This window comes from Bos taurus, chromosome 19 (assembly GCF_002263795.3).
Source record: "Bos taurus isolate L1 Dominette 01449 registration number 42190680 breed Hereford chromosome 19, ARS-UCD2.0, whole genome shotgun sequence".
Lineage (NCBI taxonomy): Eukaryota > Metazoa > Chordata > Mammalia > Artiodactyla > Bovidae > Bos > Bos taurus.
Window position 1 is genome coordinate 43,626,937 of NC_037346.1, and position 133,532 is coordinate 43,760,468.

The 133,532-nt window shown below is 47.1% G+C and overlaps 5 protein-coding genes and 1 long non-coding RNA gene across 23 annotated transcripts in view; 3 read left to right on the forward strand and 3 right to left on the reverse strand.

The window, feature by feature from the left end:
- LOC132342987 (uncharacterized) overlaps positions 1 to 563 on the forward strand; it is a 3,147-nt gene extending 2,584 nt beyond the window's left edge. The window contains exon 2 of the long non-coding RNA XR_009491617.1: positions 164 to 563. This is a non-coding gene — a long non-coding RNA (uncharacterized lncRNA). The remainder of the gene's footprint in view (positions 1 to 163) is intronic.
- A 16,856-nt stretch (positions 564 to 17,419) lies between these two features.
- Positions 17,420 to 22,311, reverse strand: SOST (sclerostin). Its single transcript, NM_001166514.3, is given in 3 exon segments — positions 17,420 to 19,067; positions 19,069 to 19,419; positions 22,046 to 22,311. Coding segments are annotated over 3 exon segments (639 nt in total). The 5' UTR covers positions 22,263 to 22,311; the 3' UTR covers positions 17,420 to 18,996.
- Positions 22,312 to 25,876: 3,565 nt separating this feature from the next.
- DUSP3 (dual specificity phosphatase 3) lies at positions 25,877 to 46,392 on the reverse strand. 7 transcript variants are annotated; one of them, XM_059878239.1, is made up of 5 exons: positions 46,232 to 46,365; positions 44,782 to 44,921; positions 41,914 to 41,967; positions 41,406 to 41,632; positions 25,877 to 31,379 (listed from the first exon to the last, which is right to left on the reverse strand). In XM_059878239.1, the coding sequence occupies exons 1-5, from the start codon at positions 46,274 to 46,276 to the stop codon at positions 31,372 to 31,374; spliced, it is 474 nt and encodes a 157-aa protein (XP_059734222.1). In that variant the 5' UTR covers positions 46,277 to 46,365; the 3' UTR covers positions 25,877 to 31,371.
- On the forward strand, positions 46,375 to 49,844 carry CFAP97D1 (CFAP97 domain containing 1). Of its 2 annotated transcripts, XM_059878554.1 has the most exons (6): positions 46,401 to 46,595; positions 47,147 to 47,217; positions 47,476 to 47,594; positions 48,529 to 48,652; positions 49,158 to 49,214; positions 49,721 to 49,844. In XM_059878554.1, the coding sequence occupies exons 1-5, from the start codon at positions 46,472 to 46,474 to the stop codon at positions 49,212 to 49,214; spliced, it is 495 nt and encodes a 164-aa protein (XP_059734537.1). In that variant the 5' UTR covers positions 46,401 to 46,471; the 3' UTR covers positions 49,721 to 49,844. The 2 variants fall into 2 exon arrangements, with proteins under 2 accessions (XP_059734538.1, XP_059734537.1); XM_059878555.1 differs by lacking the exon at positions 48,529 to 48,652 and having other exon boundaries at positions 46,375 to 46,595.
- A 10,355-nt stretch (positions 49,845 to 60,199) lies between these two features.
- On the reverse strand, positions 60,200 to 87,847 carry MPP3 (MAGUK p55 scaffold protein 3). Its single transcript, NM_001372132.1, has 20 exons — positions 87,764 to 87,847; positions 87,382 to 87,458; positions 86,509 to 86,565; positions 86,147 to 86,265; positions 85,902 to 85,979; positions 84,618 to 84,698; positions 84,235 to 84,372; positions 80,345 to 80,426; positions 78,752 to 78,837; positions 76,904 to 76,978; positions 73,425 to 73,621; positions 71,121 to 71,185; positions 69,487 to 69,507; positions 68,878 to 68,919; positions 67,285 to 67,449; positions 67,109 to 67,189; positions 65,664 to 65,757; positions 65,142 to 65,250; positions 63,405 to 63,527; positions 60,200 to 61,289 (listed from the first exon to the last, which is right to left on the reverse strand). The coding sequence occupies exons 3-20, from the start codon at positions 86,531 to 86,533 to the stop codon at positions 61,113 to 61,115; spliced, it is 1,758 nt and encodes a 585-aa protein (NP_001359061.1). The 5' UTR covers positions 86,534 to 86,565; positions 87,382 to 87,458; positions 87,764 to 87,847; the 3' UTR covers positions 60,200 to 61,112.
- A 19,041-nt stretch (positions 87,848 to 106,888) lies between these two features.
- CD300LG (CD300 molecule like family member g) lies at positions 106,889 to 118,580 on the forward strand. Of its 11 annotated transcripts, none has more exons than XM_024980902.2 (7): positions 106,889 to 107,007; positions 107,874 to 108,200; positions 108,983 to 109,244; positions 110,069 to 110,203; positions 112,275 to 112,327; positions 115,512 to 115,631; positions 116,113 to 116,869. In XM_024980902.2, the coding sequence occupies exons 1-7, from the start codon at positions 106,965 to 106,967 to the stop codon at positions 116,124 to 116,126; spliced, it is 954 nt and encodes a 317-aa protein (XP_024836670.1). In that variant the 5' UTR covers positions 106,889 to 106,964; the 3' UTR covers positions 116,127 to 116,869. The 11 variants fall into 11 exon arrangements, with proteins under 11 accessions (XP_024836670.1, XP_010814700.1, XP_005221011.1 ...); XM_010816398.4 differs by having other exon boundaries at positions 109,055 to 109,244; positions 116,113 to 116,228; XM_005220954.5 differs by having other exon boundaries at positions 109,127 to 109,244; positions 116,113 to 116,228.
- The last annotated feature ends 14,952 nt before the right edge of the window (positions 118,581 to 133,532 follow it).

Genomic DNA, 133,532 nt, shown 5'->3' on the forward strand with positions numbered 1-133,532 from the left:
TAAAAGCTGACATCATTTACCTGGCACATTCTTTAAAATGTACACAAAATACCTAGGAAGACTTCATCATGACAGTTAACTGCAATTAATTGCTAATATGCAATGAGTGTTTGCTCTTTGCCAGATGCTGTTCCAGGCACTTTACGTATATGTTTCATTTTAGTTTTTAAAATGAAGGTTTATGAGAAGATGAACGACAGGATGAGTAACTGGGATTCTGGAAGAATAATCCAGCAGCAATGAAGACTGGCTACCGTCCCTGACTCCAAGGGCCCCTGGGCCATTCAGTTTCAACCATGACCTGTAATCCTGGGCACCAAAGATGAGAAAGAGCAGCCAGAGAGCATCCCTCATATATTGGTAGGATTGAAGCCATCTCAAAGTAGGCAGCCAAGGAGCTGCAGAAAATATTCCTTCCGGGAACCAAAGGTCAGTTGGTTCTTCCTGGTTTACCCTCTGCAGACAATCAAGCATCTGGAGCCCCTTTTCTAAAGCTTCCTGTGCTCTCCAGCTTTTCTTTCCAGCAATAAACACTGGGAAATTGTATTTCGACGTTTCTTGAACACCCCCGGTGCTGCGTGCTCTTTCTCTCTGGATCTGATTTAGCCTTCACTGAAGCCCTACCTGGGGTGATGACTTAATCCCTGGGCTGCCTGACTGGAGCCATGAAGTTCAGATGGATTTTGCAAGACAAAAACCTAAATCTATTTTGTGGTCGCCGATACACATTCTGACTTTACCACATCCGCGGTCATTCCAACCACAAACACAAAAGGCGCTATAAATTCTTTTCCATGCGGTATTTGATTGTCTCTGGTATTACTCACTTCTTGATAAGTCAGCCAGTCAAAACAACCAGTTCAGGTCAGTCACTAATCCCAAGAGGCCCATTGTGGTGTCCTCGATGCTGTTCCATCTTAATTGTTAGCAGCAGTTTTTGTGTTTTTTCTCTCGTGAGCTCTGTTTTCTCATTGACTTTGATGAGGGAAAAAAGTTGAGAGAGATATTACTGAAAGAGTTTAATTGCACTCAAAGAAGCAGCAGTCTCTTTTTTTAAAAATACTTTTATCAACTAATGGGCTTTAGAGAAAAGAACACAGAGTACCTATAATTTCATAATGTTTTGGTGTGTTTTCTTCCAGTCTTTTTTTCTCTGCACACACAGATGCTGAAACTTAACTGGGATTATCTTTTACATGGTTTTATCCTTGGTTCCAGCAAGCAGCTTGAATTACTACTACTTTTCTTTTTTTTTTTTTCGGCTGTGCCAAGTGGCCTGGGAGATGGTTCCCTGACCAGGGATTAAACATGGGCCTCCACAGTGAAAGTAATGAATCCTAACCACTAGGCCACCAGGAAATTCCCTACATGGCTGTAAATTTTGTAGACATTCTTTTTTTTCTTTTGTGTAATTGAAATTTAATAGAACATTGACACAAGGGCAGAATTTAACTAAAAAGCAAAGCTTAGGAAGTTTTACAGACACGTCCATAGAAACACAAATCTCTATTGGGGAGCTGTGAAACTGCTTTCCACAATAACTGCGTTCACCCTTTTACATTCCAAGCAGCAATGTGTGACAGTCTTAATTCCTCCACATCCTTGACAACACTTATTATTATCCAGCATAGCATCACCTGGGAGTTTGCTAGAAAATCTTTGGCCCCATTCCTGATGCAATGAATCAGAATCTCTGGGGCTGGGGTCCAGGAATCTGTTTCACCAACTCTCCAGGTGATTCTTTGATCACCAAAATTTGAGAGGCAGTGAACTTTTCCTGTAAAGAGTCAGAGAGATCATCGATGGAATCAGAGTGAATATTTTGGGTTTTGTGGGCCTAGAGACAAAAATCAAGAATGTTATGTGTGTACTTTCGTAACAAGAGAGTAAACAAATTTTCCACAAATTTTTATTGACAAAATTTAAAATATAATCATAATATTCTGGAACAATTTTTTGTAGTACAGGTTTACTAATGAGAAGAATGGATTTTGAGGGGATAACTTTCACTGGATTGGAATTCATCAAATCAATTTCAAATGTTCATCTGTATAAACCATTCGTAGCTCACAGGCTGTTAAAACAAAAAAAAGCAAAAAATAGGCAAAGGCTCAGATCTAACCTGTGACCATACTTTGCCAACCCATCCTAGGACATGGTAATCTCCAGTGTGTTAGTAGTTTGGCTAGTATTGCTTGCTTTCATCCTAGTTTTAATATTTTTAATTAATTAATTAATTTATTTTTGGCTGCACTGTGTCTTCATTGCTGCACACAGGCTTCCTCTAGTTGCAGAGAGTAGCGGCTACTCTCTAGTTGCTGTACTCGGGCTACTCATTGCGGCGGCTTCTATTGTTGGAGAGTTCAGGCTTCAGTAGGTGTGGCTTGCGGGCTCTAGAAGGTGGGATCAGTAGCTGTGGCGCACGGGCTTAGTTGCTCCAAGGCATGTGGGATCTTTCCAGACCAGGGATCGAACCGGTATCCCCTGAATTGCAAGGTGGATTCTTCACCACTGTACCACTAGGGAAGACTCCCTAGTTTTAATTAAAAAAAAATATATTTTTATTTGGCTGTGCCAGCTCTTAGTTACAGTATGTGAGATCTTTAGTTGCAGCTTGGAAACTCTTAGTTGAGGCATGTGGAATCTAGTTCCCTGACCAGGGATTGAACCTGGTCCCCCTACATTGGGACCACAGAGTCTTAGCCACTGGACCACCAGGGAAGTCCTTCTAGTTTTATTTGAACAGTTACCTCTCTCTTGTTTCGTGGAATTCTGATGCGACTGTTGCCCCAGCTAAAGCAATCAGACTTGTACCCCAGGAATTTGAATCTGGAAGAAGTCATCAGTGGGGGAGAGCAGTGGCCACAGAAGCCTTCTGATGGCAGGGCCCTGAATTAATTCCTGCCAGGAGGATCACACTGCAACATCAAGGCCTTGTGGGATTTCTGAGAATAAAATCCCATCTGCCCCTGCTGTAAGACCTTTGAAGAGTGTGCCGTATCCATTTTATCGATTTCGTTTAGCAACATCTACTAATGACCTTTAAATCCTGTGCAAATGTTTTTGAAGTGGCCCCAGGGGTTACAAATCCAGATGTTCTCTCTCCAGCAACAGCATGCTGCCCCACTGCCTTTGGGATTTTCCATTCTGCTTGCTATTAAAAATGTATTTATTGCATATTAATATGTGTCGGGACAGGGACATTTTTCTTGGTCTGTTTGGGTCATGGGATTGTAAACTGGTACCTGTCAGCTGGAAAGCAATCAGGCAATCTGTTAGGGAACCACTGAAATGTCCCTCTCCTGGAAAAAAATAATCCTAAATAGAGAAAAACCCACCTGGACAAAGATGTTCAATGTCCAAGGTGGGCACGACCACCTGCCTTGCATTCCCTCTGTCCTCTGAGTGGAGGACCCTTAACATAATCAGACTCTCTGATTATGGTGGATTCTCAAGGTATCATTGTAACGATCTATGATGTTAAAAGACTCTCTCTGGGACTTCCCTGGTGGTCCAGTGGTTAAGATTTCATCTTTCAATGCAGGGCTTTGATCCCTGGTCGGTAAACTAAGATCCCACATACCTCCTGACCAAAAAACCAAAACATAAGACAGAAGCAATATTGTAATAAATTCAATAATGACTTAAAAGCAATTAAAAAAAAAAAAAAGACTCACTCTCCAGTAGGGATGACGACAGAGAGGGGAAAGAGGCTGACAGGGCCAGAAAACCCCATCCACCATATTTATAATAATGAAAATATTATAAGCCATCAGATGTTCCAAATGCTGACTTGCACAGCCAAAGGTGTGACCCAGTACAGCATCCCAGGATCCTAGCCTGATGGGGGAGATACTCAATCAAAAAGGCATGAGATCTGAGGATGGATGCCATATTCAGCCTGAGAAGGTAGGTCAAACGCCAGTTCTAGAGAAGCATTTTGAATTACCTTATTTTTTTTTTTAACTGTGTTTGAGCACGGGGGCTGCCTGGAGAGCAGTTGTTGCAGGTCTAATATTCTCAATGAGTCTCAAATTTAGACTTCTGCTATTATTTTCAAATGTGGTTGCATGCTTAATCCCAGAGAGCAACTGTGACAAGACTAAAAGAGGACATTTGTCACTTGGCCTTGATCTTGTCTTCCACACCTGGACAGTCAGTACCACCTGTGATGCCTTATGGATTTGTACATTCCTTGTGAGTTTCATGACAGTGTCCCAGCATATTATTATCTGATAAAAGTATCAATCTGTTCAGTGTAAACATTAAAATAGTTGGCAATCTTTATAATCCTCTTGTGTCATAGCTTCTGTTTATAACATACTAGCAGTCTCAAATGGATGGGAATTCAGGTTTTTCCAATCTTTGAGAAGGCATTCTCTGAGTTGTCATTTCTGAGGGGTGAGTATGACATACCAACTGGGAGATAAAGGGAAAAGTCTCTAGCAATGAGAATTCAGGAAGAGGTCAGAAAGAAAGTAAAGTAAACCTCTTAGATTGAGAGGACCAGGGTTTGGGGCTAGAAACAGATAGGACATTGTGACTAACGGGTGAGTCAGAGGACAATAGTCAATTTTTAAGGAAACCATTGCCCACCATCCCAGTGGTCTGGGCAGCCATTAGGAGTAACGGTTATGAAGACTATGCATTGGGACTTCGCTGGTGGCCCAGTGGCTAAGACTCCATGTTCCCTATGCAGGGGGCCCAGATTTGATCCTAGGTCAGGGAACTGGATCCTGCATGCTACAACTAAGTGTTCGCGTGCCACAGCTAAAGATCCCGCATGTTACAACTAAGACTCGGCTCAGCCAAATAAATAAATATTTTTTTTAAAAAGAAGACTCTGTAACAACATGGAAAATGCTTATGTTGTCATGAAGAATACATAACTTTATGGACCTGCAATCATACACACATATACACAAGAAGCAAGACTAAGGAATTACACCTGAATGCAAGCTGTGCTTGTGTTGACTGGGAGGAGTGGGGTTATTTGCTCTGTGTTTAATTTAACTTATTTATCTGCTGCTTCAGGCCTTAGTTGCATGATCTTTTGTTGCAGTTCACCCACTCTCTAGTTGTCCCACAGTATGTGAGATCTTAGTTCCCTGACCAGGGATCGAACCAGTGTTCCCTGCACTGGAAGGTGGATTCTTAACCACTGGCACCATCAGGGAAGTCCCTGCTCTGTATTTTAAATAAAATAATGGCCCAGGCTAGGAGATAACTGAGTCAGCATCCCATCCAGCAGCCCCCTGGAAGAGGCCAAGGACACGCCAAATTCCTACCACCTGGCTGAGAAGGTCTAGAAGGGCAGAGAGTCTCCTCCCCTTCTTCTGGGGCCCTGAGTCACTTTCTTTGAAGGACCAGGCAGATGTTGAAGCTGGCAAGGCCCAGCTCTGTGGGAGCCAGCATGCTCTGGCTCCTGCCCTGGTGCCAGCTCCTTCACTGTCAATCTTCTGCAGCCTTGAGGCTGGCTGCCTCCACCTGGCACATGTCCTCATGCCCAGCCAACTGGGCCCAAGGTGCCTCCGGGACACCAGATCTTTATCCCTGATGTGATAGGGAAAGAATTTACTTCCTGTCCCAGCTCCCTGGGAGACCTGCAGAGGAGGTCCTCAGATTCTGTGCTGCTGAGGCACGTGCTCTGGGCCCCACCCATGGGCCTGAGTCCACCCACCATCCCCTCAGCTTTTCTCCACTGATGCCTTCTCTGAATGTCTCAGCATGGGTTCCCAAGTCGGCAAGAAGATTTTCTTGGGGTCAAGATGTTGTTGGGCCTCTGTGCCCAGGCTAGGCCCCTGGTAGGGCTCCATACAAACTTTACATGTGTCCCCATCACCTTTTCCTCAGTGCTCCCATCTCCAACCCTTTAGGAAACATGGGAACTTTTAAATCCCGTAGTCTGGCGTCAATGCTTTCAATGAAAGTTGAATGTGACCTGTAGGGATTTAGAAATATTTTGACGGTAAGTGGCTTTCCTGGTGGCTCAGATGGTAAAGAATCTGCCTGCAATGCAGGAGACCCAGGTTCAATCCCTGGGGCAGGAAGATCCCCTGGAAAAGGGAATGGCAATCTACTCCAGTATCCTTGCCTGGAGAATCTCATGGACAGAGGAGACTGGCAGGCTACAGTCCATGGGGTCGCAAAGCTTTGGACACGATTGAGTGACTAACACATGCATTGTTAATAAATTCTGTAAAAGTCCTTTATTTTTCTGTTACAAGAAACAGAACTTTCCTCTATAAAAAAATCAAACTTCTTTTTAAAAAAGAGCCCAGGGATGTCCCTGGCAGTCCAGGGGTTAAGACTCTATGTTTCCACTGTCGGGGGCACAGGTTCAATTCCTGGTTGGGGAACTAAGATCCACATGTGTTGCAGGGTGTGGCCAAAAAGGAGGAAAAACAAAAAAGCTCAGCCCAAACAGAAAGAGTCAACCTCATGTGGTAGGACTGCCAACATCAGAATCACTCACCATGTTTGCTACAAAATGCTGGTTCCTGGGCCCAACTCCAGAGCTACCCAGTCAGAACTCAAGGAGGTGAGAACTGGGAACCTGAATTTTGAACAAGCTCCCCAGGTTACTCTGAAGCACAGCAAAATAAACCAGTGGCTAAGTGGCTTCTGTGCTGGGGTGCCCGGCTTCTCCCTGGAGCTCCCCCATACCCTACCCTGTGCTGGACACAGGCTCACACTGCAGGCTCCTTGTTCCTTAGATACTCAGTGACCTGGGATGAGAAAGACACTGCAGGCAATGAGAGGTGCAGTATGGGTTTGTCTCAATGTCCTCTGGGAGCCCAGAGGAGAGTAGGGATCTCAGAGAGGAAAACCTTCTCAGGGATCTTCAGATTCTGAAATCTACCTAGAGTGAACCAGCTCAAGAAGGGAGCAAGCATGGGCTTTGCAGATCAAGGCCACAGGAGGGGCGGGACACGATGGGGAAATGTAAATAGGGGCCAGGGCACGGAGGGGAGGTAAAGGAGAGGAAGCTGGAGAGATGAGGGGCAGATCCTTATGCTGGCTTGTATTACGGCAACTTGGTTAGTCTGGGAATGAATGACACTTTCCAGAATCCCTTTCTCCATGTAGGTCTGGGGTAGAGTAGGCCAAAAGGGGAAATTTTGTGAGATTTGGAAAAGTGCAGTGAAGCTGCACTGACTCTCAGCACTGTGACTGTCAGAAACGAGAGGGACAGGGACCAGAGGGCCTTGTGGAGCCACGGCTCCCACCGACGTCCACACTAGCTCGCATCACAGCCCCATTGGCGGCTGGACATGCTTGGTTTCTCAAGTTTCCCTGCAAGCTCAAACTTGTCAGCCACTCAAACTTGCCACAGTCTTGGTGGCAAGACTGGTGAGTGATATTTTCTCTGATCGTCCAATTCCCCTTTCAGAACGTCATTTCCCCAGCTCCTCCCACTGTGGGGTCTCAGGCCTATAATAAACCCCTTATTCCCATATATGCTGCTTCCTTGGCTGGATCCTGATCAATACAATCTTTATCATGAGTCCCTTTTTAGGAGCAAATAAAAGAAAAAATCTCCATAAGCATCTCCCCCAACACACACACACACACAGAGCTCACCTGGGATAGACCTCTTAATACCCAGGGCTAGAGAAGGAGTGGACCCTCTCACATTCAGATGATAGGAGAGCTGTGCCCTCCTCAGGCCACCTGCCAGGAGGAGGGGGAGATGGTCTAGGCCCTCGGCTCCAGGTCTTATTTACAGGTCTCAGAGGGCTGTCCCTTGGTTTGTCTTCCTGGAACGCAGTCATACTGCTTGAAGACAAGAGCAGACCACAGGATGCCTGGGCCTCCGCCTTTCCCGGGTATCTCAGGACTCTGATTCTGGGAGATCAGAGGCTCCTGGCTGGGCTCCCGAGGCAAACTTGGGTCAATTTTATATCCTTTCAGTTTGACTGCTCCTGCATGTCCAAGTCACAGGATTTTCAAATCTGGGTCTTCTCTGCAGCCCTGAGCAAGACAACCTGCCCCTGTCCTCATGAAGCTTCAAGTCTAACAGAGAAAATAAGCAGTAAATTGGCCATAAAAGGACACTATGCCAAGGGCACAAGAAGGGAAAGCATGATCTGCCCTGAGAATTCAGGGGAGGGTCCTGGCCCAGGTTGGGAAACTTGGTGGTGGGAGAACTTCTAGGAGAAAGTGATGTAAGCTGAGGCAACAGTGGCAGATGATGCAGGAAAACGCTTGTAGGTGAGTGACCAACTACGTAAAGGCCAGAGGTGTGAGAGGGTGTGGGTCCTATGGGAACTGAGAGGGGCCCAGCAAGGCACCTGGGAGGTTGCCGGGCTGTGGGAAGAGAAGGAGCTGGAACTGGGAGGTCTGATCAGTCTGGCCCAGGGCCTGCTGGGGTGAGAGCTCACCATCATGAGTGGTAAGTAGAGGAGGGGCAGGATCAGATTCCAAGCCTTTGAATAACTGACTTGAAGGAGGTTAAGGCCAGAGGCCTGGAAAACCTTGGTGGTGGGGACAGGGGAGAGGGTGGCTAGAACAGGGGGTGGTACTGGAGAGAAATGAATGGATTCAGGGCCATTAGGCCTAGAGAAGGAGGTAGAAACGACATACATGGTGGTCGTGGGTTGGATGGAGGGAATGAGGGGGTGCAGATGTCCCTGGTGTCTGGCTGCTGCTCCCGAGGGGCTAGAGGTGCCCAGCTGGTCAGCCAAGCGAAAGCTACAGAGTGAAGGAGCCCCACCCTGACTTCAGAGGGTACTCCTGGGTCTTCCCCAGACAGCACACAGGACCAGGAGAACCATGAAATGGATTCTATGAATGGTATTGTTTTAAAATGAAGTCTGATGAAGGAGTGAGTACCGGGAATGGGGAAGGGAAATACAGTGACTAAGGGAAGGAAAGCATCTTGTGTTAAAGAAACAAAGGATGAGAAATAGAAAATCTTAAAACATTTTTCCAGGTCTGGGTCTCTTACCTGCTTTCAGAAAGGAGGGCTGTGTGAGCTGACAGCAGCTCGGCTGTGACTGCGATCCGGTATTTAAACAATGCCTACAATAGTCCTCTTAACATGGGTGGTAGAGGGTGTTTGCTGGCGGCCCCCTTGCCCCTTGCCAGTTCATTCATTTGCAAACATTTTCTGAGCCCTGCTGTGTGCCAGGCTCCTGGTCCCAGCATAGGACACTGCGGGGAGCAGGCCAACTCAGCCCCTGCCTGATAGAGCTTACAACTGGGCAGCCAAAGCAGACGCGACGTGACACTAATGCAAAATAACACATTGTGAGAAGGGTTTGGAAAGAGACCAGCAGAGTCCTGTTCCAGATGGGGAGGTCAGGACAGGCCTTGGAGGAGGTGGCATCTGACCTGAGACTGGAGTGTAGAGAATTCAGGAAGAACATTCCAGGCAGAACAGCATTGTCATAAGCTACGAGCAGGTGCTTTTGAGGAATTCAGTGTGGGTGGAGTGGGGAGCCAGGTGGAGGTGAGGGAGAGCTGGAGAGCAGATGGGAGCTGGCTGTGCAGGAATTGGAATATTTCTGCAAAGTCTGGACCAAATGATTTCTCAGGGCCTTTATTACCCAGGATTTCAGTGACATTTCTTTAAATTAATTTTTGCTGATGCATAGTTGCTTTACAATGTGTTAGCTTCTGCTGTACAGCAAAGGGAATCAGTTATACGTATACAAGCATCCCCTCTTTTTCAGATTCCCTTCCCATTAAAGTCAATGCAGAGTCAGTGACATTGTAGAGAACCATCCTGACACCATTGGTCATAAAAGGCTTGGGAGTCTGTTTCCAACTCCAGCTCTTCTTTTAAGACAAAGACACCCAGGCTATCATGAACAGGTGACCCAGGAAACAACCCTTGGTGCCCTACAAAGTGTCCAGCAACATTTTTAGAAAATGTTCCCCTTTAGATCCAATTTCTCCTAGCCAAATTGAACAGGGAAAAATAAGTCCCTCCAAATAGCGATTACCAGCCAGCCAAGAGAGTCATTATCTTAAATTGAAGCTGGTTTCTAAGAAAAAGGGGGAAAAACACCCCAAATGCCACTTGGCCAAAACCTCACACCCCACCCACCCTCAGTGCATACGTGAGGACCGGTGGCCCCGGCATTCTCTTTGCAAGGACAGGGCTCAACACCAACCTCTGTGTGAAGGAAGGAAACAGGCAGAGGAAGGCAGGCCAGAGATTAGAGAAGCTGACAGATGTAAATAGCCTCAGAGGAGCCACGCTGTCCCGGCGTTCCTCCCCAGGGAGCCTTTTGTACCAAGGAATCTGGTTGCCTGAACGAAAAATGATATCATTTATTTCTTTAGTCAGAGCTGAGCTGTTTTCTTCAGACATAGAAATAACCTCACACCACAACACCAAATTGTTGGCCAAGTGATAGAGGTGTCTGTAATTTGCATGCTTGATAATTTCCTGGGTAAACAACCATGGCCTTGGTTCTCTTGGGAGGGGCCTTGCTGCCCCCAACAACATTGCAAAGCTACAGAACTTGAATGAAGGAAATGCTTTTGGAAAGGTTGTCCCAGAGCTCTTGCCTGCTGCTCAGCTGGAAAGATGCTGGAGTTTTCATTGCTGCTCAGATCGTGCCCTACTGTCCAAATATCCATTATTAAGCATCAACTCTGGCCAAGCCTGTGCAAAGGCACTGGGGCTACAAATGTGCAAAGCCTGGGACCCTGCCCTCCATAGACTCACATTTGATAGAAGAGGTAGCCAGGTTCAGCCCATGTGATGTTCTGTGATGAGGTGTGTATATGGCATGGTGGTCTGCCCCCATAAGGAGGCAGCATTTGAGACTTGAGAGTCAAGAGGACTTTCTAGACCAGAGACGTGGAAGGAGAGTGTCCTACGCACACTTACCAGCACGGGTGAAAGCCAGTGTTCTAGGAAAGGGGTTTGTAGTGGGTGCTGCCACAGGAGTGTGCCCTTGATGGGAACAGTCTTGTCCATTTTCGAGAAGTAAGAACAAATCTTTTGGAAAGGAATTAATTTCTAGACTCCTACTTCCCCTTCAGATCTCCATCCCCTGATCCAGGGTCTCAGAATAAACATGTATGCTTCTACACACATGTATATGTCTGGGTTAGAGCCACGGCAGGAAAGAATAATCAACATTTACACGCCTGCATTTTCCCAAGCCGAGCTAGTCCTTGCTTCCAATCCCAGCTGAATTTTGTGGCCATCCACTAAAAGAAAGCTGAGGACTTTCTTATATGTGAATTTCATAACATATGTGTGTCCTAGAAAGAAGGCATCTGTCCAGTGCCCACAACTTTAATCAAACCTATCTCGTGCTTTAAGAATAAAGGCTTGAATAGTTAATTAATTAATAGTTAATTTTAAAAGATTTCTTTGTGGACCATCTTAAAAATCTTTATTGAATTTGTTACAATATTGGTTCTGTTCTCGGTTTTGACTTTTTGGCCACTAGGCATGTGGGATCTTAGCCTTCCTGACCAGGAATTGAACCCATAACCCCTGCGTTGAAAGGTGAAGTCTACCTGCTGGACTGCCAGGGAGGTCCCATATGTGTATGTGCTCAGTCACTCAGTCATGTCCAACTCTTTGTGACTCCATGGACTCTAGCCAGCCAGGCTTCTCTGTCCTTGGAATTTTCCAGGCAAGAATACCGGAGTGGGTTGCCTTTTCCTACTCCAGAGGAATCTTTCCGGCCCAGGGATCGAGCCCGCATCTCTTGCATCTCTTGTATCGGCAGGCAGATTCTTTACCACTGCTCTACCTGGGAAGCTCAAACCGCTGGACCACCAGAGAATTCTCTACATAATTAATAATATGCAAATTATTCTTGACTGGGAGTCACTTGGTCTTTAACATACAGAGACAGGAGAACATACAAGGAGAGAGTCCCTCTTTTTTATACACACACAAACACACACACACACATACACCCCTCTCCCTACCATAACTATAATTACCGTGCTGGCGTCCAGATCAGGGGTTAGCAGCCTTGGCACGGAGACGCCTGAAAGGCACCCAAGGCAATTAGTGGTGTCGCTCCTCCACCCCCTCCATACCTTCAGGGCCTTTGCACTTGCCGTTCCCCTCCAGGCACACACATCCCCTCCGCCCCACTCCATCCTTGTGTGGCTCACTCCCCCACTGCATTTGGGTTTCATCTCAAATACCACCTCTTCAGGGAGGCCTGGCCTGGCCACCTCCACGGTGCTCTGTCTACTCACCAGCTTTATTTTTCTTTACAGAACTTTTCACTCCTGGGCATCATGCTGTGTATTTCCTTGTTCTCTAACATCTACCTCCCTGCCAGTAGGGAGCTTTGAGAGGCTCCGTGATGGCGACCATGTGCCCAGAGCCTAGGGTGATGCCTGGTATGCTGCCAGTACCCAGTCAGTTTCAGTGGAATGAATGAATGATTATTTCTCTTTTTCCCATGTCCATCTTCTCCTTTCTCCTACTTCCTCTTCTGTCCCCATCTCTCCTGCCTCGGCCTTCAAACTGCTGGCAGGATCAGCCCTCAGGAAGGTGTCAAGCAAGTGAGGTTTGTGGTCTGGGTTCCTCTTTTTCCATCTCTCTTTCCTACTGTCCCTCCGGGATACTAGTCTCCCACCTGCAGTTGCCCACTGCCAGCTCTGGCCTTCTCGATGGGCAGAACCCAAGCTCAGGCAACCCAGGCAACTGGAGGGAAATTGGGACCTGGGGCCGAGGGAGGTTGTAAGAAAGTCAGGACTTGGTCTCCAAAGCAGCACTGCCAGGCTGTGGAGAACAGAATATCACTTGGGCACCTGCGATTCAGCTCCTTGCCTTTCCCCCATGAGTCAGTGTCACCTTTATGGGGACTCAGCCCCTCCGCCTTGCCAGTGGATGCCCCCTCTCTCCTGCCATGATAGACAGTATCTACCCCAGCCCCCACCCTTCTCTCCTTCCTGGCTTCTGCTTCCATATGTAATAATCATAGCTAGAGAGAGCCCACTGCGTGCCAGGTCCCATGCCAGCATCACTGCCTCTCCCCTCCCAGCTCCTTTGGCTTCCACTGCCTCTCTCTGAGTCCTCACAGCCTTCACAGCTCAGACGGAGCCCACCCCTGCCTTGTTTCCTCAAGCCCCCGACCCCCTCCTGACTCTGCCACTCTGGTGGCAAATGGTCACATACTCCACAATGGTACCTAGTGCCCTCATTTTCCACTTGACCCGGAGCAAGGTTAGAAACTGCTTGAGGGTAAGAGCTGTGTCTTATCCTCAGAAACCCAATATGAAATAATCTGGTCAAGCCTCTCCCTCCTCCCACCATCATCCATACATCCCAGTCCATTCCATCCACCTAATCTCGTGCATGTGTGTAAGTCTCTCAGTCTTGCCTGACTCTTTGTTACTCTATAGACTTTAGCCCGCCAGGCTCCTCTGTCCATAGGGATTCTCCAGGCAAGGATACTGAAGTGGAAGACTATGGAAGACAATATGGAAATTCCTTAAAAAACTAGGAATAAAACCACCATATGACCCAGCAATCCACTCCTAGCATATACCCTGAGGAAACCAAAATTGAAAAAGACTCATGTATCCCATTGGTCACTGGTTACAATAGCTAGAAAATGGAAGCAACCTAGATGTCCATTGACAGATGAATGGATACAGAAGTTGTGGTACATACACACAATGAATATTACTCAACCATAAAAAAGTGCATTTGAGTCAGTTCTAATGAGGTGGATGAACCTAGAACCTATTATACAGAGTGAAGTAAGTCAGAAAGAGGAAGATAAATATCATGTACTAATGCATATATACGGAATCTAGAAAAATGGTGCTGAAGAATTTATTTGCAGGGCAGCAATGGAGAAACAGACATAGGGAATAGACTTATGGACATAGGGAGAGGGGAGGAGAGGGTGAGATATGGAGAGAGTAACATGGAAACTTACATTACAGTACGTAAAAAAGATAGCCAATGGGAATTTGTTGTATGTCTCAGGAAACTCAAACAATGGCTCTGTGTCAACCTAGAGGGGTGGGATGGGGAGGGAGATGGGAGGGAGGTTCAAAAGGGAGGGAATATATGTATACCTATGGCTGATTCATGTTGAGATTTAACAGAAAACAACAAAATTCTGTAAAGCAATTATCTTTCAATTAAAAAAAAAAATACGGAGTGGGTTGTCATGCCCTCCTCCAGGGGATCTTCCAGACCCAGGGATCGAACCCGCATGCTCTTAGGTCTCTTGCATTGGCAGGCAGATTCGTTACCATTAGCACCACCTGGGAAGCTCACCTGATCTCATGAGGAAAGAAATCCTATAGAAACTGAACAACGACTATGCAACCATGATGCATATGAGGCGCCTACTGCATGCTGGGTACTGGGGGTGCCCTGGGGAGCAGCCCAGGCAAGGGACCAGCATTTAGAAATGGGTAACTCCAGGCACTCCATAGAAAGTTGTGTCTCTTAATAGCAGGGGAGCCAGATAGTTTATTGTCCAAATCAGGACATTTTTGAGACTAAAAGGGGGAGCTATTAATAATTACATTGAGCCCATAGGTGTCCTGGACAAACCAGGCACATGATTGCATTAAGAGCAACAGTCCCCCTGCCTTCTACCCCTCTGGCCACTAAAGGCACTTCGGCTACTGGTCAAAGCTGCCAGATCCAACCCCCTCTGCCTGACTATGGACGAGGGACAACACAGAGGATGCACTCCAGGAAGCGGCAGGGGCGAGCAGGAAGGACTGCAGGCCCCAGAACTCAGTGATCAGGAACTAGGGCAAGCCTGAGTCTGGGATCAGGTAGGAGGGGTATGGGATACGGCACCACTCCAGCTGCCACGTCTGGGAGCTCAGCTCACACGCAGGTGGCTTTTGCAGGTTCTCCACCCTCCCCAGCTGCCCAAGTCCTGCCTGCTTCAAGGAAAACGGGTTCCTGTGACTTCTTTGAGTCTTCTGCTCTACTTCCTCGTGCAAAGGTGGGCTGGTCTGTACTTATAGGTACAGCAAGAAATGTGTGTGTCTGAGAGACAAAGACAGAGAGACCTATTAGTATTTCCCTCTGTCCCTCTGTCTGTCTGACTCTCAGACTATTAATACAAGCCCCATGTCTGGCTGCACCCCTAGAACATAGCACTCCCACAGCACAACGCTGCCCTCCCAACTGAGCCTGTTGTCTGTTCCGTTTCTGATCGGCGCCAGGCTCGTAGACCCCATGTAGGTAGAATATAACTTTCCATAAATAACCCTTAACCCGACCTACAATTTAGCCTTTGGGTTTTTTTTCCCCTCGTGGTAATGGGATTATAGCCTGGGTCATCCCTCCTAAATCTTCAGGTCCCAGAAGCAGACCCTAGGTGTTAAATCGGGATTAGGGGGTTGGTTTGAATTCTCTGTTCCCCCACACTGCCTCGCACATGACAAGGACTCAGTACACATTAAGGAATTGAGTCTCCTCTGCCCGTGAACCTTCAGCCTCAGTGTCTTGGCTGGGGCCGTGCCTTCTGCCTAGAATGTCCATGCTCCCTTCTTTACCTGCTGCTGCTGCTAAGTCGCTTCAGTCGTGTCCAACTCTGTGCGACCCCATAGACGGCAGCCCACCAGGCTCCCCTGTCCCTGGGATTCTCCAGGCAAGAACACTGGAGTGGGTTGCCATTGCCTTCTCCAATGCATGAAAGTGAAAAGTGAAAGTGAAGTCGCTCAGTCGTGTCCGACTCTTCTCGACCACATGGACTGCAGCTCACCAGGGTCCTCCGTCCATAGGATTTTCCAGGCAAGAGTACTGGAGTGGGGTGCCATTGCCTTCTCTCCCTTCTCTACCTGGTGAACTGCTAACCCACCTCTCTGAAACCCTCCCTAAGCTTGATCCCTTTCCCACCCACCACAGAGCAAATTCCTGCCATCCTTGGTCCCTGTAACATTTTGTACAGAACAGTGTGACCTGATTATTTGCCCACGTGCCCACCAGGCTCTGAGCAGCTCGAGTGGGTGTCAGGGTAAGGATCTGAGCCCACGGCTGGCTATGAGCAAACCATTTAACCCCTTGGTGCCTCTGTGTCCTCATATTCAAACACCAACCTGGCTCCAGAGCCCATTGCCCACCCAACTGTGCCACATCACCTTTGGGGGCTGAACGATGTATCCATCTCCCACCTGAGCCCGTGTTCTGGGCCCTGGGACTCTCTTCACTATGCATGGATTCTCTGCAGGGTCTCATTGAGGTCTCCTTGGGGCCTGGAGGCAGCAGCATCCACTGACACCTATCAAAGGCTTGCGGATGATGATAATGGGTTTAGGAGGGCTTATTGGGAGTTAAAGGGTAAAATTACAGGGAAGATCTTGGGGTGGGGTTACCCCAAGATGGGCTGGATTCAATCCTTTGCAAAGGGTCATCTTATGGCAAAGGGAGAGTATTTCTTGAGCCTCTGTTAGTGCCTAGCACTATGAAGTGAGACAAGAGTTTTGAAAAAAGCCCAAGTCATGGTCCTTGCTTGTGAAGAGTTTACATTTTCATCACAGAGGCATTAGATTTACATTTGGGAAAAAGCTTGACTGAGCTCCTGTGAGCTGGTCCTGACACTTGACTTTGTGTCTATTCTGGTACTAAACATGGCTTGGCTGGGTGGGACAGGTGACCCATGAAGGAATGCTAAATGGAAGACATAGATTCAGAAGTCAAAGGAGTAACAGGGACAAAGGGGCCGGACATCTGGGGAGAGGGGATCAGCGGGAGTTGGAATATTTCTGGAAGGTTCAGGGAAGAGGTGACAAGGAACATGAACTCCAAAGAAAGAGCAGGAGTTGTTGGGGGTGGTAAACGAGGGCAGTAAACTACAGGTTGGGACAGTCTGGGGCCACTTGGGAGTCATTAAGGGAGTTTGGGAGAGTGGGGGATGGGGATCAAGCAGTCTTCCATGTCAGACTGAGAAGCCTGAACTTGATCCTGGATAGGAGGAGCTATTGGAGGATTTAAAATATTTGTATTTATTTGGCTGCACTAGGTCTTAGTTGCGGCACGTGGGATCTTTGATTTTCATTGTGTCACTCAGGATCTTCCGTTATGGAATGCGAACTCTAAGTTGTAGTATGTGGGATCTAGTTCCCTGACCAGGCATTGAACCCAGTCACCTTGCACTGGGAGCAGAAGTCTTAACCACTGGACCACCGGGAAAGTCCCGAGGAGTTTTTGAACAGAGGTATGACATGAGGAGACAGTGTTTTTGGAAGACAGTGTGGGGGCCAGGCTGTGCAGAAGGGAGACTAGGCTGAGGTTAATACAATGGTCGAGGTGAAGAGATGAAGTCTAGGTTTGGAAAGGAAGGGATGAACATGACCTTTCAAAGGAAGGATGTAATTGCCACAAGGGCCACCATAACACTGTCAAAGGTGCCTCCCAGGTTTGAGCTCTAGTGACCAAGAGAAGAATGTTAACGTTGACAGAAATGACCACATGTGGTTGACAAAACAAGACCACATCCTCTCCGCAACAATTGGTTGTCTTTATTAACAATGCTTCTGGATTCTGAAAGAACAGACTGGTATTTCATAAAGCAATATTAACGTTGTCATTCTCTACAAGAAAAATTTTTGCATAAATAACTTAAGTGAGAAAATAAATATGTAACTTAACTCTTTAGAAAAAAAACAAAAACTGCTACTTTCATTCTTGTGGACAAATTCCACTTGAAAAGATTGCAAAAACAACCAGCTGGGCAGGCTTTCACATGGCATGTGCTTCCGTTTAAAAAAAAAATTTTTTTTAAGCAATTAAAAACTGCATAGAAAGTAAGTGGCGCCTGGAAATGATTTTCCAAAAGATTTTTGGATGGCAGCTATTAAGCTTTGCGGTTTCTCAGCATATATACAGCACTTGTAAGTTTTTCCCCAATAATATTATTTTAATGTAAGCTATGCCATCACACGTAACAGCAGTAAGAAGCTCTTTTCCAAACAGAAATGTGTCCTTGAGTGGTAGGCAGGACGAGGGTCTTGAAAGGGACCCTCTGGTCTTTGAACCGGTGGTGGCTGCTCCCTTGGGCCCACAAGCCCAGTGTGCTGTGACCTTGGGCTTCTCTACAGAAGGTGACCTTAAAATTTGGCCATGATGGGTGCGGGTTGGGGGCGGGGGTGCGTGGTGCTCTTTGAGTACAGAGAGTAATCTCTGTGCCTCCTGCCACCCTTGGGACCTTCCTCTCTATTGCAAAGGATGGTGCTGTTTCTGTGTCCTTTTTTGATGGAAAGTGGAGGTAGCGAAACATCTGGGATCCCAGGCTGGGACACACCACAGCTTCTCCCACGAGTCTGTCAGCCATAAATAGACTCTTTTCCTTTTTTCATCTTTGGCTGTCAGATCAGAGGATTACAACTCCGAATTCTGGAAGCGACCCCATCAATGATTCAATCCAAACTCTCTCTCCTCTGCCCATTCAAAGGGCACCCGAGTCCATGGAATCATGTGACAGCAGATCGCTCCAGATGCTTATCCCACCCCCACTTCCATTTTACAAAGAGGAATTCGAAGTCCAGGAAGACAAGAGCGTAACATCCGAGATCACCTGGCACCCTGGGGGCAGGGACAGGACTAGAAACCCCATCCAGGGACCCAGTCTTGTGTTCTGGGCACAACAAGGCACTCAAGGCTTTTTTGCCTGGCAGAGAGGTGGGGGAGGGGGAATCCTATCGAACTCTCTTAAGCAGTTCCTGGGCTTCCCTCCACTGCTCCCTTAAAACTCCAGGGCAATGAAATGCTTCCTTTTCTGCCTCCTCTCAAGTGGGACCATCAAAAGTAGGCGGCCCCGGCGGGGCGGGGCTGCGTGGCTCAGTGTCTGTGACTCTCAGCGCCCTCCCCTGCCCCCGGGACCCCCTCGGCGCAGGCAGGAGGTGGGATGGTTGCTGACCCCGGGATCCACAAGGCCTGCAGCCAGGAAGGTCTCAGCACCCCGCCCCGGCCCCGGGTTGCAGTTATTAAAAATGAAACCCAACCGATCAAACCGCGTGCAGGGGGCGGAAACCTGGGGCGCCTGGGTTGGGGGCCGCCCGCGAGGCGGCGGGCCAGCTCTAATAGGCGTTCTCCAGCTCGGCCCGGCTGGCTTTGGTGCCCCGGGCGCGGGGCCGCAGCTTCCGGCCCGTTTTGCGGCCGCGCGGCCTCGGGCCCGAAGTCCTTGAGCTCGGACTGGTTGTGGAAGCGAGTGAGGCGCTTGCACTTGCACGAGGCCACCAGGCGCACCTTGCGCGCGCGCGGCGCCGCGCCGCCAGGACACAACAGCTGCACCCGCTGCGCGCGGTAGCGGTCGGGGATGCAGCGGAAGTCGGGCCCGCTTGGGCGCCACCACTTGCCGCGGCCGATGGCGTTGGGCAGCAGGCGCGCCGGGCCGCACTGGCCCGAGCACACCAGCTCGGTGACCGGCTTGGCGCTGCGGCACGGCCCATCGGTCACGTAGCGGGTGAAGTGCAGCTCCCGGCAGCTGTACTCGGAGGCGTCTGCGGAGAGAAGCGCGCGTGAGGGCGGCCACCCGGCCCGGCTCCCCCCAAACCACCCCTGCCCGCCATTTCCAAACCTGCCTCTCCCCAGACGCTTTTGCCCCTGGAGGTCTATTATGGGAAGGGCCCAGATATTCTGGAGCTGGTGGAAAAATCACTGGTCCACCCTCTCGCCCTAAAACTTTGGAGCCAAGTGACTGCTTCAGTTCGAATATCAGTTCCATGACTGTGTGACCTTGGACAAGTTGCTTAACCTCTGTGTGCTTCCTATCTGTAAAATGGGTTGACTTGAAGATTCAGTGAGCCAATCCTTTACATATATAATTCAGGGGACGCTGCCTGGAACATAGTAAGAGCTGGAAGTGTTGGTGCTATTACAGTTATTATTCCTCTCCAAGGAGGCCCTCTTCACCAGACTTAAGTCACATCTGTCCCACAGGGCCCCTGGCCTCAGCAGGGTAGTTATTAGCCACACCTTCTGAATGGCTCTGACTTCTCCCAAATTCCTTTTCTAGCAGGTTGGGAGGGGTGACAGGGTGCAGAGGGGATGGAGAAAGGAGTAGGGGTTAATTGATGGTAATAAATCAGAGCAGCTACTGAGGAGGAGAGGGATGGAAGGAGAGGTGGAGAGGAGACTGAAGCCCTTAGACTTGAAAGGAGCCGATGGCAGCACCTCCAACCCCCTCATTATCACTGAGGCCCAGAGAAGGAAAAGCTCTTTCCGGAAAGGCAGAGCTGGTCTCCTGACTGCGCCTCTGAGGCCCCTGCACCTCCAGGCTCTCGCAAAGTGGAAGTTGTGTGCCTGGGCACCGTGGGATGTTGGGCGGAGGGGTGAGGGGGGCCAAAGGGCTGCCTTTTACTACTTTTACTACTGTTCCTTCCCTGTCAGGGGGCTGAGATCTGACTGAAAACCTAAAGCTTCAGTTGCCACAAACATTTATTAAGTACCTGGTGTGTACCAGGCACTGCGCTGGGCACATCTCTTCTTCTGTGCTGTTCTGTGGACACCCAATGGCGGCATAGACCTGCTCCCTGGGTGGGGGAAGACTGGGCTCTAAGGTCTGGCTTGATGCCTGAAGACACCTTGATCATGTCTCCTACTATGGACTTAGACTGGTAGGAGCTTTTTCAAACAGCTGGTCCTCATGTGAGCACCTGTCCATCTCCAAGGGTCTCATAGGGACAGTTTCAGTGTGACACAAAGGGATGAAAAATAGTCCTATGACCAAAACCAGAGAAGAGACAGAGAAGGCCAGCCCCCCACGCCCCTACCTTGGAGAACAAGCGCGGCAGCGGGGGGTGTGGGGGTTGCCTTCCTCCCCTGGCTGGCCTTTTGGTTTCTGGTCTGCTTTGGCACCCTTGCCCCTGCTCCTAGGCCCGCAGGGGTGGTGTGTGGGGGCGGCCTGTTTGCCCAGGGAAGGAGGCTTGGGGCTTTCCCAGAATAGTACCCCTAGGTCAGGTGCTTCCTCTGCACAGGGTGACTCTGGAGCACGTGGCTTCCTCTGCGCCTGTGGCTTTCATGGGAACCCAGAGAGGTGGACATCTTAGGTTCCTTAAAGCCCATCTCTTGAGTTTACTTGATCTTCCCTGGGCAGGAGCAGGGGAGAGGCATGGCTCCTCTGGGATACCCTCTGCAGAGCCCCCATTCCCGGCTGGTTGGGAGGTGGGGAAGAATGGGATCCCAGGGCCGGGGCCGTGGACTCCTCTCCCACCTGGACTGTGGCCAGAGGGCCTTCCTCTGAAGCATCATTCCGGCCCCCGCCCCCAGCCATTCCTGCCAGCTGCAGAGCCAGCTGCACACGCTGCCCTGCAGGCTTCTCTGTGCAGACCCAGCAAGGGACCCAGGTGGGGTCTCTGGCCTTCCACTAGGGTCAGGCTCCCTCCCAGGAAGGAGGCAAGGCTGGGTCTAGGGTGGGGACTCAGGACAGAGCGTGCCACCTGTGTCCACGCCCGGCCTCAAGGATGCTGCTTCCCCTCCAGGGCCCCCACCCAGGTAGCTGCATCGCCCATTCCTTCAAGGGGTAGATCATGGGTGGTGGGGCTGAAGGGGTGCCTCTCTGGCGTCCCTTTTTCACTGCTTTGCCAGGATGTGCTGTGACTTTTGGCCTCTGACATCCCCCACGCAGTCCCCCGCCAGGGCTGTCTTGTAATTGGATCAAACTGGCTTCAAATCTCAGCTGGCTTAACAAGCCACTTCATCTCTGAAGCCTCCTTGGGAGGAGGACCTTGGGAGTTCCCTGGGGTACGCTCCGGGCATAGTCCATGTAGAGTCTGCATCTAGCGGGTGCTCACAGACGCGAAGCTCCATTGCCTTATCCCCTCCCCAGTGGTGTCAGCAGTTGGACCCTACTCCTCTCTTCGCAGGAGGGGATTCTTTGAAATCTCCTTTCTGAGTCCCTGAGCCTGTCCCAGTGCTGCACCCACCACTGCGGCCTCCTTCCTGCTCTGGTTCACTCCCAGGACCCTGTCAGCCCCACACCCTCGCACTTGAGTTCCAAGGATACAGCTGACATGCCATCTTTCCCTGGCCTCCTGGCAAAGTTGTCCGTCCACTGGTGCTGGTAACAGTCCCAAAGAGAACCTTCCCAGGACCCTTATGCTAAAAATACTCTCCTGTGTCACATACCTTTGGTCTCAAAGGGGTGGTGGGGAGGTCTCCCTCCGTTCTCCGCCCGGTTCATGGTCTTGTTGTTCAGCTCTGGCAGAGGCTCGGGGTACTCGCCCAGCTCGGGGATGATTTCTGTGGCATCATTCTTGAAGGCCTGCCACCCCTGGCCCTCCACCACGCGGAAGGCTGCATGCACCAGCAGGCAGATGAGACACAGGGCAAGAGAGAGCTGCATAGTGCCAGCTGGAGGAGGGCACTCGGCCTTCCTAGTAGCACAGGCTCCGGTCCCCAGCCTGGACACGTTTGCCTTTTTAAAGCCCCCTCTGCCTCATGCCAGCCAATGAGGACAGGCTGGGGCAGGGCTGGTCCCATGCTTCCCTCAGCCCAGGAGGAGGGAACGGGGTGTGCTCCAGGCAAGCCCTCCCCAAAGACTCCTCCTTGAGCTCAGAAATCTCCCAAATTGCTGCTGGTGCTCCCAGGTGACCAACGGTGAGGGGGGCGTGTGAGGCAAGCCTGCTTTCAGCGCCTCCCACATGCAGGCGGCTGCAGTTTTCGGATATCAAAATGAGCTCCAGCTCCTCATCTCTACCTCCCTGGGCCCCTCGGGCTTTCTCAAAACAAACTCGGCACTAGCTTAATGAAGCAAACTACAGCTCTGAGTCCTCTGCAGGTCATAGCCCTGCTGATCCCATCTCTCAGGCCAAGTTCATTTGTTACCCCGCCAAAATGAAATAGCCCCTAGCAGTGTCTATTTGGCCCCCACGGACCCAGGCAGAGGCAGAAGGCAGCTTTTTAAGAACTCTCATTGGTCTACATATGGCTCAGCATCAATTATCCTGACCAAGAAGGCCCCTCTTGTCTTCCCTCTGGAAGGCAAGAGGGAAATCTGGAGGGTCACAGCAGGGGCTTCTACTTCCGAGGGGGCAGGGATTCTGGTTTCCAGGCCAGGGTGAGAGGTCAACAGGCTCTGGTGATGGAGACAAGGAGGAAACCTCGGCTCAGGCTCCTTGGGGATCTTGTGCTTGGTGACAGGCACTTCTTGGCAGGCTGATGTGCCAAAGGCAGTTATTTCCCGGGCCAGGCTGTGGGTAGAAGCGGAGAGCACAAAATCCCTTTTCTTAGCAAAAGTGGAAGCCAGCATTTTTAGTGCTGACATTTTTTTTTCTTGTTCCCAGACCATTACATTTTTCAAAACCAGCTTTGAGTCCTGTATGGAAAACCTTATTGGTGCAGAGCATGGGATGGATGCATTCGGTGAAGCAGTGTCAAGTCCAGCTAGCCACAGAGAACTCAGAAGGAATTGCTACCTTTCCCTGGTGGCTCAGATAGTAAAGAATCTGCCCGCAATGTGGGAGACCTGGGTTTGATCCCTGGGTTGGGAAGATCCCTTGGAGGAAGGTATGGCAACCCATTTCAGTATTCTTGGTCTCCCCTGGTGGCTCAGACAATAAAGAATCTGCCTGCAATGCTGGAGACCTGGGTTCGATCCCTGGGTTGGGAAGATCCCCTGGAAGAAGGTATGGCAACCCACTCCAGTATTCTTGCCTGGAGAGTCCCATGGACAGAGGAGCCTGGCAGGCTACAGTCCATAAGGTTGCAAAGAGTTGGACATGACTGAGCGACTGAGCGCACACACACACCCTGGAAAAGAAAGAGGGCCTGGGGAGGGGGAGGAAGATTCACACCTGAGGTGCAGGAAAAGAAAGGAGCACCCGCGGAAGCATTCGTGGCAGACGGATTGTTTGAGGAGGCACACTCGCTCCAGGCTTCGAAGGAGGCTGGGAAGTAGACTGTGGTATTTGGTATTTTCACTGGGCAATGAATCAGCACACCCCACCTGCAGAGCCTCTGCCACCTGCCTCGACTTGTAAGTCACTGTCCATCTGCGGCCGTCTGTCCCTCCTTTCCATCGTCCATCACTCGACACATAAATGCAGCTGCTCTGACAGTTTTACAAGCCAGACAGAAGCCCCTGCAGGAAGGGCCCCCTCTGATACCTGCTTCCTAAGTCAGTTTCCTTCAGGGCAGATGAAAACAGCTGTGGCCATTGTTGCGGGTGATCTATCTCTCCCAACAGAGCTGGCCGTGTTGTGAGAAGGGGGCCCTCCGAACCCTCTCCCCTTGTCTGTGACCTTCCAGCCTCCTTTTCCCTGACTCTGGAATGTGGACCGTTAACCCTATTGTGGCCAGACTTCTTGCTCTGGAGTTCTGAGAGGGCAGTTCTGATGTCTGGATTCCTTGAACTGGAGGGACTTGATGCTGGAGCCCCACCTGCTGTTGGGATCTGAAGCTCATTCCTAGGAAATGGAGACCGAGGGGACCATCCTTGTAACACTTCTGCCATCTGCTGGAGACGGAAGGAGGAGCCAGCGATCAGAGAATGGCGAGGCTCAGGATTTCATCATTTGAAACAGAAGTAATGTTTTAGAGAGAGTGAGAGGGAGAGAAAAGGAGAAGGAAGAGAAGAAGGATCCAGTGGACTTGAACCTGTAAATTAGCTCCATTCTTTTGAATTACTCTCTGCCAAGGTACAGCCATGCTTTTCACAGAATGGCTCAGCGAGAACCTGCTGTGATGCCATCTGCTTTTTCACTGAACACTGATTCAGTTTTATATTTATTCAGTCCACAGACCTGTCATCGTTCAGAGCTAGACAGTACTCCCCAGAGTTAAACCCTCAGGGTTTTAGCTGACTTCTGTCGTTGGTAATTTAGGTTATTTCTGGTGTTCCTCTATCCTCAGCAGGGATGCTATAACATCCTTGGACAAAGTCATTTTTTGAGTTAAACTTTTTATTTTGGAGTCATGGTAAATTCACATGCACTTGTAAGAATATAGAGAAAATTTCCTGTTCCCTCTGCCCATTTTCTCTTGATGATAACATCTTGCAAAAGCCAGGATACTGACATTGATACAGTTTACCAGTCTTATTCAGATTTCCCCAGTTTTACTTGTATGTGTGTGTGTGTGTGTGTGTGTGTGTGTTAGTTCTATGCAACTTTATCATGTATTGGTTCAAGTAACAACCATCATGGTCAAGACAAAGAACAACTCTGACTGCAAAGATGCCTCTCATTGCTCTTTTATAATCATGCCCTTCTCCTTCACTTCTAACCCTATGGCACCACGAATCTATTCCCCATTTCTACAATTTTGTCATTTCAGGTATATAAATAGAATCAGTCAGGATGCAACCTTTTAGGACTGGATTTTTTCACTGAGCCTCATTCCCTGGAGATTCATCTGAGCTGTTGCATGTATCAACAATCTGGTCCTCTTTATTGCTGAGTAGTCCATCCTAAAGGAAATCAGTCCTGAATATTCATTGGAAGGACTGATGCTGATGCTGAAACTCCAATACTTTGGACACCTAATGAGAAGAACTGACTCACTGGAAAAGACCCTGATGCTGGGAAAGACTGAAGGCAGGAGGAGAAGGGGACAACAGAGGATAAGATGGTTGGATGGCATCACCGATTTGATGGACATGAGTTTGAGCAAGCTCTGGGAGTCAGTGATGGACAGGGAAGCCTGGTGTGCTGTAGTCCATGGGGTTGCAGAGTCAGACATGACTGAGCAACTGAACTGACTGATTCCATCAAGTATTTTTTTACCTGTAGGGTTATTTCTGAAGTGAATGCTGGGTCTGAGAGAGTAAACAGTCCCCAGTCTCAATGCTATGCTATGCTAAGTCACTTCAGTCGTGTCCGACTCTGTGCGACCCCATAGACGGCAGCCCACCAGGCTTCCCCATCCCTGGGATTCTCCAGGCAAGAACACTATAGTGACATACAAATGGGCATGTGTCTAGTTTGCTAGCGCTGCTGAAACAAATTACCAGAGACTGAGTGGCTTAAACAACAGAAATTTATTGTCTCATAGTTTCTGGAGGCCAAAGTCTGAGATCAAAGCATTAGCAAGGTTGGTTCCTTCCAAGGGCTTCAAAGAAGAGTCTGTTCTGTGCCTACCCCCTCATTGGCAGTCTTTGACATTTCTTGGTTTTGCAGAAGCTTTGCCCCAATCTCTGTCTTCATCTTCACATGCTATTCTCCCCATGTGTGTGCGTATGTCTTAATTCCCCCTTTTTATAAGGGCATCAGTCATGTTGGATTATCACCCACCCTGATGACCTCATCTCAACTAATTATATCTGCAACAACCCTACTTCCAAATAAGGTCACATTCTGAGGTCTTTGGATTCAACATATGAATTTTGGATTCATAGTCAATCAACAATTCAATACATAACAGCATGTTTTTCCACAAGGCTGCCAACCCTGAGTGTGGGCTGTTAAATTTTTTTTAATTGAATTTATTTATTTGGCCACATCACGCAGCATGTGGGATCTTAGTTCCCCCTCCAGGGATTGAACCTGTGCCCCTTCAGTGGAAGGGCAGAGTCTTAACCATCAGACCGTCAGGGAAGTCCCTTAAATTGAATTTAATAATTTAAATTCAATTATTAGTAGTTGAATTTCTAGCAAGGCTGTTTTTCTACATGATGATTTAGTGGTTTTTGTTTCTATCAAGCTGCCTATTCTTAAGTTCACTTGTCAAACATTTAATGAAGCAAGACCTCAGGCACAATGAACTGATACATACTCCCCACCCAGGAGCTCCAGTATCAGGGAAGGAATAAATTCTTCATCCACATAACCCCAATACCAAGTAGAAAGTGATTGGTGACACTAAGGAAAGGGCCAGATACATTCTTTTAAAAGGAAAAAGTGTTTGGGACCTTTAGAGAAAAGAACAACCTCTTCTTGCTGGGGTGGGAAGACGTGGCATTTGGACCAGACTTTGCAGGACAGGCCACATTTGGAAAGTAAGTTATGCTCCTCTGACTCCTCAGGCTTGTAGAATGCTTAATCCGAAAGTGTTGGCAAACACTGTAGTTTCAGTCTCTACTTGGTTCCCAAGCCCCCTGTCTCTAATTCATGGAAACTGAGGACTGTGTTTCTCTAGTCTTTTAAAAAATATTTATTTTGATATATTTGGTTGATCTGGGTCTTAGTTGTGGCACGTGGGACCTTTGATCTCTGTTCCTGGTCGTGGGCTCTTTAATTGTGGCACTCAAACTCTAAGTTGCAGCATGTGGGATCTAGTTCCTCGACCAGGGATCAAACCTGGGCCTGCTGCACTGGGAGCGTGGAGTCTTAGACATTGAGAAGTCCCTTGGCTGCATTTTTAAACAGATTTGCTGCCACAGATCAGTGGTAAAAATGGAGGATCTGGATTTGGAGGGCAATCTCTGTTTATAGACAGTGTCTGCCCTGAGGGAAGTCCAAATCACCCTGTCTTTATTCACAGTTGAGAAATCATTCTCTGTAGAGGGCAGGGTCTCAGGACAGGTGGAAATCTACTTGGTTCAGCAGCTCCTGAGGGATGGCACTAAAGAGCCTGTGTCATTCACCCTCCTGCTTAGAACAGGCCAGTGGCTCCCCAGCCCCAACACGACTAAACCTCCACTTCCTTCTGCCTAGCAGACCAGGCTGTTTAAGGTGGGGCCCTGAGTCATCCCCAGAACCTAACTGCCACCCTTTGCCTGCAGGAAGGCCCTTCTCTGTAAATCCTTGTTTCAAATGATAAATAAGGGACTTTCCTAATGGTCCAGAGGTTAAGAATCTGAGTGCCAGTGCAGGGGACTCAGTCCAATCCCTGGTCTGGGAAAATCCCATGGAATTAAGCCCATGTGCCACAACTACTGAACCCATGTGCCACAGCTACTGAAGCCTGTGCGCCTAGAGCCCGTACACAAGAGAAGCCACTGCAATGAGAAACCCGCACACTGCAACTACAGAGTAGCTCCCACTCGCTGCAACTAGAGAAAGACCATGCGCAGCAATGAAGACCCAGCACAGCCAAAAAAAAGAAAGAAAGGTAAAGACGGAGCGGGGGACCATCATAATAGGTATAGGGACCACTGCAATGGGGTTGGGTAGTGGGGAAGACAGATTGGACTCAACTCTGAATATAACAAGGAAAGTGGGAATTTATAGCCAAACAGCAGGGTAGGGGGGTCAGTGAATGGAAAATTACCAAGAGGACACATTGGGGGTGAGGGAGGATTCTGGCGAAAGGAACCTAATGAGATTCTTGCTGAAGGCAGGCTGGGGTGGTCAGACATCACCTGGGGATGCTGGGGGGTGAGACACCTGATCAGGTATTGAAGGTGACCAGATATGGAGGATGGGGAATTCAGGCTAAACTGAGTTGGCAGGATTCTTGCTAAAATGAAATAATATAGAGATGACCATAAAAGTCTAAAAGACAAGGAAGGCCTAGCTGAAGAAGAGTTCAGCGGGGCCTGACTAATAAAGTTGACCAAAGAAGACTGTCACCCTTTGCGTTCAGAAACGTCTATCCCCTCAGAAGCGATTCCTTCCTGCCGGGGTCCAGCCCCGGTGGATCCAGGGAATTCGAAGCGGGGACGGCGTCGGCGAGGATCAGGAAACAACTGCTTAATTAAACGTTAATTAAGGATATAAAGAGTAATAGAATAAAGATAGCTCAGTGAGGAAATTCAGTGGAGAAAAGAGGCTGAAATAAGGATGGCTCAGTGAGGAAATTCAGTGGAGAAAAGAGGCTGAATAATTCAGCCAGAAGGTAAGAGAAAGAACGACATGGTGAGACCAAGTTTCAGTGAACAAGGCCCGCACTTTATTTTCCAAAGTAGTTTTTATACCTTAAGTTATGCATAGAGGATAATGGGGGAAGGGGTAGAGTCATGCAGCAAGCCAGGCTCTCTTCCTGCAAACTTATCATATGCAAAAGCTTAGGTGATTTGCATCATCTTCTGGCCTGTTAACATTTTAAGACCCTTTCTTCAGAAAACTTATTTTTCTCTAAAGGTGATTGGTCAGGAGCCACCCTCCAAAAGCATTAGATAAAGTTGCATTCCTACAGAGCAAAGGTGTGGTGGGCTATAACAAGAAAAAGAATTAACTCAAGGGTCCCAGGTTACAAACATTAAAGCTACTACTTACACCAATTATATTAATCAATACACTGCCAGGGACACAGCAAGTAAGGGATATGGAAACTTAGCAGCAAACATTGGCCCAACAAGTGAAAATCCCTTCACCAATACAATTTCTAATCAATCTTTTAACTACTCAAAAGAATCTGTGTTTAGACAGTTTAGAACATCTCCTGCCTCTCACAGTCGGGAGGCTCTGAGCAATCACATGTGGCCGGAAAAACCTATTCAGGCAGGCTAGAGGATTTCCAAAGGAGTTTGTAGGTTGAAACACTGTCACACCCAGGAATTATTAACTGGAGCTGTAAGCTAACTCTTTTTTCAGAGAGGTAGTGGGGGACAGCCCCCTGTAAAGTCAGAGGTGTAGGTGAAGGCACAAAGCAGAAAGTAGGCAGACTCTGGTTTTGGGTGTAAATGCTCGAGAATTTCCAGGGGGACTCCTGAGGCTCGATCCCGCCTTTGCGTATGCCAAGCCTCCTTCCTCATGACCTTTGTCATGGGTGGAGCTCCTCACGCTGGATCCCAGCAGTGATAGAATTCCAGTTGAGCTATTCCAGATCCTGAAAGATGATGCTGTGGAAAGTGCTGCACTCAATATGCAATATGCACTCAGTATGCAATATGCCGGCTCCCGGCACCTTCCCTTCTTTCTGCCCTCCTCCTCCTCCTCCTCAGGGTGGCCCCCAGGCGCGATATGCAGTCCTCTGGTTCATGGGCCTTCAAACTAGATCCCCCAGAACCCCAGCTTCCACAGAGATGGTTCACGGCTTAAAAACCATGTACATTTTAATTAGTTAAAAATATAATAGGGAATTCTCTGGTGGTCCAGTGGTTAGGAATTGGTGCTTTCACTGCCAAGGGCTCAGGCTCAATCCCCGATTTGGGAACTAAGATCCCACAAGCCCCATGGCCAGCCTAAGTAAATAAATAAAAACATAATAAATACACACATTATAACAGTGTGGTATGCATCTGCTTTGAATGAATTGGAGATGACCCACTCATGGTATTGCCTGCAAATTAACTCATTTTGATGTAGACTTAAAAAATGCAGTCTTCGTGCATTTGGACCTCTTATAAATGGGATCATCAATTCAGGAAGCCATAGCTCAGAGACTGTCTTTTTTAAAAAGTTAGCTTGGACATTTCCACACTCATGAAATTACACAAGGGAGCACAGAACATCCTTCCTTAGTTCTGAGTAGCAGGCTGTGCCTGACACTGTTCCACCCCAATGGACAACAGAAATTAACCGGATACAAAGCAGATAAAACACTGTGATTATCACTCATGAGTCTCATTTTACATTTGGTGCTCATTAAAGCAGACTGGACCCTTAAAACAACAGTATACAGAAATCGCAGTTTGTCCATACACAATGGCTGCTAGGTAGCTGATAAAATGAATGGGAATATAAGAAACAGAGGGTACAATATATTGTTTAGCAAAAACAATCAAAGTGTAGAACATTTTCCATTTATGGATATCTACATACACACATGTACTTCCCTGGTGGCTTAGTGGTGAAGAATCCACCTGCCAATGGAGGAGACTCGGGTTCAATCCCTGGGTTGGGAAGATTCCGTGGAGAAGGAAATGGCAACCCACTCCAGTATTCTTGCCTGGGAAATCCCATGGGCAGAAGAGCCTGGCAGGCTACAGTCTATGGGGTTGCAAGAGTCAGACACAACTTAGTTGACTAAACAATAACAACAAACACACACGTATCCAAACATGTGTGCTTACACATGCACGGCACTTTTCCAAAAGGATATACTTAGAACTGGCTTCCTCTGAGGGAGAGGTATTGAAGGTTTGGGGTAAGGTTTACTAAACCTTTTTGCATTGTTTGAATTTATTACTGTTCCTATACAGTATTTCCTTTTTAATTAAAATGTTTAAGTTCTACTTTAAAAACATTACCCATTTTATATATCAGTGCTTTTGTATCAAAATATGAAGATTAGGTTGCCAAAGAGGTTTGATAATACTGAGCTAGTCTAATTGCCTCCTGCTGTAGAAGGTGAGCTGGAGACCAGGAGGCTCTTTTTCCGCCCAGGATCTTTCTGTCTGGAGGAAAGTCACTCGGTTTTCTCTCAGTTTTTTATTCAGAGGGGAAAAAAGCAATGCTTCTTATAAAAGAGTTAGTGCTAATAGAGGAACTTATAAAACATCTAGGGGCAGGGGATGTTTAGGGACTGCCCATTTGCAGGATCACTCAACTCCTAAAATGCCACGCAGTCATCTTCATGGGAGGCGACCCTGAGACTCACCCCATCCCCCCTTTCTTAGGAACATAAATCTTACCTGCCTCATTGACACTGGTGGGCCACTCCAATCAAGAATATTCCAATCAGTTATACAATCATAAAGCTGGAATTTTAAAAAATTAAATAAAAAGATTATTCCTAAGCCAGGAATTTTCTGGTACTGGAGAGATGTTCAATAAATATTTACTACATGAATATAATCATCACAGAACCTATAACTAGATCAGGAGGGTGAATTTTTAAATGATGATCATTAGAAAAAGCAAACATAAAAGCTAAGCATGAAAGTATAAAAGAAAATCAACTATGATAAGAAGGACAAAAAAGACCATTTCTTCATAATATAAGACATTTATTTTGGTTACAGTTTTAGTGTTTTAACACTAATTTGTGATATGACAGACATTAAACTTATTTTTTTTAAAACCAGTTTAATACCTTTCCCTTTTCTGTCCAGAAAATTGATGCTTTCACAGTCAAATTACCCTAAAAGCTGACAGCAGGTAAGTTAAGCTTCCAACCAATCTATTCTCTCAACCGGAGATGGCCTCCCTTTCCAATCAGGATAAAATCTTGACTTGGAAGGACCATCGTTGTCAGCTCTTCAGTGATTCTTGATGCCGGTTTTATGACAGAAAATTTCCTACGAGAAAAGCTAACATCTTCATATTTTAAGATCAGTGCTTATTTCGATTAAAACATTAGCATCTTAACATTGTGACACAAAAGGCACCAACATTTGCCCAAGCATCCATCACCATGAGTGGAACACAGCGCCACCTGCTGGTCATCACATTGTTACACACCCCATAATTTCCAGGTGGCGGTCCAAGTCAATGGGGATTCTCGTAACAACGCAATGGTGTCAGAGCCAAAAGGGACCTTAGAGGTCTTCAAGTTTAGTCCCCTTGCTTGAAAGATGGTGATTTCTGCTCTCCAGCTAACCTGGAGTGGCAGGGAAACAGACAAGCCAGTGGAAGATGTACTGCTTCAGAACTGAGAAGAAAACCATTTGGTGCTCTCATTTGGTCTAGATGGGGCTCTCCCAGTCAAAGAAAGAGACCAGGTCAGAGGAGGGGATAGAGGCACCCTGAGTTCCTATTCCATCACTTTCCGGTGGCAGAGGGGGAAGCTGTCCAGATGAGCATGTGTTGGCTCTTACACAACAGAAGTTGATTTTGTTTTTACTCAAAGTAGGAGCCACATTTCGTGAAGGAAATATAGGGTTTCTGGGACTAAAGACTGAAGAAATCCCAAGTTATTAGCAGAAAAGTAGCCCCAAAGTGATGGCAGTAATTCTCCCCATGGCCTTTTCTCCAACATGTCCCCACACAAAGAGGCTTTTCAAGAGGTCCTGTCAGCAGACCTAAGTAGCTGAGGCTGTCTCGTGTGAGGACCACCGCCTGGGCATGGGAGAGGGACCCCAGCCCCAGCTCTCGAGCCTCTTCCGGAAGTGGAGCAGAAAGCTCTGACTTAGGGATGCTACGTGTTTCCGAGAAGAGCCACACATCCTAACCCAACTGGGGACCCACACTTCTTATTTTTCCTGTAGCAGGCCCCCCTCCCCTCCCCCGGCACTATGGCTTGACCTGTTGTCCTCTGGCTACAAAGCTAATTGGCCTCGTGCACAGGGGCTGGGTCAACAGCATGCACAGCGCACTGAGACCTTCCCGAGGGCTCATTTCTTGAGGAGGAGTGTAGTAGGAGAGGAAGAATTCAGCTTCAGAGAGCAGTCAACCTGAAGTTTCACCTCAGCTCTGCCTTTGAGCTGGGAAGCCCTGAGCACCCCACCCCTAATCACTCTGAACCCCAGTTCCTTTTCTTAAAGGTACCAATACATGAATGAGCCCAACACCAAGTTAATAAGGTTATTGTGAGGATCAAGTTAGATGAAGTGGAAGAGTTATCTGGCCTCTGTGAGGGACACAGTGGGGGAAAAGGCCGTTTCACTTGGGTGGGTCTATGGGGGCAGCCTGGTATCTGAAAAAGACAGATTCTAGTCTGTTCAGGGCTGCTACGGTCACAGAGCAAAGGGGACATCCAGGCTGGGCGGTGCTGCTTCTGTCAAGATAGAGATCATTACCCCTGGGTGTTAAGCCCCAAGGCATACCTGCCTCTCCTCCACCTAGCTGGAAGCTTCTGGTCAATTCTCGAAAAGGCACATTTCCCACCTCCACATGGTCAGAACCACTGCCTGAATTGAAACTTAAAACTGAATTTTAAATATTCAACAAAAGTCCCTGATATTTCATTTCAGGTAAGACTCCTTTGCAAATCCTTGCAAGGGATCCTACCACCAAGCCAGGCTTCTGGGAGCTTGATAGACCCACCAGAACAATGCCTTGCATATATTTGGTGCTCAAGAAAAGAAAAAAAAAAAGTTTAATTCCACAAACTTTTATCAAACATCTATGTGCTAAGTGCCAGGGGGCAGAGCTGAGGACCACCTCTCTGCCATTAGGGAACCTGAAGACGACGGCACTGCGTTGCTGGCCCTGATGACAATTATGCCGAGTGCTAACAAGACTGTGTTCAAAACAAAACTCCTCTATTCTGACAAATGTGTACACACGTGTGAGTGTGAGTGTTCATGGCTTCCAACATCATCCTAAAAAGTCCTTGCAAAGGCTGTTTCTTTTTGTTTCTTTGCTCTACCATCAATAAAGGCGCCATTTGAACCTTCCGTCATGTTTCCTTTCTGCCTGGCTGAATCATTTTTGCTCCCAAGGCTCCAGAACCTTTTCTGGCAGCAGAGAGCTGTAAGAACTACCTGTGAGTGGGCAGGGTGTGAGCCTGGGCCGTTCAACCCCCCGTTTGTCCAGCCACTGGCTATGTTGCTCTCTCACGCACACGTGGCACACGTGCTATAATTGGCCAATTTCCTCCTCCTGTTCTTGGAATAGCAACTGAGACAAAAAGCAGTGAGCACGAGTGGCTTGGGCCCGCCAACACTATAATTTAGGACAAAACCCTTGTAATTCTCCAAATGGTGGGGTTTTTAAATAGGCTGGACTTCAACACCCTGTTTTCTAAAAAAGAAAAATAAAACCCTGCCTAAGGAACTACTCTTCTAACGACCAAGGGACTGAGAGCCGAGTATCCCTAAAAGGCGGATTCTGAACTCAAGCCTTCTAAGGAGTCACATTTTTCAAACTATTGATCTAGGAGAGTCCTTCAAGAAGGGGGATGTGTCTGCCCACACAAGGGCCTCTTTGTTTCAGTATCGTTAATCCTAAGGAAATCGTCAAATGCAGTTACTTGATGAGCATTTCCACCCACGGATAACTGACCCCAGCCAGCTTCAGACCTCATGACGTGTCTCTGTGAGCAGGGCGTGGACGGCTGTGAGGATTCAGGGGAGACAGACACAGTGGGGGGAGAGGGGCCCACATTTGCATAGTTCCTTTACAGAGCCCCATTCAGGAAAGGGCTCAGGGGTGGGGGCTCGGAATAGGGGGCGGGGGAGGTCAGGAGGGCCCCCGTGAGCATCTCAGGCCTTGCACTTCCACAGACCTCTTGCCCTGGGTCGTCCAGGAGAAGCACACCTGTCACAGGCCTTCCCGCTCTGGGCCCCCACCTCAGGGTGAGGACGTCAGGGTGATAAACTGCAGGTGCAGGACACGCCAGGGAGCAGGACGCCCTCCTCAGCAAACTTCTTTATATGCTCCCCAGGGTAAAAGCGGCCCAGGGCCGTGCTGGGACAGACGTGTGGGCAAGTGCCTGGTGATGCTGGGAGCAGGGTACACTGTGTTTCCTAAACATGGCAGCCTGTGACATCACAACCAGGGACCCCCACCCCCGTCTGACCTCTAGAGAAGAGGCAGTGGGGGCGCCCTAGAGTTTCAATTTTCCCTCCTTGACGAGTCTGTCATTGAGCTGGCAGAGCTGGGCCAGGAAACCGTCGTTGGGGCCGATCTCACGGTTCTGCCTGACGATGCTCAGGGCGGACTTGACATCCATTTTCTGACGCATCATGAGGTACGCGATGACGAGGGTCGGGGAGCGGCTGTAACCCTCACGGCAGTGGACCAGCACTCGGCCTGTGAGAGACGGGGACGTGATGAGCTGGGGCTGGCCCGCCACGCCTCAACTCCAGTCCAAACTCTTCCCAGGACATGCACATGCAACTTACACTGCCAGGCCATCCTGGGCCCACCAGAATGGCTAAGATGGCAAAGATGAATATAAAACACACAAAGCACTGTCAGGGATGTGGAGCATAGCTAGGACTTTGATCTGTGGCTGGGGAAAGTGAAAAAGAGTGACAGTCGCTCAGTCATGTCCAACTCTTTGTGACCCCATGGACTATTCAGTTCACGGAATTCTCCAGGCCAGAATACTGGAGTGGGTAATCATTCCCTTCTCCAGGGGATCTTCCCAACCCAGGGATCGAACCCAGGTCTCCCACATTGCAGGCAGATTCTTTACCAGCTGAGCCACCAAGGAGGACCAAGAATACTGCAGCCTATCCCTTCTCCAACAGATCTTCTCGACCCAGGAATTGAACCAGGGTCTCCTGCATTGCAGGTGGATTCTTTACCAGCTGAGCTACTGTGGTTAGGGGAGGGGATGTACCAGCCCAAGAATATTGCAGTGGGTAGTCTATCCCTTCTCCAACAGATCTTCTCGACCCAGGAATTGAACCAGGGTCTCCTGCATTGCAGGTGGATTCTTTACCAGCTGAGCTACCATGTTTGGGGAGGGGATCATGGCTTCAGGAAACCATGTGGTGGGATCTACTCAAGGTGACCATGTGCATCCCCCAGGGCCTGGCAATTCCATCCCAGACCCACACCAGATAGGACTGCATACACATGTCTGCTAAAAGAATCCCAGCAGGACATCATAGGCAGCACTAGTCAAAACAGCCCCAAACTGGAAACTCCCAAAGGCTGGTCAACAGAAGAGTAGATAAATACTAAGTCTGAACAGTCTACAACTTCCCAGATACAAACTGGATGAAACACACAAACAGGATGTGTAGGATCCCACAGAGTAGAAGTGTCAGGGGAATTTACTGGTGGTCCAATGGTTAGGACACGGGACTTCTACTACAGGGGGCACAGGTTCAATCCCTGGTTAGAGGACTAGATCACATATGCGGCGAGGTGTGGCCAAGACAAAACTGAAAAAAAAAAAAAGGCCAGCAAAACTGAGCTATGCGTTTAGAAGTTTGGATAGTGGTGTGGAGGTGGGAGATGAAACACTGGGAGGAACATGTGGGGCTTCTGGGGTGCTGATCAGGTTTAGTTTCTTGATCTGGGGGCTGATAGTGAAGGACAGGGAAGTCTGGCATGCTGTCCATGGGGTCGCAAAGAGTCAGACACAACTTAGCAACCAAACAACAAAACACGGGTGGTGTGCAGTGCATTGATCTACACACTGCGATCTGGTACTAACCTACATGAATTTTCTATTTCAAGCAAAAGCAAAATATGAAAACCACCCAAATGTCCATCAACAGGTAAATGGATAAACAAACTATGGGACATCCATCCAACAGAACACTACTCAGCATTACAAAGGCATTCCTGCCACGTGCAACAGGATGGAAGAAACAAAAGAATTATGCTGAGTGAAAGAGGCCAGACCGAAAAAGCATACATACTGTGCAACTCCATTTACACGAAACTCTACAAAATGTACACTAATGTCTAGTGATAGAAAGCAGATCAGTGGTTACTTGGGAGTGGAGGAGAGAGAGGAGTGGAAGGGAGAGGTCACAAAGGGAGGTGAAGGAAATCCGTGGGGTGATGGATAAACTCACCATCTTGGGTGTAGTTATGGCTTCACAGATGTATACATATGTCAAAACTTACCAAACTCTGTGTAGTTTAGGGAACGTCAATTAATGCCTCAACAAAACCATTTCAAAATAAAAGGACCATGAATGTCAAACACAAACACAGAGAATCAAACAATGTATGTACATGTTGTTCAGCTGTGTTCCACTCTTTGCGACCCCAAGGACTGCAGCCTGCCAGGCTCCTCTGTCCATGGAATTCCCCAGGCAAGAATAGTAGAGTGAGTTGCCATGCCCTCCTCCAGGGGATCTTCCTGAACCAGGGATCAAATGTAGGAGACCCAATGTACACTGCAGACAGCTTCTTTACGGTATGAGCCACCAGGGAAATTACTAGATCCGCCCCCTCCCCCTGACTTTGACATCATCTCCTTGTTCCCCTTCTCCCTGCAATCCAGCCAGCCAGCCCCTTGGCCTGCGAAAAGTGAAAGTATTAGTTGCTCAGGCCTGTCTGACTCTTTGTGACCCCACGGACTGGAGCCTGCCTGCAACACCTCTTTTCACAGGTGTTTGCTCCAGTGTCCTAGGAAGGTCTTTCCTGCCCACCTTCTAAAGAGCCACAGTCCCACTCTCTATACCCCATCATCCCCTTGCTCCGTGCTTTAGTCATCCCCATTTCCTGGGGGCCACACATCTTTTTCACTTATGTCTACTGTCATCTTCCCCCAAAACGTAAGCTCCTCGAGGGCAGGGATGCCTGTCTGTTTTGCTCCCTGTTGTATCCCCAGCATTGGATGAAGGAAGGAAGGGATGGTCAGGAGAGGCCAGAGCATCATCAACAAGGTTCCCCCAATCTTTTATTAAAGTGGGAAGGCCCCTTGAGCAAGAAGCCTTGGCTTCTCTTATCCCTACTCTCTCCTCCCACAGAGTGCTCAGTTCAGGTCTTCATCATCTCTCACCTCTGCCCCTTCACCTCCAAATTGAGCTTTCCCTCCACCCTCACCCTCCAGCAACCTACACAACAGCTGGAGGGATCTTTTTCCAATATAAATGGGACCTGTCACCATTAGCTGGGTAGGCTACCACCAAAGCGTTACTTACCAGGCTAACCGCCCGCGGCCCCGACACCTTCCCAGGCTATTTCTCACCTCTGTGCCTTCACTCATACTGTTCCTCCTACCTGGAACACCCTCTCCCTCCTCAACCTGGCAAACTCCTATTCATCCTTAAGACCCCAGCTCAACTATTTCCTTTGTCAGCATAAGGATGGAGAATCCCAATCCTTGAAGTCATGGGAATCTGGGTTTAAATTTTAACTTGCTGGTTGTGATGGTTAAATGTGTCAACTTGGCTTGTCTATGACACCCAATTGCTTGGTCAAACACTAGTCTACAAGAGATTTTGTAGATGTAATGAACACCTCCCATCAGTTGACTTTAAGTAAAAGAGATCACCCTTGATAAGGTGGGTGGACCTCATCCAATCGGCTAAAGATCTTAAGAGCAAAAAACTGAGGTTTCCTGGAGAAGAAAGAATTCTGTCTGCAAAGCCCTGCCTCAGTTTCCAGTCTGCCCGACAGATTTCCAGATTTGCCAGCCCCATGATCACATGAGCCAATCCCCTAAAATAAATAATATATGTGTATTTTATTGGTTCTGTTTTCCTGGAGAACCTGGACCAATACCCTGGTTATCACCCTATGACCCACCTAAGAATACTGTGCCTCACTTTCCTCATCTGAGCTAATAATACCCATGGCCCAAGATGGCTGAAGATTCAGGGAAGAGATATATAAAAGCCTCAGACTAGCACCTGGCAGACATGAACATTCAATAAATAAATATGAGCCAACACTACGAGTCTTCTGCTGGCATGTGGTGCATCCTCTTCTGTAGCAGTCCAGCTCTGTGTTTCTGTTGGTCACACACAGACCAACCCTCCTCTGCCAGAGTGTGAGTTCCTTAAGGGCAAGGACTATAGGGTATTGATTCTGGATACCCTACAATTCCCAGCATACATTAAGTGTTCAATAAATATTTGCTGATCAGCTGAGTGAATGATTCCCCACCAACACCTCTGCATGGGCATTACTGTGAAGGAAACTTGCTGACCCAGAGTCAAACAGTCTGTTCTATTCCCATGACCCTAGCCCCAAAACATAACCTTATTTTTCCCAATGCTCTCAGGGTAGAAGTGGGGAGTTCTCCACTTCCCTGCCCAGTCACTCTCTGGCCAATGGACCCAAAGTATTCAGAGTAGGGCTTTCCCTGTTCCCATCCTGGCAATGGGACCCTCTGCAGAGCAGCTGCCTCATTATCTAGAACCTGGAACATACTCAGCATGCACAGAACTCATAGAGCCAATAAGCAAGGGGAGAGGTCAAAGTCCATCCTTACAGGCCTCGCCCATACACTACCTCCTCCAGGAAGTCTCCCTTGATCTTCCCAGCTGGAAATGACTGCTTCCTTCTCTGAGGGTCCCTGGCCAATTCCCCCACCCCAAAGTGATGGGCCCCCAGCTCCCTTGAGCCCTGCACAGTGTTGGAGGCCAGTGTATTTCTGTTGGCTTACTTGACCAATCAATCCTATAAGTATTTCCACTGGGCATTAGAACCCATGGAATTTTTTCCTGTCACTGGTTCAGTATTCCAGTGTACCTGCTACATGCCCAATCTATGTCAGGTGCTAGGGAGCCAGGCAATGGACACAGTGGATTCAGACCGCGGGCAGGCTTCATGGATGAATGGACACTACGTCTAGGGCTCAAGCATGAGGCAGGGTCTGCCAGAGGATGGGTCAGGAAGATGCAGAGAGATCCCTCCAGACAAATGACCCAACCCACATGGGCTAAGGCAGGAGGTCACCCAGTTGCATGGAAAGAGGAAACTGTCAGGGAGCTCTAAGTTCCCTGAATGAATGACCAATGGATATACAGGAAGAGCAAAATCCATCCCCTTCACTGGGTCCCTCATTCTTGTCTACAGCGGAGCTCAGTATAGCTGGAGAGGAGGCATGTGATGTGTACGAGGCTGGGGAGGACCACAGAGGGCCTGATGATAAAGACTGCAGATATCCCAGGCAATCAAACCTCCCTCCTGGGCCCCAACTGTGTGATAACCAGCGGCTAGTAAATTGTCCGCTGGAAATCATTGCTGTGGGGAGGCTGCTGGGACAAGCAGCATCAGGGCAGCAGAGACAGGCTAGAATCAGGGGGACAGGGCTGATCATGCCTCAGTGGGAGTCGCTCCCCCTCGCCAGGTTTGGGTGAGGAAGAAGAAAGGGGCTGGAGGAAGCGGCAGGAAGGTAAAGGCAGTTGCTGACAGAATCAAGCTAAAAGCAGAAAGGGCAAGCGGCCCAGCCTGCTCAGCTGCTGTCTGCCCTCTGGCCTTCTAGGATTTCTCTCTGGCATGCCTCACCTGACAGCCAGCATTCCAGCAGTTCTGCTTTGGTCCTGCCTTATATTTTGGACCTGCAGGAAGCATTTAAAAACTGGGCCAAAGTTTCCTGACTCCCAGCCTAAGTCAATCGGGGCTGCCCCCCTCCCCTAGCCAGGTAATGCATGTGACCCAGCTCTCACCAGTGAGGTGAGGGGGACTCCACTGGGTGGTTTCTATGGGCTGTTTTATTTGTTCTTAAGAAAAGAGAAGGGGCATCCCTGGTGGCCCAGTGGCTAGGACTCTGTGCTCCCAAAGCACAGGGTTCAGGTTCCATCCCTGGTCAGGGAACAAGATCCCACATGTTGCAACTAAAGACCCCACATAGAAGACTGAAGATCCTACATGCTGCAACTATGACCCGGCGAAGACAAATAAGGTAGTAAATATTTAAAAAAAAAAGAAGAAGAACAGAGAGAAACATGAGGAAGAGATGGTGGCCTCATCCATCACTGCACTTTATCCTGTTGGGAGGTGGTAACCAGATCTACCACAGGCGTCTTCGGACCATCAGGGGAGTCCCCAACACTGAGGGTGGCAGAAGAGTCCTGAAGCCACCAGAGAGCTACTGCATCAACCAGCCCTGGAGCTGGTCACCTCGGGATTTCTTATCACAGAAAATAATAAATTTTCACTATTGCAGCTATCTGAATAGGGGAGCAGGGCTGGCAATCAACCCTCAGCCAAAGTCAATGCAAACACAAGGGTGCCGAGGCCTTGTGTCACGTGTGGTCACTTAACAGGCAGCCAGGTGAGCAGAGAGAGACCCAAAGCTCTCAGCCTTTCACACAAGAGCCAGAAAACATCAGGTTTTCCAAGAAAAGGCCTGTCATGTGCTTGTTTTCTAAAAAAATCAAGTTCAACCTGCCTCCCAGTAAAGCAACTCTACTCCAATAAAAATTGATTTTAAAAAAAGCTGCCTCCCACCGTTTCCTGGGTGGCAGGTCCCTTACCGTTCTTCTGAGCCAGAGCCTGGTCGATGAAGTCTGCCGCCTTTTCAAAGTAGGCGCTGAGGTTGAACTCCTGTGTGTCATTGGCCTTGATGCCCAGGTAGGTGATCCCGGAGTCCTTGTAGAAGTTGGCATTGGTGTTGACGTGCATGAAGGACCTGCCCTCAGCTGCATTCAGGACATGGGTGATGCCCAGCTTCTGCAGCTTGGGGATGTCTTGAGCCACAGACCTGGACAGGAAACAGCAGCAGGGGAGGATCAACTGACTACCTGGCAGCCCTCAGGGGAGGAAGATGGAGAAGACCCTAAGCCTCTTGGCTCAGAAAGGAACCTTCCGTGCTCTGGCCCCTGCTGGCTTCTCCAGCCTCAGCTTATGACCCTCTGCCCTCACTCCAGCCAGCTCCAACTACCTGCCACAAATAGCCTGCGTGCATTCATGCCCACACTATTCCCGCTACCTGGAATGTCCTTCTCCACCTTCTTCATAAAGGTGCACCCTCTCATATCTCACCTCCCTTGGCAGCATTTCCTGATCTCCCCTTCATCCAGCATCGTGCTCTCGATCCTGTGGGTGGTGATATCACCAAGAAGCTAAAAATGGAGCCAGACTCCAGACAGCCCTGTCACTTACTAAGCTTGAACAAGTCACTTAACCTTTCCATGCCTCAGTTTCCCTATCTGTAAAATGAGGATGATAACAGTATCTACTCCTGGGGCTGTTGTTAGTGTTAAATGAGCTGTTCTATAGACAGAGCCTGACACCGTGATCAGGGCCACTATCCTAATGCTTGATTGTGCTTATTTGTTTAGATGTCCAGGCTATGAGCTCCTTGATGGAGGAACCATGTCTGCTTCATGTCCGTATGCCCTGCATGTGCTCTAGTACCTGGCACACACAGTAGGTACTGAAGGAGTATGTGGTGAATCAGTGAAGAATGAAATCAGCACAGCCCAGCAGCCTTCTTCCTTGGATTATAGAGTGCAGCAGCCCCCTTCCATCCCCTAGAGGGACCTTCCTGCCATAGTCCACTAGCCACGTCTCTGAAGCTATCCTGGGTGAGTAAGCACTTGGGGAGCCAGTAGAGGTTACAAAACATTCGATCTGAATAGTCAAAGGGCTGCTTTATTTCATCTCACAACAACGTCCCAATTCAAACAGCAGTTTACACTTTACACAAGGCCTTCTCCTGCGTGATCTTGTTTGCCTGTCACATCAGCCCTGGGAGGAAGGAAGGACAGAGCTTCAACTCTGGCCCGACAGGACAGACGAAGGACATGCATATGCTCTCAAGGGCTGCTGCATGGCAGGGCTGGGAGGAGGCCTCTTTTCTCCCGACACAAGGCCTGCTCTATCTTCCCCCTCACTCTGCTTCTCATGCCCACATCAACCACAAATCTCACGAGGCAGAAAACGGGGCTCCTCCAGGTTTCACTCTGCCCTGTGAGCCCTGATCAGGGGCCCTGATTTTGTTAAAGCACTTCTGACTGCAAGCGGTAGGGGAGAAATAGGTACTCAGTCAATCTTCCCTGTGGAGCACTCCCCATGCCCCTGTCTGTGTCAAGGTCAGATTTGCTTAAAGGCAAGGGATGTGTTTTCTACAGTGGCCATTGGCACGTGCCACCCTTGACCACCACCAGATGTTCACATCTTTGGTTTCCACCTTGGAAGTAGTGACAGCTGACTGAGCCAAACTGCCCAAGACAGCAGGGTTTCCAAGAGTGCCAAGGCCCCTTGCTGCCTGGGTGGATGGAAAGGGGCTTGTTCTCAGAACTTGGCAATTACTGAGGACTCTGGTACCCTTCGTTAGCTATCAGGACACTGCACACAACTGTAAAGTTGCTCATTAAAAAGGATCTAAAATAACTAACTTTGAAGAGTCACTGCCATTCACCTTCCTTCTCAAATACTAAGTCAACATTCAACAACTTTACCATCACTACTGTGAATGATGGCTTGTCTGGTGGCTCAGACGGTAAAGAATCTGCTTGTAATGAGGGACACCCAGGTTTGATCCCTGGGTTGGGAAGATCCCCTGGGGAAGGGCATGGCTACCGACTCCAGCATTCTCACCTGTGAAATTACACAGACAGAGGAGGCTGGCGGGCTATAGTCCATAGGTGCACTGAGTCAGACACGACTGAGCAATTAACACACACACTGTGAATGAACTTTGTTCAGTGCCTGACACCAGTGATGCTCCATATGGTGAATGAGTGACAGATGGACGAGGTTGGCCCCCATGAAGCTGGGACCTGACTGCTAGACCCCCTAGTGCTGTGATGACCCCCATTTTTGCAGCAGTCCTTGGCAAAGTAAGCATCAGGTCCTAGTCCAAGACCTGGGATACAGACATGAACAAGATATTGACCCTAACCTCACAAGCCCTCACCTGCTCTGGGCCACCATTTATTCCTGTGAAAAAGGAGAAAACCGGGTTAGACTTGCGGTCTCTGGGCCCACGGAGGTTAGGGCCTCAGGGTCTCATGAAAATCCAACCCAACCTCCTGTGCCCTCCGGAGGCTACACAGGCATGGGAATCTATTTTTTACTTTTGGCTGAGATTTCAACACCTCTCAGAATGGCTATCACTAGTTCTCTCCTGCTACTGAGAAATTCTTACTAGTAGTTTGACTATGAGAAAATGAGAAAATCGATTTGGTAAGAACTCCTAAGTGTTAAATAATAAATGCATTTCCTGGTGGCGAAAAGGTCGGCAGCCTTTGCTAAGTGATGGCCCAGGTCCTCAGGGGGTTTATCATTGGGTCGTTCCAGAATTCTAGATAAATCAAACCCTAAGTGGAAGGTAGGGGGAGGAGCGAGGAAACCTGTCCCCAGATCTCTGAACCCCCAAGTTTGGGAAATGTCAATTCTCCGATCTAAGCCTGCCTCGCCGGGAAAATTCCACGCCCGAATTGTGACGTCAGCCCGTTGCCATGGCAGCGAAGACAGACATTCCGCGGTGACCTCACTGCAGAACCAGGCAGCTGTCACATGACGCGCGGGCCGGAGACCGGTCGGGCGACAGAGGGCCACCTGTTAAGTGAACCTGGTCGCCCCGACACCGCCCAAGGCCGAGCACCTAGAGGGTGGAGGCCCCGGGCCGGACACCGGCTGCCCGAGCGGCACCGGGTCTCCACCACCCAGGGAAGGGAAGGACAGAGCGGGGACGGGGCGGGGTCCAGCCCCTCCGCCCCATGCACGAAGGGTGGGCGGTGACTCCAGCCCCCGCCCAGCCCCGGCCCCGGCTTCCGGAGGAGCGACCCCGCCCCGGCTCCCCCCACCCGCTCCCGCCGACGCCCCCACCCCAGCCCTCGGGTGGGCGGGGCGCCCCGGGGAGGGGTCGGAGGGGCGTCTCGGGGCCCGGGAGAGGCGACTCACGCGTTGCCCACGTAGATCCTGGGGGTGACCTCGTTGCAGGGCTGGCTCGGGAGGCTGTAGCAGCCGCTGCCATCCGAGAGCAGGTCGTTGAGATCCTGCACGGAGAGCTCGAACGGGCCCGACATGGCGGCGGCAGGGCCCTGCACGCCCGGGCAGCCGCGAGCGAGGGGAGAGCGGCCGGGTCAGCTGGGCGGGGGCTCCGGAGCCGGGACCCGCCCCGTCCCGCCCTGGAGGCGGGCCCGCAAGGCGCGGGAAGCGGCGAAGCGCGGGCGTCCAGGCGCGCTCAGCTCCGGCAAGTATGCGCGCCGCTTGGTGCCCGGGGGACGCGGGGAAAGACTTCGGGGCCTGAGTCCGGGGCGGAAATGCTGCCACCCTGGAGTTTCGGAGAGTCCTCTTCCCGCCCCCCGCTGAAGCATGGACGTGCAGTAACTACACTGGACTAAATGCAGGGCGTAATAAAAGTTTTTCTTGACCGGGGGTACACCCAAGTGTCGCTTAATTTTCTCAGGATTACAGGGACACCCGGGTTCCGACTGTGAGCTCTGACTGCCTGTTGCGGACCAGCAGCGTTGGCTTCACCCGGGAGCTGGTCAGAAATGTAAAATCTCCCCCGCCCCCCCACCCCGCCCAGCTCAGACCTGCTAAATGAGGATGTGCATTTTACAAGCCCTTCTGGGGATCCCTACGAAGGTTAAAGGCTGAGAAGCCCAGCTCTAGGGCTCATTTCTTCCAGCCTTCAGTAAGAGTCGGCATCCTGCCTAAAGCTTGGGCTCTATGCAAGCAAGCATGGCATTCTGGTCCTGGGCAGTGACTTAACCTCTCTGAGCCTGTTTGTTGAAAAAAAATGGGGGTAATAAAAGCACCTAACTCCTAGGGCCTTTTGAAAGATTCAATATAACATTCCAGGAAAGCGCCCAGCTTTACATAGTGAGCACTAGGTAGGGGTTCTCCCTCTCCATCAGCAAACGTGTAGCGCACCCACTAGGGGCTACACCTCCTAGAGCAGCTGCCAGCCCACTACAAGCCACATGATGTCAGCAACTCATCATTTACTGAGGTCCGGTTACCAGCAAATGACCATTCTCCTCCACTGACATGAAATGGCAGATCTCCCCACCCTCCAAAGAGCAACTGTGGTGCTGGGAATTCAGGAAACCCACATCCCGAGCCCAGTTCTGCCACTAATTTTCTCTAGAGCAGTTTGGTTGTTGCTCTGGACTTCAGTTTCCTCACCTGCAAAATGACATTGAATCAAATTATCATTAAGGGTCTTGTATTGATATCTCCAACAGCTGTAGTCTCACACCTTCAGGGAAACCATTGCAGTGGAGACTAAACTTACAGCCCAAGGTGTATAACCAAGGCTGGTTTTCTCCAACCTCCCACCCCCACCCCATGCCTTCCCACCCCTTCCAGACAACACACTTTTTCCTGCTGCCCTTGGTGGCACCTGCATTCCAGATAGGTGGGAAATCTTCTGAGCCTCAGTCCTCATCTTGACTGGGACATAGGTTAACTTTCAAAAGAGAAGCCCAGGGACAACCAGGCATGCTCCACTGCTCCTCTTTCTTCCCCGGGGACCTGTCCCTGATGTCATAACTGAGTAACTATGACAACCCATCATGGACAGCTAAGTACCTCACAGAGGAGCCTGGGTGCCTCATTTCAGAAGTGAGACTAGGAAGAGAAGATGAACAATTCCCTGGATTATCTGGCCTACCCTGTAATTGTCTCTAATCATAGACAGAGCACATCCTTCAGGAAGAAGCTGGACTTTGGCCACTATGCATTTCATAAGAATAGAATACAAATAGGTATGTGGGGCAATTTAAACTGGACACTATGACTAGAATTCTGAAAGGGCTCACCTTAAGAGATATTGATGGTGAACCAGAGCAGTACACAGCTTTGCAATGATATGGCCTTATCTGCTGAGTCTGGTCAAGAGGGTATTAGCATCAGTGACAAAATTTATCTTCCACCAGGGAGTTCCTTTGATGGAAACACTCATTTATGCTCTTTAAAGCCAAAAAGCTAGACAGAGGATGAGACTGCAGCATCCAGTAGCCAGGCTAGTCATATTGGGAAAGGGTGGGAGAAAGGCTCTTTCATTAGCTTCAAGGAACATTTATGTCTGTAAATTTTATTTTTCTCAGCCCTCATCATGCTTTCATGTCTGCTCAAAACTCTTCAAATGATGTCAGTTTGGGAAAGTCAACTAAACCAGAATCCCTGAACTGAATTGGTTCAGAATTCAAACTTCCAATGTTTTAATCAGTGTCATTGTGTAGAATGTGAGCAGAGTCTCTAAGGCTACTAAGAGGATACCTGTGATGTAACATTGCTCTCCTTCCTTCCTCTCCAGTGAAGCCTACTGTTGATACCAAACCTCCAGCAGCGCACACACATCACATCTTAAAATTGAGCAAACTGCAGGTATTTGTTCTTGCCATCTGCAAATGTACCTTATCTATGTCCCAAAGAGGTCCAGTTTCCCAGAGCCTTCTAAATACCCACCACTTCCTCCTCCTCTCCATACACCACCCCTGGATTCCTCAGCCCTGCTCCCAGTCTCCACTGTAGCCCCCAGTTTGCCCCTTTCCCATAATCCCACAGGAGGGGGATACTCACCATTGTGAGAGGGAGCATCATGTAGTGATGATGTCACCATGGTGGGGTGGGGTTTCTCACCAGGGTGAACAAAAGAGAATCGACAAAATTGAATACGAAAACAAGCAACTGTGTCAAAAAATCGCCAATGCCCACCGAGGCCCCGCCAAGGTGGATTGCTGGAACGAATATTTTTCCAAGAGGTAGTATTATTTCTCTTCATTTTCTGAAAGTCAAAACTGACTTCCCCCTTGCTGGGCTTTAGTACTAGAGGCACACTTAAGGAAAGTTATCCTGAGGGATAACCAAAGAGACCATGTTAAGGAGAAAGAAAACCACCCCAAACAAGAACCTTTCTCTAACGTTAAAGAGCTAACTTTTGTTCCCTAAGAGACTCTTTGGAGTCCTATTTAGAGTTCGTCACAGAAAAGCACTTTTGTAAAATGGTGATGATAACTGGGATTTTAATATAGCATTCTTAAAATTGTTTCTGCAAATATTTGCTGAGCAACTACTATGTGCTGAGCACCAGAAATACAGAGGTGAAATGAGATGTATATTTCCTAACCTCAAAACACAAGGTCAGAAAGGGGACATTTATGCAAATAATTATGCAGTCTGATCAGGGCTACAAAAGGAATGTATGTGAGGAAAATGAGTGTGTATCTGTGTGTCAGTGTGTAGGGGAGAGTGTCAAGATGTCTTTCCTGATCCTTGTGTATTTAAAACTGGGTTGAAAGCTGAGGGGAGTAAGGTGAACCAAAACTATTACCAGCTATTTGTGATTTCTGGGTAGACAAGACCTTCATCACCTAAACCAGAGAGTCTCAATCCTGGTTTCATATAATAATGCCTGGGGAGCTATTGCAAAATGCTAATCCCCAAGCTCCATCCCAGACCAATAAACTAGAATCTTCTAGTAGGCTGCAGGGCTGAGAACCACTGGCCTTAACCTAAAAAAGCTTTGCATGTTTCCCAGAACGCGGTCTGGTTCAATAGGTTCTCAGGGCTCCGTGGAACAGCAGGCTCCCTGCACTCAGGCAGCCTGAATTTCTGACATCATAACTTCATCTTCCCCACTCCAATCTGGAAGGAGAATTTTATTCTTCACCTATTTTAGGATTTTTTTTTTTCCAGCTTAAACAGAGAAACAAGGAACCGGGAGCTAGTGAGAATCACTGTGGAAAACCAGGGCATTCTGAAGAGGCTTGGTGATCGCAAACCACACTATGACCGCAAGTCGTCGGAGTTAGATTGGCAGGCACGTGGGTACTCTGTGATAGCTTTATTCACTCACAGAATCTGGCTGTGTTCAGAGGAGTCAGTCTCAGGAGAGGACAAAATTGTTGGAGGACAAAATCATGAGGAATGTAACAATCTGTAAAAGAAAAACTGCCCAGAGCCTACAAAGCTAACAACAGGAGCAAACCCTTCACCAGCTAAGGACATCCCCTTGATAGCAAAGCCATTATGTGACAGCTTCAGAAAATATCTGGTAACATCTTCCCTCATCCCTTAATTCATTTAGATTGAATGAGCAAGCAAAGAAGATGAAGGGTATACAATTCAGTATGTGGTTGATTTGTTTCATGTAGGGACAATCCTGCAAGAGGCGGGGAAAAGCCATCTGCAGTGTTTTTATAAACTTCCACTCTCTGGCTTTGGTCTGTAAGCCTTTTCTAAGACCCATAGGATTTAGAACTTCAACTTTCACACCAGCACCTGGGCATTGACATAAATCTTTCTGATTTTTTTTTTCCTTCAAGAATTCAAGACGCTATATCAGAAATACAACCAGATATCTTCTCTCCCGAGATAAATAGGTATGTCTCTACATGGCTGCTCTTTATCAGAGAACATGGTGATCACAATTGATGGCAAAGCCCTAAAACCCATGTAGATGGAGAACGAGGGGCCCAACCAAGGGGTGAATTTTGCTCTTCTGTAATATTGATTGGCCATCCATTCGGGGACTAGAGTTCCATTTTTGTTTCCTCTCTCCATATAAGTAGGAAATGACTGCCTTTTGTCACCAGCTTTGAGGCTTTATGTGAGTCTAAGGGGAAGTGATTTGTTTTAGTAAGACATAAACAGGAGGTCTCGTGGCTTTAATGTTATGTTGAAGTTATATTACGGGTCTCTGTCACTGTTCAAAAGTACTATTGTGTTGGCATTTTGTATTATTTCATATTATTAGTAATGACTAAGTTCCCCTGCCCTGCTGCTGCCCCTATGGAGAAGGATAAATGGACACGTGGGCTTTTCAAAGAATAATTCTGTATAATTGATGGCTCTCCATTTCTCTCCCTCTCCTCTCCTTGAATGCAAGGTTACTCACCATGGATAAGACAAGAGAAGGCCCTAGGATTTCTTAGCTGCTTAGGATTTCAAGGCACTCCTAAGTGGCTGAATGCTCAATCTTAGGATGCTACAATAAAGCTTGGAACATAAAATGAGTAAGTTACATGTAAAATACCCAAAGGCATTAAGTTCCATCCCCAAATGGAGACAGAATGGGACAGGCAGAAGGAAAGATCCAACAGCACTTTTATTGGGGGCTATGAAAAGTCTTAATGAGAGAGAGAAAGTGACAGCTTTTTAAAGCATACACCATTAGCACCACCCCAAGCAGGAAGAATAGGTTGGGTGAGATGATTCAACCACAAGATCAGCTCTGTGGAAATGGAAAACAAAAAGCACATGAGGAAATTAAAGTTCAGACAACACAGAGGAAAAACACCATTAGCTTCTCTGTGAATACCCAGGATTGGAAAAGAATGCTTCAGTGAGATTTTCATGGACTCTGTTCATTTGTAGGGAGAAGCAAGATTGAAAATGTCAAAAATATCTCAAAACACATGACAAGACAATGTTGCATGGCTTCTGGGATTGGTCATGCTGGTTTTGAGCCTTTTTAAATGGTTTATTTGGAAGGAGAGGAGATCTTATATGTTCTTATCAGAAATAAATGTTTTATTTTAAAAAGATTTACAGGAAGTTACAAATAAATGTATGGTGAGGCCTCCTGCACCCTTCTCACCCAGCTTCCCCCAATGTTAACATCTTATCTAAATACAGTATGGTGTCTCTCCAGGAAAGTTGACATTGGTACAATCTATAGCACATACACAAATTTCACCACTTACATATGCACTCATTTGTTATGTGTGTGTATAACTCCATGCTGTTTTTATCACAAGTGTGGTTTTGTATTAATACAAACACTTTCAAGACAGTTAACTGTACCATTATGGAAAATACCTTACCACCGTTTTTGGCCACAGCCAGCCTCTGCCTCCCAGCCCTAAACCCCGGCAATTACTAATCTGTTTTCCATTTCTATAATTATGCTGTTTCATGAGTGTTACATAAATGGAGTCATGCACTATGTAATCATTCTTTTCAGATTGTTTTTTCCACTCCATATAATTTCCTTGAGGTTCATCCAGGTTGCATGTGTTGATAGTTCGTTCCTTTTTATTGCTGAGTGGTATTCCATGGGATGAACGTACCACAGTTTATTTAACCATTTACCCATTGCAGGATATTTGGGTAATTTCTGGTTTTTTGACCATTATGAATAAAGCTGCTATCCACTATTATGCACAAGTTTCTGCATGAAAATAAGTTTGATTTCCCTGGGATAAATGCCCAAGAGTGTACTTATGGGATTATGTGATAAGTCCATTTTAAGAGAAATTACAAAACCATTTTCAGAGTGGTTATACCATTTATATTCCCACCAGCAATGAGTAAGCCAGCTTTTTCATATCCTCATCAGCATTTGATGTTATCGCCATTTTTAGTTTTGGGCATTATAACATGTGCAGTAACATCTCATGTGGTTTTAACTTGCATTTTTCTAATAATTAATGAGGTTGAACATCTTTCATATGTTTATTTGCTCTCTGCATATGCTCTTTGGTGAAATATTGGTACATTTGCCATTTTCTAATTGGATTGCTCTCTTTAATATTGAATTTTGAGATTTCTTTACACATTCTACACCCAAGTCCTTGGTGTTGGACATGTGATCTGCAAAATATTTTCACTGTAATTTGTCTTTTCATCTTTCACAGTGTAAAGCATTTAAGTTTCGCTGTCATTCAGTTCATCAATGATGAGCTTGTTCTGTATCTTGGCTCTGTCGTGCCCATCTCCTGGCTGTGATACTGTGTGTAGTTTTGCCAAGGGCTACCACCTGGGGAAACTGAGTAAATGGTACACAGGATCTCTCTGTATTCTTTTCTTTCACACATGTCAATGTATAATTACCTCAAAATAAAAAGTTTAAAGAAAAAAATCAGTGTGTGCACATACAAATTCAATTTTAAACGGATTCCAGTCCATCTCATTTTGAGGAGCCATTCTTCTAGACATCCCGGTGAGAAGCCTGGCAGTCATCCTTTCCTCCCTCTCTTTCATCCTTTCCGCTCCCCTGCCTATTTTAAATCTACCCATCCTCTCAGTCTTTGTATGTACTACTGCCCATTTAGGCATTTGTGATTTACAACTGGTATTATTAATGGGAAAATATGCCCAGATCACTTTCTAGCTTCACACCTTCAATGATTTGCCATTCTTTCCAGAATGAGCCACACGTTTCAATGTGGCATACACAATATGGGCCCCTCATGATCTTGTTCCTTCTGTCTCAGAACCCTCTATCAACAGAAATTTTTATTTCAAGCAATGTAAATTGACATCTTATTTTAGTGAAAAAAAATGTATAATTTATTGAATGAAATAGCTAACAGTATTTGCCAGAAAACTGCAGGACTGAGCTTCAAGCGGCACATTCAAGGAACAATGCCCCAGGTCTTGGTGTAGAATTGGTCTGTGGTGCTGTAGCTCACACAGTTGCCCCTGTTCTACCTGGAATGGAACTGGATCTTCCTGACCTGCTAAGTTCTCATTGATCTGAAGTCTTTGTGTCACTAGCTCTTAACTCCAAGTCAGTGAAGGTGTATCTAATTGATGTAACTTAGATCATATGTACCCATTCCTTATCTGCAAGGGAGATTGGAAGGGTATTTGCATTTTTCCAATTCTGAACATGGGTTCTGCTTCTCATTCTCACCAGAATAGGGAATTTCCCCCTAGTTACAATAAGGTTCAGATACCAGAATTCCACAAAAATGACAAATGCCTGCACCCTTCAGTTCAGTTCAGTCGCTCAGTCGTGTCCAACTCTTTGCGACCCCATGAACCACAGCACGCCAGGCCTCCCTGTCCGTCACCAACTCCCAGAGTTCACCCAAACCCATGTCTGTCGAGTCGGTGATACCATCCAACCATCTCATCCTCTGTCGTCCCCTTCTCCTCCTGCCCTCAATCCTTCCCAGCATCGGGGTCTTTCAAATGAGTCAGATCTTCGCATCAGGTGGCCAAAGTATTGGAGTTTCAGCTTCAACATCAGTCCTTCCAATGAACACCCAGGACCAACCTCCTTTATGATGGACTGGTTGGACCTCCTTGCAGTCCAAGGGACTCTCAAGAGTCTTCTCCAACACCACAGTTCAAAAGCATCAATTATTTGGCACTCAGCTTTCTTTATAGTCCAACTCTCACATCCATACATGACCACTGGAAAAACCACAGCCTTGACAAGACTGTTGGCAAAGTAATGTCTCTGCTTTTGAATATGCTATCTAGGTTGGTCATAACTTTCCTTCCAAGGAGTAAGCATCTTTTAATTTCATGGCTGCAATCACCATCTGCAGTGATTTTGGAGCCCAGAAAAACTGTTTCCCCATCTATTTTCCATGAAGTGATGGGACTGGATGCCATGATTAGCCTGCAACCTTACGTCTCATCATTCCTTGCCTTTTTCAGCTAATAGAAGACATGTTTTCTTCTCATTCCATTCATCTGTTTTCCCCTCTAGCCAGAAAATCCATAGTTCTATGTCTTTATCTGGATAACACCTATACATTATTTATACAAGAGAGTGGTCCGTTCTCCAGGAAGTTTCCATGAACTTTTAAGGTTATATCAGGTATTCTTTCAAATGATTTGGAGATTTTCCTATTGTCTTTCTGGGACTGATTTTGAGTCCATTATGGTCAGAGGACATACCCTAGATTTCCAATTCTCTTAATTTTGTAAACATGGCCTACCTAGGTAAATATTTCACGGGCATTTGAAAAGACTGTATATTGTGCTGCCATTGAGGGGATTGTTTTATAAATGTCAATTAGATCCTTAGTTGATGGTGTTCAGTTCTTTTATGCCCTAGATAACTTTCTGTTCTAATCCTATCAGTTGCTGAGAGTAGAGTGTTGAATCCCCCAATTATATCCGTAGAGTTGTCTATTTCTTCTTTTAGCTCTGTCATTTTTTTTCCTTCTTTTTGGCTGCACTGGGTCTTCACTGCGGTGCATGTGGGCTTTTTTTGTTGTGGTGTGCAAGGGTTTTTCTTGTTTAGGTGTGCGGGTTTCTCTTGCCGCAGTATGTGGGCTAAGTTGCCCCACAACATGTGGGATCTTAGTTCTGTGACCAGGGATCAAACCCATGTCCCCTGCATTGGAAGGTGGATCACCAGGGAAGTCCTTAGCTATGTCAGTTTTTGCTTCATGTATTTTAAAGCTCTGGTGTTTGTTGCACACACATTTAGGATTGCTCTATCTACTTGATGGAGTGATCCTTTTACCATTATATAATGTTCTTCTTTGTCCCTAGTAATTTTCTTTCTCTGAAGTCTACTTTATCTGATAATAATATAGCCTTTTTAAATTTGCTTTTAAAAAAATTGTTTGCATATGTTTCCATCCTTTCCAACTACTTTTGTATACTTGTAGATGACATATCAGATCAGATCAGTCGCTCAGTCATGAAGTTAGGCATTACTTTTTTTTGGCCGTGCCACACATCTTCAGTTCAGTTCAGTTCAGTTCAGTTCAGTCGCTCAGTTGTGTCCGACTCTTTGCGACCCCATGAATCGCAGCACGCCAGGCCTCCCTGTCCATCACCAACTCCTGGAGTTCACTCAAACTCACGTCCATCGAGTCAGTGATGCCATCCAGCCATCTCATCCTCTGGCATCCCCTTCTCCTCCTGCCCCCAATCCCTCCCAGCATCAGAGTCTTTTCCAATGAGTCAACTCTTTGCATGAGGTGGCCAAAGTACGGGAGTTTCAGCTTTAGCATCATTCCTTCCAAAGAAATCCCAGGGCTGATCTGCTTCAGAATGGACTGGTTGGATCTCCTTGCAGTCCAAGGGACTCTCAAGAGTCTTCTCCAACACCACAGTTCAAAAGCATCAATTCTTCGGTGCTCAGCCTTCTTCACAGTCCAACTCTCACATCCATACATGACCACAGGGAAAACCATAGCCTTGACTAGAAGGACCTTTGTTGGCAAAGTAATGTCTCTGCTTTTGAATATGCTATCTACGTTGGTCATAAGTTTCCTTCCAAGGAGTAAGCGTCTTTTATATTGTTGGATCATTTATTTATTTATTTTTGACTGCTCTGGGTCTTCATTGCTTTGTGCAGACTTTCTCTAGTTGTTTTCTCTAGAACAGGGGCTACTCTTTGTTGTGGTGCAAGGGCTTCTCATTGTGGTGTCTTATCTTGTTGTGGGTCCCAGGCTCTAGACGTGGAGCTTCAGTAGTTGAGGCTCCTGGACTCTGGATTTCTGGCTCAGTAGTTGTGGTGCATGGGTTTAGTTGCTCCACAGCATATGGAATCTTCCTGGACCAGGGATTGAACCTGTGTCGCCTGCATTGGCAGGTGGATTCTTATCCATTGCACCACCAGGGAAGTTCAGGTCATGTTTTCTTTTAATCCACTCTGCCAATATCTTCCTCACTTTTAGAATGTAATTATCTTATATATTTCCTCTATATACACTGAACACTGCATCAGATGGTGACATAACTTTTGTTATCCAGAGAATATGCATAAAGAAAGTCAAGAGGTGAAGAATAACCTATTTACTTCTAGCTTACATATTCAGTTGTTTTTTTCCTCTCTGAATGTCCCAGCCTTCTGCCATTTTGTTAATCATTTTTTAAGAGTTAGTCTCAAGAAATTATGTTAGTTTCCCTTTACTGGAGAATGTCTTTATTTCCTCTTCATTCCTGAGGGATAGTTTCATCACATTTAGGATTAAAGACTGAGAGTCTGCTGTCAGCACTTGATAAATGTCATGTCACTTTTTCAAGCCTGCACAGTTTCCTTTAAAGTAATATTAAAATAGAATTTGCGTTGGTGTTCCTTCCCGTTGTTTCTCCCGGTTCTTAAGTTTTTGGTTTTGGGGTTTTTCTTTAGTCTTTAGTTTTCAGGAGATTAATTATGATGTATCTTGGTATGGATTTCTTTGGGCTTATCCTATTTTGAGCTTATCAGCTTCTTGAATCTGTAGATTTATATCTTTCACTAAACTGGGGGAATTTTTGGCTATTATTTCTTTGAGTACTTTCTGGCACCACAGTTTCTCCTTATGGGATTCTGATGATACAAGTGTTAACTCTTTTGTCTGTAATGCTTTTTTCCAGTTATTTGTTCACATGGCATAAATTTTATTGATCTGTCCTCAATACCCTGATTTGATCTTCTGTCACTTCTACTCTACTACTGAGTCCATCTGAGTTTTCAATTTTTCAATAACTTTATGTTTATATCATTTCCATAGTTATTTTTTATAACTTCTATTTCTTTGTAAGATTATCTTTTTAAATTTTTTTCTAGAATTTGTTATTGATTGTTAAAGCATTTTTATTATAATTTTTAAAAATTCTTATTAGATAAATTCTAACATCTGAATCATATCATACTGGTATTGGTTGATTGGAGTTTTCTTGTTCTGTATTATGATGAGTAATATCTCACCACATTTCTCTCTCATATTCTGGATATTTGGGTGATTATCTTAGGGGTCTCTTAATCCTATTTAAATCTTCTATTATAGCAGATAGTAGTCCAGTTTAGGTGTTGGTATAAATTTCTGCTTCTTTTATGTGTCTTATTTTCAATGAAGTATGGTTTTCTGAGCCTTTGCAATACTATTCTCGTCTGCTTGTTCTTTGGGTACTGCCAGGACTCCCACTCAGTCCCTTCTGGTGTCTTCTGCAGTGTGGGAATGTGCTTCCCTGGGCTGCACAGTGTTGCTGGGTTACCTTCTGCAGAGGGGTGGGCAGGCATTGCTGGGCCTGGGTCTCCTTTTGTCACTGGGTGGAAGGCAGGGAGACATAAGGCTTCACTCCTGCTATGAATGAACTGGGCCACCTGCTGGTATCCTGGTGTGGAGCTAGAGCTGGGGCTCCCTGGTAGGTCTCTTCCAGACTTCTTTCCCCTTTCCTGTCCTTTGGCAGAAAAAGCAAACTTTTTTTCCTTTCTTCCTGCCTCACTCCCCCCTTCTTTCTCTTCCTTCCTTCCTCCATTTTTTCCATAATTTTTCCTTCCCTGTCTCTGCTATTGGTGGTTCTGGGTTGTAGGCCTTTCCATATCTCAGTTGGGTGTGGGAAATGAAAAGAAAGCCCAGGAAAGTCACTACATTGTTTGTTCCTCAAATCTTGAGTTTCCCTACTTAACCCATTTTCTTTCCATCTTTCAGAGTCCTTTTATCAATAAATTCCTAAGATTTTAAGTTGTATTTGGAGTTGTGGTGGTGGTATGTACACACGTGTGCGCTCTGTAGTATCCAACTCTTTGCAACCCCATGGAATGTAGCATGCCAGACTCCTCTGTCCATGGAATTTTCCAGTCAAGAATGCTGGAGTGGGTTGCCATTTCCTCCTTCAAGGGATCTTCCCAACCCAGGGATCAGACCCAAGTCTCTTGTGTCTCCTGCATTGGCAAGTGGGTTCTTTACCACTGTGCCACCTGGGAAGCCATTTAGAGTTGAAACTGAAAGTGAAAGTCACTCAGTCATGTCCAACTCTTTGCGACCCCATGGACCATACAGTCCATGGAATTCTCCAGGCTTAAATACTGGAGTGGGTAGACATTCCCTTCTCCAGGGGATCTTCCCAACCCAGAAACTGAAACCAGGTCTCCTGCATTGCAGGCAGATTCTTTACCAGCTGAGTCACAGGGAAGCCCAAGAATACTGGAGTGGGTAGCCTATCCCTTCTTCAGCAGATCTTCCCAACCCAGGAATCGAACCAGGGTCTCCTGCATTGCAGATGGATTCTTTACCAACTGAGCTACCAGGGAAGCCAGATTTAGAATTGAGAAGGAGGGAAAAAATGATTCTACATCATCTTGCTCTGAAACCATAAGCCTGACTTTTAAAGGAAGCAATGGTTGGAGACTGTATTCAGAGGACAGGGGAAAAAAATAGATTCATATTGACTCCACCAGATAGAAAAATGCTGCTTATTGTTTCTAAACTATATGATTCAAGAGGGCTTTGTGCATATGCTGGTCAGTAGTTAATAAAAAAGTCAACAAATGCTTTCTTTTTTTTTCACACGTGATCCTGTGACTGGTGGTATAAATGGTGTAACTCTGCATAAGTGGATGTAAAACTGTGATGAGTCACATGCCTTAAAGCATGTATGTATTCAATGGTAAAAGCACAATCGGCCAGTGTTTAACATAGCTAAGCATTGTCTGTGAAGGACAGATGGTTGTAATTTTTAAAAATCCACTTCCTGCAGGGAGTGGAGTAGATGACAGAGAAGGTAAAAATTGCTGCATCAAGGATGGCAAACAAGATTAATTCACTTGCCAGTTCTGCTCAATTGAGACCAGATACTATATCCTGAAATATCCAAAAGCAATATCTACATTCAGCAAGAGAGTGCTATGATCAATTAGTGATGTCTGCCGTGGGTGTAAGAGTGGGTGGTGGCAGCTTATTGGCCCTGCCCGTCTAACATCCTTGACCTAGAAAAAAGCCCTCCAGAGCTCACCATATTCTCTCTGGTTGGAGACACAAGCAGAAACCTTACCAGCCATTGAGGGCCCAAGTGGGAGAAAAGGGACATATTGGAAGGTATAAAATAGGGACAGGCCCAGAAAGACAAACACGCAGAAATTTTGCCCAGAGGCTCAGAACGTATGTGCTATTGGCTAGAATGGGACTAGGAAATGAATTTATATATATTCCACCAATATATATTTGTAAACAGGTTTGTGGTTTTTTTTAAAAAACAACAGTTTTATTTTTACAAACAGCAAAAACACTTTACAAATGACCTGTCTCTGGGGCCCTATCCATTCTACTCTCACAGATTTTAGAGCAGCCAAGCAGTTGTCAACACAGTTTGCCTTTGGGGTGAGGAGGTTGCTTAGACAGGAAATAAAGCAGGCATCACATTTTAATGCCTTGCTTCACAATACACATGAAGAGAAAGATGAAGAGATGAAATAGTCATCTGAAAATCATTAAGAAAATATTAAAAATAAGAAAATGCTGAGTTGTTTGAAATTAAAAAAAAAAAAAATCTGTTATTCAACCACTGTGCTCCTACAATGGGGGAAAAACCACCCAGTTGGGCCTTGCTAAGAGTTGGTTAGGATCTCCACCAAGGGGCCACCCTAGAGGACTTTTCAAGAGTAATTTTGACTTACATGTTTTTTGCCTGAGGGCTGATTTTAATCCTTCTCTCCTGTATAATGGGGTAAAGAATCTGCCTGCAATGTGGGAGACTCGAGTTTGATCCTTGGGTCAGAAGATTCCCTGGAGAAGGGAATGGCTACCCACTTCAGTATTCTTGCCTGGAGAATTCCATGGACAGAGGAGCCTGGCGGGCTACAGTCCATGGGGTCACAAAGAGTCGGACATGACTAAGCGACTAACATGTTCACCTTTTTCTTTCTCCTGTACAATACACACAACTTGGTATGTGCCACTCAGCTTCAAAGAGCAGCTGCCTTCCCCACGGGTTCTATGTGGAATAGCTAAGACTAATTTAACTTGGTAAGAATCCAGTGCTTTGTAAATACAAAGAGGTCCTCATCCTTTTGCTAGAAAGGTCTGAAGAATGTGATCCTGTTCCGTGGACCTACCAGGTTCATGAGCTATGTGGGCTGACCAAAAAGTTCGTTTGGGATTTTCTGCAACATTGTAATGGAAAAACCTGAACCAACATTTTGGCCAACCCAATAGAAAGTGGACAAGGTATCCTTGTGTAAGAAGGCAAAATGGAAATTTCTAAACAGGCAGCAGATCTTCTCCCTGGTGCTTTGCACTTTACCTCGCCTCCTTTTTTTCTCATGAGGAAGAGCTCTTTCAAGAGCTGTAAGCAGCCTCTTTCAAGTCTTAGAAGTTGCAGCCATACTGCATATTATTGTAAATTCTAGCTGAGAGCACATTCCTCACTTCTAAGTCAATGGCTTAATAGGCAGCCTCAGTTATGGGGCCACAAAAGAGAGGCAGTATAGTGGCTAATGACAATCACTGGTATTAGAGTTGGACTCTAATATTATGACTCTGCCATTTTTTTAAAGCTGTGTGAACTTGAACACATTATTTAAACTTTCTTAGCCTTGTTTTTCTCATTTGTATAATAGGGATGATAAGAATCCTACATCAAGGAATTCCCTGGCAGTCCAGTGGTTAGGACTCTCACTGACAACAGTACTGGTTCAATCCCTGGTTGGGGAACTAAGATCTCACAAGCCATGGTGTGTGGCCAAAAAGAAAAAGAACACTACATCACAGGCTTGGTGCATTTGTCAAAGTCATGTAGGTAAAGGCTTTAGCATAGATTCCTGGCACAGAATAAAGGTTTATATACATTGGCTATTAAAAAGAAATACAATTCTCTGAAGCTAAGCTGTATCACAAATCTGTTGTGATATTAAACACTTTTGCTCAGAGACAACCCATCAGGCCCACACTCAGAGTCTACATACTTAGATTTTGACGGTCAGGACTGATTTATTGTGGTTTAGACATAGATTTGATGGGGGTGTGGGGTGCAGGTGTGGGGATCATCTGTTTTTCCATGACCTGGCATGTCAGGAGCTCCTATAATCTGAAGGAAGGGACAGGTGAGAACCAGGGCAACTGTCAGTAACAAGAGAGACAAGTGACAGAACAGAATAAATCAAAGCAAGCAAGGGTAAAGTTTTGGAGTCTGGGGATATATAGAAAAGGCACAAGCAGCCTTACATTCCACGAGTCCCTGAAAACACCACCGTATCATAGATAGTACAATAACTCATGGTGACAGGGAAGCATACCTTAGTCTGTCAAAAAAGTTTGTGAATGCTCACTATTCAAGACGGCAGAGAACCACATTTTCCATTGCCAGGCAAACACAAACTTTCAAAACCTTTAAAAAGATCAACATTTTAGTGCCTGAAGACAGGCAAACTTCAATTGCACGTTAAGTCCTCTTGGGTAAAACAACTCAACTCTGGACAGCCCGATAAATGAAGTGTCAGTCTGTTTATAAAGCTTAAATTACCTCTGCAAATTGGTACTGCATACATTCACCACCACCTCCCCCGCCAAAAGACAGTGGCTACTCAACTTTGGTACAGAGAATCAGGGTCAACTTGCCTGTGATACTTTAATGAATGACATGTGTTATATGGTGATATATACCCCCTTTTGACTCATGTTTTCTGCTCCAAAGGAGTGCAGTGAAAAGCAATGGACAAAAAACAATCACAAACAAGACTTCCCAGAGAGACTCTTCTTGAGGATGGAGTTTATGGAAAATTCTGCCCCTCTCACTTGAGATTCCTTGATAGTAGCATGGGGTAGGCCAGGCCAGGTGGTCTTCCAGGTCCCCTCCAACCTGGATGTTCTAGGATACAGTTACCTGACCCAACTAATAGGTACCCAGTGAATGTCCTTGCTCAGCCTCTCTAAGAGCGCTCTGAGCTGGCTGTATGCACTCTGGAGGTCCTCCTTTACCAGTACAGCATCCACCAGGTGCCCGTAATGCTGGTCTATGAAGGAGGCAGAGGCGGCCATCTCTTGCTGCTGCTCATCCTGCAAGGAAAAGGAGTAGTTACGGAACAAGTGGGTTGTTATCCTCCTGACAATAATGGACCTACAACCTTTGTCTTGGGCAGTGTTGCAACCTCTAATTTTTAGGTGATAAGTGGATGAATATGGCCCTTGAATAACCAACTGGGTACACAAGAACAGGGCGTAGTGATGCTAGCCTATCCAACGTCCAAGAAAAGTTCATGAATTATAGCCATAATCACTGTTCAGTCATTCAAAAGATATCTACTGAGGACGTGTTAGCTTTGGGTAGATGCTGAGTCTATATCTGCGTGTATATGTATGTCACTATCACACTTCCTGTCTGAAGGTATTTCCAAAATAGTACAATTATGGTGCATGGCAATTTGGTTAAAATAATTACAGGGAAGAACCACAAATAGTATTCACTATACAAAAGCCAAGCAAGCATTTCTGGAATCAATAAGGGTAAAAAGGAAAAGAAGTAATTTGAATGCCCTCAGAGGATACCTTAATTCACTCTGTAGAACTCAGTTCTTCTTTTCATTTCCTCAAACCAGAACCAACCACTTGCATAGTAGACAAAGGAGAGTTATTTAAGAAAGTCTGGGACAACCCTGACCCAATGCGCCATTTCCTTAGGATACCTGACTTCTATCAGATTGCTTTCCTGACACCTAACACTAAGGCATAGACAGCCAATGAACCCTCCTTCCCCCAACCTATGCAAGTGTCTGCATCTTCATTCAGAAATACCTCTAGTAAGTAAAATTCCAAGCCAGTAGTTCACTGACAATGAACTAGGGTTTTGGAAGACAGGAAAGTGGCAGGATCCACTCTTAAGTAAAACTGCAAAGTGAAATTTATCACTGGCATTCACCCACCTCCCTTTCTATCTCCTTCCAATCCTCTGTTGCCTTCTCTCCTCTGCTTCTAGGGCTCAGTGTTTTTATTCTGTCATGGAAGGGGGGTGAGCTGTCTCCCCCTAAAAGGATATTCCAGAATATTCCCTCCTCCTCTTCTGTCACCAATCAAAACCAGATTCCTTCTTTAGTGACAGTGTCCATACTTCCAGAAAATATGTTCTAAAGCACTAGGAAACAGTTTTTGCCTGCTACCGCAAAGACAGTAGACATCTACAGGAAGGCTGAGATGATTTCTTCTCCTTACTTCTAACCCCCTAGGAGGGGGAAAAAAAAAACTATTGAGTTGGCCCAAAAGTTCGTTCAGATTTTTCCATAACATCTTGTGGAAAAACCCAAACGAACTTTTTTGCCAACCCAATAGATTAAATTGGGCCAAGCTTCCCAATTCTTTATGGTATCTTGCAGGGCTCTTCTCCTACTCAAAAGCACCCTGCAGCATCCCACTGCTGCCCTTGGATCTAACATCCTGCTTTTCCCACCGTCTTACACATACACATCCTATAGATCTGTCCACCACTTCTGGAGTTTCCTCTCCCCCGGGCACCCTCACGGTTCATCCTGGAAGCAAGTATCTATTCGAGAAATTATAGACGGGACTTTTTTTTTGGGGGGGGCCCTAAATCCCTCTATCTTCCTAATAAATATCTGTCTCTTGAAAGAACTCAAGTAAATCTGTAATGGAGTAAAACGTGTGACATTTTTTTTGCAGCCGTCAATCCCTTGAACCCTTTTCCTGACCTGTAAAGGTGGAACTCAACCACCTGCGGCTTCAGCAAGAGAGCCTCAGCCCTGAGCAGCATGTAGGGAAGACTCCCCCTGCTGCCCCTTGCCTCCATCTTGGATTAGCTTTCTGGACCTGAAGTTGGTGTTTCAATTAAAAATTATTCGGGTTTGACTTAGGAGTTCAACAAATTATTGTGGTTTGTCACACTCAGATCAGGTCCCTGAAAGAGGTTAGTCCCTTATTTTCTGAGAAGATGCTCATGTGAGGGGGTGGAGGGTGGGAAACCCTGGTTAAACCGCCCCTGTGTGAATCAGGTGGCGCTTCCAGCTGCCCAACTTAAACCTTCCAATCATCACATGACATCTGAGTCCGGGCAACAGGCAAAAATGGAAAGATGGTCTCATGCAGAAGGTACGTCTGCCCACATGCAGCTGTAACAGGCCCTTTTAGGCCTTAGGAGATGAAATGATCAACTTGAAAACTTACAAGTGGGGCTGCTGCGTCCTCACAAGCTGGAGACATGGGTGGCGTCTTCCTTTTTTCCTGAACTGCAGGCTTTACAAATATAACATAGGGTTTAAACTCTGAGGTCCTCAGTTGTTGCAGAGCCTGAAAAAGAAAGTTCAGGAATGTTATATACTTCGAGAATATTTTATTGTGAAATGTATTTCTCGAATGCTCAATAACGATGTGCTTCATCACATCACCCCAATGGCAAAGGTCCTGACTATATGGTCATATGACAGTTGACTTCAACCACGCAGACCACCTGCTCTTTTTCCCACTCTTCACTATGACACTGGGCTCAGCTGGGCCCTGGAGGCTCACTCGCTGAGAACAGAGGTTCCAAAGCCTCAGTTCCAAGAGCTGCCATCTCTCTTAGCTCTGCCCACCCTCCCCAAGCTCTAATTAGCCTTCATACACCCTTCTTTGCCTGCCTACTCCTGAAGGAAGAACCAGCAGGATTCAATGTGTTTATCTATTTAGTCAGATGTCATCAATTTGGACTAATGCAAAATCTGTGCTATCACACAGGCCTCCTCATGATATTCAAAGAAGAAAAAGTTTGTTAAGCAAATGAAGAGACTAAGAGATCCCTTGAAGTAAACTGTAAAGACTTTAAAAGGTTTTCCGTATGCAAATTGTCCTGTTAATTAGCTCACTTTATTTATGATGTGAGGGCCTCTATTTGGACACACTGGTATTAAACTGCTGTATATACAGTTTGCATCCCCCCACCCAAATCATAAAATCACTTCTCAAAAAATTTTTGAAATTCAGACTATTTTAATTTCAACTACCAACTCCCAGGAAGTCCAAATTAGTGAGGATTTTCCTTTCTGGACATAAGGTGCTTTGGGGAATCTGTTTCAAGTCTAGCTCTGTAAAATAAAACCTACAGTTTATGTGATAAAATCAGAACTCTGTTTCCACACAGGGCGGGGGAAATGCCCAGACTGAGTTCAAAGCTTAGAAGTTTTTCTCAAAGACAAGGTGAAAAAGATGGTTAAGCCCCTGCAGGATGTGGGAGACTGGAAATGTTTCTGAAACACTTCACAAGGTCAAATCTGCCCTTTTCCCCTTTCAAATTGCTCTCCTGACTGCCTTCCTCAGTGGTCCTCTAAGCCACTGACTTCAATTGTCCTAGTTGGGAACGGGGTGGCCCAGCTTTCATTGGTGCATTTATATCTGACTGTCCAGAAGAGCCTGGCAGGCTACAATCCACGGGGTCACAAAGAGCCGGACATGACTTCACAACTAAACAACAACCCTGACTTGTCACATCTAATGGACAAGTTGGTGTCATCATCTGCTGCATGATTTACTGTATGCAGTCTATCCCAGGTCTGTGGGCCACCAAGAGGTTCCTTCCAATTAAGGGAGTTTCTGCATAGAGGTGCACATTTCGGGGTACAAAAGCTTTCATTAGTCAAAGGGATACCCAAGGAGATGTTTGGGGTTTTGTTTGCTTTAGTTGCACCACGCAGCATGCAGGATCTTAGCTCCCCAATTAGGGATCAAACCTGCACCCCCTGCAGTGGAAGCACGGAGTCTTAACCACTGGATCCAAGGGAAGTTCCAAGGAGACCCAAAGAGATGTTAGCATTCACTGCTCTGGAATAAAAAGCCCCTGCACTGAGGCTGAATGTTCTGTAAAATGTATAGCCCCCCAGTTTACAAGTTCCATTAATGGGAAATTCCTAACTGGCCCCAGGAACTCACATCTGGCTCCACGTCCACCAAACAAACTTTGTTTTTGGCCATCACAACCCGAATGGCTTCCAGGCTGGTTCCGTAGAGGTTTTCCTTATATTCACCATGCTCCAGGAACCTAGAACACCAACCACCACAGGGGAAAAAGAAACTTTCAGCTCCCGAGCTCACCTAAGTTCGCACCGAAGGTAAATGTGAAGTGAAAGTCGCCCAGTCATGTCTGACTCTTTGCAATCCTATGGACTATACGGTCCATGGAATTCTCCAGGCCAGAATACTGGAGTGGGTAGCCTTTCCCTTCTCCAGTGGATCTTCCCAACCCAGGAATCAAACCAGGGTCTCCTGCACTGCAGGTGGATTCTTTATCAACTGAGCTATCAATGGCCCGCCAGGATTACCACCCCCACCTGTCCCCGCCCCACTTCCTCTGCCTTTTCCAGGAAGCCTTCCCAGGAGGTCAAGTGGAAGATTGGCCAGATGAAGAGACACACAGCTACACGGAGGTCCCACTGGCCCATCAAGATGACATACTTGTTGTGATGCAAGTCAGCCTCAAATGTTTGCTTAGAGACAAAGTGATACTCTACTCCTTCCTTCTCATGGCTCTTCCGGGGCCTGGTGGTATCTGTGGAAGACAGAAGGACCACTGGGCAGAGATGTCATGTCACAGCGAGGCTGTGCTCTCGTTCCTTTCAGAGGTTCATCGCTGATTTGTGCACAAACACCCACTTCCCTTCATCAAGGGTCCCTGTGTGCAGGTATGCCATTGATCTGCACAGCTCTGTGATGCAGGCAAAAGGAGGCCCCAGTTTTGCAGGTGAGGAAACTAAGAGGTGCAGAGGTTAAGCCCTGTTCTGAGGTCCAAAGGCTGGCAGGGAGCAAAGCCAGGCTGAACACACTCTGTCTCAGGCCAAGTGTATGCCCCTAACCACTCAGCAAAACTGCCTTACTGATGCTGCAGGTTTTAAAGAATTGCTAAAGGAATTTCTAGTCCTCTTAAGTTTTAATTTCCCGATTGTCCCTCTTCTTAAAAATATTTTAATTTATTTATTTGGCTGCACCAGGTCTTAGTTGTGGCACACAGGATCTTCTATCTTCACTTCAGCGTGCGAATTCTCAGTTGCAGCATGTGGGATCTAGTTCCCTGACCAGGGATCGAACCCAGCCCCATGCATCAGGAGCTCAAAGTCTTAGCCATTGGAGCATCAGAGAAGTCCCTCCTAATTGTTTTTCTTTTTGAGAGCCAAAGAGGCAAAAACTCAGATGACCCTGCTGTATGCTTTTAATTCTTTATTCAATTATTTCTCATTTTGAGAGGAAAAGAGACATGAAGACAGACAGTCCCCTTATGGACTGGATGTTTCTGCACAGCTGGCTCTTACACAGTTTTAAAGCATAGTGTTTTCTGATTTCCATAATAGAATCAAGGTGCACACCTCTGGGGAAAATCAGATTCCCCATAGAACAAGGAACACACTCAAAGCAGTACACAGCTTTTTCTAGAGCATTCTGAAAGAAAAGAAGGGGTCTCAGAGGGCAGCCACCCAGGGGATGCTCTGCACTTTAATGTGTGACCTCTTTGTCCAACCTCTGGCAAAGCTGCTAGGGTCACTTGTGATCATGTCCTTGCATTAATACTTTTATTCACTCACTGATTACATTCCAAACACCTTAGATGAGTATATGAGACCCTCTTGATCAACCCAGCCTCCCATTCAGCTTCATACACCACCAGCCACCCACACTAAGCTCCTCACTCCCTCACACTGCTACTCTGGGTCACACCTTCAAACCTTTGCATTTGTTCTCTTGATATAGAGAACTCATCCTTCTCTGCCTGGAAAACTCCTATTTACTCTTCAAAACCCAGCATAAAAGTTACTGCTGCTGGAGTCAAGGCCCCAAGAAATCTTCATGTGCACACATATGTGCATGCATGAACATACACACAAACACACACACTCGGACCCTCTTACGTGGAATGGCAACACCAAAGTGCTGAGGGTTCTCTGCCACCACCTTCTGCTTCAGCTCGTGTAGTCGGGCTCCCAGAGACCCTGAGAAACAAGAGGAAGGCTGCCAGGTTCCAGCTGGGCTCCCTCCCTTCCCCGCCAGGGAGGAAACCAGCCCATTCTCTGGAGATGTCACCTACCAATCAGAACCACCAGGCGGGGCCGCTCGCCAGGCTGGTGCTGGTACCTGGTCACCTCCTCGTAAGTTGGCAGCTCCGGAGACTCGGCCACTGCAGACGTCTTTCCTTCCTGTGGGCTTCCCAGTCTCTCTCTACGGCCCAGCCGGAAGCTCCTCCGAAGACCAGCTTGGAGAGAAGGGCAGGGGGACACTGTGGTATTTGTCCCAGCATCTCCCTATAGACTTTCTCCACCTGGTAAGACCTGGAGGTGCGACTGAGACCCACTGGCCTCTCCCAACCACATCCTGCTGCAGGATGCACAAGTAATATGATGAAAAGGGGACCACTAGGCACCCAAAATTAGGGTTCAAGGCTACTATCTTACTTGGCATGTGACTGACCTCAGGCAAGTCATCACCCCTCTGAGCCTCAGTTCCCCTATCCATGAAAGGAGACACAAATCTACAAAAGCAATGGGTGCTCCTAGATTGGATCCTGGGTCAGGGGAAATGCTCTAAAGGACATAATTGGGACAATGGCGAAAATGTTGATATGAACAGCATAAATTAAAAAAATATATATATATAAAAGAAATTCCCAGAATTGATAATAGCCCTGGATTATAAGAAAATGTCCTTGTCCTTAGAGAACACATACTGAGCTATTTAGGGGTGAAGGGACATGATGGCCACAACTAGCTCTCACATGACTCAGGGTGGAGGATTAAACGTGTATATGCGGGACTTCCTTGGTGGTACAGTGGTTAAGAATCCGCCTGCCAAGGTCGGGGACATGGGTTCAGTCCCTGGTCCGGGAAGATCCTATATGCCTCGGGGCAACTAAGCCCACGCACCACAACTACTGAAGCCCATGCACCTAGAGCCTATGCTCCACAACAGCATAAGCCACTGCATGAAAAGCCCTCGCACCACAACTCGAGAGTAGCCTCTGCTTGCCGCAACTAGAGAAAGCCTGTGTGTAGCAATGAAGACCCAGGGCAGCCAAAAATAAATACCCTTTAAAAAAAAAAGTCTTAAAATGTGTATATGCAGAAAAAGAGAATGATAGAGATAACACGGCAAAGTGTTGACGTCTGGTGAACCGAGATGTAGAGTATATGGGAGTTCTCTGCACAATTCTCACCGCTTTTCAGTAAGCTTGAAGTTACTCCTGAATGAAAGGTTAAAAACCCTTCGCCTGTCTCTAAAGGCCTTTGAAAAGATTTACCAAAATAAAAGAAGCAAAGTTACTTCGGAGACTGGTAAAAGGTGCCACTGCCGTATGGGGGTGGAAGAAACACTGAATAAACTACAATTGGAGTTATGGTAATAATAAAATTGGTATTAAGGTAGGGGTCCTTGTCCAGGGCGCTGCTCCCAGTGGCTGGGTGAAAGCTGGGGGCAGGCTGGGGACCCCAAGACCAGGGCAGGCTCAGCTTGGCCTCTGGCTAACAGAGACTGAAGGGAAATGTGGGTCCCACAGACTCAGCTGCTCTTGAGGGGCTCCTGGGTCTCAGTCACCTCTCCCTGACCCAAGAGCCCGCGATGGGCTAAGTTATGCATGGGTGGGGGAAGGGTGTTAAGGCAGGGGCGGAGGAGAGCCCCCATTACTTACCCACATAGTATCCTTTGAAATACCCTTCACAGTCACAGGACTCTGGGAACCAAACAGAGAGAGGGAGGCCAGTGAGCCAGGCTGGACACATGCCCCAGCCCAGAGGCACCCAGCCGTGGGTGGCCAGGCAGGATCCTCTGGGATGGAGTCTCAGAGGGGCTTGGGACAAATGCCATGTTCCAGTCAGCCCTAGGTTTACAAATTCCTCTGTTTCACCCAGTGCTCCATGCTTAGACCACAAACAGCCCTTCTAGACCTGGTAGGGTTCGGGGTCAGCAGGCCCCATTCCAGCCTCTCTGAGTTAGGGCCCGTGAGGATAAGGAGAGGAGATACACTCGCCAAGCCCTGCCGTCCTATCTCCTGCCCGCTGCCCAGGCAGGTCACGTGACCAGCCCAGTCGGAGTCCGGGGAGGGCTGGGCCCATGTCCCCACTAGCTCTGCATGCCTGAAGGAGCAGATTGGTCCAGCTGGCAGAGCCGGGAGAGAGGTGCCAGGAGGGGTGCCTGAGGGGCACCGCCCCCCCAGGAGGAGGGGGTGAAGGGGCTTGTTCAGACAGTCTACAGAAAAGGGACCTTGTCCATGCGCACAGGGGACAAATACCAGGCCTACCTTTGTCACAGGGCTCATCGTCTGCGGTTTGCACAAAAGACAGATGGAGCAGGGTTAGCAGAGGGGAACCGGGAGGCCCTGCCACCAAGAGGCAGCCACAGCCTTGGGTCCTCAGGAGCCCTCCATCTGTCCCCTCTTTCTCTCCTCCAGCAAGCCTGTGATCTGAGCTGCAGTGCATTATTAACCAAGACTTGCTCTAATTAGTCTTCCTGTGTGTTTCTCATTAGCGGCCCAAAGAAAGCCTGCTCATTACTGGCGTAAGTAAGCAGCCTCAGGGCCAACGTACTCAGCAGCCCCTCCGACTTGAGAGCAAGTCTGGAAAGGCAGCCACACAGCCCAGGGAGCAGCTCGCTAAAGGGTGTCTGCGGCAGACCGGGACCTGCTCCCGCTTTTCTGGGGTTTGAGACTCGCCTGGGTGAGCACAGATGCAGGTGATGGCAGAGCACGGAGCAGGGCAGCCGGCCAGCTGCGCTCCAGTCACCTGGTGTGGTTCTAACCCCCCAACTTGGTTCCGAGCCCCACTCTTGACCCCAGGCTAGAGAGGCCATCCCCTGACGTTTCTTCACCACCAAGGGCTCTAACCAGGGGGCTCTGGAACCCTGTTCCCAACCCCACTTCCTTGACCTCATGAGCCTCTGTTTAACTATCTTGGAAAAAAGGATGACCCTGACTCCACTATGAACCAGAGCTGTTGTGACAATTACAAGGCAAGAAGGTAAGTGAAAGTGTTTTGTAAAAGTTAAGGGCTGCACAGAGTAAAATTCCCAGGTAAAATTCAAGACACTAAGTTAAATGTGAATTTCAGATAAACAATAAATAATTCCTTAGTATAAGTATGTCCCAAATTACTTTCTTTCTTTTTCCAAGCTTTAAAGTTTTTATTTTGTTTTGGGGTCTAGCTGATTAACAATGTTGTGGTAGTTTCAGGTAAACAGCGAAGGGACTCAGCCATACATATACACGTAGCCATTCTCCCCCAAACTCCCCCACCACCGCATCCAGGCTGCCACACAACGTTAAGCAGAGTTCCATGTGCTATATAACAGGTCCTTGTTGGTTAACCATTTTAAATGTAGCCGTGTTTACATGAGAATGTCCCAAATATTGCATGGGATATACTTATATTAAAAACTGATTCATTGTTTATCTGAAATTTGAATTTAACTGGGAGTCCTTTTCTTTTATTTACCAAATCTGGCTGCTAACACAGAGGCGTGAGATCACTCACAGCCATCTCTAACCCCTTCCAGCATCAGTGGTTCTTATGTTGTCAAGGTCAGGGGGCCCCTTGGGGATCTAAGGAAAGCCGTGGAGCCTCTCACAGACACAACACAACACCCACGATCTGCACACGATTCTGGAAGCGACATCATCATGCCCTGCAGTGTTATCTATGGGCCCCCAATATAGTAGCTCCTCTCCAGGGAATAGCTCCCCACCACCTACCCCCATTTCTCCTCCTGACCCCTCTCCCCAGCCCCTCCTCCCTCAGGAAGCCTCAGAGCTCAGACAGGAGTACCCGCTCCAGCCTAGCGCTTGCTTCTTCCCCACATGACGTCCCAGGGTCCTAGGGTCCTAACCCCAGCTCCTCCCTGAACTGCTTCCCTGAAGCGCCATCCTGCCAGACTACTCACAGGGGGGCTTCTTGAGGCTCTGGGGACTCGGCAGGGTGCCTGTGGCTCTCCGGTAGTTCAGTCGCCTATGGGGACAAAAGGAGATGGGCAGGCCAATGAGCTGGACGAGAGAACCAGTCAGAGGGAACCTTCTGGAAAACTCAAGGAAACCAAGGCCTAGATCCCACAGTGGGGTACAGCCTGGCACTCCAAGGGCCTCCTGGCTTCACACTGAGTTCCAGTGCAGAGGGACATTTGCACAGGTGCTCACAGGTTCGTGAGGAAAAAACTAAGTTTCTTGCTCTGAGAGATGCTTGCCCAGCCTAAGATGGTCATTCACACACAGAGGGGGCAGAGCCCAGTATCCATGGTCAGTGGTTGGTTGTTACTTTCCCAAAGCTGATTCTCAAGGAAAGGAAGCCCCTTCTCCATAGTCACCCGGCCTCTCCATCTCTGAGGAAGCCGGAAAAGAGCAGAATGACTCTTAGGAGAAGTCGAGGGTGAAAGTGACTCTAATTTAATGCCCTAACCACCCTCTCCCCAGCCCAGTGGAGAGCTCAGCCTGGCACTTTATTTATTTATTTATTTTTAGAGAAACATTGTGTTTAATGGTAAAGGTTAGCACACTCCAGCACCGGGCATGGCCTGGAGTCGAAGCAGCAGGGGTGGGTAGGTGACTTCCACGGAGCCTCACATGGCAAACAGGATGAGGAAGGCGACCATCAAACAGAAGAGCCCCATAGCCTCAGACACAGCCTGGCACTTTAGAAGCAGCTTCCAAGGCCTCATCTCTGAGCTGATACCCAGGGCTCCTGGAGGTATCTAGATTTCCACAATTAAATGCAGCTAGAGCACCTTCCCCCACAACCTGTGAAGCCAAAGATGCAGTTGGGTCTGAGGCTGCCCTGAGGAAACAGACCAGCAGTCTTCAAACCCCAGCCCCTCAGAATCACCTGGAATATCTGTTAGAACATAGAGCTCAGACTCTGGCCCTGGGGTCTCTGATTTAGCAGATGTGGGGCAGGGCCCAGGCAGGGACTGGCTTTTCTAACAAATTCCTAGGGAATGCTAATACACCTGGGAACCACACCAGGAGAGCCACTGAAATGGATGAATCCTGAGGTTTGTAGATACAGCGTCATTCCACACCCCTAAAATGGAAGAGGGCTACAAATCTCAGGAGAGGCATTGCAGGCATAAATGCCACACCCTCAGGGTTTACACTTTTGGAAATCTAGCCTAAGGAATCAATTTGAAATGTGAGGACCAGACTATATGCAAGATAATTATTACAGCCTTGTAGCAGTGAAACATTGAAGAGAGCTTCAAAGTACAGCCACAGGGAAGAAGAGAAATCACTTGAGGTATGACCTTTCTTCCCTGAAGCCTTTCATGCTAGCCCTGACTAGGGCCAGTGCTCCTGCTAAGACCTGGTATCCTCCACCCTCACACCCATCACATTTATATGAAGTGTTCGTCTGAACCACTTGTGACTTTTCAGCTAAACTGTCAGCTCCTGCAGGGCAGAAACCATAGTTGCTGCCTGTGAATAAATAGTACATCTCCTGATGAAATATTATATTACCATTAATTAATATTATATTGCAATTAATTGGGCTTCCCTGGTGGCTCAGATGGTAAAGAATCCACCTGCAATGTGGGAGACCTGGGTTTGATCCCTGGGTTGGGAAGATCCCCTGGAGAAGGGAATGGCAATTCCAGTATTCTTGCCTAGAGAATTCCATGGACAGAGGAGCCTGGCAGGCTACATAGTCCACGGGGTCTCAAAGAGTCGGATACGACTGAGTGACTTTCACTTTGACACTCTTCACTATTAATTAATAGTATGGAATAAATACTATTATTCTATAGTAATGTTAGAAATGCTCATGTCAAAATGTTAAGTTATCAAAAAAAAGAAAAGGCGAGACCTCAAATTCTATACACACCACTCACATAACAGGCACAAGAAAGAAAGAAATTATGCTGTTTAGATAGTGGTGAGACTGGGTAATTTTCTTTTCCTTATCCTCCTCTCCTGTATTTTTACACTTTATTTTTCAACTTGCCCAAGTAGGCATTATAAAATATACATTAATTTAATATAGTACAGATTTATATACACTGACTAAAATCTCAAATAGCCATCACTACTGATGACGAGAGAAGAACCAACATAGGCACAATTGGTACTTTGCTTACAGAAGGACGCTCCGTGGGCACCCCCACCCCGGGGTTTGCTAGCAGAGATATGGGGCTCTGCCATGTACTTACGCCTCCAGCCACTTTAGAACCACACCCCCTTACAACACGCCCCAGACCCACCTTTCCTGGAACTGCTTGGAAGGGATGAGGCCAGCTCGAAGGTTGGTGTCCCCCACTCGCTTGGCCTGCCACCACGTGGGATCATCCTGACTCACCACCTCCAGGACCTGCCTGCGCTGGAAGGGCAGTCCTGCCTCCTGGCAGGGAATGGCCCGGTCTTCCCGAGGGTTGTAGTGGAAGAGGGCCCTCATGAACACCTGCAGGGGAGGAGCTAGGTGAGACGGCCTGAAAGCACTGACGTGTCTATGCCACATGGAAAGCTGAAGAAGGCTGTTCACAATTAGGAAGAACAAGCAGTGTCAAGAATAGAAGGCTAATCAGAAACCCACCACACCTATTTTCTTACTGTTCTTCAATCATTTTTAAGGGAAATCCATCAAGAATCAAAAAAATGGGGACTTCCTTGGTGGTAAAGTGGTTAAGACTCCACTCTCCCAAATGCAAGGGGCCCGGGTTCGATCCCTGGTCGGGGAACTAGATTCTCCACGCTGCAGCTAACAGTTCACCCGCCACAACTAAAGTTCCTGCATGAGGCTGCAGAGAGGAAGGAGGATCCCGATCGCTGCAGTTGGGACCCGGTGCAGTCAAATAAATAAATAAATGCTTTAAAAAACATCAACTTGCTAAGCTATTTAAAAAAGAAAGAATCAGAAAACGATTCAAGGATTTCCCTTTCCAACCTAAACATCTTCTTATTAACCTTACAATAGCCTCTCAGCCTACACAAAGCAACCATTAGTCTTGGGAGCAAAAAAGCAAAGGCAAGCACAATTTCTAACTCAAATGTTATTTCTGATATGCTAACTGCCGCTAATGATGTCAGCAGCCATCTGTTAAATAAGTAGTCTAGATGTTTTGATAAGAACATAAATATCAATGAAACTACTGTTACCAATTCTTCATCATCACTTTTCAGTGGGTAATTGACAGTCATGTCTTTGACAGCTCAGCCCTGTCTCATCAGTCACATACTTGGCCAACCCCCAGCTCTCTTCTGTACCCAGAAGCCATCCCTCTAGAGAACAGGATGGGAACAGCATTTGGTCCCATTTCTTCATTCTCTTCTATAATTCAGTGGCATGGATTTATTTATTCCTACTTCCAAATCATTATGGCCCAATTGCTTCAACAACAAATAGGGGGGAAAAAAGGCGAGAGGTTTTCCTTAGACAAATCCAAATCCTTTAGGTGCCAAGCAAAAGAGATTCAGTTAGACGACAGTATGAATTTTCTGGCCGTATATTAATATTATGAGGACAGGGACCCTCATTTAGCCATACATGTCACCAGGCTCCCAGGCACTCAAAAGGCGGCCAGCCCTGACCAAGCGTCTAGCTAAAAGAAAAATATTCAGAAAGGATGGACTAAGAGATAGGCTACCCATTTTGTCCTCCAGGAAAACCAAATCCTCTTCCTGTATCAAGTTAGAACCTGCAGAAGCTGCATATGGAGATCATACCAGCTTGTCCCAGGAAGAACAACCTTCCATCAGGTATTATGTGTGCCCTGGGATTCAACTGAAGGTGCAAATAAGAAATCGTCATATGAAGATGATTTCTTCATTTGCGTAAAAAAAACCATCAAAGACATTGTCTGCTGTTAATTGCCATTCATCAAAATATTTACTGACATCTACTCTATGCCAAGTGTTTTCATGCCCTATCTTTCCTGCTCCTGGTTCTGGGAGGTAGGGGTGGAAAATTAGTTTTCTTGAAAAAATCAGCATGCTTCCTTCCATCTTCCAAGAGAAGTATGTAATTCATTATGTTCTCCTTTTTGCCTTGGCTGCCAGAAAGTTCAGATCCAAGTTTACTGGGAAGTCAGAGTAATGCCTCTTCCATCCTCCCTACCACCACGTCAGCTCAGGGCTTAACAATCTCTCACCTGGGCTTTTACAACAGACTCCTACCAGGTGCCCGCAACCCCATCTCCACCCTCCTCCACTCACTGCCCTAGGGAGCTTTGTAAAACACAAATGTGATTTCCATCACTTCCCTCTCAGAACCAAACAAGCAAAGAACACCAAAAAACTAAATACCTTTAGGAGCTTCTCACTGCCTCTGAGGCTGTTACTTGGCCTGTGGGGTGCCTTCCCATATTCCCCGGGGGCCTCACCTTTTCAGTGCACCCCACCCTGACTGCCTAATGACTTCCTCCAGCCACTGGGATCTGCTCTCCCCTAATCCAGCAGAGAGGAACTGCTGGGAATTAACCCCTGGGGTATAGCCTGGTGAGAGCTGGTATCTAGATTCCCATCCTCCCCAGCTCTCCCAGCTGTTAGGAGGAATGGAGGAGGCATGGTCTACAGGGGACGCCGAATTCTGAAGCAGGATTAAGTTCTGGTTGTCTGCGGTGGTAACTTGCTGAGAAGACACCCTTTGTTGCACTGGCTACCTTCCCTTCCCCAACCCTGTTCTGCTGTTTCCTGGGGTCACTGGCAAATGCCAAAACTCTGAACAAAGCATTCAAGGCCATTCAGACAGAGCCTTAACCCACCTCACCAGCACACCCCCTTCCTCCTCCTGGAGCCCCACACAATGCACTTTCTCATGGATCTCATACTCCCCTGCCATGTCTGTGAGCCGCCGCTTATGCAGACCTTTCTGCCCGCCCTTCTCTTCTCCCTCTTCTTCTAGGCTCACTGCCAACCCTCCTATTATGTACCACCTTCCAAAGTGCCTAGGGACTTCCCTGGTGGTCCAGTGGTTAAGAATCCACCTGCCAATGCAGGGACACGGGTTCGATCCCCGGTCTGGGAAGCCCATGTGCCACAACTACTGAGCCCTAGAGCCCCATGCTCTGCAACAAGAGAAACCATTGTAATGGGAAGTTTGTGAACACAACTAGGGAGCAGCCCCTGCTCACTGCAACCAGAGAAAGCCCACATGCAGCAACGAGGACCCAGTGAAGGGAAAAAGAAAGTGCCTAGAACTCTGCTGCAGTCCATGGGTCACAAAGAGTCAAACACAACTGAGCGACTGAACTGAGAACTCTGCACAGAATTTTCCTGAAGCACTTATCACGTAACAAGGAGACACTGGGTCCCCGGCCTCCCCTACTGAACCAGGCAACCTCTAAGCTACTAATCATCCTGGTCTCCAGCATCTGGCAGGGCGCTTGGCACAGAGCAGGTGCCCACCAAAGGTAGGCTCCACTAGGAATTAAACAAATGGCAGTTACTTAATTGGGCCTGAAGCCGGAACATTTGGTATCTTCTCCTCCTCTTCATGGCCTGGCTTTTCTACTTCAATTAGAAGACTCTTGTCTTTTATTAGTAAGCTACGTCAAATCCTGTTTAGAAGAGATGGGGTACAAACAAATGAATCACTTGGTGACTGAATTGCAGGTCTCTACCGAGCACTTGCTCCGAGGACCAGATGGATGATCTCTTCCCAAGTGACTGTTTCAAAGACAGGACTGGAGTCCCACCACCCCCACCACCCGCCTTGCCCACTCCCTTGCCTTCAGCTCCGCCATACCTTGCTATCCTTTAGGCGGTCTTCCTCCTGGGTGGCTGGGATGATTTTCAGGGTGATGGATCCCTGGGATTGTGCCTGAAAGGAGACAGCACATGACCATATCATCTCCCAGGTCTAACCCTCCAGGACATCACATGTTACCTCCCAGACCTGGAAACTCACATGCAGAAGGAAAGTTGGACGTGCAGCCTCCCCTATGACCTGCCCTTCAGTGGTGGCACCCAGATGAATTAACTGAAGCATTTTTATGGGACAAAGGGATAGAACACTTTTCTCTTTTTTTTTCGGCCACACCACGCAGCTTGCAATATCTTAGTTCCCTGACCAGGGATTGAACCTTGGCCCTGGAGAATTGAAGGCGTGGAGTCCTAACCACTGGAGCACTAGGAAAGTCCCCAGAAGATTTTAAATGAGAACTTGAGAACAATGCATACAACAGATACAGCTCGCTCTCTCCCTTCTGACCTCTAGTGCCCCCAAGCACTGCCCTTCTTTTCTCTTGGGTTATTTTCATATCATCGTTCAATTTCATTTTCCTCTTTCCTGCCTGATTTGGGGCTGGTTCCCAACCAGCACTTCCCTGTTGACCTGCATCTTCCCCAGTCTCAGGCCACTCCATCTTCCCCAATCTCGGGTCCCCCTCCCTTCTACCAGAGACAGATGCTGCACCCCACGTGGGGGCCCATGGGGAAGCACGTGTCGGCCCATTAAAGCACATCTCACCCAATGCTGTCCCTGATCCCGCCTCACTCTGGAAAATGGAGGCTGGTGCCCAGAACCAGGGGAAAAGGAGAGGGGGCAGAAAGACTGAAGGGTCTGCCTGCAACCAGGGTCCCCTATAGCGGGGGCCTTAAAGAGTGAGCCTCCGAACTTGAGATCTCATCTCATTTCCGCCCCCCCCAAACCATTAAAAGTTAGCAAACAGTGTCGTGCTGGAAGAGGATGCCTGAGGATTATAGAGGTCAGAACTATGACAGGGGCTTTTTATAATTTCAGTTTTGACTTCCATTCCCAGAATGGACTGAGAAGGTTGTTTCCATCCCAGCACTGGCTACCCTAGAATCCCCTCGCAGTTGTGAAGTGCAATGCCCTCTTCCAGATGTTTACATCCTAATGATAACTATGCCTTGGTTGAGAAACCATCCCTACCCCTATTGTACAGGGAAGGAAATCAAAACTTGATGATTTGATGACTTGTCCATCAAGGTTACACAAGACACCCCTGGTGGCTCAGTTAGTAAAGAATCTGCCTGCCAATGCAGGAGACCTGGGTTTAATCCCTGGGTCGGGAAGATCCTCTGGAGAAGGAAATGGCAACTCACTCTAGTATTCTTGCCTGGGAAATCCCATGGACAGAGGAGCCTGGTGGGCTACAGTCCATGGGGTCACGAAAGAATCAGACACAACTTAGTGACTAAACCACCACCACCACCAAGGTTGCACAATTGTAACGTGATGGAGACAAGATTCTAACCCAGGACCAGCTGACCCCAAAGCCCTTGCTCTCCTGCGCTACAGCCTTTTACTTCATATTCCTCAGCTCTTTGGAAGAGGGGACCCTTTCAAGAGGGTCTTCTAGAAGGATCCTCAGGAAACAAGGCTGGGGGTAGGGAGGATGGCTGTGCTGAAGACAGGGTCTGAGAGAGGCAGATGGTCTGGGCACTCCCTTCCTCCTGTCCCCGACACCCTCCACCCCCGCCCCAGTGCAGGGCACACTGTAAGGTCACCAGGCTTGCAGTCTCCCCATGAAAACAGGGAGACTGGGCTAGATCAGCCCTGGCTCCAGGAAGTGCCCTGCTCTGGGTCTCTGAAGAACCACCGCACCCCCGGCTCACGCACGGCACAGACCAGAATCTGGCTAATCTCGTCGGGCCGCTTGTGCAGGACTGTGATCCCGTTCACTTCCCGGAGCTCGTCTCCAACGTGGACCAGGCCTAGGAGACACAGGGGCTGACCGTCAGCACAGCAAGGGGTCCAAGGTTCCCAGAGCGCGAAGTTTTAGGCACCTCTGGCACCTGCCTACAGAACCCAAGCAGGGGAGATTCAAGGCTTAAAGGTAGTGGATGGGACTGGAATGAACTTATCCCCAGGTGTGCTGGGTGGCTCACCTCGAATCACAGCCTCACAGCAGCCTGGCAAAACCCTCCAGTTTACAAACAGTCAGCTGAGATTCAGAAAAGTGATGCAGCTTGCCCAAGGCCACACTGCTAAGAAATAATGGAGCCAGTGCACAGATGCAGTTACTTGGCTATAGAAAGCCCATGTTCTTTCTGCTGTCACCTCTGCTTCTTTAAAAATATCATTAACTCTTCCCCTTCCTGGGTGTACAGACATAACTCCAAGGACATCCTTCTCCAATTTTACATGAAAACTGAAGGGCGCCAGAGAAGATGGAGTCAGGAGTGTTAGACACACCTGTCTGTTGGCTTCTGCTTTAATGATAAGCAACTCTGCATATGGGGCCCTATTTGCCACTCAACATGGACACCAGTCCAGAAGCAGCAGCATCACCCAGGACGCAGGAAGGGCTGCAGAAGTCTTGGGCCCATCCAAGACCTGCTGAGTCAGAATCTGCATTTTAACAAGACACTGGGGCCATTTCCGTGCTTGTTAATGGGAGGCACTGGTCTTAGGGCTCCCACCACAATGGTCTCCAGACTTTTGGGGGCAACACTCCCCTACACCAGGAGATCTGCCTCCCAACTTAGTTCCTCCACACACCAAAGATTCTTTTTCTTTTAATTTTTTATTTTATATTGGTGTATAGTTGATTAACAATGTTGTCAGTTTCAGGTGTACAGTAAAGTGATTCAGTTACATACATACATGTATCTATTCTTTTTCAAATTCTTTTCCCACGTAGGATATTACAGAGTACTGAGCAGAGTTTCCTGTGCTATATTCAGTAGGTCCTTGCTGGTTATCCATTTTAAATACAGCAGTGTTTACATGTCAATCCCAGACTTCCTATCCCCTCTCCTGCCCATCCTCTCAGGTAACCATAAGTTTGTTCTCTAAATCCGTGAGTCTGTTTCACAACAGTGATTCTTAACTTGTTTTCTACTCAAACAAACCAGGAACATGAACACCCTTCCCATGGTAACTGAGGCTGGCTAAGGCAGCTGGGGTGTCAGGAAAGGGTGTCTTGCTCCCTAGTTAGGATTTACCTACCAAGCTCAACTACCTCAATCCCCAGGCTAAGCCAATGCACAAACCCTCCTGATCACCCTCAAAGGACTCCATGCCTGACCTATTTTCAAACAAATAAATTTTCTACTGGGCTTAGGAAGGAGAAGAGAATTCCAGTCCGACTCCCAGAAAGTAAAGCACATCCCGAACAGGTGAGCCAATGGGAGAAGGAAAGGAGACCCATGACCAAAGGAGGAAGGCTGGGGGGACCATGGCCATGACCGTGGCCAGGCCAGCATTGATGCCACTCACCGCTCCGGTCTGCTGCGCCCCCTCGCATGATCCTGGCCACCACGACAGCCCCTGAGTGCTCATCCCGCCGGATGGTGGCCCCCTGCATCAGAGACAGAGCAGGCAGGCCCCTAAGAAGCAGCCCCAAATCTCAGACTCTGACTCTCTGGACCAGAGAGAGCCTCCCCCTCCCACCCCTGTTCCTCCCTCTGCCACCCCAGGGGGGACAGCCCAGCAGGCACCTTGCCATGCTGAGGACAAAATAAAACCAACATCTCAAATTAGTATAGCACAGCACTTTAAACAAAGCACGACTGTAATGCTGTCACAGCCTCATGTGACAGGTAAGCGACAGGGGCAAAGAGAAGGTAAGCACCTTCAAGGTCACCCAGCTTTCTGGGATGCCAAATGCAGTGTTTTCTCTATCACATCACAGCCCTTGCCTCTTGCAAAGACATTTAATCATGAGGAGAATACGTGCCAGCAAATTCTCAACCTGCCTTGAGCCAATCACAGGGTTACCAGGCCTTCTGTTGTTGCCAAGGGGAACCAACTATGCCCCAGGCGGAGCTTTGGGACCAGGACTTGGCCCCCAAAACACGGCAGACATGATGTCTAGGATGAGAAGGGCACTAACAAGCTCTCGTGCACCAGGCAGGCTGGGCTGTGGCAGGGCAGGGCAGCAGTCAGGAGTTGAATGGCCCTGGGTTTGAATCCACTCTGTCATTTACTAAGAACAATGGCCTTCTGTTAGCAAGGAAGCCCCTCATCTTCTCTGCGACTGTTTCCTCTGGGGTGTGGGAAAGCATTTGACTCTTGGGGTTGTTGCAAGGTTAACATTAGATATCACAGGCCAGGCACTTAGTACAAAGTAAGTGCTCAATATGGGCTTCCCTGGTAGCTCAGCTGGTAAAAAACCTGCCTGCAATGCAGGAGACCTTGGTTCAATTCCTGGATTGAGAAAATCCCCTGGAGAAGGGACAGGGTACCCACTCCAGTATACATGGGCTTCCCTCGTGGCTCAGACGGTAAAGAATCTGCCTGCAAGGCGGGAGACCTGGGTTCGATCCTGGGTCAAGAAGATGCCCTGAATGAGACCCACTCCAGTATTCTTGCCTGGAGAATCCCAATGGACAGAGATGCTTGGCAGGCTACAGTCCATGGGGTTGCAGAGTCAGGCACAACTGAGTGACTAAGCACAAGTGTTCAATACATGCTGCTGCTGCTGCTAAGTCGCTTCAGTCGTGTCCGACTCTGTGCGACCCCATAGACGGCAGCCCACCAGGCTCCCCCGTCCCTGGGATTCTCCAGACAAGAACACTGGAGTGGGTTGCCATTTCCTTCTCCAATGCATGAAAGTGAAAAGTGAAAGTGAAGTCGCTCAGTCGTGTCTGACTCCTAGTGACCCCACGGACTACAGCCCACCAGGCTCCTCCGTCCATGGGATTCTCCAGGCAAGACATGCTAACCACTAATTATTGGCTGTAAGTGCAAACACACTGGCACGCTTTATCACTGACTTCATTTGAAGTCCATAAAATGAATGTTGCTGGAAAGAGAGACCAGCAGCTAAGAACCCTGTGGCTTCTTGCCCCTCAGACCATCAAACTTGCCAGCATCTCTGTCCACCCTCTCCTCCTTTTCCCCAAGTCAGAGGAGGGGACCCTCCTGGATAGGCTGGTCCCTCCATCTCCCTCCCTCCCTCTCCTGCATTCTCAATGCCCCCTCCCCAGTGGCTCCTTCTCCTGGTTCTAAAAATATTATCAAGCCTGTCCCATCATTAAAAATGTGGCAGCCCCATCCAGTGGATGCCAGTCTCCATTCCTTCAGAACAAGCTTCTCAAAGAGGCATCTGCTCTGACTCACTCCCTGCCCGCCTCAAGTGCACCAGCAAAAGGACCAGCGACCCGCGAGCTGCCATCTCAATCGCCACACTCAGTCTCCTCTCTCTGATCTTCTGATTTGCCCTTTCCCTGGAATGCTCTCTTAGCCTGGGCCCTGGTGACACCTCTTTCACGGTACTTCTCAGTGACCAACTGGTCTCCTTGGCTGAGTCTTCCTATATCTATCTTTTAAATGTTGATTAAAGGGCCAGCACTTGGCCCGTGTCCTCTCCTTGTCTCTTTCCATACACGCTTCACCCAGGCGGTCTCAGCCTCTCAGATGGGATTGTAACCCCTTCTGGATGCTGGCAGCTACCAAGTCCGCATCTCTACACACCTAAGCCTTTATCTCCTGGACATCTCCACTTGCGGGCACCCATGCCTCTTGAATTCAATGGATCCTAAGTTTCTCTTTATTCCCCCTTTTGAATCATGGTCCCACTGCCCACCTGTCATCCCAGCTGGACACCTTCACTTTATATCCAAGATGCCTCCTCAGATTCCTGCCCAAGCTGGGGCAGTCACAAAGTGACATTAATTTTATTTCTGATGTATTTCTTGGATTCCTCTTCCCTCTTCCCACAAACCAAGGTCAAGCTCTGTCTCTGAACCATATGTATTTGGCCCCCACTCTCAAATAAGTCCTCTGTTTCCCCCTCCAGGTGACTTTCTACTTCATAGCCAAGATGATCTTTCAAACTGAAAATCTGACCATTTTATTTCTTACTTAAAACCCTTCAGTGGCTCCCCACTACCTTCAGAGTCCAGGCAAGCAACTGTGGGTGACAATCCAGTCTTTACGCTCTCCTAATGATCTGGCCTCACCTCTGTCACACTTGACCTCCAACTTGGCCAGTTCCCTGAATCTACCATGCCGTTCACCTTCCCATGGCTCTGTTCATGCAGTTCTACTGGTAGAATGCCCTTCTTCTCCCCCTTCCCTCTGGAAAAATTCTGTTCTTTTTAAAAAAAAATTTAGCATGGGCATCACCTCTTCCAGGACACCCCAGTTACTACCTTCTATAAACTTTCAGAGGGTGATGACTAAGTCTGTTAATTTTTTTGGCTTTGCCATGGAGCATGTGGGCTCTTAGTTCCCCAACCAGGGATTGAACCCGCAGCCCCTGCATTGGAAGGACAGAGTCTTAATCACTGGGCCACCGGGGAACCCCATGGAAGTCTTAACCCTCTCTGAACTGCCCGCACCTAACATGGTGCCTGGCACACAGAAGGGTTCACGGTGTGTTTCCCGAGTAGATGGATGACTGCCCCCATTTTGAAAGTAAAGAATCAAAAGCAGAGGAGAACTCTGGCCAGTGTGCAGAAGCGGTTCATCTGAGGTCACTTGGTGAAAGTTGACAGTGAAGAAGGCCAGCTGTGGTATTCTCTAGGGCACGCCCTCAATTCTCTGGACTGCTGCTACTTCCCTCCATCTAATAAACAAATCTGTCCCTTAGCTCGGTAAATCAATGCTGAACCGGGACCAATGATAACAATCTGTCAGCTGCAAAGAAGAATGGCTGCTACCCTGGGTTTCCTCAGAATTCAAAATAGAGGTTGGCCAACTTTTTCTGGAAAGGATCAAGTATAAATGTTTTACACTTTGCAGGCAACACGGATTCCACTGAGTCTGCCATTGCCATGTAAAGGCGGGGCCCCTAGACATGTAAATGAACTGGATGGCCAGGCACCAAAAAAACTTCATTTACAAACACTGACTGGCTTGGGTTTGGCTGTTGCATCATAGTTTGCCAACCTCTTGTTCAGAGCATGATGATCAGGGCTGCCCTGAACAGTTGTACAGGTTCTCAACTGCACAAAGGAGCTTGGCCACAGCAAAGGGAGGCTGAATCTACCCAGAGAAAGGAGTACTCTGCACACAGTGGTGTCACAGGGACTAGTGGCGGCCTTGACAAAGCTGCCATCATTTACTCCAAAGACTGCAGTGGGGGGGGTCCCTTCTTGGGTTTCTCAGTGGGTGGGTGGGAAACAGGGAGAGCGTGGGGAAGAGAGGTGAGGACCACATACCAAGGGTTCTTTGTTTTTCACCAGGCGGACAATCTTCACCGATTCTTCATCAAAATCCTCATCGATATTATCGGGCAGAGGGGGAAGAACGGGGTCAAAATTCTTCTGAGCGACTGTGTCGTGTACCATGAGCATGGCCTATCATGAAAGCAAGACAACAGAAGGGCTAGCCTCCAAAGCACATGGGGGTCCAGGGGACCTAGCCAGGGGGCAGTGGTTCAGGGTCCCAGATCTCATGCCAGAGAGATGACCTCCCCAGACACTTAGGCTGAGGAACCCTAACTCAGAAATCTCCTTTCCTCAGTTTCATGGCCAAGCACTCCTCCTATCCCCATCCCGGGAGACACAGATGCGTGGGTAGGCAGGGACTGTGGCGTGACTACCCTGAGGTGGGGGGTGGACAGCAGCTGGAGCAGCTCCCTCTCATCACTGTGCACGGAGGCGGCCTGCAGCTCCTCCATCACCTGCAGGGGAAGGAGAGAGAAGGCCACAGATGGCTGCAGTTGCTGCGAGCCTCCTGGGAGTCACCCAAGGGGAAACCCTGCTCCCTGGGCCCCCCAGCCACGACTACAGCACCAGGGGGCGTTGGACCCTCAGTCACTCCAGATCTGTGGCTCCCAGGGAAGTCATTCCAGGGATCAGAGAGCATGAGAAGCCTCTACAGGCTAATCCTAATGGGAGCTAATTTATGAAGGCTTTCCTGGGTGCTGTTTGCCTCACATGGATTAACTCTCACAACAAACTAGATGGAGCAGGTACTATTATTTGGCCATTTCACTGGTGAGAAGTAAATGAGAGAGATTAAATATTCTGCCCAAGGTCCCCAAGGTAGTGAATGGCACCACCAGGACTTGAACCTGGGCTTATCTAGCTCTGTTGTCTCTACCCTCACCATATTTTCCAGATGAGGAAATTGGGGCTCAGAGAGGTTGAATGACTTGTTTAGGGTCACAGAGCTAATATTAGAGGCAGTGCTGCGCCTAGGAGCCTGACAACCTAACCTGCTCCTAATGGCATCTCACAGGCAAGAAAGGCAGGGAATCTGCCCCCATCCCTCGCTAGGCTATCTGCTGGGGTGACATGATTTTATTCAGAAACTGGCTTCAGTAATCAACTAGGACAGGTCCACAAGAAATAAGGAAGGATTCCTTTAAAAAACAAGAAGCCTAGGAATTCCTTGGCAGTTCAGTGGCTAGGACTCGGCATTTTCACTGCCTGGGGCCCAGCGATCAAAGCCCAGGGTTCAATCCCTGGTGGACCCCACAAACCACTAAGGAGCAGCCAAAACAACAAAAAACAAGAAGATGCAAGTCCCTGGACCCAGGACTTCACATCGGGCCTCACAAAGCACAGATATGCAGTGTGCATGTTTGACCTATTCTTGTCGCCAGCCCTCAGCTGTTTGGGAACTGCTCTTATCACAGCTGGGAAAACTGACTTTCTCGGGAACACACAGTAAGTGGGTGTCACCATGTCGCCATGGCCCCTGGCCCTGTCCAAGGCTCACCAGTTTCTCCCTGCCTATCAGGAGGCCCAGGGAAGAGGTGAAGGGGAGGAGACGTTCTTCACCTTGGGGCTCCTGAGCCCTGATGGTCCCTTGCTAAGCAATGGCAAGCAGCTAGGGGTGGGAGAGGGGCTGAGGCCAGAAGGAGAAACTGGGGGCTTACATCCTCGGCGAGGGCCACAGCGCTGTGCAGGACGGGGGTTGGACTTTGCCTCTCGTAATAGCGAAGCTTCTCGTGAATCTGCAAACACAGCCGAACTCAGGCTGGGGTCTCCCAAGACAACTGTCCAGATGTACCCTGGATGTCACACAACCCACCCACAGCTGTGAGGATGCCTGGGGCTGCAGACCAGGTCATTCAGAGGGCAGCATAAGGCAAAGACCTTCCTGGGGCAGAAAGGACTTTACCTTCATTAAATAACTGAGGCTTTTTTCACTGAAAACATCCCTCAGAAAGCCCATCTCTTCCTTGTGGTTGGAGTCAGGTCTCAGCTGAGAGGTCAGTAGTGCCAGAGTTTCATGCAAACCTGAGGACGGAGTGAGAAAAACACAGTAGAGCCAATGCAGTGGCTACTTCCTGCCCCACGGGACCCCGAGCAGACCTTCCAACAGTATGTCAGCCCTGCCGGGGGCACATTTTCTCCCCCCCGGCTCTCATTCCCAGGGCTCCGAGCCAACACCGGTAGCAGCTGCTTTCTTTGCTGCCCCGGGTTGCTGGGCAGGCTCTTGTCTTCAGGACTGTGGCAGGCCCGGCCCCGGGAGACACTCACCGGAGTCCTCAGACAGCACCGGCATGTCTGTGCCGCTTAGATCTCTGTCTGTGGATTCTGGGAGAAAAAGAGGGGATGGGGTGGGATGTGAAACTCTGGCAAGCTTATTCAATCAACAAACAGTGATTACACATGTACTGTGACTGTCCATTACCAATTCGGGGACAGAAGGGATGGGAACAAATTCTCCACTCAGTTTTTTCAGAGAGGAAGGAAAGAAAACCAAGCTTGCTTTGTGCTCCCAATGTGTCAAGCACTGTCCTGGCGATTTCATATGACATTTTTCTTAATCTCTTCAAAGCCCTGAGGAACGGACATTAATATTTCCATTCACCTGATGAAGAAACAGAGGCTGTGGGGAGGGCCGTTCAGTAAATTGTAGATCAGAATCTATACTCCGTTGGCCCTTCCAGGCGGGTATCAGGTGAGAAGTGGTCCCTGCCTGACAGCGGGTGCTGTCCTTCACAGCTCGCCCCTCCTCTGTGGCCTTCTAAGGGGCTTCTCTCAAGTCTCCTGACTGTCAACAAGTACCTAGCTGGGCCTACAAGCCCCTCCTTTCCCACCATTCCCAAGCCCCAACCAGAAGCGATCCTGCCCCCAAAATAGAGCGTAAAGAGGAGGTGGAGAGAGGAGAGTCGTGTCTACTATGCCGGCGGGGGGAGCCCTATCTCGGCAGGCCCCCCTACGTGTTTTGCAGCACGTGGATCTCAAAAAGTCCTCCTTCAGAAGGGGATAAGGAAGAGTAATGATTCATTCATTCCGCAAACATGGAGCCAGCCCCACAGCGCCCGCCCGAGTCCCGCGGACACCAAGACGCAGAAGAATGGTCCCCGGCCCTCCAGCCACCGCCCCGCCCCCCTACGCCAGACTCACCCTCTGGCTCCTTCGAGCTGTGCCCCCAACTCCCCCAGGCAGCCAAGCACAGACTCCGGCTCGCTTTGGGAAGGAACCTGTGGGACCAACAAGGAGCGCGGCTGGGAGAAGGCGAGGCAGGACCTGGGGGACGCTGGGGGCTGTCTCGGAGGATGCGGGCCGGCAGGAAAGGAGCGGTGCGCATGGAGGAGGGGGTGGGCGCGGAGAGGAGGCCAGGGACGGAGGGGCGGGGACTGAGTCCCCCCCACCCCCGCTCTCACCAAGCTGGGGCGGGGGGGTTCCCTGGGCTGCGAGGCTGCCTGTGCAGGAGAGGCGGGTCTTAGCCCATCCTCCCCTCCTTACGGGCCTGAGTCCGTGGTCCATCGCCCGCGCCGGTTCCTACCTGGGCGAGCCGGGATCTCAGCTCCAGACCCGGAGCCGCGCGGGTGCCTGGAGCCTCGGCGGCCGCTGGCTCCGCCTTCCCGGCCCCTCCCTGCCGCGGCCGCGCGGGCGGGGGTGGCGGAGCCGGAGGAGGCGAGGCGTGGAGGGGAGGAGGAGGAAGGGGGCGCGCGGGGGGAAGGGGAGGGGGAGGGGCGGAGGGCGCCCGCCGCGTCTGGCACCGCCAGTCCCCTGCCGGCCTGGGCTTCGCTCTCCTGCGTTGTACCCCCTCCTCCGTATCCTCCCACCCGAGCCTCGAGGAGCTCCCTGCCTTGTGTCCCCAACCAGGGCACACAGCCAACCTTCCCTCCGCCCCCGTCGCCCGCACATTACCCACCCCCGCTCCCCCCACCCCCGACACACACACACAAACCGAGTACTGAAAGGTGGACGCTTGCTTAACACAGATTTCGATTTTGCAAACATTTATTGCGCGCCTTCCAAGTGCCAGGCGCTGTGCCAGGGGCTGGGGGTTCCGCGAGCACCCAGGCAGGGATACTGGATTTGAGAGACTCCCAGGCCCGGAAAGGAGGACCGGTCAGACGCCAGGGCAACTCGCTGTAACAATACAACGATGCTGGGAAAGATTTATCGGTGCACGGGGCCCTGGGGGAGCGGAGAAAGGAGAGAGAAGTCGAGTCGGGAAGACTGCAAGGCTCGATTCTGCCCGGCTGTAGTAGGCGGGGGTGGATCTGCCGGGAAACGGCGGCTCGTGTGCAGGGGCTTCTCCTGGGGGACCTGCTCTGAAATAGTCCTGAAGATCACTGACTTTTATTGTGCTGTGTCTGTGCCCGAGATACTCCTCAAACCACTTCGAATCGCATTAACTCCTGAGCTACAGACCATTATTATTTCTGCTATGTGATTGAGGAAAACTGAGGCTCAGGGAAAAGGACGTGTCTGGAGGAAAGGGTAGGAGCTGCGGGATGAGTGAGCAGGTGGTTGTGCGTATTCGAGAGTGAGGAGTGGGCCATTGAGCCCCCTCCCCTACGCCCCCAGCACGCAGCACGTACCCCGAGCGTGGACCCAGGGGTTAAGCATAGGAGTCCGTCTAGGGCTTCATCATGGAAAGGAAATGGATCCACAGGCCCCCACAGCCCGCGGTGCCTGGGGAGGCTGTCAGTGGCAGAAGATGTCATGATCACATTTCCCCTCCTTCCTCAAAAATTATCTACACCAGTGCTTCTCAAAATGTAATGTGATTACAAATCCTCTGGGGGTTGTGTAGGGCTGGCGTGGCACCAGATGCTGCATTTCTAACAAGCTACCAGGTGATGTGATGCTTCTTGTCTTAGGACCTCACTTTGAGTATGGAAAGACTACTTGAGACACGTTTTTACCAGGGATGCTTAGTCAGAGAGATATCAGGATCAGTCTGGTATAGGGTCAGCTGACTTTTGACATGAGCACCAAAAAATGTGCCAGAAAAATCTAGATATTCTGGGATGGAGGAGTCAAGCCCAACCTCATACCACGTACAAAGTTCAATTTGAGAGGGACCATAGGCATAAACATAAACTAAATTGAGAAAACTTCTAGAAGAACACATAGAAGTATATCTTCTCAATCTTTTGGAAGCCGATGATTTCCTAGAAAGGACATAAAAAGCACGGACTCAAATCTGACAAGCAAAATTTTGAATTTCTGTTTATCAAAAAAACACTGTCAAGAAAATAAATAGGCAAGCAGCAGACTACTCATAATTTATATATGACAAAGGATTTGTACGCTGAACAAAGAACTCCTGCAACTCCATGATAAAAAGGACAAAAAACCCAACGAAAAATCAGGCAAAAGATATAAACACACGCTTCACGAAAGATGATGTATAAACAGCCAATAAGCAAACATATGAGAAAGTGCTCAACCAACATTATTTGTCTTCAGGGAAATGCAGAGTAATCCACATGCAGGTACCACTTTGCATACACTGGAGGGTTAGAATGAGGAACACGTGAGGATGGGGAGAATTTAAAACCCAAACTGCTATGTTACAAGTATTTCACAGTACCGTCACTTCCAAAAGCTGTTTGGCAACTTCTTCAAAAAGTTAAGCATACATCTCTCCCATGATCCAGCAATTCCACTTCGACATATTTGTCTGAGAGAAATAAAATCTCTGTCTACAACACCTGTACAGTACATCTTTATTCAGTACATCTTTATTCAGTACATCTTTATTCAGAATAGCCAAAAAAGGGAAACAATTAAGGATGTCCATCAACAAGTGCCTGGATAAATAGTGGTACATCCTACAGTGGTTTATTGACTCATCAGTGAAAAGAGACTATCAACATTATTCAAAGATTATCCCCACAGTGCAACAACATGGGTGACTGCCAAGCAAATTATACTGGATGAAAGAAGGAAGACATGAAAAATACATACTGTTTGATTCTTGTGGGGTTGTGATCTTGATGTTGTCACTGCACTCAGAGGCTTTGACTTGGCTGGCCCAGAAACTCAGTTTACTATTATTATTATTGTTGTTATTATACAAATTACCCCCAGAAATACTAACAGACTGACTTTAAGAGGAGGTGTCAAAGAATTGTTCCCTCAAGAAGCACCAGATAGTTCTGCAGAAGAACTCTACCAAACATTTAAGGAACAGTTATCCTGAACTCTTCTAGAACATAGAAATAGAAGGAAATCTTCAAAATTCTTTTTATGAAGTGGGCATAGCATTGATACCAAAACCTGCCAAAGAAAGCAATACACACATACATCAAATACATCAACCCTAGACACCAGTCTTATTTATTTAAAAAAAAAAATCCTAAAAACTATATTGGGCTTCCCTAGGGGCTCAGACAGTAAAGAATCTGCCTGCTATACAGGTTCAACCCCTGGGTTGGGAAGATCTCCTGGAGAAGGGAATGGCTACCCACTCCAATGTTCTTGCCTAGAGAACTCCATGGACAGAGGAGCCTGGTGGGCTGCAGTCCATGGGGTCACAAAGAGTTGGACATGACTGAGCAACTAACTTAAAAACTGTATTAGCTGATAATGTCACCAAAACACCAGAAGAATAATACAAAAGCTCAAGTTGAGTGTATTCTAAAAATGTTTTAATACTTGGAAATTAAATGGCTTAATATCTGGAAAATCTGTTAACTCCATATAAGGTAGTCCATTAATAGAATAAAAAGTGAAATTTTCATATTATTATGTCCATAGATTCTACAAGGGCAATCATATATGATTTTCAAATATATCTTTCAGGGAATTCCCTCACGGTCCAGTGGTTGAGAGTCTGCTCTCTCGCTGCCAAGGGCCTGGGTTTGATCTTTGGCCGGGGAACTTAGATCCCACAAGGTGTGTGGCAAGGTAAGCAAACAAACAAAAACTTTCAAAAATATATATCCTCTCCTACATATATACCCAAGAGAAATGAAAACACAAAAACTTATACAAGAATGCTGAAGCAGTATTATTCATCATAGCCAAAGGTCCATCAATTGATAAAGGGATAAAGAAAATGTGGTATAACCATACAATGGAATATTATTTACCAATAAAAGGAAATTAAGGAGAAGGCAATGGCACCCCACTCCAGTACTCTTGCCTGGAAAATCCCATGGATGGAGGAGCCTGGTAGGCTGTAGTCCATGGGGTCGCTAAGAGTCGGACACGACTGAGAGACTTCACTTTAACTTTTCACTTTCATGCATTGGAGAAGGAAATGGCAACCCACTCCAGTGTTTTTGCCTGGGGAATCCCAGGGACAGGGGAGCCTGGTGGGCTGCCGTCTATGGGGTCGCACAGAGTTGGACACGACTGAAGCGACTTAGCAGCAGCAGCAGCAGCAGCATGGGACTTCCCTGGTGGTCCAGTGGGGACCACTAGAATCCACCTTGCAATGCAGGGGACACTGGTTTGATCCCTGGTCCAGCAAGATTCCATATGCTGTGGAGCAGCTAAATCCGTGCACCTGTGCTCCTGAGCCGCTCCACAACAAGAGAACCACGGCAATGAGAAGCTCACACACCACAACAATGAGTAGGCCCTGCTGGCAACAACTAGAGGAAGCCTGCGTGCAACAAAGACCCAGCACACCCCAAAATAAAATTCATTAATTACTTTTTAAAAAAGGAAGTGAAGTATATGTGCCACAACATGGAAGAACCTCAAAACATAATGCAAAGTGAAAGAGGCCTGTCCCAAAAGACCACATATTGTATGATTTCAATAATATGAAAATTCCAAAACGGGCAAATCTATAGAGGCAGAAAGTTGGGAGGAGAGAGGTTGGGAGGGATTGATAATGGGCGTGAAGTTTCGTCCTAAGATAATGACAATGGTTTAATTAGATTTATAGTGATTGTTTTACAACTGTGAATATAAAAAACCATTGAATTGTACGCTTTAAACGCATGAAATTTATGGTATGTAAATTACATCTCAAAGTTGTTTTTGTAAAAAGTAAATGGTCTATATCCTCCAAATAAAAGACAGAGACTGTCAAGATAGATTTAGAAAGACTTAACCAAATGTTAGCTAGCAGAAGCTCACTTTAAACACAAAGACACACATGTTAAAGGAAAATGAATAAAAAAAGACTTAGCTGGGAAGTGCTGAAAATTGAATAAGGAGTAAGAAAGCTGAAGTGACTACATTAATATAAGGCAGAGTGTTAGGCGCTCATTTGTGTCCGACTCTTTTCAACCCCATGGACTGTAGCCCACTAGCCTCCTCCATGGGATTTTCTAGGCAAGAATACTGGAGTGGGTTGCCATTTCCTTCTCTAGGGGCTCTTTCCCACTCAGGTATCGAACCCATATCTCCTGCATTTGCAGGTGGATTCTTTACCACTGCTTCACCTGGGAAGCCCCAATATAAAGTAAAGTGGACCTCAAAACAAGGACTACTGCCAGGGATAAAGGGATAAACTGATGAGGGATCAGTTAATCAAGAAAATATATCAACCCCAAATGTGTGTGACTGTAATAATCAAATCTCAAGGTGCCTAACCATCACCAGAATAATTTAACATCACTCTTGGTATGTTGGCCAATATGGGTAAATGAGAAAAAGAAATAACAGGCATAAATACTATAAAGAAGGAGGCAGCACAGATGATACATGTTATGTGTAGAAAACCAAGGGAATTGACTAAAAGTAGATATTAAAATTCAATGACTTTTCTATGAACAAAAAGAATTATAATTCATAATGAAAGAAAAATTCCAAACTAAAATATGTAATCAACCAAGATTAGATTAAATACCAAGTTCTAAACTGCACAGGAAAAGTATTAATAAAAGACCTATTGATATATGGTAAAGGAGAGACACTACAAACTGCAACTCAGGGAAAAGCACAGTTCGATACCATAAATACATCAACTCATTCCCAGATAGTCTCTAAACCCAGTGCAATCTCAATTAGAATATAAAGAGAGTTTGCAGAAGGAACTCATTAAATGGTACAAAAATTCATCAGGAAATATAAGCATTGGTGAACAGCAGGAAAATTCTGAAAAGGAGAAGTTATGGGACTGGACTTGGGGGTGGGAGTGGCACTAACCCTTTCAGATACGAAACATTTCTGAGATGAAAACTATTTTTTAAAACTTTGTGCGGAAGAAACGATCAACGGCTAGACAAATAGAACAGAATAGAAAGTACAGAAATAGTCCTCATGTATATGGTAATTTAACTTTTAAGAAAGATGACATTATAAATAAGTTGGGGGAGAGAAATTACTAAAAAAAAAATAATGTAACTACATGCAAAAGAATCAAACTGGACTACTTTCTCACACTAGATACAAAAATTAGCTCAAAATGGATTAAAGACAAATGAATCCATCAAACTCCCAGGAGAAAACCAAGGCAGCATACTCTTTGACACTGGTCAAATGTCTTCACAATATTTTTTTGGATTTGTCTCCTCAAGCAAGGGAAGCAAAAGCAAAAATAAACAAATGGGGCTACATCACAATAAAAAGCTTTTTCACAGCAGAGGAAACTATCAACAAAAAGCTACCTACTGAATGGGAGACAACTTTTGCAAATGATACATCTGATAAGCAGTTAATATCTAAAATATATCAAAAATTCATACAACTCAACATCAAAAAAAAACCTCAATTAAAAAATGGGCAGAGAACTAGAATAAACATGTTTCCAAAAACAAGATGTAGATGACCACAGGCACAGGAGAACAGACGCTACATCACTAATCATCAGCAAAATGAAAGTCAAAACCACAATGAGATATAACCTCACATCTGTGAGAATGGCTACTATAAAAAAAACAACAAATAAACGTTGGCAAGGATGAAAAGAAAAGGGAAGCTTCATGCACTGTGAGTGAGAATGAAAATTAGTACAGCCAGTATGGAAGACAGTAAGGGGGTTCCTCAAAAAGTTAAAAACAGAACTACCATACAATCCAGCAACTGTACTTCTGGGTATTTTTCTGAAGAAGAAAAAAACACTAATTCAAAAAGATATACACACCCCTATATTGAATGCAACATTATTTACAACAGCCAAGATATGGAAGCGATCTAAGTGTCCATTGATAGGTGAATGGACAAAGATGTGGTATATATGTATATATATATAATATATAATGAAATATTACTCAGCCATAAAGAGAATAAAATCTTGCTATTTGCAACAACATGGATGGACCTAGAGGTATTACACTAAGTTGAAGCCAGACAATGACAAGTACTATATGATTTCACTTGAATGTGAAATCTAAAAAGCAAAACAAATGAACAAACCTAAAACAGAGAAAGACTCATAGATACAGAGAACAAATAGGTAGATACCAGAGTTGGGGTTCCTTGGTGGCTCAGATGGTGAAGAATCTGCCTGTGGGAGACCTGGGTTCGATCCTCACGTTGGGAAGATCCCCTGGAGAAGGGAATGCCTACCCACTCCAGTATTCTTGCCTGGAGAATTCCACAGACAGAGGAGCTTGGCAGGCTCCAATTCATGCGGTCACAAAGTCAGACATGACTGAGCAACTAATACTTTCACTTTCAGAAGGGAGAAGGTGGAAAAATGAATGAAATATGCGAGAGAGAGATTAAGAGGTAAAAACTTCCAGGTAAAAAATAAATGTCAGGGAGATGAAATGTACAGTATGGGGAATATAGTCAATAAAATTGTAATAACTTTCTATGGTGACAGATGGTAACTAGACTTATCATGGTGATCATTTTGTAATGTATGAAAATATCAAATGCCTATGTTGTGCACCTGAAATTAACATAGTGTTAGATGTTTGGATGAATGAGAGTTTAGAGCTGGAGAGCTGAGGAGAGGGCTGAGCTCCAGGACAGAAAAGGTGACTCAGGTCAGTGTTGGCCAAGATGATCCGAAGCCCAGCAGGGTCACCCACCTAGGACTTGGTCCGGATGCTCCAGCCAGGGCAGCTACAGATGAAACAGGAAGATGAGCTTGATGCCAGAGGAATGAATGACTTGGGGGGTGTATCTTTGGAAAAAGAGAAAAGTACAGGAAGTACACTGTTCAGTGGTCCCTGGTCCTCAAAGAGGTGACAAAAAATCTGCTTCAGGCTACAGATCTGCATCCTTTGGTTTGGCATTCATCCCAGACACTGAAGGGAACAGGAAATAATTCCAAGAGGAGAAATGGGCTGATGCCCAGACATGGGCTTACCAACAGAGTGAGTCAGAAGGTCTGAATAAAGGGTGGGCTCAGTCAATTTACATCTCAGTGAGAATTAGGGAAAGTACTGTAAGTTTGCGGGGGTGGGGGTGAGATTTTTTTTTAAAGGAGTTATTTATTTATTTTTGGCCGCACTGGGTCTCAGTTGCCATGCGTGGGCTTCTCTAGTTGTGACAAACGGGGGCTACTCTTCGTTGTGGTGCGTGGGCTTCTCACTGCAGTGGCTTCTATTGTTGTGGAGCACCGGCTCTAAGCACTAGCTCAGTCAGTAGTTGTGGCACACAGGCTTAGTTGCCCCACGGCATGTGGGATCCCCAGACCAGGGATCGAACCCATGTTCCCTGCATTGGCAGGTGAATTCTTAAACACTAGACCATCAGGGAAGCCCCCCTTTATATTTTTGGAGATTTCTGACAACTTTTCCTCTTTGTTGGTTTCTTTACTCCATCTCCAATAAAACACAAAGTTTAGACAAGACAATTTCACAAATTAATAAAAAGTAAACATCTATGTAGCCACACCCCGCAGAAGTCCCCAAGTGACCTCCAGAGATCACAACATCTTCCCACAAAGACAGCCACTGCCCTACCTTGACTTTTTTTTTCCTACCTTGACTTTTATAGGAATCACTTCTGCTTTCCAGTTTTTCCATGTAAGTATATATTCGTGCATGCATGTGTGCTAAGTCCCTTCAGTCACATCTGACTCTTTGCGACCCTACGGACTGTAGCCCGCGAATTTCCTCTGTCCATGGGATTCTCCAGGCAAGAATACTGGAGTGGGAGGCCATTTCCTCCTCCAGGGGATCTTCCCGACCCAGTGTTCGAACTCGCATCTCTTATGTCTCCGGCACTGGCAGGCAGGTTCTTTACCACTAGCACCACCTGGGAAGCCCAAGTATATATATCTGTTTTTACATTTCATCTAAATGAAATCAGTCTTATATGCCTGGCTTCTTTTACTCAATATTATCTTTTTTTAATACGTTATCTATGTTGTCTGAACATGCATGACACATGCATGTAACGTGCATGGCACTCTGTGGGTGTGTCTCTTTGCTCTTCATGGCATCTTTTGATGAACACTTTTTCATTTTAACATGGTCTGATTTATCAATCTTTTCCTCTGTGGTCTGCGCTTTCTGTGTCTGGTTGAACTCTTTCTCTACCCTGAGGCCATGAAGATATGTTCTATAAGCTTTGAAAAGCTTCATCATTTTTCCTTTTACATTTAGCCTTGTAATCTGCCTAGACTGACTCCTGTGTATGATGGGAGGCAGGAATCAAGTCTCATATTTTCCCTACATGTCCCAATGCTACTTACTGAAAAGAATACCCTGCCCCCAGTGCTCTATTGTGCCACCTTCGTCAGCCCTCTAATGTCCGTATTGCACCTCCTTTGGACCTAGGGAAACAGGTCATGCCCCAGGACACAGGCTTTAGCATCTCACGTACTATAAGCAACAAACACCTGTTAGAAAAATACTGGAGGTCCAGTGGTTAAGAGTCCGCCTTACACTGCAGGGGATACAAGTTCGATCCCTGATCTGGGAAGATACCACACGCCACAACAACTAAGCCCATGTGCCACAACTACTGAGCCAGGACTCTAGTGCCCATGAGCCGCAACTACTGAAGCTCATATGCCTAGAGCTCGAGCTCTGCAACAAGAGAAGCCACCTCAATGAGAAACCTGCACGCAGAAATGAAGAGTAGCCCGATCATCACAATTAGAGAAAACCTGTGTGGAGCAACGAAGACCCACCACAGCCAAAAAATAAATAAATAAATCTAAAACAAAACAAAACACAGAGTGTGTTTCTTCACATTTGGAACATTACTCCCTGTGTGACATCCTCTGTTTTCTTTCTTCCCATGTCTCCAATAAAACATATTGATCCCCCATTTCCCATATTCTCATTTCTCTATTTCCCATCCTTTTGTTTCTCTCTGCTTCATCCTGGATCGTTTCTTCTGATACGTTTTTCTGTCTATAATCTTTCTACACTATAATCATTTCAGCTGTGTCTAATTTGAAGCTCTTCAGTTGAATTCTTAAATGATTGTGTTTTTTCAGTTCTAGAATTTTATGCTGCTCTGTTTCAAATCTGCTGTCATTTTTTATACTTTCCAGTTCCCTGCCAAAAATCTCTAGCCTGACTTTTACCTCCTTGAACATAGTGAGGATGGTTGTGTCAAGGCTGTTCCTCCTGTTTTTAATATCTGGACTCTCCAGGGGTCTCTTTCTGTTGTCAGCTGTCTCCACACACTCTCATTTATGGAGTCCTGTCTCCTCATACATCTGGTTATCCTTGATCATATATTGGGTTTTATTTGAAAAAATTTTGTTTTTAATAATTGGAGGCTTATATTGATGCTATTTTCTTCCAGAAAGAATGCTTCATTGGTATCTTTATGATACTTAGAGGCAGGGGCCCAGGAGGGTGTTAACAGACCAGGACCATTTTATTATATTTATTTGAGTATAGTTGAAATACAGCGTTGTATCAGTTTCTGCTGTACAGCAAAGTGACTCAGATACATATATATATATATATATATATATACACACACACACACATATATTCTTTTTAAAAATATTTTTTCCATTGTGCTTTATCCCGGAAGGTTGGATATAGCAGTTCTCTGCCCTATAACTGTAATAGTTTGCCTCTATCAACCTCAACCTCTCAGTCCATCCCTCTCCCTTCCCTACTCCCCCTTGGCGGCCGCAAGTCTGATCTCTACATCTGTGAGTCTGTTTCTGTTTTGCAGATAGGTTCATTTATGCCATATTTTAGTGTCCACATATAAGTGATATCATGTGGTATTCGTCTTTCTCTTTCTGACTTACTTCACTGAGTGTGATAGTCTCTAGTTGCATCCGTGTTGCTGCAAATGACATTATTTCATTCATTTTTAATGGCTGAGTAGTATTTCATTGTATATATGCACCACATCTTCATTATCCATTCATCTGTTGATGAGCATTTAGCTTGTCTATGTTTTGGCTATTGTGAATAGTGCTGCTGTGAACAGAGGAGTGCGTGTATCGTTTTGAATTATAGTTTTGTTCAGATATACTCCCAGGAGTCAGATTGATGGATCATATGGTAGTTCTATTTTTAGCTTTCTGAGGAACCACCATACTGTTTCCCATAGTGGCTGCACAAACTTACATTCCCACCAACAGTGTGGGAGGCTTCCCTTTACTCCACATCCTCTCCAGCATTTGTTATTTGTAGAGTTTTTAATGACGGCCATTCTGACTGTCCCCTTCAGGGATCACAGCCTTGTCATGGCAAAGGGGCTTGAATAACTCAATGAAGATATGAGCTATGGGATGCAGAGCCACCCAAGACAGATGGGTCAAAGGAGAGATAAGAAAGCCTTCTTAAATGAACAATGCAAAGAAATAAAGGAAAACACTAGAATAGAAAAGACTAGAAATCTCTTCCAAAAAAAACTGGAGTCATCATGGGAACATTTCTTGCAAGGATGGGCACAATGAAGGACAGAAACAGTGAGGATCTAACAGAAGCAGAAGAGATTAAAAAGAGGTGGCTAGAATATACAGAAGAACTATACAAAAAGGTCTTAATGATCCAGACAACCATGATGGTGTGGTCACTCACCTAGAACCAGACATCCTGGAGTGTGAAGTCAAGTGGGCCTTAGTAAACACTACTACGAACAAGGCTATTGTAGGTGATGTAATTCTAGCTGAATTATTTAAAATCCTAAAAGATGATGCTGTTAAAGTGCTGCACTCAATATGTCAGCAAATTTGGAAAACTCAGCAGTGGCCACAGGACTGGAAAAGATCTGTTTTCATTTCAATCCCAAAGAAGGGAAATGTCAAAGAATGTTGTAACTACCATACAGTTGAGCTCATTTCGCATGCTAGCAAGATTATGCTCAAAATCCTTCAAGCTAGTCTTCTGCAGAACCTGAACCGGGACCTTCTATATATACAAGTTCAGTTTAGAAAAGGCAGAGAAAGCAGAGATAAAATAGCCAACATTCGTTGGATCATAGAAAAAGCAAGGGAATTCCAGAAAAACATCTACTTCTCCTTCATTGACTACACTAAAGCTTTTGACTGCGTGGATCACCACAAACTATGGAAAATTTTTAAAGAAATGGGAATACCAGACCACCTTACCTGTCTCCTGAGAAACCTATATGCAGGTCAAGAAGCAACAGTTAGAACAGGACATGGAACAACAGACTGGTTCAAAATTGGGAAAGAAATACATCAAGGCTATATACAGTCACCTTGCTTATTTAACTTATATGTAGAGTACATCATTTGAAATGCTGGGCTGGATGAATCACAAACTGGAATCAAAATTACCAGCAGAAATATCAACAACCTTAGATATGCATATACCACTCTAAGGGCAGGAAGTGAAGAGGAACTAAAGAGCATCTTGATGCAAGTGAAAGAGGAGAGTGAAAAAACTGGCTTAAAACTCAACATTCAAAAAACAAAGATCATGTGGTCTCATCACTTCATGGCAAGCAGAAGGGGAAAAAGTGAAAACAGTGACAGATTTTCTTTTCTTGGGCTTCAAAGTCACTGCAGATGGTGACTACAGCTATGAAACTAAAAAACGCTTGCTTCTTGGAAGGAAAGCTATGACAAACCTAGACAGCGTATTAAAAAGCAGCGACATCACTTTGCCGACAAAGGTCCATATAGTCAAAGCTATGATTTTTCCAGGAGTCATGTGTGAATGTGAGAGTTGGACCATAAAGAAGGCTGAGTGCTGAAAAATTGATGCTTTCAAATTGTGGTGCTGAAGAAGACTCTTGAGAGTCCTTTGGACAGCAAGGAGATTAAACCAATTAATCCTAAAGGAAATCAACCTTGAATATTCATTGGAAGGACTGAAGCTGAAGCTTCAATACTTTGGCCACCTGATTGGGAAGAGCCAACTCATTGGAAAAGACCCTGATGCTGGGAAAGATTGAAGGCAGGAGAAGGGAGCAGCAGAGGATGAGATGGTTAGATAGCATCACCGACTCAATGGACACGAATTAAGCAAATTCCAGGAGATAGTGAAGGACAGATAAGCCTGGCGTGCTGCAGTCCATGGGGTTGCAAAGAGTTGAACACAACTTAGAGACTGAACAATAACAAATTCTGACTAGTGAGAGGTGGTAGCTCATTATTTTGATTTGCATTTCTCTGATAACTAGTGGGGATTTCCCTGGTGACTCAGCAGTAGAGAATCCGCCTGCCAATGCAAGAGATGTGAGTTAGATCCCTGGGTTGGGAAGATTCCCTGGAGAAGGAAATGGCAACCCACTCCAGTATTCTTGCCTAGGAATTCCCATGAACAAAGGAGCCTAGTGAGCTACAGTCTATGAGATCACAAAAGAGTTGGATAGGACTTAGTGCCTAAAACTACAACAAGAACAATAATTAGTGATGTTGAGCACCTTTTCATGTGCCTACTGGCCATGTATGTCTTCTATGGAGAAATGTCTGTTAAGGTCTTCTGCCCACTTTTTGATTAGGTTATTTGTTTTTTTCATCGTTGAGTTGTAGGAGCTGTTCGCATATTTTGGAGATTAAGCCCTTGTTAGACCAGGACCATTTAAAATTCAAGTTCAAAGCCTGAAGTTTCCTAGGACACCCAAAAGACAGGAAGCTGAGTGAAGTCCATGGTGGCTTGGTTTATTTGCAATTCATCCTTCTCCCAAAGTGCAACTCTTTGAGTGATAAAAATACACACATAACAAATTCCTCACCTTTAGAGGGCCCTACACTCTTAGCTCACTTCTAGATCAGTAAATGCTCCCAGAGACAAAGGCACCTTGCCTGCATAGCTCATCTTTCTGGGTTTTCTACTTGCAGACCTCAGCTTGGTAATCCCTCATGCTCTTGTTAGGTCTTCACTGCCTGCCTTTTTTTTTTTTTTTTTAACAAATAAACTTCACACTGGGGAATGATTTTAGATTTCAAAAACTTTGCAAAGTTAGTACAGATAATCCCTGAATACCAGTCACTCTGTTTCCCTTAATGTGTGTTTCCCTATCTTACATAACCATGTACATTGGTCACATCTAAGAAATTAACATTGATATATTTCTATTAATTAAACTCCAGACTTTAATAGTATTTCACTAGCTTTTCTAATGTTTCCCTGGTGGCTCAGTGGTAAAGAATCCACCTGCCAATCCAAGAGACACGGGTTCAATCCCTGGGTTGGGAAGTCCCCTGGAGAAGGAAATGGCAACCCACTCCAGTACTCTTGCTTGCGAAATCCCATGGACAGAGGAGCCTGGCAGGCTACCAACGATGGGGTCTTAAAAGAGTTGGACACAACTCAGCAACTAAACAACAAGCTTTTCTAATATTCTTTCTCTGTTCTGGGATCCAATCCAAGATACCACATTGCAGTTAGCCTTCAGTGTTTTTGAGAATATTTAAAAATATGTCTGTTACATCCAGCTTCTGAGAGAGGATGGTCCTAATTACTTCCATCTTACATTGCTGCTCTCCCCCATCATTTCACTGGCATTCCTAGAAATGAAAAAGAAAATCCTTTAAACAGTCAACATAAGCAGTTTTCAGATTTGTACAGTGGAGGAAGTTGAACAATTGAGTTTGCCACTGGCTGGGGACAAGGGAGCAGTAAGTGGAATAGAGGATGAAACGTATGTGAGAAAACAAAAAACTTTGTGTTGGCTTAAGCTACACCCCAAAGGCTTCCCTGGTGGCTCATATGGTGAAGAATCTGCCTGCAATCCAGGAGACTAGGATTCAATCCCTGGGTTTGGGAAGAACCCCTAGACAAGGGAATGGCTACTCACTCCAGTATTCTTGCCTGGAGAATTCAGCGGACATGGGAGTCTTTCGGGCTACAGTCCATGGGGTCACAAAGAGTTGGACACGACTGAACCACTAACACTTTGACACTTCACACACTCTAGAAACAAACAAACTACAACTTCTTTAACCATGTAATGTGTGGCTAAACACATTAAAGTCTATCTTTTGCTCACACCAAGTCTGCTGCTGGCTTGAAAGAGCATCAGCTCTCTTCCAAGTGGTGACTCAGGGATCCAGGCTCTCTCTAGCCTCTGGCTTAGTCATCTTTGTTGGGTATAACACCTTCGATCTCTCTCCGCACCTTCACTTATTTGACTGGTGAATTGGAAGGAGGAACAAGGCATGTGTCAGCCAGCCCTCTTTCCTTTACTTTTTCCTTAGAGCTGGCTTGCCCGCAGAGAGTGTGTTCTGGGCTGCCTGTGACTCTTGTTTAGTCCCTTAGTCGTGTCCAACTCTTGCGACCCCATAGACTGTAGGCCTGACAGCCTCTGTCCATGGGACTTCCCAAGCAAGAATACTGGAGTGGGTTGCCATTTCCGTCTCTTTCTTCTGCCTGTGACTACAGTCTTCTAACTCTGAGGTTCAGGATTAGAAAGCTCACTCTCCTACATCTAAAACCTGGTTACTGCACCTGTGTAAACACACTTCAGCTCTTTTTTTTTTTCTCAAAGATTCATGCATCATCTAAGACAGTGGTTCTCAACCCAGAGTAATTTTGCCTCCCAGAGAGACATTTGAGAATGTCTAGAGAGTTTTTGATTGCCTATACTTGGGGGACAGGGAGGAGACTGACAGCATCTAGTGAGTAGTGGCCAGAGATGCTGCTACACGCAGGTTACCGACCCCCCACAACAAAGAATTATCTGCCCCCAAGTGCCAATCGCGCTGATCTTGAAAGCCCTGATCCAAGGGGAACAAATGACCAACAGAGTGACTTAGTCCAAAGAGAGTCCAAACCAGAGGGAATGGATGGAGTTGACAAAGTGGCACGTGTCAAGCCAGGCCCTTCTGGGGCCAGATTTTGCCTGCCCTGCCAACAGGCTTTTTCTAAATCCTGCCCGGCAACTGGGACTTCCATTTCAGTCTGGGTTTTCTCAGATGACTCAGGGTAAATTCGGTCTCTTTCTAGTTTTCTCTGCTCCTTCCTTCCCCTTGTGTGTGTGTGTGCTGAGTTGATTCAGTCACGTCAGACTCTTTGCAATGCTAAGGACTGCAGCCCGCCAGGCTCCTCTGTCCATGGGATTCTTCAGACAAGAATACTGGAGTGTGTTGCCATGCCCTCCTCCAGGGGATCTTCCCAACCCAGGGATCAAACCTGGGTCTGTTACTCTCTACCACATTGGCCAGTGGATTCTTTACCACTAGCACCACCTGGGAAGGGACTCTAAACCTGGAGGTCTTTACTTACCATCAGGGCCTAGAGCACTAGAGGACAGCCTTCCTCACTGTCTGCCCAGTGCTAGCATCCACTGGGCTCCCCAGTTTCTGATGGGCTGCACTGCGGCTGTTTCCTCCTCCCCGTGGCAGCTGCCCCATCCCCTCACCCCAGCCATGGCACCAGCAGGCATGGCCAAACCATCTTTGGGCTTATGGATGTCGTGAGGATGTACTGAGGCTGCCACAAGCCCATTGGTCCAGGAACCCTTTTGCCCCCTGCTCTCCTATCCTGGGACGGGAGGGCACCTCCAAGTGCTCCAGGAAGGAAAGCAGGACACAAGTATCCTCTCCTCTCAGATCTCCAAACCTATTGTGTATGGGGGGTTCGTATCTGTTGTCCACCCCCATACTCCATGGGGCAGGATCAGGTGTAGGACCCAGACCAGTGCCTCACTCCAGCGTCTTCTCCCTAGGATCTTTTTCTTTTTTGAAAGTAATTTATTTCTTTATTTTTTGACTGCACTGGGTCTTCGTTGCTTCGTGCAGGCTTTCTCTAGTTACAGCAAGTGGGGGCTGCTCTCTAGTTGCCGTGCTCAGGCTTCTCATGGTGGTGGCTTCTCTTGTTGAAGAGCACGGGCTCTAGGGTGTACGGGATTCAGTGGTTGCAGCAGGCAGGCTCAGTTCTTGCACCCTGCAGGCTCTAGACCCCGGGCTCAGTAGTTGTGGTACACGGGCTTAGTTGCTCCATGGCATGTGGAATCTCCCCAGACCATGGATCGAACCCACGTGCCCTGCATTGGCAGGCAGATTCTTAACCACTGGGCCACCAGGGAAGTCCTGCAGGATCTATTTCTAACGGAGTTGTCAGACCTCCCTCTCTCCTGGCTAAGTGTGGAGATGGTGGGGTGGAGGGGAAGGACATCATAATACACACGAAGGGAATAGGGGGGCGCACAGTAGACGCCATTCCCTTTCCATAAAATAAAAATTTTGCCACACTGCCTTTACTCTCCCAAAATATCATAAATAACATGCTTTCTCACACACCTAATTTTAAAAAATGACAGTATAATGCCTGGGCTGTAGTAGAAGCGGGGAAAAAAATCAAAGGAAAACAATTTGTAACCAAGTAACACATATTTCAAAGTGCTGAGTTCCCTGGTGGCTCCGATGGTAAAGCATCTGTCTATAATGCAGGAGACCTGGGTTCAATCCCTGGGTCAGGAAGATCTCCTGGAGAAGGAAATGGCAACCCACTCCAGTATTCTTGCCTGGAAAATCCCTTGGACAGAGGACTTTGGTAGGCTACAGTCCACGGGGTTGCAAAGAGATGGACATGAATGAGTGATTTCACTTCACCTTTTTCAAAGTGTTGATGCTGAGGCCCCATGACACTGGAATAACACAATCAAGTGTCAGATGCTTGCCCCTGCTTATAACAAATAAGTTAGGATTTAAGGTAAACAAGATCAGAAATTATTCTGTATAAGGACCACCCCCAAAAAAGAGCTGATACACTATTAACCACTAGAATTAAAATTATTTTGATCTGTGTTTTTAAAACTGTGATTACCTTTCGTAGTCTGAGACCATAACAGAATTCTTACCCTTTTGAACTCCTGTCCCTGCCCATTAAATGCCAGCAGTTCCCCCTACAATGTTGTGAAATTAAAACATATCTCCTATTTGACACAACGCTGTTATTCAACTATTTTGTTGTTGCTTAGTCGATAAGTTGTGGTCCAACTCTTTTGAGAGCCCATTGACTATAGCCCACCAGGTTCCTCTGTCCATAGGATTTCCCAGGCAAGGGTACTGGAATGAGTTGCCATTTCCTTATTCAGGGGATCTTCCCAAACCCAAGAACCCATTGGCAGGCAGATTCTTTACCACTGAGCCACCAGGGAAGACCCCAAATCAACTATACTTCAATGAAAAATAAAAGAAAATAAAACGTAACTCCCACATCACCAGAATCACACACACACACAATCTCCCTTCCCAGAACCACTGAGTTAATTGATGCTTCAAATATTAGCCCAGCAAGTGGGTAAAAGTTCCACCTGTACATATGGAAATACATATGCCAAAACATTAACAGTGGTTTTCTAAGAAAAGAGGGGAATAACAAACACTCCCATTCTTCTCTCTCTCTTTTTCTTTTTAAACATTTCTGCATTATGTAAAATTTTGCTTACAACATGTATGACTTTGGAGTCAGAAAAAACAACCGACAGAGCTATTTTGGGAAAACGATATGCCAGGACTCCCTCCAGCGTGCATGTTTGTTTTGTTCCCTTTCAAGGATTTGGTTCCACCGTGGGAAACCTCTAGCTCACTTTTTAAAAGGCCAAGAGAACTCAGAGCGCCTGGGGAGCCCAGCCTTTCTGCGTGGCCTGCAGGTGGCTCCAAGTACCCGGCTCAGCCCAGCCGGACAGCTTCCCTCACCTCCGTCTGCACCGCCGCCTAGTGGCCAAGGGCGATACTGCGCCCTTCGGGAAGCGATGGGGACAAGGGGCAGTTGGCACTGCCTCTGAGCCCCCTACCCTCTGTACCATGGACCATTGTTGAAGCTTATGCACCACGTCTGAGAATAATGGTCTTTTAAACGTATAAAACAAAATATACGTTTAGAAGAAAACCAATAATATTGAAGAGGTTATTAAAATATTTATAATTATGTAACGCTATAATAAATGTGCTTTTTCATTAGCACTTTAAATAACTTACTGTCGTGGCAGATCTAATAACTAAGTGGGGGGGTGCACACACAGTATTTCACGCTATCGGTGACAAGTTGAAGTGCTCGTGTCATGATTTTTAATTGGTGACAGTCACAGAATCCCCGTGGACAGAGGAGCCTGGCGGGCTAGAGTCCATGGGGTCACAAAGAGTTGGACACGACTGAGTGACTAAGCACAGCACAGCACGGCAAACACGACTCCTAAGGAAAAGATAAATGTTACTTCAAGTTTAGTGAAAGTAAAGATGCACCATTTTCCCACCCGGATTCACGGTCTTCCTGAATTCTACACACAGGTCCTCTGGAGTTAAGATCTCCTGAGGGAGTTTGGGAGAAGCGCTCCGTGGGCTTTCAGGGGTGGGGTCGGCGCGTGCTGAGGGGCAGTAGAGGGAACAGCGGAGGCGCCTCCTGCGTCCCCAAGACCCGCACGGCTCCTCCCCTCCCTTCCTGGTCTCCATCTGCCTCTAGAGGAAGTTAAAGCCCCGTGTAGCCAAGAGAGGAGCTCCCAGTTGCCCAGCCGTGCGTGCGCTCCCGAGCGGCCCGGCGCTCACCATGCGGCCCCTCCTCATGCTATGGGGCTGCCTTGTGCTCCCAGGTGAGATGGGGGCGAGGGTGGAGGGATGCGGGGCTCATCCCCAAGCTCGCCCCCTGGGTCTGCTAGAGGGACCTCCTTCGCTGTGGCTGTGACGCAGCCCCGCCGCCTGATCCTTCCAGGCTTCGCCCCACCCTACTCCTCGTCCTCCACCCTCAGAGGAGCCACTTGCTGTTCCTGGAACCCAGAGCCCGGTCTTCGCCCAGACCTGAGGGTCCTGGACCCCTCATGGCTGAGTGGCTGTGAGCGTAGCTTTGCCTCTTTTGTCTTGATTTCCCGACTCGGTGCCAACCAGGGAGCTGAGAAGACACCCGTTATACTAAACTCAGTAAATATTTCTTGAACTTCTGCTGTAGCGCTCACAACAACCCTGAGAGATGAAGAATTATTCCATTTCATCAATTCACAAGCCTGCTTTTCTTTTTCTTTTTTTAAATTTTTTAACATAAAATTTAGGATGTATCTTATAACTGATGTCAGTTCCATTGACTTTTTTTTAATGTTATATGAAATCATGGTAGCTCTTACATATGAAAACATCTTAATTCAGTGACATAGGACATATTTTCTATAGGTGAGAAAACTTAGAGAGGTCAAGCAGTTTTCCTGGGATCACACAGCTACTAAGCAGCTGTGCTGGGATTCAAACTCTCGGCTGTCTGAATCTAGAGTTTCCCCATCACCAGCCTTCAATACATCAGGTTTAGGGAAACAGTAACGGCCCTGCCCCAAGGTCCCTCAGTGGCAGAGTGGAGTACCAGTTCTTACCAGGGTTGCCCCAAGAAGGGAGTAACCGTGGAAAACCTTCTGGTCTTGACCTTGGGACTTAAATCAGGGAATTCCAGCCTTCACATGTGCTGTGGTTTCAGGTTACGGATCGGTGGTGAACCCGAAGGAGATCAGTGGCTTCGAAGGTGACACCGTGTCCCTGCAATGCACCTACGAGGAGGAGCTAAAGAAGCACCAGAAGTACTGGTGCCGAGAGGCCGGGCTCTTCATCTCCCGCTGCACCGGGACTGTCTTCTCTGGAGAATACGGCCAGGAAGGAAGGGTGTCGGTCCACGACAACCCGCGGGAGAACAGGTTCACGGTCATCCTGAGGAACCTCACCCTGAAGGACAGGGGGAAGTACTTGTGTGGGGTCAAAAGACTGGGCTTCGATAAGACTATGTCAGTCTCTCTGCTTGTCTTTCCAGGTAACAGACATCCCTCCTTCCCTGGGAGGGATTCAAGGTCATGGAGGTGGGGGCAGGGAAATTGCACCTCCCCACGATAGAGGACAGACTGCAACACAAAAGTGGGGTGTTCCTGAGGTGTGACCTGCTTGTTCAATACAGTTTCTTTCTTTCTTTTTTTTTGGCTGTGCTGGGTTTTCAGTGACATGCCCAGGCTTTCTCTAGTTGCAGTGAGCAAGGGCTACATTTTGTTGCAGTGCACGGGCTTCTGACTACACTTATTGCGGTGGCTTCCCTTGCTGTGGAGCACAGGCGTGTGGGCCCAGTAGTTGTGGCTCGAGGGCTTAGCTGCTCCGAGGCACGTGGGATCTTTCCAGACCAGGGATCGAACCCATGTCCCCTGCACTGACAGGCAGATTCTTAACCACTGGACCACCAGGGAAGTCCTCAAAACAATTTCATTGAGACCTCTGTTTGGGGTGCCCTGTAGCTGGGGAGGTTCTGAGAAATTAGTCCTAGGGAGACTAGGGCTCAGGGGTCAAGGGTCAGAGGTCTGAGGATGCTGGGAATCAAGGATCAGGGAAGGTGCCGAGGCACTGCTTTTGGACTTGTACCTTCTCCTGGTCTCCTCCTGACAGTCACCACAGCCAAGCTGGGGAAGACAGAGGCTGAGGCCTCTCCGTTCACAGGGACCTCCCTGTCCAAGCACACAGCAGCCTCTCCGTACGCAGGGACCTCTCTTCACCCAGCAACCTCTCCATTTGCAAGGATCTCTCCTCACCCAGCAACCTCTCCGTATGCAGGGACCTCTCTCCACTCAGCAACCTCTCCATTTGCAAGGATCTCTCCTCACCCAGCAACCTCTCCGTATGCAGGGACCTCTCTCCACCCAGCAGTTTCTCCATTTGCAAGGATCTCTCCTCACCCAGCAACCTCTCCGTACGCAGGGACCTCTCTTCACCCAGCAACCTCTCCTCCTGCAGGGATCTCCCAGCCAGCCACACAATTGGACTCCACCTCAACAGAGGACACCAGTTTTGTCCCCAGCAGCAGCTCCAAGTCCAGGTGAGCCCTAGGTGACCAAAGCCAGCTTTCAGGTCAGCACTAAACTATAAGGTGCCTCTGATCCAATAAGAACCCAGTACTCCTTCCTCTGCGTTGCAGCTGCTCACGAAGGGCAGATTCTGCACCATCCCACCCCCTACCCAGCACTACAGGGGCCAGCAGCCCTGTTGCCTTGGACATGCAGGCCCCCATAGCCGCCAGTCCCCACCTCACTCCCTGCCCAGTTTTAGGGAAAGCCACCCTAGTCCAGCAGCTTTTGCCTGAACACTTTGCACTGGGCCCTATGCCAAGCATGAAAACATGGAACCAAACAAAATGACTTTTTCTTACCCAGCTGGATTCCCAGGTGGAAGGACTGGCTCTTGGGGGGTTGTATACAAACTACACTTCTCAAGTGGCGTTAGTGGTAAAGAACCTGCCTGCCAGTGCAGGAGACATAAGAGATGTGGGTTCAATCCCTGGGTCGGGAAGTTCCCCTGGAGGAGGGCATGGCAACCCACTCCAGTGTTCTTGCCTGGAGAATCCCATGGACAGAGGATCCTCACAGGCTACAGTCCATGGGGTCACAGAGAGTTGGACACAACTGAGTGACTGATCACGCACGCATACTCCATTACTGGTAGCCAGGCAACTGCTCACGGGTTCAGATCTTGCTGAAAGTGTCTCCTGGGGTTGGCGATGGGGTCTGAGGCCCCTTCCATTGGGACTAACCGGATGTTCTGGTCCCTAGTGCTCTCTGATCTCCTTGGGAGAGATGAGGGATGTGACCAGAACTCAGAATAAGAATGCCCAGTGTTTCACTGACATCTGGTGACAGCCACCAGGCTCCTTCCATCTCACCCACAGGGTGTCCATCCCACTGATCCGGATCTTGGCCCCAGTCCTGGTGCTGCTAGCCCTTCTGCTGGCCACAGGCCTGGCCGCCCTCGGCAACTACATGTTTCAACGGAGAGAAAAAGGTGAGCCATGTGGACGGGAGGGGTGAAGGGCTCTCAGCCAGGGGTCTCCCTGAGACCCACAATCCCCCCATGACCCCAGAGAGACCTTGTGGGGCTCAGTGTGTGCATCTCAGACGTGGGTGTCAGGAGCCCTGCTCCTCTTTTCTGAGGGACCCACGGGGCAGTCCACAAGCAATTCAAATGGGGAAGCAAGACGTTGGGTTGCTCTCATCTTGCTTTGATCTGTCCGGTCAAGCTCATCAGCCACGTCGCTCCCTGTTGATCCCATGAACCCATCCATGTCCAGTCTCTGCAGGTTCTGACCTTGTGTGAGGACTGACTACAGGGTGGAGTTCGGGCCGGAGCACTTGAACAGGATGTACCTTGAGGCCCTACACCTGCTGCTGCGTCTCTAGAGATGCTCAGCCCCTTTCAAGGCTTGGCTTCAAATTCCCAGCTCTGCCATTTTTTAGCTGTGTGGCCTTGGGCAAGTCACCTAACTTCCTTGAGCCTCAGCTTCCCCAGATATATGGCCTACAGAAATAGAATACAAGCCACATGTATGGTTTAAAATTCCCTGACTGAGTAGCATGGAAACATATACACTACCATATGTAAAATAGATAGCCAGCGGGAATTCACTGTATGACTCCGGGAATTCAAACCAGGGCTCTGTGACAACCTAGAGGAGTGGGATGGAGTGGGAGGTGGGAGCAAGGTTCAAGAGGGAGGGGACATATGTGTACCTGATTCATGATGATGTATGGCAGAAACCAACACAATATTGTATAGCAATTATCCTACAATTAGAAATAAATAAATTGTTTAAAGATTTCCCTAATAGTCACACACAATAAAGAAGAAACTAGTGACATTAATTCTAATAATAAACTTTATTTAACATGATACATCTAAAACTTTATCATTTCAACATGGAATCAATATAAAATACTAATTATATATATTCTACATTCAGTTTTTCATATAGAGTCTTTGAAACCCAGTATAATTCAAAGTAATCACATTTCCAGTGCTCAGTGGCCATGTGTAGCTCCTGAGGTGGATGGGACAGACAAAGAAGGTTTAACTAAAATAACAGTACTGGGAGACGCCTTGTGCCAGGCACTGTGGTGTGGCTTATGTTGTTTTTAATCTCCTTTAATTTCAATACTGTGGAGTTCGGAACTACTTATTGCAAAACCTGGGCTTCCCTGGTGGCTCAGCGGTAAAGAATCCACCTGCAAGGCAGGACTGCAGAAGACAAGAGTTTGATCCCTGGGTCGAGAATATCGCCTGGAGGAGGGCTTGGCAACCCACTCTAATATTCTTGCCTGTAGAATCCCATGGACAGAGGAGCCCGGTAGGCTACAGTCCCTAGGGTAGCAAAGAGTCAAGATATGACTGAAGCAACTTAGCATGAACGCATGCATTACAATACCTACAAATATCCCATTTTATAGGGCAAGAAACTGAGGCACAGAGTGGTTAAGCAGTTTGCCCTTGGTATAGCTGGGAAGCAGTACAGCCAGGAAGCCAAATTTGCCAACTGGCAATGTTGTGCCAGTGCAAGTGGCCGTGGTGGGAAACGATGGGCCTGCCACCTACCTCCTCTTTGTGTGGCCCCCAGGAAGAAATGTCAACTCTGCCCATGTCCCTAGATCCCCTCAGAGGAGTTGGGAGGATCCCACGGGGTGAAAACATTCCAATCACACCTGAGAGCCTCGTAGCCCCTTGCCTCTCAAATTGCAGTCCCCACCTGGCAGCAGTGACACCCCCGGGTAGCCTGTTAGAAATTCAGACTCTAGGGCCCCAACCTCAACCTACTGAATTAGAATCTGCATTTTAAAAAAGTTTCCTATACACACATTGAGGTTTAAGAAACAATGACCTGAGCACACAGAATCACTTCCCTAGCCAGTTTCTGGCGCACACACTGGGATTTCCATGTAATGATCTCAAAAGTCAGGGTCACTGCCAAGGGGTTGGGCTTCTCTGCCAAATCTTCTTGCCTGGGAAGCCCCAGGTGCAAGGGGCTGTCCATCTCTGTGGGAGCAGCTCCCGGCTTCAAGGTGTTCCTTCCTGTCTCTTTCAGCTCAACTGGCCTCGGAGACACAGAAGAAGGACAAGGTCCATCTCTCCCACTTGGTAAGGAAGGAGGCAGGCCCAAGCTCAGATGCCCCTGAGGCCAGAAGTCAAGACTCACCCTGACTTCCCATCAGGTGCCAGCAGGTCTCTGCTTCTGGCCTAGGGCTCCATTCTCATTCCTGTCCTTGTAGCATCAGAGAACATTGGAGCTGGATCCACAGCGGGTCTTTGCGATCATCTAACCCAGCCTTTCTCTAAGTTTGGTACAAACTCCCTTTCAAAACACCTGGGGGTGGGGGTGGGGGTGGGGGCCTATTAGAAACATTCTCTCCTACACCAGTCCCAACCAAACCCTCTAGGGGTGGGGCTGCTGCTGCTAAGTTGCTTCAGTCGTGTCCGACTCTGTGCGACCCCATAGACGGCAGCCCACCAGGCTCCCCCGTCCCTGGGATTCTCCAGGCAAGAACACTGGAGTGGGTTGCCACTTCCTTCTCCAATGCATGAAAGTGAAAAGTGAAAGTGAAGTCACTCAGTCATGTCCAACTCTTCGAGACCCCATGGACTGCAGCCTACCAGGGTCCTCCGTTCATGGGATTTTCCAGGCAAGAGTACTGGAGTGGGGTGCCATTGCCTTCTCCGAGGGGTGGGGCTAGGAACCTGAATTTTAAACAAAGCCTTGGGGGATTCCGACAGCACGCTGGAATATGACTACCAATAGATGCTAATCTGCTTTTGCAGAAGAGAGCACTGAGGCCCAGAGAGGGAAAACGTCTTGCAGGCAGTGGGTGGCTCTAGAGGTCTTGACCTCCATTTCTCCTCTTTCCAGAGCACCCTTCTCTGAGCTTTCCTTGGTTCTGAGACCAAGGCAGTATGCTACCCTGACGTTCAGACTGAGGGGGCAGGGGGCAGGAAGAATGGGGGGTGGTGGTCCCTGTGCCCATTTTCCTGGAGAGAGGCTACCTGCTGCCAGGCCCCTCTCTTATCCCTGCAAGGAGAGACCCCCGGTTTCCATATCAGCACCCTACAGAGAAGGCCACCCCTTAGAAGACAGCAGCCCCACGTGCCTCCCCCCACCCACCCCACCTGATCTTTCCTTCCTCAGCTGTTTACTGAGATGCCTCCACTCTGATTCCCTTAAACACTAGAGCAGGAAAGGGGGACTGCCATTGCCTTCTTTCCTGGCGCCAGCAAGGACAAAGGACTCAGGCCGGATCCCCCCAGGGAGAGCCTGCGGTGGGATGGGGCACTGGGCCGTCCTTCGCTTAGGAAGCAGCTGTTGTTGTCTCAGGAAGCTCAACGAGACAAACGGGGGTGGATGGGAGTGAGGGAGAGGTCATGGAGACAGATGCAGGGGCTGACATGGCCACCGCCAGGACCCTCCTCCTGGCTCTACATCCTGGGGCTCGCCCTCCGCAACTCAGAAAGAGAGGCTGGGCTGGAGGGAGAATCTCCATGCTGCCTCACTACCTGTTTTTCTAGAAGCTTCCCAAGTGGCGCTAGTGGGAAAGAATCTGCCTGCCAATATAGGAGACATAAGAGATGTGAGTTCAATCCCTGGATCAGGAAGATCCCCTGGAGGAGGACACAGCAACCCACTCCAGTATTCTTGCCTGGAGAATTCCATGGACAGAGGAGACTGACAGGCTATAATCCATAGGGTTGCATAGAGTTGGACACAACTGAAGCGACTTAGCACACATGCAGAAATAGAGGCTCATATAGATCTTGTATAATACAATCCAGAAAATGCCTCCACGCTTGCTGGAGCAGCCCAGGGTCCACCGCGTGGGCAGAGGGACGACTGAGAGATGCAGATGCTCCTGGGGCAGAGGGCAGTGGTCCTGGCCACAGCCCAAATATGTGGTTTGGTCTCTGACCCCCTGAAGCTGTTTCCTCAAATTCAGTCACCCCTGAGTAGGTGACATTTCTGCAGCTGTTGATGGCCAGTGGTCAGCAGTGGCTGGGTTTTGACCAAATCCCAAAGCTGTTGGTATGGGATTCATGGGAAATGGAAGTGAGCTCGGGAGCTCTCTGGTCCAGCCCAGCCCTGCCATGTCCTTGCCGCAGGCAGGGCTGGGGTGGACAAGGGCCACGAGTGGCAGCATTTGTGACATCTCTCCCCTCCCCCACGCCTTCAGGCCCTCATCCCCCAGTCACATCTCACCTGAGAAACTCTGTTCTGACTCTTACCTTGTCCCCATCAGCCTGCAGGTGTCACTAGAGGTGGCTCACACGTCCACCCCTCCCCACCCCCCACAGCTAGGGTATTGCTCAAAGCCGGGGCCAGTTAGTAGACAAGAGACACTGTCACTAAGAGAAGTGTGCATGAGGCCCTGCCAGGACGGCAGCATAGCATAGGCAAGAGCTTGGATCTGAGGTCAGATAGTCACAGATTCAAGGCCCGGCTCAGCCACTCGCCTGCTGTGTGACGTCTGGTGAGTGACATCACCTCTCTGAGCCTCGGTTTTCCCATCTCTCGGGACTGCGGTTAGAACAAGTGAGATGAGCCATCTCGTAGTTATCCAGGAAGTGGGAGCTTCTTTCCTTGGCTTCAGTGCCCATCAGACTGTGGGATCTGCTGGGCAGCTGTACCCTTAGGAGAAGTGGCTGGGGGCCTCTGCCAGCTCCAGCCTCTGCTCTGCCCAGCTGCTGGGCAACAGAGTGAGAGGTAGAGGGGCCCAGCACTCAGACCTGAGGACCCATGGGAGCAGCTGAGTGTCAGGAGATGGGCTGCCTCACTTGTTCTAGACTACCTATCTTTCCTCCCTGGGCCTCGGTTTTCTCATCTGATCAAGGAGGGGTTGCTCAGATGGACGATTCCTAAGGAATCTTTCCTGTGCTGTTTGTTATTCGGTGAGTCTTTGACGTGTCCAACTTTGTTGTCTCTGGCCTATGACAAAAAGCCTGCAGCCTGCACAGTCTTCCTGCTTCAAGGAGATAAATAACAATCATGGAAACAAATTAATCACTCCAGGAGTTCCCAGTTGCTGAGTGTGATAAAACATTATCAGAAATGTTTATTATTTTCCTAAGGGGAATATTTCACTCCCCGTTTTACAGCTTGGGAAATTGGGCCCCAGAGAAGTTAGGTGGCTCACCCAAGGTCATACTGAGACGTAGTAAATTGACCGTAAGGACTCTGACTCCACAGCTCACCCGCTGCCTGTCCCTCCTGCTTCTCCGGCTTGCAGCCCATCCCTGTGGCCGCCGAGAACAGGCTGTTCTGACTGAATCTGTGTTTCAGGCGCTGGGGAACAGCTGGGTCCCGGAGTCCACTGTGATCAAGCTTGCAGAGCCCACTGGGCCTCCTGCCAGCCCCTAGCCCTCCGCCAGCTCCAACACGGAGATCTGGTGCCTGAGCCAGGTGTGGACAGAGGGCTCTGGGGGCCTGGAGCTGCCTAGCTTGGCTCCACTCTGACAATGCAGGGAAGTGGGGGAGGGCCCTGCTCTCAGCGTCCACCAACCGCCCCCACCATAACCAGAGTCTTGGCCATTTCACCTGGGAAGCCAGGGCTCCTGACTTCACATCCTCTTTTTTTCCTGACCCAGAAAAATTCTTGAGTAGCATGGTGGGAGTGACAACTTAAAAAGTTCTGGGCTGGCAGGATTCCCATGTCTGCAGTCAGAACTGGGCCTGAGCCCATAAGGATGCTCCCCCAGGGAATGGGGAAATGGGGGTTGTGAAACAAAGCCTCGGGGGTCCTGGGGAGAAGGAGTGGTTAGTCCTACGTCTCTTAGATGGGCAGAGGCCCAGAGCTTGTGAGAAAGGCCAGAGTGGACCCGGTAGCTGCCTGGAGATTCCCCAGCTGGGCTCCGATTTTTACCCCATACTGTTGTCTTTACAGACTTCAGAGGATGACGAAGCCTCTTGGCGGGACCCTAAGGGAGACATGACCCCAGCCTCTACCCTCCCCATGTCGGGGGACGAGCCGGGCTTTTCAAAGTTCAGCTCAGTCTAGCCACCACACGCCCTCCTTGAATCTCTGGAAGGGCTGAACTTGCACTAACTTGGACAAGCTTTCTGCTATGACTTCGGAATCCTCCTGCCAGAGTCCAGGTCTCTCCCCGACCCTTCCCAAGCTTTCCTCCTGCCCATCTCAGCTGACCCTGAAGGCTTCGTCAGCCCTGGAGCCTGATGCGGTGGCCTCACAGTTCCAGCTGGAAACTGGGACCTCTACAAGATGGTCACATCCTTGGGCAAAGCATATAGCCACTGGACCTTCGAGGGGTCAGGCAGGGCTCAGAGGGTCTGGTCGAAATTTGTATCTGCTATGGGGGGGTCCCCTAGGCCTGGGTGCCCAGTCACAGGTCCCTCCTAATTTCCCTTCCAGACGCCACTTTCTCCTCCCTTCCTTCCATCCTCAGACTCAGGGCTAAGTTCTCCCACATAAGCTGGTGAGGAGGAGGGAGCCTGTGGGGTTAGCCTGGATCCTAATTTCTCAAAGCCAATTGTGAACCACCTGCATCCCAGTCCTTCAGGAAGCTGGTTAAAAAGATGATTATGGGGCCCCATCAAGAGCTGCCCAAACCAGGATTTCACTGGTGGTCAAGTAATTAGGACTCCATGCTTCTACTGCAAGGGGCACTGGCATGGTACTGCTGAAAAAAAGAAGAAAATAAACTACCAAAACCATCTCTGAGGCTGGGCCTGGGACTATGCATTTCTTCCAAGTGCACCAGTGGCTCTAACGCTGGTGTTTGAGCACCAGTGGGCTGGTTGAGCTCTCAGGTCCCTCCAGCTTAGAGAGTCGACATTTGGTGTGTGGAGTCTCCCCCTTCCCCCTATAGGGCCTGCTCTGCCCACCACACCATGGCCCAGCTGGAGGCTTTCCTGGACCTGCCTGAGTCCAGGCTCAGGTCCAGTGCACATCGGAAAGGCCAAGCCCAAGACTGGCTAGGAGTGGTTGTCTATCCGATCTTGAGGTAGGAGAAAGATGGGCTCCAGGCTAGGCATTTACAACTGGCTTCTTCCTATCTGGATTTCTTGGGGACGAGAAAAAGATGGGCTTCAGGCTGAATACTTTCAACTAGCTTCCAGTTTGCATTTCCTGAGACAGGCAAGAGGTGAGCTCCAGGTTAGGCATTTATAGTCAGACTCCTGTTTGTGCTCTGAAATGGAAGTAACAACAGAAACAGGGTAAATAGCTAGGATTTGTCTCATGTGGACACTTTAAGATAGCAGTCTTGTTAAGAACAAAGAGGGACTAAACCTTGGAGCAAAAGATCAAGCGATCCCATATTCCCCCTCCTTTAACCTCAGATACGCAGATAACACCACCCTTATGACAGAAAGCTAAGAACTAAAGAGCCTCTTGATGAAAGTGAAAGAGGAGAGTGAAAAAGTTGGCTTAAAACTCAACATTCAGAAAATGAAGATCATGGCATCTGGCCCCATCACTTCATGGAAAAGAGATGGGAAACAATGGAAACAGTGACAGACTTTATTTTGGGGGGCTCCAAAATCACTGCAGATGGTATCTGCAGCCATGAAATTAAAAGACGCTTACTCCTTGGAATAAAAGCTATGACCAACCTAGACAGCATATTAAAAAGCAGAGACATTACTTTGCCAACAAAGGTCTGTCTAGTCAAAGCTATCATTTTTCCAACAGTCACGTATGGATGTGAGAGTTGGACTATAAAGAAAGCTGAGCACAGAAGAATTGATGTTTTTGAACTGTGGTGTTGGAGAAGACTCTTGAGAGTCCCTTGGACTGCAAGGAAATCCAACCAGTCCATCCTAAAGGAAATCAGTCCTGAATATTCATTGGAAGGACTGATGCTGAATACTTTGGCCACCTGATGCAAAGAACTAACTCATTGGAAAAGACCCTGATTCTGGGCAAGATTGAAGGCAGGAGGAGAAGGGGACAGAGGATGAGATGGTTGGATGGCGTCACTGACTTGATGGACATGAGTTTGAGCAAGCTCTGGGAGTTGGTGATGGACAGGGAAGCCTGGCGTGCTATGGTCCATGGGGTCTCGAAGAGTCGCTCACAACTGAGCGACTGAACTGAATCTGAATCTGAATGGGGCAAGGGAGGCAAAAGGAAGGGAGGTCACTCCATAGGCCTCTGGGCTGGAATCCATCTTGGCTGAGGGGTGCGTGCTCACCTAGGGGAGGGTCCTGAGACAAATTAGCCAGGGGAACAAACAAGACAGTTGGCCAGAGGGAAGAAAAAGACCTGGATAACTGCCTCTTTATAAAGAATTTAAACTTCCCAAAGGCACAGCTCTCAAGACTCTCGGAGTTCGCCCATGCTTCCTTCTGCATGTACTCTGCTTTTCCAATAAACGTTTACTTTTCTCTTTACCTTCTGCCTCCTCTTCAGATTTCTTTCTTGTCAAGGCAGGCAAGGACTGGGGATTTAGGGCCAGTAGTCTAGCAGTTAGGACTCCTGGTCAGGGAACTAAGCCAGCTGCTGCTGGCTGCTGCTTACTGCAAGTTACTGTTCACTGTTGCATGAGTCCAGAATCAGTCTTCCTACTCAGCGTGCATTCCAGGCTTTGGAAGGAGGATGGAAAAAATCTTGACTCCTTCCTTGTCAAGAAAGGATTGATTGCCTGTGGGTTCTGGCAGCTGGGAGGTGGGTAGGAAGACACAGAACGCAGATGGAGGTGGATATCTAACAGGGAGGAGGGGGACTTCCCTGGTGGCCCAGTGACTAAGGGTCTGTGCTCCCAATGCTTGGGGCCCGGGTTCGATCCCCAGTCAGGGAACTAGATACCAAATGTCCCAACTAAGATCCAGCGCAGCCTAATTAATTAATTAAAATATCTAAAATAAATAAGTAAATAAAAGCAAGGGAGGGGATAGGACAGGACCCTAAGGGGAACATGAAAGTGACCCTGAATTTAGTCCCCTGGAATGAGGGAAGGGGAGGTAAAGTAACAGAACTACTATTTTGTTTTCCTTTTTCTATTTTCTCTGAAAAATGAACCAGGAGCTGCTCAGTATACAAAACCTAGAAATATGGAGGGATAAAAAGGAAAAAACATATCACTCATTGTCTCATGGCTACCCAGAGACCATCGTTACTGCATTTTGTTGTTTCTTTCCAGTTTTTTTCCTCCACATCACTTGCCGATGTGTTTTTACAAATTATTTTGTCATACAATTTTATATCCTGTTTTTCACACTTAATTATTATATCATTAAGCATTCATGTTTTGCATAAGGTTTTTACAAACATTTTCTAAATTAAAGTTTATTGGCTGCATAATATTTCATGTCAATTTATTTTAATTCTCTCTCACTAGATACTTGTTTCTATTTTTGCTATTATACATAACATCGTGGTGAATTTTTGCACACTGCTTTGTCTGCATTTGGAGATTTCTTTCAGAAGGATTTGCTTATATGGACGTGCCAGGTCAGAGCGCATAAATATTTTTTAAATTACTGATACTCATCGCTGAACAGCTTTCAGAAATAGTAGAACCCGTTTCAATCCCACCAGGGTCTGTCAGTCAGCATTTCTCAAAGTCCTCAACAGCCTCCACCCCTGCCCCTGTGGCTATAGGAGGAGAAACCACTTATAATGCCCCAGAAGTGAGGGACTAGGGGGCTGGGCAAGGTGGAGCCGATCTTATGATGCTAAGGAAACTCACCAGTAAGTGGCAGCTAGTGCAGGGTGGGAGTGGTGGGTGTCACCTGGGGAGCACATCTTACCTTTTCCAAGTGGAAAGGGACCCCCAGGTCTGAGCTCTGGGGACTCTGTCCAGGATCCTGGCACAGTGTGTGCCCAAATATTGGGGGAGATAGGAAGCAGTAAGTTACAGATGGTCTCAGAGAGACCTCAAAATTTCCTCCAAAGCAGGCTACCCCCATGATCAATCAGCTAGAGGCTGGTGAGAATGGGGGCTTCTCAGGAGGGAAAGAACCTTCCTGTCCTCTCAACCTGTCACCTACAGCAGCCAGAGCTTTGGTGGAGACTCAGCCAAGTCATCCCAGGCCCACCCCTTGCCCATTATGTCTTTTTAAAAATATATTTATTTATTTATTTGGCTGCACTGGGTTTTAGTTGTGGCAGCAAACTCTCAGTTGAGGCATGTGGGATCTAGTTCCCCGACCAAGGATCAAACCTGGGCTTCCTGCATTGGGAGCTCAGAGTCTTAGCCACTGGACTGCCAGGGAAGTCCCAGAGTTTATGTCTTTCAGAGGTAAAACTCTCTCCAAGGTAGCCTAGGATTGACATCCTCAAGATGCCAAGTTTCTATGGATTTATTAGAAACTTGAGCATCCTTCACAGACCCTGCCACACTGACCTAGCTCCCAGCACTGTCACAGAGCCAGCCTGGGCAGGGGAGGAAGTCCAGCTCCTCACCAGCTGTCACTCTGCAGTCCCTCATCTTGATATACCTTGGTTTTATATTTGTACACTCAAATCTTCAGCTCTGTGAGCTACAAGAGGCCCTTGAACAAAAGAATTGCAACCAGCCACTGTTCACCCATCCTGAGAGGAAGAGTTTCCAGCCTGGGAACCTGCTGAGAGGTAAAAATTAGGGGAACATCAACATGGCTCATGTTCTGTTTTGTCAAATCGGGACATGAACTATAATAATAAACTATCCCTTATCATCTCATTTGATTCTTTCAGAGAAATATTTTAACACCAAAAAGAGTATTGATGGTGAAAATAAATGATTTAAGATTTAGGTCCTTCCCTAAACTACCCTCTACAAAGATTTAGATGCTGTGATCCTAATCCATTGAAGCATACTGAAGAGATTTTCTATAATCTTTCTGTTACAAAAGGGGAAGGGTGAGGAGAGATAAATTAGGAATTTGGGATTAACAGATACACACTACTATATAGAAAAGAGATAACAGGGAACTATGCAGCGTTCAATATCTTGTAATAATCTAGAATGGAAAAGAATCTGAAAAGAACACATATAATATATATGCTTTTCATAGAGGCCCTTTATTGGATTGAGAAAATTCCCTTCTAGCCCTAGCTTACTGAGGTGTTTTTTTTTTAATCAGAAATTGATGTTATGCAGGAAATCCAAACACTTTCTTCCAACAACACAAGAGAAGACTCTACACACAGACATCACCAGATGGTTGACACTGAAATCAGATTGATTATATTCTTTAATACAGTCAGAAAAAACAAGGCCAGGAGCTGACTGTGGCTTGGATCATGACCTCCTTATTGCCAAATTCAGACTGAAACTGAAGAAAGTGGAGAAAACCACTAGACCATTCAGGTATGACCTAAATCAAATCCCTTATGACTACACAGTGGAAGTGAGAAATAGATTTAAGGGACTAGATCTGGTAGACAGAGTGCCTGATGAATTATGATTGGAGGTTCATGACATTGTACAGGAGACAGGAATCAAGACCATCCCCAAGAAAAACAAATGCAAAAAAGCAAAATGGCTGTCTGGGGAGGCCTTACAAATAGCTGTGAAAAGAAGAGACGTGAAAAGCAAAGGAGAAAAGGAAAGATATACCCATTTGAGTGCAGAGTTCCAAAGAACAGCAAGAAGAGATAAAGCCTTCCTCAGCAATCAATGCAAAGAAATAGAGGAAAACAACAGAATGGGAAAGACTAGAGATCTCTTCAAGAAAATTAGAGATACCAAGGGAACATTTCATGCAAAGATGGGCTCGATAAAGGACAGAAATGGTATGGACCTAACAGAAACAGAAGATATTAAGAAGAGGTGGCAAGAATACACAGAAGAACTGTACAAAAAAGATCTTAAAGACCAAGATAATCATGATGGTGTGATCACTCACCTAGAGCCAGACATCCTGGAATGTGAAGTCAAGTGGGCCTTAGAAAGCTTCACTATGAACAAAGCTAGTGGAGGTGATGGAATTTCAGTTGAGCTATTTCAAATCCTGAAAGATGATGCTGTGAAAGTGCTGCACTCAATATGCCAGCAAATTTGGAAAACTCAGCAGTGGCCACAGGACTGGAAAAGGTCAGTTTTCATTCCAATCCCAAAGAAAGGCAATGCCAAAGAATGCTCAAACTACCACACAATTGCACTCATCTCACATGCTAGTAAAGTAATGCTTAAAATTCTCCAAGCCAGGCTTCAGCAATACGTGACCCATGAACTTCCAGATGTTCAAACTGGTTTTAGAAAAGGCAGAGGAACCAGAGATCAAATTGCCAATATCCGCTGGGTCATCGAAAAAGCAAGAGAGTTCCAGAAAAACATCTATTTCTGCTTTATTGACTATGCCAAAGCCTTTGACTGTGTGGATCACAATAAACTGTGGAAAATTCTGAAAGAGATGGGAATACCAGACCACCTGACCTGCCTCTCCAGAAACCTGTATGCAGGTCAGGAAGCAACAGTTAGAACTGGACATGGAACAACAGACTGGTTCCAAATAGGAAAAGGTGTACGTCAAGGCTGTATATTGTCACCCTGCTTATTTAACTTATATGCAGAGTACATAATGAGAAATGCTGGGCTGGAAGAAGCACAAGCTGGAATCAAGATTTCCGGGAGAAATATCAATAACCTCAGATATGCAGATGACACCACCCTTATGGCAGAAAATGAAGAACTAAAGAGCCTCTTAATGAAAATGAAAGAAGAGAGTAAAAAAGTTGGCTTAAAGCTCAATATTCGGAAAACTAAGATCATGGCATCCGGTCCCATCACTTCATGGCAAATAGATGGGGAAACAGTGGAAACAGTGGCTGACTTGATTTTTCTGGGCTCCAAAATCACTACAGATGGTGACTGCAGCCATGAAATTAAAAGACGCTTACTCCTTGGAAGGAAAGTTATGACCAACCTAGATAGCGTATTAAAAAGCAGAGACATTACTTTGCCAACAAAGGTTCGTCTAGTCAAGGCTATGGTTTTTCCAGTGGTCATGTATGGATGGCAGAGTTGGACTATAAAGAAGGCTGAGCGCCAAAGAATTGATGCTTTTGAACTGTGGTGTTGGAGAAGACTCTTGAGATCCCATTGACTGCAAGGAGATCCAACCAGTCCATCCTAAAGGAAATCAGTCCTGGATGTTCATTGGTAGGGCTGATGTTGAAGCTGAAACCCCAGTACTTTGGCTACCTGATGCGAAGAGCTGACTCATTTGAAAAGACCCTGATGCTGGGAAAGATTGAGGGCAGGAGGAGAAGGGGACAGACAGAGGATGAGATGATTGGATGGCATCACTGACTCGATGGACATGGGTTTGGGTGGCCATGGGTTTGAGTTGGTGATGGACAGGGAGGCCTGGCATGGTGTGGTTCATGGGGTCGCAAAGAGTCAGACGTGACTGAGTGACTGAACTGAACTGATGCTGAGAAGTGGTCCCTCATCTTCAATTTTCTGGAAGAGTTTATGTATAATTGGTAAATGTTTTATATGTTTGGTAGAAATCATCAGTGAAGACATCTGGGCCTAGAATTTTCTTTGTGGGAAGGTACAAACTAGACATTACTGCTCATTGCTATTTTACATAGACAACATTAACTTGGATTCTTACATATTAGCTTTTCTTTTTAAAACATCATGTAAATGGTAAAGTCTGTCAGTTTTTATCTGAAAAACTCCATCAAAATTCTTGGAAGGATTTTGTTGGGTGTACAATCCTAGGTTTACATCCATTTTCTCTCGGCATTCTGGAAATACTATTGTTTTCTAGCTGTAAGTGTTGCTGGTGTCAGACTGAGTAATGTGATGTTTTTTTTCTCAGATTGCTTTTCTATTTCTTTTGGTGTCCTGATGTTTTACTCCTGGCCGCAAACTTCAAATTTTAAAAATATGTATATTTACGTATTTATTTGGCTGAGCTGGGTCTTAGTTGCAGCACCTGGGATCTTTCTTGTGGTATTCGGGATCTTTTTAGTTGTGGCATGTGGGATCTAGTTCCCTGACCAGGGATTGAACCCAGGCCCCCTGCATTGGGAGCTCAGAGCCTTAGCCAGGGACCACCAGGGAAGTCCCCAAATTTTTCTTGTTTGGTACAAATCCTTATATCTGTGGGCTCATATATTTCATCTGTTCTGGAAAAATATTTATCTTCAAATTTTTTTGTACTTCATTCTTTTTAAAAATGTCTCCATTGATCAGGATAAAAAATTTTTAGACCTTACCTTTATACCTGCTTTTACCTTCTCATATTTCCCTTCTTACCTCTCTGTTATTCATTCTGTCTTATTTTTTCAGCTCTATCTTCTAGTTTAGTACTTCTTAAACTTGAAAATGCCTATTAATTACCAAGGAATCTTGTTAAACTACAAAATCCTTAAAAAATATATATTTGTTTGGCTACACCGGGTCTCAGCTGCAGCACTCAGGACCTTCGACCTTCATTGGGGCACACAGAATTTTAAGTTGCAGCATGTGAACTCTTACCTGTGGCACGTGGAATCTGGTTCCCTGACCAGGGATCGAATCCGGGACCCCTGCATTGAGAGTGTGGAGTCTTAGCTACTGGACCACTAGGGAAGTCCCTAAAATTCAAATTTGATTCGGTAGTTTTGGATAGGGCCTGAGAGTCTGCATTTCTAACAAGTTCCCAGGGTGATGCTGCTGCTAATCCAAGGACCATACTTAAGACAGCAGCTTTTTTACTCATTCATCTCTTTTCAGTTGTGTTTGATTTGCTGTTAGCTCCCTCCAATTAGCTTTTGTTTTAATCATTGTATTTTCTTTTATTTCTATAAGTTCTGGATGGTTCTCCTTCAAAACTGACCATTCTAGGGTCTTGTTGCTTGTTAATTTTTATAATGCCATCTTTTATTTCATTAAACATTTACACACATGTGGTTAGTTTACATTTTGTGGCTAATATCAGAAGTCCTTGGACCTATAAATATATTGTTTATGTTGACTGTTGCTCATGGTGGTCTGTTTCTCTGTGTTTTGTGATCTCACGTTGTGAGCTTGTGTTTGGATGAATCTATGGAAAATCTGGAGGCTGAAATTGAGGATACTTTCTTCCAGAAACAATTTGCATTTGCTTCTGTCCAGAGGGGTCCAGAATAGGATAGCAACTTGGGACCAGGTCCCTAATATACCAGAATCTTAGGTTGCCTTACCTTGACCCTGGGTTAATATCTAGCTTACCAAATGTGATGCTAATATTGGCATTTGCCTTTAGCACAACTCCACCTTTCCTGTCCATTTGCCATGCCTAAGAGGACTGTGTTGTTTTGTGGCCTCTTTGAGATTTCCCTTCCCACAAATCCCAGCAATGCAATAAAAATTGTTTCATACTGGATCTCATTGTTTAAAAGCACAAGGTTCCCCTGAGTTTTGATGTCATAGTGATTTAGTGCATAGAAGCTTAATTCATATTTTGAATCAGATCCCTAAAACCTTGTCTGCATTTTCAAAACAACTGAGGATTTGTAGATATGAAGATACATGCATGAGTGTACATGATCAGTCGTGTCTGACTCTTTGTGACCCCTTGGACTGTAGCCTGCCAGGCTCTTCTGTCAATGGGATTTCCCAGGCAAGAATACTGGAATGAGTTGCCATTTCCTCCTCCAGGGGATCTTCCCAACCCAGAAGTCAAACCTGCCTCTTCTGCATTGCCGGCATGGTCTTGACCACTGAGCCACTGGGAAAGCCTGTGAAGATACATAGGGACCGGTCTGTAGCAGCAAGTACAAAGGGAAAGAAGAGCAGCTGGAGAGTGAGAGAAGGTTGTTTTTTGTTGGCTGTGCTGGGTCTTCACTGTAGCATGTGGGCTTAGTTGCCCCTAGGCATGTGGGATCTTAGTTCTTAGTTCCCGTACCGGGGATTGAACCCATGTCCAGTGCATTAGAAGTGGGGATTCTGGACCACTGGACCACCAGGGAAGTCCCAGGGGAATTTGTTTTGCACATAACTTCTAACAGATGCTTGTGAACATGCCTTAGCCATGTCCTGTAAGTGTCAAAATAAAGAGCATTCTAAAATTTAAAAAATTAAATAAATAAATAAAAGCCCTAGGTACCTTGTTCACTCCACCTGAACTAAAACCCTGACTCTCATTTTCTGGGCACCACGTTAGGTCCTTTAATTTTTGTGCAACTCTAGGAAAGTGAAGAAACTCTCCAAAATAGGGTTGAGATCTCATTTCTTTCCACTCTGATGAGCAGGGGTTCAGGGAAAGATTTTATTCAGGTTAGAAAAATAATGGGGTGTTTCTTAACATCAGTGTGTGATGAAATAAAATTCATAATCACCACATCACAGTAAAGGATTGTCGGGAGCCGCGTTAGGCATTACTGACAAAATGGAGGCACGGCCCTAAACCCCCTCCCTTTGTTCCAGAATGAAGGAGTTAGGCTTTGTGATTCTGACTTGTTTTTTCCTTTCCTCGGCTGAGTTGACTGAAAAGAATATTAAGGTGCTTGTTGTTTTTGAGAGGAGCATGAGAAGGCACAAAGCCTTCTGCAGCTGTGCTCAGAGAATAATTCATAAAGTTAATCACTGACATTTGTTCAAGGACTTTTGCAAAAGACTGTTCCAGGGTGAGCACGCAGGCTGCAGATTGAGGCCATGGGAGGGATTGCTATCTGAAGCCCATTTGTGAGAAAAGTGTTTATGGCAAAGGAGTTTGCTGAATTTAGGGCTTAGGAATAATTAAAATAGTTAGAAGCTAAAGATTTAAGGATTGCTGTAATGTTAGCATATTCTACTGTAGCTTATAGAAATTAGGGACTTTAGAGATATTATTAGCTAGAAGCCCTTTCTAAGAAATAGTGAGCTTAGGATACTAGGGGCAAACAGGACTTAGAAAGATAAGAATTAAACTGAGGAATGTGGTATGCAGCCCAGACATTAGCATGAGTTACAGTGTATTCACAAGGACACATGAGAGAAAGTAGATAAGAGAATCGCTGAGGAAGGAACTCCTTTTGAGGAGCAACAATGATTTCTGGAGAAAAATAAATCTGGGTCAATGGGAACTAAAAATATCAAACCTCTGCCCTAATGCTTTTGTAAAAGTATAAAAGAGAATCATAAGCTTGAAATAAACAGGCAGTCCAAGAAAACTGAGAGGCTGCCTCAGTTTCTCACCAACACCGCTCACCCCTTCAGGTTGAATCCCTGGCTGCTGGAGCTGGACTCTGGCAAAGGATAATCCTTAAAAGTAGATATATTCAGCTTAGTGATAAACTTTCCTTTTGTTCTTAATTTTCTCATCTTGCTGCCAGTGAAATGGTCCACAGACCAACACTTGAGTACTAACACTACACAGCATGAGGGCAGGTTTATGGGAAACAGCAGAGAGAAAGGAAGATCTCTTTCTGGAAGGGAAACCAAGCCCTGATAAAAATAAAAAGGGGTGGGAGCAGGCTGAAACACTCAGATTATTTGTGAAATTGTCAGGCACTGTGCCAAGACTTGCACGCATGAAATAACAGAGGAGACAAATATAAACACCCAGACACTGCCTACTCCTTGGTTGGGGACGGCGGTCAGAGGTGTACACTCATGCCTCACATCTGGCATATTTGGTTCCCACAGTGCACTGCGGCTCCAGGATGGCATTTTTCGAGGACATTCCGCTGCTCCCGCGAGTGGACTCCTGCCAACTGAAAGATGTCCTTGGTTAAGTGGGTTCAATGAACCCTCTTAATCATCAGCTCCATCTTTAGGCAACTGTCCATACACTTTCCCTCAGGGCTCACATCCTGATAGCTTTTCTGCTTGATTCCTTAGCCTAGAATAATTTTTCTAGTTTACTCATGGCTGAAGTCCTGAAAATGGCTACTGTTAGTCATAACTATTACAGTCATTATTGAAATGAACAAGTAGATTGAAACATCTGTCTAGTGGACTGGACCCCTCCCAGGTGTGGGGATGTAGCTGGGAGTGTTTCTATGTGCCTTTAAAGTTTACCTGATTGGGGCCAAATTTACCTTTATCCTTTTGTGTTGTCCCAGAAAGGTCATACTTCAAGGTGTTTCTAAGTCCTTCTTCATGAATTTATGCTGAAGTTTTATTAAGTTATATGGTAATAAAAAGAATGAAGCCTCTGTTCCTAAGAAGTTTCAGAATTCAGAACTTACACACCCCGGGTCTACTTCCTCCCTGTAAAAGAGAGACATCACACTGCATGTTATGAAACCCTTTCCTGTTCAAAAGGACAGAGATCATTGCCCAACTCATGAATATTTAAGGGAAGAAAATGTTTACAGATGTCAGCCGATTGTTTTTATTTGTTCAAAGAAGTAGTTTTCGCTTGATTATAATTGTATATACTAAGGCTTTGTGCCAAAGGACAAGAAAGCTTGGCCTCTGCCCTCTAGGAACTCTTAGTTATGGGGAGGCCAGGAACCATATAAACAATGACCACAGAGTCCAGATGGAGTTGATAGGGTTCTTGGAGGGTCACAGAGAAAGTGAACCGCAGGCACTTGAAACTGTGGCTTTGGGTCTTGGAAATTTTCTAAGGGACTTAGCAATTCTAAAGTTCTTCTAGGGACTTTCCTGGAGGTCCGGTGGTCAAGACTCCACACTCTCAATGCAGGGGGCATGAGTACAATCCCTGGTCGGGGAAGTAAGATCCCACATGCCACGAGACACAGCCGACAAAAAAAAAAAAGAAGTTCATGTACATGGAGATATGTCTCATGAGCAGTTGCAGATAGGGTTTGGGACTCTTAAAGTATAACTGAAGAATGCAAGCTAACTGAGGCTGTGGATCCACTGGCCCAGGAGCCAGTACAGCAGAAAAGAAAAGAGAGCTGAAGGCAGTGTAACATTTCAGAGGTTGGCTTATGGGTAGTCTCATTTCTTCCCACTGTGTCTCTCTTAGAAGAACACAGCTTTATCTTCTGCATTAAGTAAGTATATGGAGACACACCTTAACCCCAACAGGCAGTAAGAGGGGCAGTATCTTAATCCAGGAAGTCTGGGTGTCTTAAGTCTGGCCCCAAACCAGGGCGGGCTGACAAACTGAGGGGAGGGACACTCCCTAACAGGGACATTTGTGACTGCAAGGTAGAGGGGAATCAGTGACCTGTGCCTTAAGCAAAAACTCCATGACCACCACCCTCCCCTCACATATGTGCATACACACTCGGAGCCAGGATTCTGGAGTAGAAGAAATTCAATATCAAACATACCAAAATACTTATCCTTTTCCAGGATACAACAAGCATTCATTCATTCATTCACTTAGTAAACATCCCCATATGTTTAAGAGTTCACTCCAGCATCAGCACCTCTTGGGAATGCTTTCTGATGCCCCCATGGGTTAATTGAGTAGCCATTTCTGGGTACTCCCATAACAGCTTCTCATTACAGAGTGCTAATCAGGACCTTCTTCCTATCTATTGCCTTGGACTCTGGGCCTCTGGATGTAGGGACCCTGCCTTGATCAATGGTGCTCAGTAGATGGTTGCTGCATGAGTACATCCACCCCAACCTTATCCATGGTTTTGATCACCTGTGGTTAACCGTGGTCCAAAAATATTAAATGGGAAGCTCCAGAAATAAACAATCTTCAAGTTTTCAATTGCATGCCATTTTGAGAAGAGTGATGATGCCTGTCCCAGAGTATCTTAGCTGATAGTTACTAAGTAGCCTTCTAAATTAGATTGACTGCCTTGCTACCACATTGCTTGTGTTTATTTTTCTCAAAATCACCCCAAAACACCAAGAAGTGATGCTGGTTATTCAGGCTTGCCACAGAGAAGCTGTAAAACATTAATACTTCCTTTAAGTGAAAAGGTGAATGTGCTCAACTTTAAAAGGAAAGAAAAAAATCAAACACTGTGGTTGCTAAGATCTACAGTAAGAATGAACCTTCTATCCCAGAGATGGTGAAGATGGAAAAAGAAATTTGTTCCAGCTTTGCTCTCGCGCCTCAAAGTGCAAAAGTTATGGCCACACTGCGTGATAAGTGCTCAGTTAAGATGGAAAAGGCATTAAATTCATACAATAATATATTTTGTGTATATGAGAGATCACATTCACATAACTTTTATTACAGTTGTTATTGTTTAGTCACTAAGTTGTATCCGACTCTTTTGCAACTCCATGGACTATAGCCCTCTGTCCATGGGATTTCCCAGGCAAGAATACTGGAGTGGGCTGCCATTTCCTTCTCTGGGGGCTCCTCCCAAACCAGGAATCAAATCTGTGTCTCTGGCATTGGCAGGCAGGTTCTTTACCGCTGAGCCAACTGGGAGGCCCATTAGGATGAGTACTTAAAACCACCTCCAAAGTGGTTTTTAACATGCAACTGAGTTTGAGCCCTCTGCTTTGAACACTTGCTAATTCACATGTGTTCCATGAAGAACAGCACACGGGCATGACCAGGAACTGTTTAGATATGCAAAATCTCTGGTCCCACCCAAGATCTACAGAATCAGAATGGACATTTATTACAGTACACTGTTAAAATCATTTTACTTTACTATTGTTGTTGTTGATCTCTTACTGTGCCTAATTTATAACTTGAACTTTACCATGGGTAAGTATATATAAGAAAAAACAGTATATATAGGGTTCAATACTATCATAGTTGCAGGCATCCACTGGGGGTCTTGGAACGTATCCCCCACAGATAATGGGTGACCACTGGACTTAAAGTTCATGCTATAATTTTTAAGGAAATGGATAATTTATTAGAAGATATGATAGGGGGGGAAATCTTGCACAATAGCAACTCCAGTGCAAAATACTCAACAAAATGCAGGACACCTATATAACTAAACCTAGAAAGGGATCTAATCCAAACTTTGAGATTTCACAGATCAGCAAAACTTCCAAAATATACGTTCTCAACTTAAGCATTCAGAAATAAGAAAATAATTCTAGGGACTTTCCTGGTGGACGAACTTCTAAAAAAAAATTCTAATGTCAGAGCCCTTTTATAAAAGGAAGACCATTTTAATCCCAAAGAGTAGGGAAAGGAGAGAGAATCTTGGGACAAAGGACAGTTGTTGTTGTTTCTCTGGACACACAGTGAGGCTGGTAGGATCTTAATTCTCCCACCAGTGGTTGAGCTCAGACCCTTGTCAGTGAGACCACCGAGTCCTAATCACTCGACAACCAGTGAAGTGTTAGTCGCTCAGTCATGCTCGACTCTTTGTGACCCCACGAACTGCAGCCCACCAGGCTCCTCTGTCCATGGGATTTTCCAGGCAAAGACACTAGGATGGGTTGCCATTTCCTTCTCCAGGGGATCTTCGCAACCCAGGGATTGAACCTGGGTCTCCTGCACTGCAGGCAGATTCTCCGGACAACCAGAGAATTCCCAAAATGGCAGTTCTTTGAGAGGAATGAATTTTCTTTAATGAGAAAGTCACTGTGTTGTCCTTTTTATCACATTGCCACTGCCTGGAAATATGCCAATCTAAACAGCATTGCCTAGCAGACAGGCCGCTGGGGACCCTGGGCTAGAGGGGGGCCTGAATATGTGGAGAGGCAGAACACAGTCCTGGATGGCAAGACTAAAGAGCCCTAATTCCTCCTAGATTGTTGCTCAGTCACTAAATTATGTCTGGCTCTTTGAGACCCTGTGGGCTGCAGCACGCCAGGTCCCTCTGTCCTCTACCATCTCCTGGAGTTTGCTCAAATTCATGTCCATTGAGTCAGTGATGCTATCTAACCATCTCTTCCTTTGCCACCCCCTTCTTTTGCCTTCCATCTTTCCCAGCACCAAGGTCTTTTCCAATGAATCGGCTCTTCACATCAGGTGGCCAAAGTATTGAAGCTTCAGCTTCAGCACCAGTCCTTCCAATGAGTATTCAGAGTTGATTTCTTTAGGATTGATGGGTTTGATCTCCTTGTTGTCCAAGGGACCCTCAAGAGTCTTCTCCAGCACCACAATTTGAAAGCATCAATTCTTTGGCACTCAGCCTTCTTTATGGTCCACCTCTCACATCCGTACATGACTACTGGAAAAACCATAGCTTTGACTATACGGGCTTTTGTCAGTAAAGTCACATCTCTGGCTTTTTAATACACTATCTAGGTTTGTCATTGTGGATTGTTTTAATGCAATTCCAGTTAAGATCCCACTTGGAAGAGGGAATACTCTGACAAAATGAACCTGGAGCTCCTCCTTCTAGAAGAAACAAACAAGACTCAGAAAAAAAAAATAAGAGAGTGACTTGAAACGTTCCTTACTGTTGCTGCTGCTGCTAAGTCGCTTCAGTCGTGTCCGACCCCATAGACGGCAGTTCATAGACGGCACTTCAGTCATGTGCGACCCCATAGACGGCAGCCCACCAGGCTCCCCCGTCCCTGGGACTCTCCAGGCAAGAACACTGGAGTGGGTTGCCACTTCCTTCTCCAATGCATGAAAGTGAAAAGTGAAAGTGAAGTTGCTCAGTCGTGTCCGACTCTTAGCCACCCCATGGACTGCAGCCCCCCAGGCTCCTCCGTCCATGGGATTTTCCAGGCAAGAGTACTGGAGTGGGGTGCCATTGCCTTCTCCAACTTTAGGTTGGTGCAAAAATAATTGTGGATTTGCATTGCTGAACTTTGCTGTTTGATATTGAAATGCATTCTTGAATAAATGTGGTTATGTTATACATCATTTTAATGTGCATTTCTCATTTTATGGGTCTTTTTTTTTTTTGCTAATGACATTACTTGCTATTTATTTTACATTTGTTTTAGGCTAGGGGAATGATGTTAGACAAAAAACAAATTCAGGAAATTTTCTTATTTGAGGTCAAACTGGGTCATAAAGCCTCAGAGACAACATGCAACATCAACAAAGCACTTGAGCCAGGAACTGCTAATGGATGTACAGTGCAGTGATGGTTCAAGAAGTTTAGCAAAGGAGACAAGAGCCTTGAAGATGAAAATCACAGTGCCCAGTCATCAGAAGTTGACAACAACCAATTGAGAAGATCATCGAAGCTGATCCTCTTACAACTACACGAGAAGTTGTCAAAGAATTCAATGTCGACTGTTCTATGGTCGTTTGGCATTTGAAGCAAATTGAAAAGGTGAAAAAGCTCCATAAGTGGATGCCTCATGAGGTGACTAAAAATCAAAAAAAGGGTCATTTTGAAGCGTCATCTTCTCTTATTCTTTGCAACAAACCATTTCTCAATTGGATTGTGACGTGTAATGAAAAGTGGATTTTATATGATAACTAATGACGACCAGCTCAGTGGCTGGACTGAGAAGAAGCTCCAAAGCACTTCCCAAAGCCAAACTTGCACCAAAAAAAGTCATGGGCACCGTTTCGTGGTCTGCTGCCTATCTGATCCACTACAGCTTCTGAATCTCGGTGAAACCATTACATCTGGGAAGCATGCTCAGCAAATCAATGAGATGCACTGAAAACTTCAACGCCTGCAGCTGGCCT

What these genes read in the sequence shown, in the direction of transcription:
- DUSP3 (XM_005220941.3), bottom strand. Translation starts at nt 46,276, where the DNA reads ATGAGGACTGAGGCTCAGAAGATTTCCCACCTATCTGGAATGCAG. An exon ending in CCCACCTATCTGGAATGCAG is followed by an intron (nt 44,922 to 46,231) that starts GTGCCACCAAGG and finishes CCGGGCGTGCAG; the next exon opens with GGCCCTGCCGCCGCCATGTC. An exon ending in AGGATCTACGTGGGCAACGC is followed by an intron (nt 41,633 to 44,781) that starts GTGAGTCGCCTC and finishes TTTCCTGTCCAG; the next exon opens with GTCTGTGGCTCAAGACATCC.
- CFAP97D1 (XM_059878554.1), top strand. Translation starts at nt 46,472, where the DNA reads ATGAACAATTCCCTGGATTATCTGGCCTACCCTGTAATTGTCTCTAAT. An exon ending in TAAGAATAGAATACAAATAG is followed by an intron (nt 46,596 to 47,146) that starts GTATGTGGGGCA and finishes CTTCCTCTCCAG; the next exon opens with TGAAGCCTACTGTTGATACC. An exon ending in TAAAATTGAGCAAACTGCAG is followed by an intron (nt 47,218 to 47,475) that starts GTATTTGTTCTT and finishes GTTTCTCACCAG; the next exon opens with GGTGAACAAAAGAGAATCGA.
- MPP3 (NM_001372132.1), bottom strand. Translation starts at nt 86,533, where the DNA reads ATGCCGGTGCTGTCTGAGGACTCCG. An exon ending in GGTGCTGTCTGAGGACTCCG is followed by an intron (nt 86,266 to 86,508) that starts GTGAGTGTCTCC and finishes CTCCGTCCTCAG; the next exon opens with GTTTGCATGAAACTCTGGCA. An exon ending in TGGTGGACGTGGAGCCAGAT is followed by an intron (nt 63,528 to 65,141) that starts GTGAGTTCCTGG and finishes TTTCTTTTTCAG; the next exon opens with GCTCTGCAACAACTGAGGAC.
- CD300LG (XM_024980902.2), top strand. Translation starts at nt 106,965, where the DNA reads ATGCGGCCCCTCCTCATGCTATGGGGCTGCCTTGTGCTCCCAG. An exon ending in GGGCTGCCTTGTGCTCCCAG is followed by an intron (nt 107,008 to 107,873) that starts GTGAGATGGGGG and finishes CTGTGGTTTCAG; the next exon opens with GTTACGGATCGGTGGTGAAC. An exon ending in CTCTCTGCTTGTCTTTCCAG is followed by an intron (nt 108,201 to 108,982) that starts GTAACAGACATC and finishes CTCCGTATGCAG; the next exon opens with GGACCTCTCTCCACTCAGCA.